This window comes from Salvelinus alpinus, chromosome 23 (assembly GCF_045679555.1).
Source record: "Salvelinus alpinus chromosome 23, SLU_Salpinus.1, whole genome shotgun sequence".
NCBI classification, from domain to species: Eukaryota; Metazoa; Chordata; class Actinopteri; order Salmoniformes; family Salmonidae; genus Salvelinus; species Salvelinus alpinus.
In genome coordinates, this window is record NC_092108.1 from 17,650,044 (window position 1) to 17,791,903 (window position 141,860).

Below are 141,860 nucleotides of genomic sequence, written 5' to 3' on the forward strand. Positions count from 1 at the left end.
CGATAGTCTAAGGGGTTAACCATGTGAGATGGTTAAAAGATTCAGCAATCTACTTAAACCTTATTTCTCTCTGTGATAGAGGTATTGGGCTGGTCTCAAACCATGGCCCTCTTGTTATCCAGGTAAGCTGGTCTAAAGTGGGAAAACCCAGGTGGGGGTTTTATTTGGAACATAGAAAAGGGCTGTCCCATGACGCCGGGTCCTGCCTGTGCTCAGGGGGCGGTCCTCTGATTTAGTTAAACTCCAAAGAGAATTGGAGTTTCCTTCCTTAACTTCTCTAGGATAGGGGGCAGCATTTTCACGTTTGGATGAAAAGCATACCCACATTCAACTGCCAGCTACTCATCACCAGAAGATAAGATATGCATATTGTTAGTATATTTGGATAGAAAACACTCTGAAGTTTCTGAAACTGTTTGAATCATGTCTGTGAGTATAACAGAACTTATTTAGCAAGCGAAACCCCGAGGACAAACCATTCAGAATTTTTTTGTTGTTGAGGTCACTCTCTTTTCAATGGATTTTCATTGGGAATCCAGATTTCTAATTGACCTTCTTGCAGTTCCTACCGCTTCCACTGGATGTCAACAGTCTTTAGAAATTGGTTGAGCTTTTCTCCTTTGTGTAATGAAGAAGTACGGCCATTTTGAACGAGGGTCACTTGTTGTGTACTGTTTGTTAGAGGCGCGTGACCAGAAAGCTAGCTACAGTTTGTTTTAATCCTGTATTGAACACAGATCATCCCGTCTTCAATTTCATCAATTATTTACGTAAAAAATACCTAAAGTTGTATTACAAAAGTAGTTTGAAAGGTTTTGGCAAAGTTTACAGGTAACTTTTGAGATATTTTGTAGTCACGTTTCACAAGTTGGAACCGGTGTTTTTCTGGATCAAACGCGCCAAATAAATGGACATTTTGGATATATATCGACGGAATTAATCGAACAAAAAGACCCTTTGTGATGTTTATGGGACATATTGGAATGCCAACAACAGAAGCACGTCAAAGGTAAGGCATGAATTATATTTTTTATTTCTGCGTTTTGTGTCGCGACTGCAGGGTTGAAATATGCTTCTCTCTCTTTGTTTACTATGGTGCTATCCTCAGATAATAGCATCGTTTGCTTTCGCCGAAACGCCTATTTGAATTCTGACATGTTGGCTGGATTCACAACCAGTGTAGCTTTAATTTGGTTTCTTTCATGTGTGATTTAATGAAAGTTTGATTTTTATAGTAATTTATTTGAATTTGGCGCTCTGCATTTTCTCTGGCTTTTGGTCAAGTGAGACAGTAGCATCCCGCCTAAACTCAGATTTTTGGATATAAATATGAACTTTACCGAACAAAACATACATGTATTGTGTAACATGAAGTCCTATGAGTGTCATCTGATGAAGATCATCAAAGGTTAGTGATTCATTTTATCTCTATTTCTGCTTTTTGTTACTCCTCTCTTTGGCTGGAAAAATGGCTGTGTTTTTCTGTGGCTATGTACTGACCTAACATAATCGCAAGGTGTGCTTTCGACGTAAATCCTTTTTGAAATCAGACATGTTGGCTGGATTCACAACAAGTGTAGCTTTAATTTGATGTCTTTCATGTGTGATTTCATGAAAGTTCGATTTTTATAGTAATTTATTTGAATTTGGCGCTCTGCATTTTTACTGGCTTTTGGCCAAGTGGGACGTTAGCGTCCCACATATCCCAGAGAGGTTAAACAGTCTAAAATCACATTACATAATTTCACAAATAGTTTCATCTTTACTCATTAATTTTATACAACCATTAGATGTAAGCCTCATAACGGAGACTCTTGTATGAACATGGTTATGGTAATGTGGCTGTATTGTCTCTCGTGAGTTTCACAAAATTGTACCAAATGGACCAGTTCGTAGCTGGATTCTTCACCGATCTTTTATACATTCTTCAGAACATAAATATTGTTCGGACCTCCAGTTCTGTGAGGTGGAAGAAATTCCTTTGTTCTCTCTATGAAAACTCACTCTCTCTATATACTCTGGCCATGAGGAGAGGATCTCCTCTAGGAATTTACGACCTCTCTGACCACAGCAGCCTGGGTGTAGGAGACAGAGAGAGGGGGATGGTGCAGAGGTAGGGGGATTGTGCTCGCTGTGTCCAAAGAGGGCAACGTCATGACAATATGGAAGAAGGTACTCTGGTCAGATGAGACTAAAATGTAGCTTTTTGGCCATCAAGGAAAACGCTATGTCTGGCGCAAACCCAACACCTCTCATCACCCCGAGAACACCTTCCCCACAGTGAAGCATGGTGGTGGCAGCATCATGCTGTGGGGATGTTTTTCATCGGCAGGGACTGGGAAACTGGTCAGAATTGAAGGAATGATGGGTGGTGCTAAATACAGGGAAATTCTTGCGGGAAACCTGTTTCAGTCTTCCAGAGATCTGAGACTGGGACGGAGGTTCACCTTCCAGCAGGACAATGACCCTAAGCATACTACTAAAGCAACACGCGAGTGGTTTAAGGGGAAACGTTTAAATGTCTTGGAATGGCCTAGTCAAAGCCCAGACCTCAATCCAATTGAGAATCTGTGGTATGACTTAAAGATTGCTGTACACCAGCGGAACCCATCCAACTTGAAGAGCTGGAGCAGTTTTGCCTTGAAGAATGGGCAAGAATCCCAGTGGCTAGATATGCCAAGCTTATAGAGACATACGCCAAGAGACTTGCAGCTGTTTTTGCTGCAAAAGGTGGCTCTACAAAGTATTGACTTTGGGGGGGGTGAATAGTTATGCACACTCAAGTTTTCAGTTTTTTTGTCTTATTTCTTGTTTGTTTCACAATACAAAATATGTTGCATCTTCAAAGTGGTAGGCATGTTGTGTAAATCAAATGATACAAACCCCCCAAAAATCAATTTAATTCCAGGTTGTAAGGCAACAAAATAGGAAAAATGCCAAGGGAGGTGAATACTTTCACATGCCACTGTATAATCAGTAAAAAACAAACTGTTGCACAAATGCTAAATCAAAACCCCAAGTCATATTAATAATACTACTTTCTTCATGCTATAAAGCATAGCAGCTCGCTGCTGATTTTAATTGGCTCCTGAAACATGGTCCAGACAACATTCTAGTTACTGGTGGGGGTGTACAGGAACCCATATAGCGGTAGAAATTTGTGACATCCACCCCTCACAGTAGGTCATTGATGGCAATGGAATTGTTCATTTGGATGGTACTGTCTGATAGAGAAAGACAATTGACCAAAAAGACAATTGACCAAAAAGACAATAAGAAATTAGTGATAAGCAATTGATGTTGTCTAAAGCAAGAATATGACTTAAAATATGTTTACCATACCTCATTTATAATATTTTCACCCCCATTAAAAGTTCCTTCATGATCAATGTTTGGGCAACTTCAAACTAGTGTCAGATTATATTTAAAAGAAAAGGATATATGATTTGTTAGTGTGTTGTTGACTCCACTTTTACAGTAGATTTCTAATAGAAATCACAAACATTGGATGACGACATTAATGAATAAAGATGGGTAGGCTAGAACAAAAGAATATAAGATGCCTGCAGGAGTTAGACAATATTTTCATCCAACCATTTATATGCGAGTAACATACATGTTGGATAAAAAAACTCACGACAGGTCTGATGGAAAAAGCAATTGTTGGTAAACGTTCCTAAATGTTGACAAAACAAAAATAGCCTATGTTCGAAACAAATGAAGTGAGAAATGGCAGTGGATTTTTTTTTTGGTGTAACTGTTGATAGAATAACCATCATGTTGCGGTAAAATGACTGTCACATGATGATATGTTGTGTCAGCACATTACATTTGAAGTTATGCAGAAGAGAAGACAGAAGAGAAGACCGAGGGATCATGTACACTGTAGGTAGTTGTGTAAGATACCACCACCCTCATGTGGTTTTCAGAGTACCTGACGCACACATACGGAACAGCCCACATGCACTGACACCTGCTTTGCATTTTCCACTGAAGAGTGTGCAGGTAGTGTAGAATAATACCCAATTGTTAAGAACAAAGGTCAATTGCTGACACACAACTCAACATTACACAATGACATTCTAGACAATTCTGTGATTGCAACTTTGTGGCAACAGTTTGGGGAAGGCCCTTTCCTGTTTCAGCATGACATTGTACCTTTGCACATAGCGAGGTCCATTACAGAAACGGTTTGTCGAGATCGGTGTGGCAGAACTAGACTGGCCTGCACAGTCCTGACGTCAACCCCATCGAACACCTTTGAGACGAATTGGAACGCCGACTGCGAGCCAGGCCTAATCGCCTAAAATCAGTGCCCGACCTCACTAATGCTCTTGTGGCTGAATGGATCAAGTCCCCGCTGCAATGTTCCAACATGTAGTAGAAAGCCTTCCCAGAAGAGTCGAGGCTGTTATAGCAGCAAAGTGGGGACCAACTCCATATTAATGCTGATGATTTTGGAATGAGATGTTCGACAAGCAGGTGTCCACATACTTCGGTCATGTAGTGTATCTCATAAGGCCTTATTTTGAGGCCTTATTTTGATGGCCTAGTTTTACCCTAACACAGTGGCCTGAAATGTATTGTTTACAGGCCACATCAAGTCACATTATGCTGGCTTGCAAAGTGTTGTGTAATTCCTATTGGAATCCAGCCAGAGTTAGGATATTTCAGTTGGAATTTTCATTCACCAGCAACCTGCATTCAGAATGACTGTCAGGGTTATTAACATTGATAATGGACACCATTTAAACCTTTGCTGCTAAATCAGGGCCACACCGAGTGATCTTGGTCGTCTTTTAAACAAATCTACATTGAAACAAAAGTATACACCTCACACACATGGTTATGGGCTTAAAATAAATAAGACACCTGTAACATGTCATATATAGAGTTGTTTCTCATGTTGAGTTTGCATCCCAAAATTACACTTTATATCAGTGTTTCCCAAGCCTGGTCCTCGAGCACCCTCAACAGTACACATTCTCATTGTAGCCCTGAAGAAACACACCTGATTCAACTAGTCAACTAATCATCAAGCCCTCAATAAATTGAATCAGGCGTGTTTGTCCAGGGCTACATTGAGAATGTGTACTGTTGGGGGTACTGGTGGACCAGGGTTGGGAAACACTGCTTTATACAGCATACTTCACATAAGACTGAAATATAACAAAACTGTTTAATTAACATAGAAACACCAGATTATTGTAATTCGTTTTTTAAACAATCTTTATTTATTATTAAATTATGAAAAATATTTATAACGTTCCACCTATGAGGCCAAAGAGGGGTTTTGGTTATTGACTGCAGGAAAGGGCTATGCTGGAACAACCATTTCAGTAATGGGTGCAATAAATCTAACTAACTGATTGGATTAGCTTAGAAAATGTTACTTATCTTTGTGTAGCATGAGATTAATCAATCAATCAATGTACAATTAAAAACACATAATAAAAACAATCCTAATAATTCCACATGCAGTGGAGCATGCTGGGAAATATAATTATGGGCTTGGTTTTGATGGGACTACTCTCTACATTACTCTCCACAGAGTAAAACTGACAATCACACTCTCCTCTGGTTATTGACACCAACACTGGGGTTATTTTACACCAATGAGTGTTATTTTAACACTTACAAATTTAATTTAACATCTGAATCAACACTAGAAATGTTACACTGAAAAATCAACACTAGGTAACATTGGCAAATGTGCTGTGGATATCACATTTGATGTATGTTTTAGCATACACTGTACATATAAGATGTTCAAATAAACCTAAACTTAAATTAAACCTAGCATGACGTTCCCAGGTAAGAGATAGCTCGAGCTCTAACAAGTTGGCAATAACCAAACTCACTTCGGTCGTTACTCTCTCTTTTCTTTCTAATTCATGAAACTTAAGACTTTTGGCAATAGCTTATAATTACATCTTCATTCAGCTAAACGGATCTAAATGACCAAACTGCTCCTAAAATCACTAGCCCTTACTTCTGCTTTTCATTAATCGAGGAATCACAATGACTAATGCAGAACTAAGTATAGAGCTGCCCAAAACCCAGAGAATTAGTGCGTTTTCAAACATGAATTCAAGACATTGGTAATTCTTTTTCACCATTTCACCTGAATGATTATGTTATTCAACAACCACAACAAAAATGCTGTCTGAAGACAGGCGGTGCCCTGAAAGCCATGACTACCTAGGGAGTGTAACTCAGTACCTACACCCTAAACCTGTTTCCTGTCATGCCAAGTGCATGTATAACACAAACAGACACAATGGCGTCTCTAAGGAAATCTCTGTGACGGGTGCATCGTAATAGTGTGAGGCAAGAAGTTTCAGAATTTACTATGACTTGCAAACTTTCGCCTTTTTATCTACAAAGCCATCTTTTCGCTCAATTCCTATCTTTACCAAAGCTTCCTGGAAGTAGCCTACAAATGCAATCAAATCGAAGTTTAGTGGGCACATACACAGTTTAGCAGATGTTATAGCAGATGCAGCAAAATGCTTACGTTACTGGCTCCTAACAATGCAGTAAAATGTCAATTGAGTACACAAAGAAATTCTATAATAATCATTATAATCTGAAGTACAGAAGAATGCAGTCTGCACACTGCAAAAATACATCCTCCATATTCACTGTTCAGGTTAGCCTTTTTGCCCTATAAGATGTTAGTGTCAGCTTCCCCTAGGCCAACCATACCCATATTTGGGTAGGAACTTTCCTGAAGGTTTGGGAGGGGGGAGAGGAAGGAGGGCTGAGCAAATGTGTGTAGTCACCAGCACATGATCTCATGACCTCACAGCATGCACAAACATATCTGCTGACATCATAACCAGTAGACCACATCACCCCACCATGACACACATACACACACTCGCACACATGCACAAACAGACCCCAAGTACTAACCGCTCCATATTGGACATCCCAATCTGGTCATGGTAGGAAAAACAGAAGTATGGCACTTTCTAACCACAAATGTGAGTTTCACCACTGAACTTGACCTGAAACCCTAGCCCTGGGTTCAGTTTCATTCAATGGACTGGGCCCGTGCACATTTAGGTGCCTCTATGACTTATGGAAGAACCATCCCCCTAACCTAAATCGAACATGACTACTAAATATTCCAACACTAGAGAAATTCACAGGCCTGAATTCAACTAGCTGGTGGCATGACCATTCTTTCTTAGAGAGCTTCATTCAATAAGCACATCATTGAACCGACACATCCTGAAGTTTGCGGACGACTCAGTAAGTCAGTCTCCTTCATGCTGATGAAATTAGCCATGGTCCTGCTATTGATGATTTTGTACATTGGTGCAACAGTGCTTTCTTACAAATTAATTTTGAAAAAAACAAAGATAGGTGTATTGACTTCAGGAGTCAACCCCTTACTACTCAGAACGCTATCATTAAGGGCTAGGTGGTAAACACTGTAGCCAATTACAAGTATCTTGGTACCATTATTGATTAATTGAGCTTGAACGTAACACCGACATGTTGCTTAAGGGCCAGCAAAACTAGCAACATTCCAGGTTGACACGACCTTGATTCTTTTATAAATCAGTCTGTCCTAACATTTTCTTTGATCTGTTGGGATGGTAACCTTGGTACCAAAGCTAGAAATACACTTGCTAGAGTAGTGAAAGTGGGCAGTAAGATCATGGGAGTCCAGCAGAGTAGTCTGTCTGACCTGTACAACAGACAAGTGGCGAGGAAGGCAGAATACATACTGTTTGACTGTGCACACCCCCTACAACATGAGTTCCACTGTCACGCTCGTCGTCCTCCTCATCTGAGGAGGAGCAGTTGGAAGGATCGGAGGACCAATATGCAGCGTGGTAAGTGTTCATCTTGATATTTATTTAAACAGAGAACACTGAACGAACTAACAAAAATAACAAACAACGAACGTGAAGCTATAGAATAATAGTGCTGACACAAAACACTACACATAGACAATCACCCACAACCCACAATGACAAAACAGGCTACCTAAATATGGTTCCCAATCAGAGACAACGACAAACACTTGCCTCTGATTGAGAACCATATCAGGCCAAACACAGAAACAGACAAACTAGACATACAACATAGAATGCCCACTCAGATCACACCCTGACCAAACAAAACATAGAAACATACAAAGCAAACTATGGTCAGGGCGTGACATCCAGGTCTTACCCTCTGGCTGGGTGCAATATGAAGGTGCAATATGGTGCAATATGAAGAAATCACTCCACCATTTCCTGGTTGAAAAAATTTGAATAGTTCACCTAATTTCAGTTTGTGACAAAAAAGCAATGTGTAGAGAACCATTGTACCATCTAAACCACTGTGAAATATATTTTTATTAACTAGAAATATTTACCTCTTCTTAGACTTGCTTTCAATGGAACTAACAGATCTATAACACACCATTCTATGTGAATTTGGACGGGTCGCCCAAAAAGTTACATAATGCAGCCTTAAGACTAACAGGTACAAGCACCCCTTATCAGGTATCAAGGTAAGACTCAAGTGCAGATTGTGTGAAGTAACAATGTTTATTGTAACAGGAGCAGGCAAACGACAGGTGAAGGCAGGCAGGGGTCGATAATCCAGCATAGGAGCAAAGGTACAGGACGGCAGGCAGGCAGGCTCAGGGACAGGCAGAATTCAGTAATCCAGAGTAGGGGCAAAGGTACAGGACGGCAGGCTCAGAGTCAGGACAGGCAGGGGTCAAAACCAGGAGGGCGAGAAAAGAGAGACTGGAAAAAGCAGGAGCTGAGACACAAACCGCTGGTAGGCTTGAACAAAGAAGACGACCTGGCAACAGACAAACAGAAAACACGGGTATACAGTGGGGAGAACAAGTATTTGATACACTGCCGATTTTGCAGGTTTTCCTACTTACAAAGCATGTAGAGGTCTGTAATTTTTATCATAGGTACACTTCAACTGTGAGAGACGAAATCTAAAACAAAAATCCAGAAAATCACATTGTATGATTTTTAAGTAATTAATTTGCATTTTATTACATGACATAAGTATTTGATCACCTACCAACCAGTAAGAATTCCGGCTCTCACAGACCTGTTAGTTTTTCTTTAAGAAGCCCTCCTGTTCTCCACTCATTACCTGTATTAACTGCACCTGTTTGAACTCGTTACCTGTATAAAAGACACCTGTCCACACACTCAATCAAACAGACTCCAACCTCTCCACAATGGCCAAGACCAGAGAGCTGTGTAAGGACATCAGGGATAAAATTGTAGACCTGCACAAGGCTGGGATGGGACACAGGACAATAGGCAAGCAGCTTGGTGAGAAGGCAACAACTGTTGGCGCAATTATAAGAAAATGGAAGAAGTTCAAGATGACGGTCAATCACCCTCGGTCTGGAGCTCCATGCAAGATCTCACCTCGTGGGGCATCAATGATCATGAGGAAGGTGAGGGATCAGCCCAGAACTACACAGCAGGACCTGGTCAATGACCTGAAGAGAGCTGGGACCACAGTCTCAAAGAAAACCATTAGTAACACACTACGCCATCATGGATTAAAATCCTGCAGTGCATGCAAGGTCCCCCTGCTCAAGCCAGCGCATGTCCAGGCCCGTCTGAAGTTTGCCAATGACCATCTGGATAATCCAGAGGAGGAATAGGAGAAGGTCGTGTGGTCTGATGAGACAAAAATAGAGCTTTTTGGTCTAAACTCCACTCGCCGTGTTTGGAGGAAGAAGGATGATGAGTACAACCCCAAGAACCCATCCCAACCGTGAAGCATGGAGGTGGAAACATCATTCTTTGGGGATGCTTTTCTGCAAAGGGGTCAGGACGAATGCACCGTATTGAGGGGAGGATGGATGGGGCCATGTATCGCAAGATCTTGGCCAACAACCTCCTTCCCTCAGTAAGAGCATTGAAGATGGGTCGTGGCTGGGTCTTCCAGCATGACAACGAAACGAAACACACAGCCAGGGCAACTAAGGAGTGGCTCCGTAAGAAGCATCTCAAGGTCCTGGAGTGGTCTAGCCAGTCTCCAGACCTGAACCCAATAGAAAATCTTTGGAGGGAGCTGAAAGTCCGTATTGCCCAGCGACAGCCCCGAAACCTGAAGGATCTGGGGAAGGTCTGTATGGAGGAGTGGGCCAAAATCCCTGCTGCAGTGTGTGCAAACATGGTCAAGAACTACAGGAAACGTATGAGCTCTGTAATTGCAAACAAAGGTTTCTGTACCAAATATTAAGTTCTGCTTTTCTGATGTATCAAATACTTATGTCATGCAATAAAATGCAAATTAATTATTTAAAAATCACACAATGTGATTTTCTGGATTTTTGTTTTAGATTCCGTCTCTCACAGTTGAAGTGTACCTATGATAAAAATTACAGACCTCTACATGCTTTGTAAGTAGGAAAACCTGCAAAATCGGCAGTGTATCAAATACTTGTTCTCCCCACTGTAAGTACACATGGGATAATGGGGAAGGTGGGCGACAACTGGAGGGAGGGGGTGGAGACAAGCAGGGGTGCCGGTGCTGGAACTCAGAGATGAAGCCTGGGTCCAGGGTGTCCGTAGCGGAGACCCAGCACCACTCCTCCAGGCCATAACCCTCCCAGTCAACCAGGTAGTGGAATCCCAGGCCCCACGGTCGAACCATCAGGAGGTGTCTCATCATGTACGCTTGCCGGCCATTGATGACACAGGGGGAAGGGATGGGCCTAGAAACAGAAGACAAAGGGCAGTCAGACATGGTTTTGACTCCAGACACAGAAAAGGTAGGAAAAATACAGAGGGTACAGGGCAACAGAGGATGAACAGCAGAGGGGCTAATGATCTTGGAGCGGGGGGGAAAGGTCTCGGTTCTGGGGGTGTAGTCGCGGCATTAAAATGGCGTGCCAGCGCCTCAGGTTTGACCTTCTTGGATACTGGTCGGTATAGGGCTAGGTCTCTTGAAGGGACAGGTAGACTCAAAATGACTGCTTTAGTACACTTCGTCAACCCTGATGTCCTAGCCGTGTCTGAATCTTGGCTTAGGAAAGCCACCAAAAATTCTGAAATTACAACATTTTCCAACAAGATAGAACTGCCAAGGGGAGCGGAGTTGCAATCTACTGCAGAGATAGTCTGCAGAGTTCTGTCATACTATCCAGGTCTGTGCTCAAACAATTCGAGCCTCTACTTTTAAAAATCCACAGGTCTCTCACCGTTGCCCCCCTCAGCCCCCAGCTGTGCCCTGGACACCATATGTGAAGTGATTGCCCCCCATCTATCTTCTATCTTCAAGAACCTCCCACCCCTACTAACACAGAACATGCAACGTCACAAATGAAATGTATAGGCCTACTTTGACAATCTCCAGCCAAATGAATGAGTAAGGACGAGATTATGACAGTTGTCTAAATGTTGTCATCTTGGGTTCAACACAACTTTGAGACTGAATATGAGGGGATCTGCAGCCACTGGAAAGAGGCCTGATGAGTGATCAATTTGTCAGTTGTATTCATTCATATACATAGTGTAATACTTGCTGTAGGCTAACTCAGTTATACTCTCCAGTTACATGGCTGGCTAGAGTAAGTGACCTGCACGAGGACCAGTACAAGGGCCAGAGGAGAAGACAGAATGTAAAAGACAGACATGGTTGAAGTTGAAAGGCTAACGATGTTGCTATTTCTTCTAGAATGGCCAGAAGGTCACTGAATACACATAACACCACCACTACCTCCCCGTAGAGGACACTTCTTCTTCTTCTTGTTTATCAATCATCACCAACATTGTCACTGGCTGAACCTGAGGGACAGCATTGTTTAAACCTGTCATTTAAATTATCAACCTTTAATCTTGACGCTAGGCGTCAGATTATTATTATTTTTTTAAATAACGTCCCCAAGGTAAACTGACTATTTCTCAGGTCCAGATCGTAGAATATGCATATAATTTACAGATTAGGATAGAAAACACTCCAAAGTTTCCAAAACTGTCAAAATATTGTCTGTGAGTATAACAAAACTGATTCTGCAGGCAAAAACCTGAGAAAATCTAACCCGGAAGTGATTCTTTTTGTTGTTGTTGTAATCTGTGTTTCCTGGCCCGTCTTTCTTCCAATGAAAGGGGTATCAACCAGAGTCCTTTTCCAATGGCTTCGTCAGGCTGTGACCAGGCTTTAGACATAGTTTCAGGCTTTTATTTTGAAAAATGAGCGAGATTTTTCAAAAGTAGTCAGGTGTCCTCTGATTAGTTCCTGCGTGCGAGAGGGTAGCTCTCCATTTTCTTTTTCTCTCTTATTGAATAGGTTACGGTCCAGTTGAAATATTATCGATTATGTTTGTTAAAAACAACCTGGGGATTGATTCTAAAAAACATTTGACATGTTTCTACGACCATTACGGATACTTTTTGGAATTTTCGTCGAACGGAACGAGGCTTTGGTTTTCTGAACATAACGCGCAACCCAAATGGTGTTTTTTTGTTATAAAAGTAATATTTATCGAACAAAAATAACATTTGTTGTGTAACTGGGAGTCTCGTGAGTGCAAACATCCGAAGATTATCAAAGGTAAGTGATTCATTTTATTGCTTTTCTGACTTTCGTGACCAAACTAACCAAGCTAATATAAGGCTAACTGTTCTAGCATTGATTGATACACTCACAAAAGCTTAGATTGCTTTCGTTGCAAGACATATTTTCAAAATCTGACACGATAGGTGGATTAACAACAAGCTAAACTGTGTTTTGGTATATTTCACTTGTGATTGCATGATTATAAATATTTTTTGTAATATTTTTGAATCTGATACGTTTGGGAATTTTCTTCTGCTTTTCAGGACCGGAACGAGGCTGTAGTTTTCTGAACATAACGCGCAACCCAAATGGCGTTTTTTTGTTATAAAAGTAATATTTATCGAACAAAAATAACATTTATTGTGTAACTGGGAGTCTCGTGAGTGCAAACATCCGAAGATTATCAAAGGTAAGCGATTAATTATATTGCTTTTCTGACTTTCGTGACCATGCTAATTTGGGGCTAGCTGTTCTAGCATTGATTGATACACTCACAAAAGCTTTTTTTTTCTCAAAATCTGACACGATAGGTGGATTAACAACAAGCTAAGCTGTGTTTTGGTATATTTCACTTGTGATTGCATGATTATAAATATTTTTTGTAATATTTTGCGCCCTGCAATTCAGCAGTTGTTTAGGAAAATGATCCCGTAAAAGGGATCCGTAGCGCAGAGAAGTTAAATTATGTTATTTATGACAATGAAGGTATAATTTAATCCATTTAAATATTGTGATAAAACTAGTGTATTTATTATTTATTTACTTCTAGTTGAAGGATTTATTGGGTGTTTAATGTGTGTGTAGGGGGCTATGTATGATTTGCGGTTTGACATGTGCTTTTAACATTCAATTAATTCCTGTGGTGTATATGTGTATCAAACTGGTTTAAAAACAAAACAAAAGCCTATTTAAGCTCAAATGGAGAATTGAAGACATAAGATTTTATGCCACCATTTTTTTTTAAACAAAATAAACAATATTTTACACTAATAGTGCACTTGAATCCCTTGTTATCCTTTCTTATAATCTCTCAGTCATTGTGGTTTCCTGTTCTCTCAGTCATTGCAGTTTCCTGTATGTTGTCAATTCACAATCTTTCATGGATGAATAGGCTTTATTCCATTCATTCATTTCTGCTGTTGATCCACACTTTGGCTGCACCTCTTCTTATGGATTGTTGCCGCCATCTGGTGGATTCAATGTAGCATTGCAGCTTCGGCCTTCATGTTGATTGATATGTTTGACATTAGCTAGGTTTCCATCCAATTGGCGCCAGATTTTCATGCGAATATTCAAAAATATAATAATCATCACGTGGTTATTTACACACTGATTTGAAGATGTTGTGAAATAGATTATCTAACAGAATTATTGGAGAATTCAATAAGGTGGACGCCAAAAAATATGCTTTGACCCAGACATAGCTACTGGAAGTAGTTTGGGAGTGGGGGTGCTGCGATTTTTCACGGGGGGGTGTATAATTTTTGGGGTTGATGAAATAGCCAGTGCAGCTGCCTTTGCTTCACAAAGTAAGCAGAAGTGTAGTGCTGCGGGCCCGAGGGACCTCACTTTTTTCAATTTGAGAATACAGGGAAAATGTGTTCTGATCAATTCTAAATAAATGATATTTAATCACCACAAGAATTTCAGGAAAAACGATAGAATTACAAACCAAATAAATATGTAGGCTACAGCAGCCGGAGTTAGGTAAATGGTGGTTTCTTCCCTGTCTTCTCTCTGGCGAATGATAAGAACTGTAGGCTACACGTGCACTGCAGAGGCCCGTTGGATGCTTGACAACTTCAGGAATTTGAAACATATTTACAGAATTGCACCATGTCTGCCTTGATGCTCATAAAACTCCGCCGGGCTGCTGTTTCGCAGTGGAACCCAGACCGATACGTAACCACTTGGTTACAGCGACACTGTTCTGCGGAGGACACCCAAACCAGTGTGGCCACCGCAAAGCCCAAGAGCCTGACGCTTTCTGGAAGTCGCTGTAGCCCTGCTTGGGATATTTAGCTAAATTGTCTATTGGTTGAGAAGCAGGGAGCGTTCTATTGGTAGGTTATGTCAGGGTGGAATTTGGAAATGTGAATTGGGCCAAGTTGAAGGTAATGATGCATTTAGTTTATAGTTTATTGAGATACATGAATACACCACACAAAAAGCTTGATTTTATGGCTGTTTTAAAACAAATGTCCTGCAATTATATGTAGTAAACTAATGATTTATATTCACTACTTGGTCAATTGATTTGATTATTAAATTAATTCTATGAATTGATAGTTCACCCCTATTTTCTTTTATTCTGTAATAAGGTATAATGTCACCATGTGTTCAAGCTAATCAAATCAAAGCTGTCCTTTTAGAGCCACGAGTGGCTCTCCAGTCGTTCAAAATAACACTCATCAACATCTGTTGCCTAATAGTCCTACTCATCACCTATTATTATTATTATTACAAATAGAAGATTATCACTTCTCACAATGCTGCTCGTTTAGTAACGTTAGATCAAAGGTGAATAAATGTCTTGCAAGATCACATAACGATAAATGAGTGTTTTACATAACAGAACCAGATATAATAGCATAGGATAGCAGGTCTATGAAGTTACTTATACACCAAAAACATCACCTAATTTCGAATAAGATTTTATGATGGTTAGCTGAAGCTGAATAGTCAAAAAAAAAATTCATGCGCCAAAACTCTAGGCAGGATATATGCTTTGATTGAAACAAAATACAAAAAAGGCTAATAGTTTGTTAAAATCATCTGCTCTATTTCGCCCACGAAACCAGAATTCAAGAAGATCGAAATGCATCGGCTATTCCCATCAAACTGATTGAGATCAATCAAATGCAAGTAAGATCTGTGGTATGTATGTAGCCGATGGTGTCTGTATGCTGCATCTGTTCCCCTCTGGCTTCATCCATCTGAGCAGAAGCCAAAATGCAACCTTCCTGTGCTCATTACGAACAGGGTAAATGAAGGACCATGGACAGCTCCTCCGTTCACCCGGAGACTGCTGCTATTTTCATCTGCCGCTGACCACGTCTTAGCCTACTTCTCCATTTACATTGCGTCATAGCCTACACCAGGGGTAGTCAACTCTTACCCTATGAGGTCTGGAGCCTGCTGGTTTTCTGTTCTACCTGATAATGAATTGCACCCACCTAAATCAGTCCCCGATTAGAGAGGAACAATCAAAACAAGCACTGGCGCTGACTTGTAGGTCCAGAGTTGAGTTTGAAGTGCCTACACTGTAATTCATTCAACTGGATTTGATTATTTTACTGCACCAGCATTGCAATACAATGCATGCATGATTTTTTTGCAGCGTTGACATTTTTTATGAGCTACGCTACAGATGGCTACATCGGTCCGCTAATACAGGACCAGTAAAGGCCCAGCGAACTACTTGCGGTCTAAGGTACTGCATATCAGTGCTAGAGGTGTCACTACAGACCCTGGTTCGATTCCAGGCTGTATGACAACCGGACGTGATTGGGAGTCCCATAAGGCAGCGCACAATTGGTCCAATGTCGTTAGGGTGTGAAAGGCTGTCATTGTAAATAAGAATTTGTTCTTAACTGACTTGCCTAGTTAAATAAAGGTTAAATAAATAAAATATATACTTCAGCACCCCTACTTCCTGCGGCTATGGACCCTTTCACAAAAGTGTATTTCCCTCAAGTTTTGTGCACAAATTTGTTTACATCCCTGTTAGTGAGCATTTGTCCTTTGCCAAGATAATCCATCCACCTGACAGGTGTGGCCTATCAAGAAGCTGATTAAACAGCGTGATCATTACACAGTTGCACAGACAATAAAAGGCCACTAAAATGTGCAGTTTTGTCACACAACACAATGCCACAGATGTCAAATGTTGAGGGAGTGTGTAATTGGCATGCTGACTGCAGGAATGTCCACTAGTTATGTTATGAATTACAATTTGGTTGCAATGTTATTAATTTGAAAAACGTACAATATGTTACGAATTGACAAAATGTACTATATGTTAAAAATTTGCAAAACGTATGATATGTTACGAATTCTAGCTAGGTGACTAATGTTAGCTAGCTGGTTAACATTAGCTAAGCTAGGAGTTAGAGGTTAAGGTTAGGGTTCAATTTAGGAGTTAGGTTAAAGGGTTAAGGTTAGGGAAAGGGTTAGCCAACATGCTAAGTAGTTGCAAAGTAGCTAAAAAGTAGTAAGTTGTTCAAAAGTTGCTTATTAGCTAAAATCTTAAAGTTGTCCGTGATAAGATTCAAACTCGCAACGTTTGAGTTGCTAGACATTCGCGTTATAAAAAGTAGTAAGTCGTTGAAAAGTTGCTAATTAGGTAAGATGCTAAAGTTGTCCATGATGAGATTTGAACTTTCAACCTTTGGGTTGCTAGACGTTCACGTTATACACCCACGCATCCACCCTGACCAACTTAACTTTTAGTTGGTACTCATCCCGGATCCGGGAGCACCCCCCACAGTAAAAAAGCTGACTAGCATAGCCTAGCATAGCGTCACAAGTAAATACTAGCATCTAAATATCATTAAATCACAAGTCCAAGACACCAGATGAAAGATACAGATCTTGTGAATAAAGCCACCATTTCAGATTTTTAAAATGTTTTACAGGGAAGACACAATATGTAAATCTATTAGCTAACCACATTAGCAAAAGACACCACTTTTCTAACTCCATCAGTTTCTTACTCCATCAGGTGCTATCACCAATTCGGCCAAATAAAGATATTGATAGCCACTAACCAAGAAAAAACCTCATCAGATGACAGTCTGATAACATATTTATTGTATAGGATAGGTTTTGTTAGAAAAATTTGCATATTTCAGGTAGAAATCATAGTTTACAATTGCACCCACCATCACAACTCGACTAGAATAAATACAGAGAGCAACGTGTATTACCTAATTACTAATCATAAAACATTTCTTAAAAATACACAGCTCACAGCAATGGAAAGACACAGATCTTGTGAATTCAAACAATATTTCAGATGTTCTAAGTGTTTTACAGCGAAAACACAATAAATCGTTATATTAGCATACCACATGTGCAAACGTTACCCGAGCATTGATACAAGCCAAAGAGAGCGATAACGTAATCATCGCCAAAATGTATTAATTTTTTCACTAACCTTCTCAGAATTCTTCCGATGACACTCCTGTAACATCATATTACAACATACATATAGAGTTTGTTCGAAAATGTGCATATTTAGCCACAAAAAAACGTGGTTATAACATGACAATACTAGCAAAACTAGCCTGAAAATGTCGGGCTCCATTTTGGACAGTGATCTGGCGTAATGAATAACTAATCGTAAACTTGACTAAAAAATATAGGGTGGACAGCAATCGAAAGACAAATTAGTTCTTAATGCAATCGCTGAATTACATTTCTAAAATTATCCTTACTGTGCAATACAGGGTTCGCCAAGCGAAGCTATACCAAAAAAAATGGCGGAATATGCGTATAACATTTTTCGACAGAACAACGATTTATCATCTTAAATATTTCTTACTGTGAGGTGATCTTCCATCAGAATCTTGGGCAATGTATCCTTTCTTGGGTCTAATCTTCTTTTGGTCGAAAGATGTCCTCTTGTCCGTCGAAATGCCCACTAACGTTCGACCGGGACCCCGAAACGTGCCCGGCGCTTCAAAGTGCATCACAAAGCAATGCCTCAAAATCGCACTAAACGGATATAAATTGCTATAAAACGGTTTAAATTAACTACCTTATGATGTTTTTAACACCTATAACGAGTAAAAACATGACCGGCAATATATAAGTGGCTAAACCAACGCTTGGAAAGAGAGCCAGTCCGACGTCCATCTTGCAGTCAGGCGCAGCAGGAAAAGAACGGTACATCCGGTCTTTCGCGTTTTATACAGGCCCTGATTGCGCAATCGACTCCATTCAAATTGTCACCTCTTACTGACATCTAGAGGAAGGCATGGGCAGTGTTTGTATCCTCATAGGATTTACAGGGACTTTAAAACTGACCTGGGACCAGAGGCCAAAATTTCTGAAATCTCACTCCATATCAGGAAAAGTGCTGTAGAATGAGTTCTGTTTCACTCAGAGACATAATTCAAACGGTTATAGAAACTAGAGAGTGTTTTCTATCCAATAATAACAATAATATGCATATTGTACGAGCAAGAATTGAGTATGAGGCAGTTTAATCTGGAGACGATAAATGCTAACGTTGAAACAGCACCCCCTATATTGAGAAAAGGTTTTAAGTAACCATCTGTCTTTATACTACAATCTATCGACATGTCACAGTGACACCGTGAAAATTATATTGTTGTCCGACATCAAACTTGTCATTGTTTTTATGAAAAATAAACCCATCCATTTAAACATGAATTTAGTACGTCATTCTAGCAAACCAGGCAACTAAAAGCAACTTTCTTAACTTTCTTGGGTGGGGGGGGGGGACTGTGGGAGGGGTCTCGAATGGTTGAGGGACAGCTATTGGGGAACTGTTGGGATCTATTGGGATTTTGGAGGGTTGGGGTTTACGTTTTTTGGCCTGGTGGTAGATTCGTCAACATGCCCATGAGCAGGGCATTGACCCTCAATGCTTCTGTGTGTCGCTCTGAATGGGAATCTGTTGGATGACTGGTATGATGTAGTTGTTGAGCGGCTTCACTGCAAATATATTATATGTTTCGAATATTCAATAAATGAAAAAAATCAAAAATCAAAAAAACTTTCTGAACAATGTTTTGGTTCGTTTGTAACGTTAAGTTAACAGGCTAACCAGTTCAAATAATAACAATATCATAACAGACAATGTCTTAACTTTAGCTAAATAATGATGGCAGTCCACAAAGAAACGTTTAAAGTGCATGCCGCCACCTAAGATGATGATCCATGACAAGATAGACTACATGGAAGGCCTATTGTGTGTTGTTTTACTTGCCTGTGTTTTATGAATATAACCTGTGTGTGTCTGTGCCTGGGTGCAGAGTACAGCTACGACTGGAACACCAGTGTGATAGATCCGAAGATGAAGTTTCAACACTGGACAGCTGATGACCTGCTCAACCTGAGATATCTGTTTGAGATTTTTGACACCAACAAAGAACGCCTGCTGGACTTTGATAATTTGTGAGTGAATTCAGATGTGACTTTTCCTGATGTCATGATGTGGCTACTCAGTGATTTTTAGCTGAAGAGGCTGTAGGTGTCAGCACATACACACAAATTCCATCCACAATAATGAGGTAGTCTTATCATGAGTCTCTCTGGGCTGGTTTCAAAACATCTCACATGAATAAAAGTGGGTGCTACTAACACAGACTTACTTCCATTCCTCTCCTCTACCACCTAACAGTTCCTCATCTCTGAACATGGTCAACGGTACGTCAACTATGAAGGCCAGAAAGGCAATAATTAACAATGCACACAAAGACAACTACAATTCCCTACATTTTGAGGATCATCTTCTTCTTCTTTGGTATTATGGCGGTTCGCAAACAAATGTTATAGGTGTGTGCCGTCAGCTACTGTGTTGGCTGTGTATCAGTCTACTATTCTGTAGTATGAATTCCTTACACTTTGTAAAAAAGTTGCCCTACCAACTAACCCTAACCCCATAAAAACCTCATCACTATTCCACTACTTTGGCCCTATCTGATCCCCCACGTGGCCAGCAGCCTGGGAGGACGGGACACATTCAAAATACCTTGGAACTCTTCTGCAGTAAAATCTCCTACACCCAAGTACTTCTCTGCAGCTGCCACCACAACATCTATCCTTTGTGATTTATGTTCCCTTCCTGTTGTACAGTTGACAACCATGGCCATAAAGGACAAAACGCCAACCTTACTGAAGCACATTATTCCTATCACTCTCTATTGACCTCGGCCTTGAGGAGTACCTCCAGCTAGTGCACACAGTTTAACCTGTTTTAGAGAAGCAGTGGTGTGAAGCTTCTGCATCTACTTACCTTACACCTTGTTTGCTTTTATTGCAGAACAGAGGATGTGTGTCCCTGTATATTTTGTGTCGAGGTCAATATTGTGATTATATTGGTCTGTGTTGTGACTGTGTTGTCTCCCCTCCTCCAGCTGATGACCTATGACCTTAAGCATGGCGCAACTGTTCCCAAGCCTCTCTAGAGCGAGGACAACAAGGACAAGGCCACCGGTGGCATCATCTGTGAGGCGGCACTCATGGGCACCGTCCAGCAGATGTGCTACGGCGTCTTCTAAACACAAACACACACACCTCATGATATTATAGATTTGTTGTACTTTAACTGGAATTGAGAAAATTATATTGAATAAATTGGCTTCATATCATTCAAAATGATGAAATATACAGTCATCTTCCCAACAGGTCATTTGAAGTCATGATGGTTTCTGTGGTTTTGCACTGTTGAACTATGTTTCAATTCACAATCACATTTACAACTAATGTCCATGCAGTTGTCAGCTCTAGTTTTACGGTAATGTGACTCAAATAAATAATCAAGGCAATATAATATATTTATTTCTGCAGGCCTTAAAAGAAACAAATATAAAAAATGTAATGCAGAAAAATATAACTAATTGAAGCAGTCGACTTAATTAGATTATATTGTGGGTTCAGAAGATACCTGAAAGCTTGAGCATGAAAAAGTACAAAACTCAGATATGCAATGCATTAAATCTGCCTCATTTGGCCACATTACTCAATGGGGTTGTTACTGGTGATGTTGAAGGTTATGTTGCTGTTGGAGTTGCGATTGGAAAAAGTTGTGTCGCTGTGGGTGAATCTTCCTTTCAGAGTTGGTTGGGGGTTTTGGCCATCACAGTGTTGCTGCGGATATCTTCTTCAGTTTGGAGCTGCACATAACACAGAATATGAAACTCATTTTGAGTTTGAAGCAGACTTGCATGATTGTTTTTTTCAGAACAAGTGTGCTGGAAGGCAGTAGTTTGTACACGAAGACATTAAGTAAAACCCGTATGGCAAGTTTGATTGACATCCAGCCTTGAAACTCTCCTGTAAGTACGATTTGGTGTATTTGTAGCTCTGAGACATTTTGGTGTGTGTAGTTGAGTGAGAATGTTTTGTGTCTTAAGAGGAGAGCATGTGTGTACCTGAGACGAACCAGAGCCGTCCTCACCCACTCGTCCTTAATGCTGGCGCATACCTTCTTGTTCTTCGTGGTATAGAAGCTACAACAGAAAACACACTTAACCCTCAACCTCATAGAGCTTACAAATATGAGAATACATTTTGAGAGTATTGTAACTTTGTGTGTGTATATACATCGTGCAGGGCTTACATGATAGCGTCATTGTTGCACACCTCCTTGTAACTTTGTTCTGTATAGCCTATTATCTGCTTGTAGGGTACAGGCTTCTCCTGGAACTCCACACAACAGTAAAGTTTCCCAGGACCATCTGAACACATATAAGCACACAAATCAGTCAGCCACAGGCAACATCAATTCAGATCACAAGAACATGAATGTAAAATGTGTAAAAAGGCTTCTATCTTATCTGATCTAATAATATGACCCCAAAACAGAGTTGGCAGGTCTCACTGCTAGATCTTACCAGACCTTGGTATATAAACATTTAAAAAGTGGTCAATTTACATGGATAAACTGTTAAGCAGGTAAAGTGGTACATTTATTATAAGGTAAACTCACGTGCTGCTGAGGTTGAACTAAACATGGTCACAATGCAGCAGAGAAGCAGGATTGTCTCTAGGTATCTGGAAGCCATGGGGATGGTACGTAGGACGAGAGAAGATACACTGAACAAACCTACTGACTGGTTCTATATACCCCTACAAACGTGTGTGTGTGTGCACGTGAATGTGTGTTTGTGGATTATACTGACATGTGTCAATCACGTCCTACACTCCTAACCTATGGTTTCTAAATTGGGGACAGGAAGCCCACCTCTGCATCATAGCAGACAGAGATGCTAACACTGCAGTTTAGTGACACACAGAGCTGTTCTTTCCTAATGGTGCTTGAATGGTGCGTGTTTTGATTGATATACATTCATAGTGTCCTTACAACTAGGGACCTCATCAAGGCACTTCTTGGCCTAACATCATATGTTTTGGGCTGACAGACAGAGGGTTGATGCTCAAGACCCACAGAAGCTACCGTTCTAATTCGCTCCTGTAATTGTCCCTTCTGACATTTTCTGAATCTACAAGAAGTTGGAGAAACAACCACATAAAAATAAAAGCGGTACATTTGGAGAATTATGTGAATGGAAGATCTCTAGCATGGACATAGTCTGCTGATCATTGATCAAAAAGCTTTTAGCTGGCCAACAGTCAAATTCTAATGTTCAATATAACAAGTCAAACATGTAGATAGATACATTTTAGAAGCTAAACAATATGAGAGTGTTTGTGGTAAAGTTATGAAGCAATAGCAAGTTGTCAACAACAACAAAAACTAATCTGTACCATGACCCATTTAGTGGTGTTTCTGCAAAATGCTGAGAAGAGCAAACACATCTGATCTGACCTAGATAAAAGAGATGTTGTTATTGTGTTCTCATGCAACATTCAACTAGTCTCAATAACAAATGAGAAACAAAGCTATGGGGTAAATACCACTATGTGGGTTCGATTGAGCCCAGAATCTGGTGCAGTGCTGTAGAGAAAACAAATGTGGCTTAATTGCATAAGATCACTAGAAAGTGCATGTTAAGTGCATGCAATGTTTCAAGCATTATTTCAGAGTTGAATATGGCTTAAAATCAATTGATAAAAACTCAAGTCAATAGTTGTTCAATACAGTGGAGGCTCCTCAGAGGAGGAAAGGGAGGACCATCCTACTCAGTGAATTTCATTGAAAAAATATATTATTTTTAGATAAAACTAAACTAAATATATTCACGTCACCAAATAATTGATTAAAACACACTGTTTTGCAATGAAGGTCTACAGTAGCCTCAACTGCACTCTGTAGGGTAGCACAATGGTGTAGTCGGAGGACAGCTATTTTCCATCCTCCTCTGGGTACATTGACTTCAATAAAAAACCTAGGAGGCTCATGGTTCTCTCCCCCTTCCATAGATTTAAACAGTAATTATGACATCTTCCGGAGGACGTCCTCCAATCTATCAGAGCTCTTGCAGCATGAACTGATATGTTGTCCACCCAATCAAAGGATCAGAGAATGAATCTAGTACTGAAAGCATAAGCTACAGCTAGCTAGCACTGCAGTGCATAAAATGTGGTGAGTAGTTGACTCAAAGAGAAAGACAATAGTTCAACAGTTTTGAACAAATTCACTTCCTCAAAAATGAAGAAGAACCAAGAGAGAGAGAGAGAGAGCTAGCTGTATTTTTTTTTTTTTTAAATCACTTTCACTTACTTAACTAGCGAATGCAGCTAGCTAGTTTAGCCTACTCAAACACCCGGCTCAAACAGCGAGGGATACTATGTTAGCTAGCTGGCTATGGCTATCCAACACTGGAACTCTTCCAAGTCAAGGTAAGCTTTTGGTTGTATGAAAAAAAAGTTACACAATAAAATAACAATAACGGGGCTATATACAGGGGGGGAGGGTGGGGGGAGTCAATGTAAAAAGTCCGGGTGGCCATTTGATTATTTGTGGCTTGGGGTAAGAAGCTGTTAAGGAGCCTTTTGGACCTAGATTTAGCGCTCTGGTACCGCTTGCCGTGCTGTAGCAGAGAGAACAGTCTATGACTTGGGTGACTGGAGTCTTTGACAATTTTTGGCCTTCCTCTGGCACCGCCTAGTATATAGGTCCTAGGTGGCAGGAAGCTTGGCCCCAGTGATGTACTGGGCCGTAAGCACTGCCCTCTGTAGCGCCTTATGGTCAGATGCCGAGCAGTTGCCATTCAAGGCGGTGATGCAACCAGTCAGGATGCTTTCAATGGTGCAGCTGTAGAACCTTTAGAGAATCTGGGGACCCATGCCAAATCTCTTCAGTCTCCTGAGGGGGAAAAGTTGTTGTCGTGCCCTCTTGTCTTGGTGTGTTTGGACCATGATAGTTTGGGGGCTAAGCACGCACTCCTGAGGGACCCCCGTGTTGAGGATGAACATGGCACATGTGTTGTTGCCTACCCTTACCACCTGGGGGCGGCCCGTCAGGAAGTCCAAGATCCAGTTGCAGAGGGAGGTGTTTTGTCCCAGGTTCCTTAGCTTAGTGATTAGCTTTGTGGCCCTATGGTGTTAAACGTAGTAGTCAATTAACATAATTCTCACATAGGTGTTCCTTTTGTCCAGGTGGACAAAATTGCGTAATCTGTGGATCTGTTGGGGCAGTATGCGAATTGGAGTGGGTCTAGGGTTTCTGAGATGATGGTGTTGATGTAATAGATAATATGCTGTAATAGAAATAAGGCCATGCTCATAAAAACCTTTTTGTCCTCCCTCATCTGAAACGGCATGATCGCCGCTGGTTCAATAGCACTCGGCGCTGTGACTTGTTTGGCGATTTTTCAAATGCTTTTTAGTCATTAAGCCACTTTAAACTCTCCAATATGTGAAAGTGCCATTGAAAAGCCAACCCCATAAAGAGTTTGGAGTTGAATTGATTGTAGGTTAGCTACATGAGGTGTTTTTCACATAAAGCATTTAGTACGACTCCAATTGGACAACATAATGAGGGAGTGGTGTTTTGTCTTTGATCATGTCTTGTCCCTGTGCTTCCCTCTGCTGGTCTTATTAGGTTCTTTCTCTTTCTCTCTCTCTATCGTTCCGTTCCTGCTCCCAGCTGTTTCTCATTCTCCCTACGACCTCATTTACTCTTTCACACCTGTCCCCTGTTTTGCCCTTTGATTAGTGTCCCTATTTCTTCCTCTGTTTTCCGCTCCTGTCCTTGTCGGATTCTTGTTTGATGTTTGCTGTTCCTGTGTCCTTGTTTCGCCCTGTCGTGTTCTTTGCCTTCTTCAGATGCTGCGTGTGAGCAGGTGTCTATGTCAGCTACGGCCAGTGCCTTCCCGAAGCGACCTGCAGTCTGTGGTCGCGTCTCCAGGCGTTCCTCTCTATTGACGAGAGGATTTCAGTTTCCTGTTTTGGATTACCATTGATTATATCCAGGAGAATCATTATTTGTTTAATACTGGAATAAAGACTCTGTTACTATTACGTCGCTTTTGGGTCCTCATTCATCAGCATAACAGAAGAATCCGACCACGATGGACCCAGCGACTATGGATTCTCTCAACACTGCCGTCGAGTTCCAGGGAGCAATGCTCGGCAGACACGAGCAGGAATTGTTTGCTGCTCGTCATGCCGTTGAGACCCTGGCCGCTCAGGTCTCCGATCTCTCTGGACAGTTTCAGAGTCTTCGTCTCGTGCCACCAGCTACTTCCTGGTCTTCCGAGTCTCCGGAACCTAGGGTTAATAACCCACCATGTTACTCTGGGCAGCCCACTGAGTGTCGCTCCTTTCTCACCCAGTGTGATATTGTGTTCTCTCTCCAGCCCAACACGTACTCAAGAGAGAGAGCTCGGATCGCTTACGTCATATCACTCCTTACTGGTCGGGCTCGGGAGTGGGGCACAGCTATCTGGGAGGCAAGGGCTGAGTGTTCTAACGATTATCAGAACTTTAAAGAGGAGATGATACGGGTTTTTGATCGTTCAGTTTTTGGGAAGGAGGCTTCCAGGGCCCTGGCTTCCCTATGTCAAGGTGATCGATCCATAACGGATTACTCTATAGAGTTTCGCACTCTTGCTGCCTCCAGTGACTGGAACGAGCCGGCGTTGCTCGCTCGTTTTCTGGAGGGACTTCACGCTGAGGTTAAGGATGAGATTCTCTCCCGGGAGGTTCCTTCCAGCGTGGACTCTTTGATTGCACTCGCCATCCGCATAGAACGACGGATAGATCTTCGTCATCGAGCTCGTGGAAGAGAGCTCGCGTTAACGGTGCTTCCCCTCTCCGCATCTCAACCATCTCCTCCCACCGGCTCAGAGACTGAGCCCATGCAGCTGGGAGGTATTCGCATCTCGACTAAGGAGAGGGAACGGAGAATCACCAACCGCCTTTGCCTCTATTGCGGTTCTGCTGGACATTTTGTCATGTCATGTCCAGTAAAAGCCAGAGCTCATCAGTAAGCGGAGGGCTACTGGTGAGCGCTACTACTCAGGTCTCTCCATCAAGATCCTGTACTACCTTGTCGGTCCATCTACGCTGGACCGGTTCGGCTGCTTCCTGCAGTGCCTTGATAGACTCAGGGGCTGAGGGTTGTTTTATGGACGAAGCATGGGCTCGGAAACATGACATTCCTCTCAGACAGTTAGGGAAGCCCACGCCCATGTTCGCCTTAGATGGTAGTCTTCTCCCCAGTATCAGATGTGAGACACTACCTTTAACCCTCACAGTATCTGGTAACCACAGTGAGACCATTTCCTTTTTGATTTTTCGTTCACCTTTTACACCTGTTGTTTTGGGTCATCCCTGGCTAGTATGTCATAATCCTTCTATTAATTGGTCTAGTAATTCTATCCTATCTTGGAACGTTTCTTGTCATGTGAAGTGTTTAATGTCTGCTATCCCTCCTGTGTCTTCTGTCCCCTCTACTCAGGAGGAACCTGGTGATTTGACAGGAGTGCCGGAGGAATATCATGATCTGCGCACGGTCTTCAGTCGGTCCAGAGCCAGCTCCCTTCCTCCTCACCGGTCGTATGATTGTTGTATTGATCTCCTTCCGGGGACCACTCCCCCTCGGGGTAGACTATACTCTCTGTCGGCTCCCGAACGTAAGGCTCTCGAGGATTATCTGTCTGTTTCTCTCGACGCCGGTACCGTGGTGCCTTCTTCCTCTCCCGCCGGAGCGGGATTTTTCTTTGTTAAGAAGAAGGACGGTACTCTGCGCCCCTGCGTGGATTATCGAGGGCTGAATGACATAACGGTTAAGAATCGTTATCCGCTTCCCCTTATGTCGTCAGCCTTCGAGATTTTGCAGGGAGCCAGGTGCTTTACTAAGTTGGACCTTCGTAACGCTTACCATCTCGTACGCATCAGAGAGGGGGACGAGTGGAAAACGGCGTTTAACACTCCGTTAGGGCATTTTGAATACCGGGTTCTGCCGTTCGGTCTCGCTAATGCTCCAGCTGTCTTTCAGGCATTAGTTAATGATGTACTGAGAGACATGCTGAACATTTTTGTTTTCGTTTACCTTGACGATATCCTGATTTTTTCACCGTCACTCGAGATTCATGTTCAGCACGTTCGACGTGTACTCCAGCGCCTTTTAGAGAATTGTCTCTACGTGAAGGCTGAGAAGTGCGCCTTTCATGTCTCCTCTGTCACTTTTCTCGGTTCTGTTATTTCCGCTGAAGGCATTCAGATGGATCCCGCTAAGGTCCAGGCTGTCAGCGATTGGCCCGTCCCTAAGTCACGTGTCGAGTTGCAGCGCTTTCTCGGTTTCGCTAATTTCTATCGGCGTTTCATTCGTAATTTCGGTCAAGTGGCTGCCCCTCTCACAGCTCTGACTTCTGTCAAGACTTGCTTTAAGTGGTCCGGTTCCGCCCAGGGAGCTTTTGATCTCCTCAAGAAGCGTTTTACATCCGCCCCTATCCTTGTTACTCCTGACGTCACTAAACAATTCATTGTCGAGGTTGACGCTTCAGAGGTGGGCGTGGGAGCCATTCTGTCTCAGCGCTTCCAGTCTGACGATAAGGTCCATCCTTGCGCTTACTTTTCTCATCGCCTGTCGCCATCGGAACGCAACTATGATGTGGGTAACCGCGAACTGCTCGCCATCCGCTTAGCCATAGGCGAATGGCGACAGTGGTTGGAGGGGGCGACCGTCCCTTTTGTCGTTTGGACTGACCATAAGAACCTTGAGTACATCCGTTCGGCCAAACGACTTAATGCACGTCAAGCTCGTTGGGCGTTGTTTTTCGCTCGTTTCGAGTTCGTGATTTCCTATCGTCCGGGAAATAAGAACACCAAGCCTGATGCCTTATCCCGTCTCTTTAGTTCTTCTGTGGCTTCTACCGACCCCGAGGGGATTCTCCCTGAAGGGCGAGTTGTCGGGTTGACTGTCTGGGGAATTGAGAGACAGGTAAAGCAAGCACTCACTCACACTGCGTCGCCGCGCGCTTGTCCTAGTAACCTTCTGTTCGTTCCTGTCTCTACTCGTCTGGCTGTTCTTCAGTGGGCTCACTCTGCCAAGTTAGCTGGCCACCCCGGCGTTCGGGGTACGCTTGCTTCTATTCGCCAGCGGTTTTGGTGGCCTACTCAGGAGCGGGACACGCGTCGTTTCGTGGCTGCTTGTTCGGACTGCGCGCAGACTAAGTCAGGTAACTCTCCTCCTGCCGGTCGTCTCAGACCGCTTCCCATTCCTTCTCGACCATGGTCTCACATCGCCTTAGACTTTATTACCGGTCTGCCTTCGTCTGCGGGGAAGACTGTGATTCTTACGGTTATCGATAGGTTCTCTAAGGCGGCACATTTCATTCCCCTCGCTAAGCTTCCTTCCGCTAAGGAGACGGCACAAATCATCATTGAGAATGTGTTCAGAATTCATGGCCTCCCGTTAGACGCCGTTTCAGACAGAGGTCCGCAATTCACGTCACAGTTTTGGAGGGAGTTCTGTCGTTTGATTGGTGCTTCCGTCAGTCTCTCTTCCGGGTTTCATCCCCAGTCTAACGGTCAAGCAGAAAGGGCCAATCAGTCGATTGGTCGCATTTTACGCAGCCTTTCGTTTCGAAACCCTGCGTCTTGGGCAGAACAGCTCCCCTGGGCTGAGTACGCTCACAACTCGCTTCCTTCGTCTGCTACCGGGCTGTCCCCATTTCAGAGTAGTCTTGGCTACCAGCCTCCTCTGTTTTCGTCCCAGCTCGCCGAGTCCAGCGTTCCCTCCGCTCAGGCTTTTGTCCAACGTTGTGAGCGCACCTGGAGGAGGGTCAGGTCTGCACTTTGCCGTTACAGGGCGCAGACTGTGAGAGCCGCCAATAAACGTAGGATTAAGAGTCCTAGGTATTGTCGCGGTCAGAGAGTGTGGCTTTCCACTCGTAACCTTCCCCTTACGACAGCTTCTCGCAAGTTGACTCCGCGGTTCATTGGTCCGTTCCGTGTCTCTCAGGTCGTCAATCCTGTCGCTGTGCGACTGCTTCTTCCGCAACATCTTCGTCGCGTCCACCCTGTCTTCCATGTCTCCTGTGTCAAGCCTTTTCTTCGCGCCCCCGTTCGTCTTCCCTCCCCCCCCCCCCGTCCTTGTCGAGGGCGCTCCTATTTACAAGGTACGGAAGATCATGGACATGCGTTCTCGGGGACGTGGTCACCAGTACTTAGTGGATTGGGAGGGTTACGGTCCTGAGGAGAGGAGTTGGGTTCCATCTCGGGACGTGCTGGACCGTTCGTTGATTGATGATTTCCTTCGTTGCCGCCAGGGTTCCTCCTCGAGTGCGCCAGGAGGCGCTCGGTGAGTGGGGGGGTACTGTCATGTTTTGTCTTTGATCATGTCTTGTCCCTGTGCTTCCCTCTGCTGGTCTTATTAGGTTCTTTCTCTTTCTCTCTCTCTATCGTTCCGTTCCTGCTCCCAGCTGTTTCTCATTCTCCCTACGACCTCATTTACTCTTTCACACCTGTCCCCTGTTTTGCCCTTTGATTAGTGTCCCTATTTCTTCCTCTGTTTTCCGCTCCTGTCCTTGTCGGATTCTTGTTTGATGTTTGCTGTTCCTGTGTCCTTGTTTCGCCCTGTCGTGTTCTTTGCCTTCTTCAGATGCTGCGTGTGAGCAGGTGTCTATGTCAGCTACGGCCAGTGCCTTCCCGAAGCGACCTGCAGTCTGTGGTCGCGTCTCCAGGCGTTCCTCTCTATTGACGAGAGGATTTCAGTTTCCTGTTTTGGATTACCATTGATTATATCCAGGAGAATCATTATTTGTTTAATACTGGAATAAAGACTCTGTTACTATTACGTCGCTTTTGGGTCCTCATTCATCAGCATAACAATAACATGATAAAGTGTGTTGTCAGTTAACCCATACTCTTGTTCATGGAGTGTATGTGATAGAGGAAGCCCCATACAAAAGCTCAACTAGCAACTCTTCTGTCCTCTTTTGCTTCTTCTACTTTGTTCTTAAACACCCACACATCTACATCCCTGGAGAGTTTTCTTAAGCAGGAGGAAGCAAGATGGTGAGAGAGAGAGAGCGAGAGAAAGGGGGGGGAGATTGTGAGAGAGAGAGAGCGAGAGAGAGGGGGGGGGGGTGAGAAAGATGGGTGTGAGAGAAAAAGAGAGAAAGAGGGGAGGGAGAGACATGGTGATAGAGAGAGATGGAAGGGGGTGAGAGAGGGGGGGTGGTGAAAGTAGAGAGGGGGGAGATGGTGAGAAAGAAAGAGGAGGGGGAGGTGGTGAGAGAGAGAGGAGGGGGAGATGGTGAGAGAGAGAGAATATGCTTGCTGCATACGCACACAACAACACATGTCCAATATCTCTCCATACACTAGCATCCCTGTAACGTCCTCAGCGATGTGTCTACACAGCAGCTAGACCTAGATTATATATGTGTCACAACACTAAAGGGCCCTTCTGTGAACTTCTCTACACTACTGCTTCTACCACTACTTCTATTATGTGTTCTCCATTTTGTGAGTGTCTGTGGGAGGCATGAGGAGTTTGTTTGTGGTTTGAGGAGGGGGTTTGGATAGAGAGATGACTTCACTTTGGCTTCAGGGCCTCTTATGGGGGTTAGTGGGTTGGGGTTTGGTGGGTTTAGGCTTTCTAGTAATTAAAGGAAGAGTATTCCTTGGGGTGCATGGTGCTCACACACACACACACACACACACACTCACTCACACACTCACTCACACACTCTCACACACTCTCTCACACACACACACACACACACACACACACACACACACACACACACACACTCACTGATTGCCTGTGTATAGTTTCACAATGGAGAGGTGTGGGCAGTATAGGACCATATGGGGCCCTATAGGAACAAAACGTGTGTGGGGGCCGAAGGCTCGGGCCACAGTGGGAGTTCACTGTTCAGACCTGGGAATCCCTCAGGAGAATGGAAACACCATCACGACGGTCATCAATCAAAACTACACTGACATAAACGAGCGTAAACAACGGCCTGCGACGTTACCATGTCACCATGTCACCTTTGCCCTGTGGCGAGGGTCCGCCCACTGGCGCCGGTGTTCGATAGGCCCCTGCCCTCCACAGCTCAATGTGATTGGACACCGGTTCCAGAGCGAAGCCGCTGCCCACTCTCGGCTAATTGGGTCTTTGTGATTGCGCAGTCTGTCGTGGGATTGGAGGAAAATAAAGTTGTGAAAACAGCATTATGGTCAGCGGTGGTGAGTGACGGGGCGATGCGAGGCGATCTCAAAGCGCCAGATGATCTTCCTTGGTCCATTATAGTGCATTATGGGGGATGGGATGGTTTCGCCTCAGCAACCGAAACGACACAAAGACCCTCAGAGCGGGACCCTGGAGACAAACACACACACAGCACCCTGTACTAAGGGCCCCGCCCGGACCTGAGAACGGCCCCATACACTGAGATGGAGAGCTTATGGAAAAACACAAATACATTTCACATACAGGTCTCACACACGTTAAGTGCTCCTTCTCAGTCTCTAAAATCGAGGTCAACATGGACACATCAAACACAAACAAAAGTCACACACTCTCTCCAGCTGGACAACAAGTTTCAATATGATAAAAGACCTCTTATCCACATCTCAGACTCTCTAGGTAGAGCTCGAAACAAAACACACACAAAACGTGTGTGACTATTGAAAGCAATATTAGACATAGATAGTATGGAATTAAAGATAGTAGACTTCAAAGTAGAGCTGGGTGATATGGACAGAAACCTTTATCGTGATAAATTGCCTAAATTGTGTAAATAGAACGATAAATGTAGAACATTAATGTGCACCACTGTTTTTTTATTATACTTTAATCTACAACCACTAGTTTGATGGTTGTAGCCATCAATTGTCCCATTAACAATCACACTTATTAGCAAACTTATTGTAGTGAACTATATCAGCAAGATGCCTGCGATAAGTGATCGGTATGGTCGGTTTATCATCCCAGCTTTACTTCAAAGGTAGGTGAGATAAATGCCCTACAGTTAAAACAGGCCAGTATCTATTATCTTCATTTAAAACAGGCTATAGTAAAGGACCAGTATATATTCTCTTCAGTTAAAACAGACCTCTACTGAGTGTCTTTGTGCAGCAGCTCCATTGAGAGAGAGAAGGTGTGGGAGGACAGGTCACACACCCCTCTCTTTGTACCTCCTCTGTGCTTTTAGAGCCTGTACAGGATTGAGTCTGCCTATTTTTAAACAGTGTGTATAATGGCTGTGGTGTGTGCTTGACTCAGTGGCCTCCCTGTATGGTCAATGTGAGGCCTTGATCTTTATGGCACAGTAGTGCACTTGTCCCATAACAGCAAAGTTGCTGGTTCAAGAGCCCACTCTGACATGTTATGGTAATAGTATCACCGTTCTTGGTATTTAGATGTCATAGCCTTAGGCTATTGAGATGCACAACCATCACCCCAGATCTCACTGCAGATTGATGTGCCGTCAGGTAGGGACATGAGCAAACGACAGGGGGCGCTATCTTCCTCTAGTTTCTCCTCCATCCTTTTCAGTGAGGCATCGTGTTCAGCAAGAAACAAGATGTATAAATAAGTCTTACTATTTGATGTGTTCAATAACGAATATCAATAGCCAACAGTACACAAATCCATCTATATTAAACTATTTTGTAGTTGGTTATGAATGGTTGGCTACTTTTGTTTTAAGCTCTAAGCACTTTTCTATGCAACATTTGTCCAATTCAGTCCCAAACAAATAACGTTATTATTTGTCACATAATTAATAATTTTCCTGATAAACTCGACTGTTATAGAAATGATCAGGGCATATTGGCTCATCATGAATAATTGACGCAGCTGAAGTTATGACCGCTTTCTCGGGGAGGCAGTCTAGTCATGATGTTGTCACACTATTGTGACTTGTTAGAAACATCAGTAAAACAGTAAAAATATTAAAACATTACAACATAGTCTACACAAACATAACATACAATTCACAAGTTACAAAAACAAACATAAAATGGCCTGCTGTGCCAGCAAGAGAGCACAGAAGAGAAGAGACCTACAACATGCGTCAGAGGAGCGTGAGACCGTACTGTGCCACCAGCGTTCGCCTCGCGCGGAGTAGGCTGTAACTCATTCATTCTCCCACTGGGACGAAGCAACTACAGTCCGTGAGCGGAGCTAAACTGAGACACTTCCATACAGCGCAAATGGCTGCGAGTTTCTGCAGAACGACTTGTGCGTTTATATGGATGTTTGCAGTTGTTTCAACCGCTCGAGTATATCCACCGAACGAAGGTAAGGAGTGGAGTGTTTTTTGAGTATTTTTTGGGGATTTAGGGAGGGTAACGTTACGGTTATCCGCAGTATTTGGTTAGGCTACTTGCCGTGTCTTCATTGAGGGTCCGTTTCGGTCCCTTCTTTTCCACTACTGGAAATTGATAGATCTTGTTATTTGGTAATAATAACATTTTAACGTGTTTACATATTTGGAGTAGTTTGCACATCGGTTGGTTCAGCAAGTACCAACCTGCGTTCTGTTGGATCCGCTCCGATAGATATCCAATGAGGAATGTCCCTTATCTGTCCAACCTGCGTTCTGTTGGATCCGCTCCGATAGATATCCAATGAGGAATGTCCCTTATCTGTCCAACCTGCGTTTTGTTGGATCCGCTCCGATAGATATCCAATGAGGAATGTCCCTTATCTGTCCAACCTGCGTTCTGTTGGATCCGCTCCGATAGATATCCAATGGGGAATGTCCCTTATCTGTCCAACCTGCTGCTGACTGGAAAGCGCCGTTTTTCCTCTTTAATTTTACTTTAATCCAACAATTGTATAACAATCCTAAAATTATCATCTCAAAAATGATTTAGCCTTACCACTATTTTTCTTTATCAGGTTCAGTCTTACAGTTTTGTTTTTGCTCAATTTCAATTTCATACAGGCCGTAGCTTTTTCAGCCTACAGTAGTTTGAACAGGGGCACAAATGAAACGTCAGACAGTACGGTTTTCATCAGCGTTTTGTGACCTAGGCCTACCCTACTGCCTATGTTTTACGTTTTTTTCTATCCTAACCCAGGGTCATGAGTTACTAGCTACAAGATATGTTTAACGTGTAGCCCAAAATCTACATTCGTTCCAGTAAATTTAAGATAGTATTTTTATGCATTTTGTCTTATGCTCTTATGATTTATCTTATTGCAATTAATGCTGTATGAAAATGTATGGGCTCTTATTGAGCCCAAGAGTAGCAGAAAATTGACTAATTTCCATGTATTGAGACTGGGAATAGGAAATCACTTTCCTTATCTCTGTAACTGTGTGTTTCAGTGACATTACTGGACACAAGGACAGTTCCCGGGGAGCTGAAATGGGCAGCCAATCCCACAGAAGGAGGGGTGAGTGAAGACTAACCTACTTCAAATCAAATCACTTTATTTGCCACATGCGCCGAATACAACAAGTGTAGACTTTACCGTGAAATGCTTACTTACAAGCCCTTAACCAACAGTGCAGTTCAAGAAGAAGAAAATATTTACCAAGTAGGCTAAAATAAAAAGTAATAATATAGAGTAACACAATAAGAATAACAATAACGAGGCTATATACAGAGGGCACCGGTACTGAGTCATTGTGCAGGGGTACAGGCTAGTTGAGGTAATCTGTACATGTAGGTGGGGGCAAAGTGACTATGCATAGGTAACAAACAAACAGCGAGTAGCAGCAGTGTACAAGAGGGGGGGGTCAATGTAAATTGTCCGGTGGCGATTTTTATGAATTGTAAGCTGTCCTGTAGTCCACGATCAGCTCCTTTGTCTTGCTCACATTGAGGGAGAGGTTGTTGTCCTGGCACTACACTGCCAGTTCTCTGACCTCCTCGAAATAGGCCGTTTAATCATTGTCGGTGATCACTGTTGTGTCATCAGCAAACTTAATGATGGTGTTGGAGTCGTGTTTGGCCATGCAGTCGTAGGTGAACAGGGAATACAGGAGGGGACTAAGTACACACCCATGTGGGGCCCCAGTGTTAAGGATCAGCATGGCAGACATGTTGTTGCCTACTCTTACCACCTGGGGGCGGCCCATCAGGAAGTCCAGGATCCAGTTGCAGCGGGAGGTTTTTAGTCCCAGAGTCCTTAGCTTAGTGATGAGCTTTGTGGGCACTATGGTGTTGAACGCTGAGCTGAAGTCAATGAACAGCATTCTCACATAGGTGTTCCTTTTGTCCAGATGAGAAAGGGCAATGTGGAGTGCGATTGAGATTGCGTCATCTGTGGATCTGTTGTGGCTGAATGCAAAATGGAGTAAGTCTAGGGTGTCAGGGAGGATGCTGTTGATGTGAGCCATGACCAGCCTTTCAAAGCACTTCTTGGCTACCGACGTGAGTGCCACGGGGCGGTAATAATTTAGGCAGATTACCTTCACTTTCTTGGGCACAGGGACTATGGTGGTCTGCTTGAAACATGTATGTATTACAGACTAGGTCAGGGAGAGGTTGAAAATGTCAGTGAAGACACTTGACAGATGGTCCGCGCATGCTTTGAGTACACGTCCTGGTAATCCGTATGGCCCAGCGGCTTTGTGAATGTTGACCTGTTTGTTCACATCGGCTACCGAGAGCATTATCACACAGTCATCCAGAACAGCTGGTGCTCTCGTGCATGCTTCAGTGTTGCTTGCCTCGCAGCGAGCATCAAAGGCATTTAGCTCATCTGGAAGGCTCGCGTCTGGGTTTCCCTTTGTAGTCCGTAATAGTTTTCAAGCCCTGCCACATCCCACAAGTGTCGGAGCCGGTGTAGTAGGATTCAATCTTAATCCTGTATTGACGCTTTGCTTGTTTGATGGTTCGTCTGAGGATATAGCGGGATTTCTTGTAAGCGTCTGGATTAGTCTCCCGCTCCTTGAAAGCGGCAGCTCTAGCCTTTAGCTCGATGCGGATGTTGCCTGTAATCTAACAATGACTACTTCAGTGACAATGTGAAGATGGACTGCATTCTACTGCACCCTCCAACTCTCTCTCTCTAACACTCTCTTTCTCTCTCTTTTTTTCTCTCTCACTCTCCCTGTAAATCCTCTTTGTTGGTTTAAGTTATTGGTGAACTTGACTTCTCTCCAGACTCCTTTCCAGTCTCCCTTGGTTCATTTTATTTTACTGAACTGCTTGATTGACAAGGTCCTGGTCCCCATGCACTGAGCCCTTTGATTGCCAGAACCCCCCCTCCTACCCCTACCCCTCCACACACACACAGACACACACTCCCGCCTTCACATCACAGTCGGGGCCAGTTTACAGCTTTTTGATCAGATCCTATTGAACACCTCTATACACTCTCTGGCTTGCTACATCTAAAGCTCTCACCAGCAGGGTGAAGACACATTATTATTATTATTACATGGTAATAAGATGCCAATTACACATAGTTAGAAGAGTTCACCATACAGCTCCATACAACATCCTTGATAAACTATCCAAGATAAAAGCATGGAAGGTTTTGTAGTCACTGAAGCTGATTAATGATTCTAAATGATGTTGGGGCCTCCCGAGTGGCGCAGTGGTCTAAGGCACTGCATCACAGTTGTTAGCTGTGCCACTGGAGATCCTGGTTCGAGTCCAGGCTCTGTCGCAGCCGGCGGCAACCAGGAGACCCATGGGACGTTGCACAATTGGCCCAGCGTTGTCTGGGTTAAGGGAGGGTTTGGTCGGCAGGGATGTCCTTGTCCCATCGCGCTCTAGTGACTACTTTGGTGGGCCGGACGCAATGCACGCTGACACGGTCACCAGTTGTAAGGTGTTTCCTCTGACACATTGGTGTGGCTGGCTTTTGGGTTAAGTGAGCAGTGTGTCAAGAAGCAGTGCGGCTTGGCTGGGTTGTGTTTCAGAGGACGCATGGCTCTCGACCTTCAACTCTCCCGAGTCCGTACGGGAGGTGCAGCGATGAGACAAAACTGTAACTACCAATTGGGTACTACGAAATTGGGGGGAAAAAGGGGTCTAATAATCGGAATGTTTGTGTGTGTGTTGCCAGTGGGAGGAGGTGAGCATCATGGATGAGAAGAACATCCCCATCAGAACGTACCAGGTGTGTAACGTGATGGAACCCAGCCAGAGCAACTGGCTTAGAACTGACTGGATCCCTCGGTCTGGTGCGCAGCGCATCTATGTCGAGATCAAGTTCACCCTCCGGGACTGTAACAGCCTGCCTGGAGTCACTGGCACCTGCAAGGAGACCTTCAACCTCTACTACTTTGAGTCTAACAATGACAGAGAGCACTACATCAGAGAGAGCAACTTCCTCAAGATCGACACAGTGGCAGCCGACGAGAGCTTCACTCAGGTTAGGACTCTTGCTTCGTTATTAGTCTCTCTGTCAAAGTTTCAGATCTGACGGTATGTTGGTTTGATGTTGTTTTTTCAGTGTAAAAATTACCATGAGGTAACATTGTGTTGCAATGGCTATTGATAATTATTAATTATAGTATTATTGTTATGATCAGGTGGACATCGGGGATCGCATCATGAAGCTAAACACGGAGGTGCGTAATGTAAAGGTCACAACCCGGAAGGGTTTCTACCTGGCGTTCCAGGATGTTGGCGCCTGCATCGCTCTGATCTCCGTTCGTGTTTTCTACAAGACCTGCCCCCTCAGCATCCGTAACCTGGCAACCTTCCCAGATACTAACACTGGAGCTGACACTTCCTCATTAGTGGAGGTCAGGGGGTCGTGTGTGAACCAGTCAGAGGAAAGGGAGGAGCCTAAGATGTATTGTGGCGCAGATGGGGAATGGCTGGTTCCCATTGGTGGGTGTGTCTGTAACCCGGGATACGAGGAGAAAGGTGGAGCCTGTCAGGGTAAGGCATTTGATTTACATATATTTCAATTTAATTACCACATTTTATTTGAAATTGTATCGAACTCTGAGCGTATGCACTTAGTTGACTGAGCTAAAGTTAAGTCATCGGCTCTGAGCTCTGGAAGAGAAATGGAAATAGGAGAGACTGTCGGGAACAGACGTTCTGAAGACAGTTTTATAGCACGCCATTTCTCTCTCTATTAAACACACGGCTCAATGCTTCAGTAGGGAGTGATATACAGCTGTGTGACTATTCTGACAACATTATTTATGATGGCCATAATGATGGCAGCTATAACTTTTAGAGGCCTGCGGACCCAGCGGAGGGTGTGTGTGTGTGTGTGTGTGACTGATAGTAGAGAAAGGGGTACCTGTCAAATTGTTCTGTATGTGACAGACACCAGGTTCTCTCTCTCCCACTCTCTTCCTCTCTGTGCCTCTCTCTCTCCATTCATACCTCTCTCTCTTTCTCCATAGTAGAGTTAATGACATCTGAAAGCAGTTTTCTTTAACAAGATTGAACTAAACCCTTGACTTTGGTCATCTTTGATCTGAAGTTAAGGACCGGCTATTTTTAACAGTATATCCTTTCTCCCCGCTCTATTAAATCAAGACAGCCCACTCGGGACTAGAGTACTCTAGTGGTGCCAAAGTACTGTCAGACTTAATGACCTACTGGACTGAATATTACATCTTAGCATTTCCATCATGTCACTTAGCGCAGTGGTACCCAACCAGAGCTACTAGGACACCTGGGGGTACTTGGCCTATCCACAGAGGGTCCTTTTAAAAAAAAAAAAAAATTACCTTTATTTAACTAGGCAGGTCAGTTATGAACAAATTCTTATTTTCAATGACGGCCTAGGAACTGTGGGTTAACTGCCTTGTTCAGGGGCAGAACGGCAGATTTTTTACCTTGTCAGCTCAGGGATTCTATCTTGCAACCTTTCGGTTACTAGCCCAACACTCGAACCACTAGGCTACCTGCCGCCCCACTAGAGAAAACTCATGAGGCCATAGGCCTACTGGTAAAATGCACATGAGGGGGTACTTCAGGGGTACTCCAGGCAGAGCAACATTCATTTGGTGGTACAGTAACCAAAAAAGTTTAGGAACCACTGAATTAGTGGACTAGTGACCAACAGGGACATAGAGAAACAGGGAAAGAACGAGGCAGTGAATGAGAAGAATACTTTATAGCTCTATAGAGAGCTATGAAGAAAGAATACCCCCCCCCCCCCCCCCCGTGGAAGAAATCAAAAGGTGGCCCTCTCTCACAGCCTCGCCTGCCATTGGATGGATACAAGTTGGATAGTGGGAAGGGGGGAGGCATTAATCTTCAATGTGGGCTCGCTAAGGCGGGAGGAGAGAAGGAAGGGATTCGTTTGTGAATGAGGGAGGAGTTCTATGAGAAGGCCATTGGTGGATTAAGTCATTAATGACAGCCCAGCCTCCCAATTGTTGCTGTGTCGCAGTGTTAGAGGGGGTGCAGGGGAGGTACACAGGTGGGGGATAAAGATTAGGGGAGGGCGGTAACCCTGAACCTCTTCCATGTTCACCCCCCCCCCCCATTAAGAGCAGGGTCATGTCTGCTCTACCCAAAATTGCAACATTGCCGCAAAAAAATTGAAGTAGGGAACTAGTCTGTCGGCATTAAAGACTATAATTGGTTAAAGAAAATTGTGATAAATCAAAAAGTATACCAGTTTCATTTAAGGACCAAAAAATGGACAGCTGTGCCATATAGATTGCAAAATAGTTGGGAAGAGATTTTCGACGTACCGATTCCATGGTTTATGTATGAACTGATACTCAAAACTATGCCGGATTCAAAACTTAGAAGTTTTCAATGTAAATTATTATACAAAATTCTTGCAACCAATAGAATGTTATACAGTATAAATGGGGGATAAAGCCTATCCATCTCTGCAGATTTTGCTGCAAAGAGACAGAATCATTAGATAATTTGTTTTGGTACTGTCCATACAACAAGAAAACTAATGTAAAACATACTGTGTCCGTAAAACGTATATACTGTATATACTACCGTTCAAAAGTTTGGGGTCACTTAGAAATCTCCTTGTTTTTAAATGAAAGCACATTTTTTGTCCACTAAAATAACATCAAATTGATCAGAAATACACTGTAGATATTGTTAATGTTGTAAATTACTATTGTAGCTGGAAATGGCTGATTTCTAACAGAATATCTACATAAGCGTACAGAGGCCCATTATCAGCAACTATCACTCCTGTGTTTCAATGGCACATTGTGTTAGCTAATCCAAGTTTATCATTTTAAAAGGCTATTTGAATTAGAAAACCCTTTTGCAATTATGTTAGCACAGCTGAAAACTGTTGTTCTGATTAAAGAAGCAGTAAAACTGGCCTTCTTTAGACTAGTTGAGTGTCTGGAGCATCAGCATTTGTGGGTTCGATTACAGGCTCATAATGGCCAGAAACAAATAACTTTCTTCTGAAACTAGTCAGTCTATTCTTGTTCTGAGAAATGAAGGCTATTCCATGCGAGAAACTGCCAAGAAACTGAAGATCTCGTACAACGCTGTGTACTAATCCCTTCACAGGACAGCGCAAACTGGCCCTAACCAGAATAGAAAGAGGAGTGGGAGGCCCCGGTGCACAACGGAGCAAGAGGAAAAGTACATTAGAGTGTCTAGTTTGAGAAACAGACGCCTCACAAGTCCTAAACTGGCAGCTTCATTGAATAGTACCCCCAAAACACCAGTCTCAACGTCAACAGTGAAGAGGCATCTCCAGGATGCTGGCCTTCTAGGCAGAGTTCCACTGTCCAGTGTCTGTGTTCTTTTGCCGATCTTAATCTTTTCTTTTTATTGGCCAGTCTGAGATATGGCTTGTTCTTTGCAACTCTGCCCAGAAGGCCAGCGTCCCGGAGTCGCCTCTTCACCGTTGACATATATTTGTATTTGTATTTTATTTTTTATTTAACCTTTTATTTAACTAGGCAAGAACAAATTATTATTTACAATGACGGCCTGCCAAAAGGCCTCCTGCGGGGACAGCGGCCTGGGATTTAAAAAAAGAATACAATATAAATATAGGACAAAACACACATCACAACAAGAGAGACACAACACTTCATAAAGAGATACCTAAGACAACAACATAACAAGGCAGCAACACATGACAACACAGCATGGTAGCAACACAACATGCCAACAACATGGTAGAAAACAACATGGTAGCAGCACAAAAACATGGTATAAACATTATTGGGCAAAGTCCACAGCACAAAGATCAAGAAGGTAGAGACAACAATACATCATACAAAGCAGCCACAACTGTCAGTAAGAGTGTCCATGATGGAGTCTTTGAATGAAGAGATTGAGATAAAAATGTCCAGTTTGAGTGTTTGTTGCAGCTCGTTCCAGTCGCTAGCTGCAGCGAACTGAAAAGAGGAGCGACCCAGGGATGTGTGTGCTTTGGAGACCTTAAACAGAATGTGACTGGCAGAACGGGTGTTGTATGTGGAGAATTAGGACTGCAGTAGATATCTCAGAGAGGGGGGAGTGAGGCCTAAGAGGGTTTTATAAATAAGCATCAACCAGTGGGCCTTGCGATGGGTATACAGAGATGACCAGTTTACAGAAGAGTATAGAGTGCAGTGATGTGTCCTATAAGGAGCATTGGTGGCAAATCTGATGGCCAAATGGTAAAGAACATCGAGCCGCTCGAGAGCACCCTTACCTGCCGATCTATAAATTACATCTACGTAATCTAGCATGGGTAGGATGGTCATCTGAATCAGGGTTAGTTTGGCAGCTGGGGTGAAAGAGGAGTGATTACGATAGAGGAAATCAAGTCTAGATTTAACTTTAGCCTGCAGTTTTGATATGTGCTGAGAGAAGGACAGTGTACCTCTAGCCATACTCCTAAGTACTTGTATGAGGTGACTACCTCAAGCTCTAAACCCTCAGAGGTCGTAATCACACTGGTGGGGAGAGGGGCATTCTTCTTACTTAACCACAGCTTCCATCAATGTAGTGGTCTGTATTACTCCAATTCCCCATATATTTTTGGGGCAAATTATATATATATATATATATATATATATATATATATATATATATATATATATATATATATATACAGTGGGGAGAACAAGTATTTGATACACTGCCGATTTTGCAGGTTTTCCTACTTACAAAGCATGTAGAGGTCTGTCATTTTTATCATAGGTACACTTCAACTGTGAGAGACGGAATCTAAAACAAAAATCCAGAAAATCACATTGTATGATTTTTAAGTAATTAATTAGCATTTTATTGCATGACATAAGTATTTGATACATCAGAAAAGCAGAACTTAATATTTGGTACTGAATCCTTTGTTTGCAATTACAGAGATCATACGTTTCCTGTAGTTCTTGACCAGGTTTGCACACACTGCAGCAGGGATTTTGGCCCACTCCTCCATACAGACCTTCTCCAGATCCTTCAGGTTTCGGGGCTGTCGCTGGGCAATACGGACGTTCAGCTCCCTCCAAAGATTTTCTATTGGGTTCAGGTCTGGAGACTGGCTAGGCCACTCCAGGACCTTGAGATACTTCTTACGGAGCCACTCCTTAGTTGCCCTGGCTGTGTGTTTCGGGTCGTTGTCATGCTGGAAGACCCAGCCACGACCCATCATCAATGCTCTTACTGAGGGAAGGAGGTTGTTGGCTAAGATCTCGCAATACATGGCCCCATCCATCCTCCCCTCAATACGGTGCAGTCGTCCTGTCCCCTTTGCAGAAAAGCATCCCCAAAGAATGATGTTTCCACCTCCATGCTTCACGGTTGGGATGGTGTTCTTGGGGTTGTACTCATCCTTCTTCTTCCTCCAAACACGGCGAGTGGAGTTTAGACCAAAAAGCTCTATTTTTGAATCATCAGACCACATGACCTTCTCCCATTCCTCCTCTGGATCATCCAGATGGTCATTGGCAAACTTCAGACGGGCCTGGACATGCGCCTGCTTGAGCAGGGGGACCTTGTGTGCGCTGCAGGATTTTAATCCATGACGGCGTAGTGTGTTACTAATGGTTTTCTTTGAGACTGTGGTCCCAGCTCTCTTCAGGTCATTGACCAGGTCCTGCCGTGTAGTTCTGGGCTGATCCCTCACCTTCCTCATGATCATTGATGCCCCACGAGGTGAGATCTTGCATGGAGCCCCAGACCGAGGGTGATTGACCATCATCTTGAACTTCTTCTATTTTCTTCTATTTTCTAATAATTGCGCCAACAGTTGTTGCCTTCTCACCAAGCTGCTTGCCTATTGTCCTGTAGCCCATCCCAGCCTTGTGCAGGTCTACAATTTTATCCTTGATGTCCTTACACAGCTCTCTGGTCTTGGCCATTGTGGAGAGGTTGGAGTCTGTTTGATTGAGTGTGTGGACAGGTGTCTTTTATACAGGTAACGAGTTCAAACAGGTGCAGTTAATACAGGTAATGAGTGGAGAACAGGAGGGCTTCTTAAAGAAAAACTAACAGGTCTGTGAGAGCTGGAATTCTTACTGGTTGGTAGGTGATCAAATACTTATGTCATGCAATAAAATGCAAATGAATTACTTAAAAATCATACAATGTGATTTTCTGGATTTTTGTTTTAGATTCCGTCTCTCACAGTTGAAGTGTACCTATGATAAAAATTACAGACCTCTACATGCTTTGTAAGTAGGAAAACCTGCAAAATCGGCAGTGTATCAAATACTTGTTCTCCCCACTGTATATATACTATATATACACATACATACACACACACACACACACACATATATGCTATATTAAAGCTGATCTACCCCCTAATGAAAAAATATATCCAATTGTTTTTCAAATACATTAAAAAAAGAGCAGGGTCATGCTGGAGGTTGATGAAGACATCAAAAGAGAGGAAGCGAGGGCGAGACAGAGGAGGAGCATAGAGACAACAGAGGGGGTTTAAATGGGACAGCCACACTCAGGAATAAAAGAGGATCTCTGCATTTTGTTAGTTTTATTTGAGTTTTGTCGCCTACTTTTTAGAGGGACTTTGTTCCGCTGTGGCTGCTCATCTGCTGCTGATAATCTGTGTTATGTGGGTGGTATCTGTGTTGTTATGTGGGTTACATCTGTGTGTACAGTATGTGGGTGGTATCTGTGTTTATGTGGGTGGTATCTGTGTGTGTGTGTATGTGGGTGGCAAGAATCCAAGATGGTGCAGCAGTAAGACGTGTTTTATTTTCGTCCCATGTAAATATTGTCTTTTTCAGAGTTTTTTGTATACATTTCAATCTCTTTTTCCCATTTTCGAAATAAATATTCATTCCTGCAACCCGCCTCACCCAATGCGGTACGGATCAGCAATTTTTTTTAAACCTTATAACTGGAACCTCCATCAGAGGCTAGCCAGCTAATTAGTTACTAGCTATTTAGTCATTGTTAGCCTCTGCTAGCGGTCTTACCTTTAGCTCGGACTCCTGCCGCTTTAGCCTGGATAGCCCGGATAATACCTGCCAGTCTGCACAGCGCGATACCAGCTCTGAGCATATGGGACTGCTTTTTCCACTACATCACCGGATTCCTGCCGCAAGCTCTGGACCATTACACCGGATCTTCGCAGCTAGCTAGTTGCTACCGAGGAGCTATTGTGGCTAACGCCCTTGTCCAGAATCATGCACCAATTAGCCCCAAGCTAGGCTCATCTCCCGGCTAGCAAACGAAGTACACCGACTACAACACTTCTCTTGCCAATTGGCCTGGACCCTTTGTCGGCATGGAGCCCCGCCAGTCCATCACGACTGGTCTGCTGGTCTGCTGACGTAACTAGGCCGATGTGCTCTCAACTGGCCTCTGCGTCGTGGATGTTTGGTGATGATCCATCTGCTAGGCCTGGCCTGCTAGCTCCCTGAATGCCGTGTCTCGCGCTCGCTCAACGTAGTAATCGACTACAGAACTGTTCCCTGTTTCATCAAGTGCTGCTCATTGGACCCTATGATCACTCGGCTACACAGCCGATGCCTGCGGGACTGTCTATTAACACAAAGCGGAACCCCCAACAGAAGCTAGCCAGCTAACTAGCTACTAGCTAGTAGCCACTGCTAGCGGTCATCAGCTAACCTTAGCCCGGTCAACTCCTGCCAGTCTGCACAGCGCGATTCAACCCAGAGCATACCGGACTGCTTTTTCTCCACCAAATCTCCATATCTCCGGATTCCTACCGCAGGCTCTGAACCTTTTCGCCTGGATCAGCACAGCTAGCTAGCTGCTATCCGAGTGGCTACTCCTGGCTAACGTCTCTGTCCCGAAGAAAGCACAAGTTAGCCGGGAACTAGCCTCGTGCTAGGCCTATCTCCCGGCTAGCTGAAGAGGTCCATCAGCCACTCCTTGGGTTACAATACCTATTTTGCTAATTGGCCTGGACCCCTTTTACTGCCGACACGGAGCCCCGCCGATACATCACGACTGGTTAACCGACGTAATCCGCCCTAGGGGGTTTCAACAGGCCCCTCCGTCATGACGTCCCCTGAAGGCCCATCCGCTAGCCACGGCCGCTAGCTGTCTTGAGCATATCGGACTGTTTGCTGAAGAGGTCCATCAGCCAACTTCTTGGGCTACAATACCTATTTTGCTAATTGGCCTGGACTCCTTTTACTGCCTACATGGAGCCCTGCCAATCCATCACGACTGGTCTGCCAACGTAATCGTCCGAGGGGGCTACAACAGACTCTTCCGTCGCGACGTCCCCCTAGGGCCCTTCTGCTAGCCCCGGCCCGCTAGCTGTCTGAATCTCCGTGTCTTTTCGCCTAGCTACTCACTGGTCCCTATGATCACTCGGCTACGCATGCCTGTCCCTGTCAGTATGCCTGGTCCATTGATGTTTTGGTTAGTGATTATTGTCTTATTTCACTGTAGAGCCTCCAGCCCTGCTCAATATGCCTTAGCTAGCCCTTTTGTTCCACCTCCCACACATGCGGTAACCTCACCTGGTTTAAATGGTGTCTCTAGAGACAAAACCTCTTTCGTCACTCAATGCCTAGGTTTACCTCCACTGTATTCACATCCAACCATACCCTTGTCTGTACATTATGCCTTGAATCTATTCTTCTGCTCCCAGAAACCTGCTCCTTTCACTCTCTGTTCCGAACGCACTAGACGATCAGTTCTTATGGCCTTTAGCCGTACCCTTATCCTACTCCTCCTCTGTTCCTCTGGTGATGTAGAGGTTAATCCAGGCCCTGCAGCGCCTAGCTCCACTCCCATTCCCCAGGTGCTCTCATTTGTTGAATGTAACCGTAAAAGCCTTAGTTTCATGCATGTTAACATTAGAAGCCTCCTCCCTAAGTTTGTTTTATTCACTGCTGTAACACTCTGCCAGCCCAAATGTCCTAGCCGTGTCTGAATCCTGGCTTAGCAAAGCCACCAAAAAAATCCTGAGATTTCCATCCCTAACTATAACATTTCCCGACAAGATAGAACTGCCAAAGGGGTGGAGTTAGCCTGCAGAGTTCTGTCAATCTATCCAGGTCTGTGCCCAAACACTTCGAGCTTCTACTTCTAAAAATCCACCTTTCCAGAAACAAGTCTCTCACCGCTGCCGTTTGTTATAGACCACCTTCAGCCACCTGCTGTGCCCTGGAAGCCATATGTGAATTGATTGTCCCCCCATCTATCTTCAGAGCTCGTACTGTTAGGTGACCTAAACTGGGACATGCTTAACACCCCGGCCGTCCTACATTCTAAGCTAGATGCCCTCAATCTCACACAAATGATCAATGAACCTACCAGGTACAACCCTAAATCCGTAAACACGGGCACCCTCATAGATATCATCCTGACCAACTTGCCCTATAAAATACACCTCTGCTGTCTTCAACCAGGATCTCAGCGATCACTGCCTCATTGCCTGTGTCCGTAATGGGTCTGCGGTCAAACGACCACCCCTCATCACTGTCAAACGCTCCCAAAACACTTCAGCGAGCAGGTCTTTCTAATCGACCTGGCCTGGGTATCTTGGAAGGATATTGACCTCATTCAGTCAGTAGAGTATGCCTGGTTATTCTTTTAAAAGTGCTTTCCTCACCATCTTAAATAAGCATAACCCATTAAAAAAAATTGAACCAGGAACAGATATAGCCCTTGTTTCACTCCAGAAATGACTGCCCTTGACCAGCACAAAAACATCCTGTGGCGTACCGCATTAGTATCGAAAAGCCTGCGCGATATGCAACTTTTCAGGGAAGTTGAGAACCAATATACACAAGCAGTTGGGAAAGCAAAGGCTAGCTTTTTTTTAAATAAATGTAAATCCTGTAGCACAAACTCCAAAAAGTTCCTGGACACAGTAAAGTCCATGGAGAATAAGAGCACCTCCTCCCAGCTGCCCACTGCACTGAGGCTAGGAAACACTGTCACCACCGATAAATCCACTATAATTGAGAATTTAAAAAAGCATTTTTCTACGGCTAGCCATGCTTTCCACCTGGCTACCCCTAACCCGGTCAACAGCCCTGCACCCCCCGCAGCAACTTGCCCAAGCCTCCCCATTTCTGGTGTTCTGATGTTCTGAAAGTTGCACAATCTGGACCCCTACAAATCAGCTGGGCTAGACAATCTGGACCCTTTTTCAAAAATTATCCGCCGCAAATGTTGCAACCCCTATTACTAGCCTGTTCAACCTCTCTTTCATATCGTCTGAGATCCCCAAAGATTGGAAAGCTGCCGCGGTCATCCCCCTCTTCAAAGGGGGAGACACTCGACCCAAACTGTTACAGACCTATATCTATCCTACCCTGTCTTTCTAAGGTTGTCGAAAGCCAAGTTAACAAACAGATCACCAACAGTTTCGAATTCCACCGTACCTTCTCCACTATGCAATCTGGTTTCCGAGCTGGTCATGAGTGCACCTCACCCACGCTCAAGGTCCTAAATGATATCATAACCGCCATTGATTAAAGACAATACTGTGCAGCCGTATTCATCGACCTGGCCAAGGCTTTCGACTCTGTCAATCACCACATTCTTATCCGCAGACTCAACAACCTTGGTTTCTCAAATGATTGCCTCGCCTGGTTCACCAACTACTTCTCAGACAGAGTTCAGTGTGTCAAATCGGAGGGCCTGTTGTCCGGACCTCTGGCAGTCTCTATAGGGGTGCCACAGGGTTACAATTCTCGGGCCGATTCTTTTCTCTGTATATTTCAATGATGTCGCTCTTGCTGCTGGTGAGTCTCTGATCCACCTCTACGCAGACGACACAGTTCTGTATACATCTGGCCCTTCATTGGACACTGTGCTAAGTAACCTCCAGATGAGCTTCAGTGCTATACAACTCTCCTTCCGTGGCCTCCAACTGCTCTTAAATGCAAGTAAAACTAAATGCATGCTCTTCAACCGATCGCTGCCCGCACGTCCAGCATCACTACTCTGGACGGTTCTGACTTAGAATATGTGGACAACTACAAATACCTAAGTGTCTGGTTAGGCTGTAATCTCTCCTTCCAGACTCACATCAAGCATCTCCAATCCAAAATTAAATCTAGAATCGGCTTCCTATTTCGCAGCAAAGACTCCTTCACTCATGCTGCCAAACATACCCTCGTAAAACTGACTATCCTACTGATCCTTGACTTCGGCGACGTCATTTACAAAATAGCCTCCAACGCTCTACTCAGCAAATTGGATGCAGTCTATCACAGTGCTATCCGTTTTGTCACCAAAGCCCCATATACTACCCACCACTACGACCTGTATCTATAAGTCTTTGCTAGGTAAAGCCCCGCCTTATCTCAGCTCACTGGTCACCATAGCAGCACCCACCCGTAGCACGTGCTCCAGCAGGTATATTTCACTGGTCACCCCCAAAGCCAATTCCACCTTTGGCCGCCTTTCCTTCCAGTTCTATGCTGCAAATGACTGGAACTAATTGCAAAAATCACTGAAGCTGGAGACCCATATCTCCCTCACTAACATTAAGCATCAGCTGTCAGAGCAGCTCACAGATCATTGCACCTGTACTTAGCCAATCTGTAAATAGCCCATCCAACTACCTCATCCCCATATTTTTTTTCTTTCTCCTTTGCACCCCAGTATCTCTACTTGCATATTCATCTTCTGCACATCTATCACTCTAGTGTTAATTGATCAATTGTAATTGCTTCGCCACTACAGCCTATTTATTGCCTTACCTCCCTAATCTTACCTCATTTGCACACACTGTATATAGATGTTTTTTCTATTGTGTTATTGACTGTACATTTGTTTATTCTATGTGTAACTCTGTGTTTGTGTCGCACTGCTTTGCTTTATCTTGGCCAGGTCGCAGTTGTAAATGAGAACTTCAACTGGCCTACCTGGTTAAATAAAGGTGAAATAGAAAAACAACATCTGGGTGTATGTGGGTGGTATCTGTGTGTGTGTGTGGTATACAGTTGTCAGAAGTTTACATACACCTTAGCCAAATACATTTAAACTCAGTTTTTCACAATTCCTGACATTTAATCCCAGTAAAGATTCCCTGTTTTAGGTCAGTTAGGATCACCACTTTATTTTAAGAATGTGAAATGTCAGAATAATAGTAGAGAGAATAATTTATTTCAGCTTTTATTTCTTTCATCACATTCCCAGTGGGTCAGACGTTTACATACACTCAGTTAGTATTTGGTAGCATTGCCTTTAAATTGTTTAACTTGGGTCAAATGTTTCGGGTGGCCTTCAACAAACTTCCCACAATTAATTGGGTGAATTTTGGCCCATTTCTCCTGACAGAGCTGGTGTAACTGAGTCAGGTTTGTAGGCCTCCTTGCTCGCACACGCTTTTTCAGATCTGCACACAAATGTTCTATGGGATTTAGGTCAGGGCTTTGTGATGGCCACTCCAATACCTTGACTTTGTTGTCCTTAAGCCAATTTGCCACAACTTTGGAAGTATGCATGGGGGTCATTGTCCATTTGGAAGACCCATTTGCGACCAAGCTTTAACTTCTTGACTGATGTCTTGAGATGTTGCTTCAATATATCCACATAATTTTCAGTCCTCATGATGCCATCTATTTTTTGACGTGCACCAGTCCCTCCTGCAGCAAAACACCCCCACAACATGCTGCTGCCACCCCTGTGCTTCACGGTTGGGATGGTGTTTTTCGGCTTGCAAGCCTCCCCCTTTTTCCTCCAAACTTAACGATGGTCATTATGGCCAAACAGTTCTATTTTTGTTTCATCAGACCAGAGGACATTTCTCCAAAAAGTATGATCTTTGTCCCCATGTGCAGTTGCAAACCGTAGTCTGGCTTTTTATGGCAGTTTTGGAACAGTGGCTTCTTCCTTGCTGAGGGGCCTTTCAGGATATGTCGACATAGGACTCGTTTTACTGTGGATATAGATACTTTTGTACCTGTTTCCTCCAGCATCTTCACAAGGTCCTTTGCTGCTGTTCTGGGATTGATTTGCACTTTTCGCACCAAAGTACGTTCCTCTCTAGGAGACAGAAGGCGTCGCCTTCCTGAGCAGTATGACGGCTGCGTGGTCCCATGGTGTTTATACTTGCGCACTATTGTTTGTACAGATACCTTCAGGCATTTGGAAATTTCTCCCAAGGATGAACCAAACTTGTGGAGGCCTACAAAAAAAATTCTGAGGGCTTAGGTGATTTCTTTTTTTCTTTTTCCCATGATGTACCTTGAAATACATCCACAGGTACACCTCCAATTGACTCAAATGATGTCAATTAGCCTATCAGAAGCTTCTAAAGCCATGACATCATTTTCTGGAATTTTCCAAGCTGTTTAAAGGCACAGTCAACTTAGTGTATGTAAACTTCTGACCCACTGGAATTGTGCTACAGTGAAATAATCTGTCTGTAAACAATTGTTGGAAAAATGACTTGTGTCATGCACAAAGTAGATGTCCTAACCGACTTGCCAAAACTATAGTTTGTTAACCTCTAATTCCTCCCAAACCCGGATCCGGGAGCACCCCCCACAGTAAAAAAGCTGATTAGCATAGCCTAGCATAGCGTCACAAGTAAATACTAGCATCTAAATATCATTAAATCACAAGTCCAAGACACCAGATGAAAGATACACATCTTGTGAATCCAGCTATCATTTCTGATTTTTTTAATGTTTTACAGGGAAGACACAATATGTAAATCTATTAGCTAACCACGTTAGCAAAAGACACCACTTTTTTTACTCCACCAGTTTTTTACTCCATCAGTAGCCATCACTAATTCGACCAAATAAAGATATAAATAGCCACTAACCAAGAAACAACTTCATAAGATGACAGTCTGATAACATATTTATTGTATAGCATATGTTTTTTTAGAAAAATTTGCATATTTCAGGTATAAATCACAGTTCTACATTGCAGCTGCAATCTGAAATAGTGCCGAAGCTGCCAGAATAATTACAGAGACCAACGTCAAATACCTAATTACTCATCTTAAAACATTTCTGAAAAATACACAGCGTACAGCAAATGAAAGCCCAACATCTTGTGAATCCAGCCAATATGTCAGATTTTTTAAGTGTTTTACAGCGAAAACACAATATAGCATTATATTAGCTTCGCACAATAGCCAGAAACACAAGCAATTTACCAGCAGCACAGGTTAGCGATCGTAACAATACAGCAAAAGATATATAATTTTTGACTAACCTTGATATACTTCGTCAGATGACAGTCCTGTAACATCATATTACACAATGCATATAGGTTTTGTTCGAAAATGTGCATATTTAGCAGCACAAATCGTGGTTATACAATGTGATCAGTGGCAACAGGTCATGCATTCTGGCCGGCGCCATCTTGGAAAGGCACCTAAGTTTACGATTATTTATCGATTAGATTGACTAAAAAATACAGGTTGGACAGCAAATGAAAGATGCATTAGTTATTAATGCAACCGCTGAGATAGATTTTTTAAATTAACGTTACTAGACATACAGTGTCTAGTCTGGCTGCGTTACAGCCAGACTAGTGCCGCAATAATGGCGGACAAATCCGTTTACATTTTTCCACATAAATACGGAATAACATCATAAATAGCTCTTACTTTTGGACGAGCTTCCATCAGAATCTTGGGCAAGGTGTCCTTTGTCCAAAAGAATCGTTGCTTGGTTGTAAAACGTCGTCTTCAACTTCGGAATTAGCAGCTAACAATAGCTATGTGGCCACAACATGCCCAAATCCCCAAAACGCAATACTAAGGAAATTCCGAAAATAGCAATATACTCGCATAAACTGATATAACTCGGTTTAAAATAACTTCGTTATGATGTTTCTAACACCTATATCGAATTAAATTACAGACGGATATAGCTAAGGCCGATAACTGAGTGTTTCAAAATGCCATCCTGAGATCTTGCTTTGCGCAATGACGAACAACGAAAAGAGAGCTCCCTTCGTTCCTTGGCCTTTCATAAGCTCTGAGAACTACGTAGACACTCCATTCCACTTCTCATTGGTTACTGACATCCAGGGGAAGGCGGGTGCAGTTCATGTCGACCCATAGGATACATACAGAGCTTTAAACTGATCTGAGAACAGAGCCTCGTTTTCAGACCTTCGCAGTTCCTGTCATGAATTTCGCTGCAGAAAGAGTTCTGGTTCACCCACAGACATAATTCAAACGGTTTTAGAAACTAGAGATTGTTTTCTATCCAATAGTAATAATACTATGCATATTGTACGAGCAAGAATTGAGTACGAGGCAGTTTAATTTGGGAACGATAAATGTCCAAGTTGAAACAGCCACCCCCTGTAGTGTCAAGAGGTTATTTAACTTAATTAACAAGAAATTTGTGGAGTGGTTGAAAAATGAGTTTTAATGTCTCCAACCTAAGTGTATGTAAACTTCCGAATACAACTGTATGTGAGTGGTATCTGTGTGTGGGTGGTAATTTTGTGTGTGTATTTGTGGGTGGTATCTGTGTGTGTGTGTGTGTGTGTGTGTGTGTGTGTGTGTGTGTGTGTGTGTGTGTGTGTGTGTGTGTGTGTGTGTGTGTGTGTGTGTGTGTGTGTGTGTGTACAGTGCCTTCAGAAAGTATTTACAACCCTTGACCTTTTCCACATGTTGTGTTAAAAAGTGGGATTAAGATAGATCTACACAAAATTCACAATTCTTCCAGCTCTGTCAAGTTGGTTGTTGATCATTGCTAGACAACCATTTTCAGGTCTTGCCATAGATTTTCAAGTAGATTTAAGTCAAAACTGTAACTCGGACACTCAGGAACACTCACTGTATTTTTGGTAAGCAACTCCAGTGTAGATTTGCTTTGTGTTTTAGGTTATTGTCATGCTGAAAGGCGAATTCATATCCCGGTGTCTGTTGGAAAGCAGACTGAACCAGGTTTTCCTCTAGGCTTTTGCCTCTATTCAGTTACTTTTTATATAAAAAAACCTCCTTAGTAATTGCTGATAACAAACATACCCATAACATGATGCAGCCACCACCATCTGTGAAAATATGAAGCGTGGTACTCGGTGACGTGTTGTTGGATTTTCCACAAACATAACGCTTTGAATTCAGGACATGAAGTAAATTTCTTTGCAGTTTTACTTTAGTGCCTTATTGCAAACAGGATGCATGTTTTGGAATATTTTTATTCTGTACAGGCTTCCTTCTTTTCACTCTGTCGTTTAGGTTATTATTGTGGAGCAACTGCAATGTTTCGTCTTCAGTTTTATCCTATCATAGCCATTAAACTCCGTAACAGTTTTAAAGTCACCGTTGGCCTCATGGTGAAATACCTGAGTGGTTTCCTTCCTCTCCAGCAACTTAGTTTGGAAGGAAGCCAATACCTTTTGTTGTAACTGGGTGTATTGATACACCATCCAAAGTGTAATTAATAACTTCACCAAGCTCAAAGGGATATTCAGTGTGTTTTTTTCCCATCTACCAATAGGTGCCCTTCTTTGCGAGGCATTGGAAAACCTCCCTTGTCTTTGTGGTTGAATCTGTGTTTGAAATTCACTGCTTGACTGAGGACCATACAGATAATTGTATGTGTGGGATACAGAGATGGGGTAGTCATTCAAAAATCATGTTAAGCGCTATTATTGCACACAGAGTGAGTCCATGCAAATTATTATCTAACTTGTTAAGCACATTTTTACTCCTGTGGAGTCACTGGCCTATTCACCAAAATATGGAAAAAGTACTTTCTGAATGCACTGTAGGAGAGAGAGATGTGAATTTGTAAGATGTGTCCAAGTGTGAGAGAGATGTCAGAGAGATATTATCGCTGTAATTCACTCCTATCTACCTTCAGAGCACCCAACAGAGCATTCGGCATTTGGTTGTGTGTATTTGTGCATGTGTGGAAGAGAAATGGAGAGTGAGATGGAGTTAAAGTGGGACAGAGAGAAAGAAAGCAGGCTGGAGAGAGATTGTGGGTGCAGATAGCCGTACTGAGTGTGTAATTGCAGTAGACATCTCATCACGTCTGTCATAATTATAAGCAGATGTGGGACTTGTCCAGGTACTCAGCTCTGTTTGTGTGTGTGTGCATGCTTCTCTCTATGTGGGAGAATCCTGAATACATGATCATCACCTGTCTAGTGAGAGAGGAGAAAGAGAGAGAGATATGGGGATGAGATAGATGTATAGAGTTAGGGGGTGGGAGAACGAGAGGAGGGAGTGAAAAAGCAACATTCACAGTAAAGGTGCCCTTAAATTTCTGTCATCTTTGTAATTTACATATTCTTTTTTTTACACAAATGCAAATCCAGATAAAATGCTAATCCAACTCTTTACATAGTTGTGTGTGTACTTCTGTGTTGGTTTCTATAACCCGTCTCTCACTCTTTCTCTCTCTCGAAATAGTTAAAATACAATAGGGAAAATAAATAAATATGGGTTTTATTTACAATGGTGTTTGTTCTTCACTAGTTCCGTTTTTTTGTAGCAACAGGTCACAAATCTCACTTCTGTGATGGTGGTATTTTACCCAATACATATGGGAGTTTATCAAAAATGTGTTTTGGAATTCTTTGTGGGTCTGTGTAATCTTTGGGAAATAGGTGTCTCTAATGTGGTCATACATTTGGCAGGAAGTGCAGCTCAGGTTCCACCTCATTTTGTGGGCAGTGTGCACAATAGCGTGTCTTCTCTTAAAACCTGTTGGGGACAAGGGGTGATATTTTCACTTTTGCTGAAAATCGTATGATTTTTAAACGGCCTCGTACTCAGTTCTTGCTAGTACAATATGCATATTTTTTAGTACAATTGGATAGAAAACAACTTCTAGTTTCTAAAAACGTTTGAATTTTTTCTCTGAGTTGAACACAAGTCATTTGGCAGCACTTTCCCTGAGCAGGAAGTAGAATGCAAGATGTCTATGCTCGCTTCAACGCTCTGCCTATACATGGTCATGCCACCTATGACCCGAAACACACCTCACACGCCTTCCTCTGGGTGTCAAGAGGACGTCAGAGGAGAAATTTTGTGTTTATCTTGTTCAGACGTGAAATAATACCTATTTCTTTGACGTGACCGTCCATTTCCGGAAGTCTGAAGTGCGCGACTTTGAAGAGAGATTGTGTTTTGTTTTGCTGCCGTTTCGGATGTCAACTATCTCCGGCTCGGATTTGATTTGATAAATGAGACCATATCATCGTAATGTATGTTTTTTCAATATAGTTTAATCAGATTATTTGAATTTTTTCGGAAGTTTTGTCGTGTTCCGTCGTGTGACTTTGTTTACTTGGAGAGATCCGTGCCGCTCGACTAGTACCCATGCTAAATGAAGTGGGAAACGTACCATTCTGAATGGAATGAACGACTCATCTGGACTAAGGACATCTTGATCAACATTCTGATGAAATTTCAGCAAAAGTAAGAACCAATTTACAATGCTATTTCATATATCAGTTGTGCATGTGAACTGGCCGTGGGCGCCTAGCTGGTTCTGGCTGGCGTGGCTATGCTAATTTAGCGCTACATTTTGTTTTCGCTATAAAACATTTAATAAATCTGAAATATTGTCTGGAATCACAAGAATCCTGTCTTTCAATTGCTGCACAGTATGTATTTCTCAGATATGTTTTATGAGGAGTAATTAGGTATTTGACGTTGGTGTCTGTAAATGTTATGGCTGCTTTCGGTGCAATGTCTGATTGTAGCTGAAATGTAATTTATGATTTATACCATAAATATGCACATTATTCAAAAAAAACATATGCTATACAATAAATATGTTATCAGACTGTCATCTTATGAAGTTGTTTCTTGGTTAGTGGCTATATATATATCTTTATTTGGTCGAATTAGTGATAGCTGGTGATGGAGTAAAACACTGATGGAGGTAGAAAAGTGGTGTAATAGATTTACATATTTTGTCTTCCCTGTAAAACATTTTAAAAATCGGACATGTTGGCTTGATTCACAAGATGTGTACCTTTCATATGCTGTATTGGACTTGTTAATGTGTGAAAGTTAAATATTTTAAAAAAATGTTTTTTTTGAATTTGCCGCTCTGCCTTTTCAATGGAATGTGGGAGGAGTTCCGCTAGCGGAACCCCTGTCCTAGACAGGTTAAGAGCCAGGTCTGCCTATGGTGGCCTCTCTCAATAGCAAGACTATGCTCACTGAGTCTGTACATAGTCACAGCTTTCCTTAATTTTTGGTCAGTCACAGTGGTCAGGTATTCTGCCACTGTGTACTCTCTGTTTATGGCCAAATAGCGTTCTAGTTTGCTCTGTTTTTTTGTTATTTCTTTCCAATGTGTCAAGTAATTATCTTTTTGTTTTCTCATGATTTGGTTGGGTCTAATTGTGTTGCTCTGTGGGGTGTGTTTGTGAACAGAGGGGACTCACATATGTGATCGACCGGCTCGATTCGGTCTTATGAAGCAACATTTGTTTTTTACATTGGATAAAAGTAGAGACTCCGAGCTAGAAAATGTTGTATCATACACTACAGTTGAGGAACAATGGGAAAGTAATTATGCTTTGAAAGTTGATACGCTTGTAAACTCACTTTTGAGAAAATGGCCCTTGAATTAGTTTGTAAATTCAATCTGGAGTGCCAGAGTGCGCTCTGTGCGTTCATAAACTCAGAGAGTTGTCAGATTGTTGGTAAGTTCAAAGCGTTTCGCTCTCCGAGTGTTCAGAGCGCACACTGGATGCTCTGGCCGAGAGTAGAGTTGATCCGAGCGTTCTGTCCTAACAACGGCAGTCAAGCACCCAAGCTAACTGGCTAACGTTGGCTAGCTTGCTAGCTACTTCCAGACACAAATGAGAACACCTCACTGTGGCCATTTTAATTGTCCTATCAGAGGTAGTTAGGCTGTTTTTATGTCATCCAGAGCGGTGGTGACTGTAACTGTGCTGCTGGCAACAATTGAATTACTATTTTTTGCCAACGTTTACTGACACCGTCCATATTCAACGGGTGTTCGGAGTTCGTAAATTGGTCAGTTATTCTGCGCTCTGGCACACTCAGACGAGAGTGGTCTGCAATCGGAGTAGATAGCCAGAGCAAATTTTCCAGCTACGTCTATCGACAGTTGTCGCAGTGACATCATGAACATTCTATTGAAATGGTTACTTGCATAGTAGAGTCTTTTGTTTAGACAAGTAGCTAGCTAAACGATGAAACATAATCCCAACTCATAATGTTACTATCCTGCACGAATCTGCAGGTAGCTAACCAATAAGGTTCAGTGTTATCTAGCTAACATTAAGCTATAACTAAATTAAATTTCAAATCAAATGTATTTATATAGCCCTTCTTACATCAGCTGATATATCAAAGTGCTGTACAGAAACCCATCCTAAAACCCCAAACAGCAAGTAATCCAGGTGTAGAAGCACGGTGGCTAGAAAAAACTCCCTAGAAAGGAAGAAACCTAGAGAGGAACCAGGCTATGAGGGGTGGCCAGTCCTCTTCTGGCTGTGCCGGGTGGAGATTATAACAGAACATGGCCAAGATGTTCAAATGTTCATAAATTACCAGCATGGTCAAATAATAATAATCACAGTAGTTGTCGAGGGTGCAACAAGTTAGCACCTCAGGAGTAAATGTCAGTTGGCTTTTCATAGCCGATCATTGAGAGTATCTCTACCGCTCCTGCTGTCTCTAGAGAGTTGAACACAGCAGGTCTGGGACAGGTAGCATGTCCGGTGAACAGGTCAGGGTTCCATAGCCACAGGCAGAACAGTTGAAACTGGAGCAGCAGCACGGCCAGGTGGACTGGGGACAGCAAGGAGTCATCATGCCAGGTAGTCCTGAGGCATGGTCCTAGCAATGCAAATGGCTCTGAGATACGAATAATATTACTACACAGAACATACACATAACATTAACTAACGAGACAGCCAGCTAAGGTTAGCCAGATAGCTAACAGCGCGTTTGAACTTGACATGAAAATTACTTTCTGACAAAATAGAAATGTGTAATATCTGAAAATGTTGCTAGCTAGACTATTTTACCTGTATACATCCTCCCTCTCTGTCACAGATACCATGGTTGCCCTTAGTTTGAAGATGTAATCTGAATAGCCTTCTGTGTGTTCTCTTTTCAACTCCCTCTTAAAACCTGTTGGGGACAAGGGGTGATATTTTCACTTTTGCTGAAAATCGTATGATTTTTAAACGGCCTCGTACTCAATTCTTGCTAGTACAATATGCATATTTTTAGTACCATTGGATAGAAAACAACCTCTAGTTTCTAAAAACGTTTGAATTTTTTCTCTGAGTTGAACACAAGTCATTTGGCAGCACTTTCCCTGAGCAGGAAGTAGAATGCAAGATGTCTATGCTCGCTTCAACGCTCTGCCTATACATGGTCATGCCACCTATGACCCGAAACACACCTCACACGCCTTCCTCTGGGTGTCAAGAGGACGTCAGAGGAGAAATTTTGTGTTTATCTTGTTCTGACGTGAAATAAGACCTATTTCTTTGACGTGACCGTCCATTTCCGGAAGTCTGAAGTGCGCGACTTTGAAGAGAGATTGTGTTTTGTTTTGCTGCCGTTTCGGATGTCAACTATCTCCGGCTCGGATTTGATTTGATAAATGAGACCATATCATCGTAATGTATGTTTTTTCAATATAGTTTAATCAGATTATTTGAATTTTTTCGGGAGTTTTGTCGTGTTCCGTCGTGTGACTTTGTTTACTTGGAGAGATCCGTGCCACGCGACTAGTACCCATGCTAAATGAAGTGGGAAAGGTACCATTCTGAATGTAATGAACGACTCATCTGGACTAAGGACATCTTGATCAACATTCTGATGAAATTTCAGCAAAAGTAAGATCCAATTTATAATGCTATTTCATATATCGGTGTGCATGTGAACTGGTCGTGGGCGCCCAGCTGGTTCTGGCTGGCGTGGCTATGCTAATTTAGCGCTACATTTTGTTTTCGCTATAAAACATTTAATAAATCTGAAATATTGTCTGGAATCACAAGAATCCTGTCTTTCAATTGCTGCACAGTATGTATTTCTCAGATATGTTTTATGATGAGTAATTAGTTATTTGACGTTGGTGTCTGTAAATGTTATGGCTGCTTTCGGTGCAATTTCTGATTGTAGCTGAAATGTAATTTATGATTTATACCATAAATATGCACATTTTTCAAAAAAACCATATGCTATACAATAAATATGTTATCAGACTGTCATCTTATGAAGTTGTTTCTTGGTTAGTGGCTATATATATATCTTTATTTGGTCGAATTAGTGATAGCTGGTGATGGAGTAAAACACTGATGGAGGTAGAAAAGTGGTGTAATAGATTTACATATTTTGTCTTCCCTGTAAAACATTTTAAAAATCGGACATGTTGGCTTGATTCACAAGATGTGTACCTTTCATATGCTGTATTGGACTTGTTAATGTGTGAAAGTTAAATATTTTAAAAAAATGTTTTTTTTTGAATTTGCCGCTCTGCCTTTTCAGTGGAATGTGGGAGGAGTGCCGCTAGCGGCACCCGTGGCCCCTAAGGGTTAATATTTGCAATCAATCGCCTGAATTTTCTCCATCTCCTTAGCTATCATATTGTAATTCCACTGGGCATTCCACTGTTTTCAAAACGCGGTCCTCCAGAAAGTGGAGAACAACACTTTTGCAGTTCTACTACAGTACTCGATATCTTTTTTTAAAAAGCAGCGTTACAAAGGATTACCTACACATACTGACCAGCTCATGTTATAAACAGAAGCAAGCTACATGGCAGACCAATCCAAACTCATCTCTCGGCATTTCCAGCCCATCCATTTTCTCAGCCAATCATGGCTAGCAGGAAGGTTCCTGTCTTTTTCTGTGGCTAAACCAACTAGGCTCGTAATTTAACAATTGTATTCGTATTTACAGATGGCATGCAAGTTTGTTAATAAGACACATGTAAGTTCACATGTTCCAGAAGGCATTTCTTCCAAAAAACATATTTTGATTTCTAAAAAAAGTTTACATTCAAATGGAGTGCAACATACGCTTAGTTTCATATGTGCTTACGGGACTCTTGTCCAGGTTCATATCTCTGTAGGCGATGGCTTTGTTATGGAAGGTTTGGGAAACGCTTCCTTTTAGGTGGTTGTAGAATTTAACGTCTCTTTTCTGGATTTTGATCATTAGCGGGTATCGGCCTAATTCTGCTCTGCATGCATTATTTGATGTTTTACATTGTACACGAAGGATGTTTTTGCAGAATTCTGGTGAGCGGACCCCAGATTTCACAACCATAAAGGGCAATGGGTTATAACTGATTCAAGTGTTTTTAGCCAGATCCTAATTGAAGGCCCTTCTTGCCTTGTCTCTCAGATTGTTCATAGCTTTGTGGAAGTTACCTGTGGCTGTGATGTTTAGGCTGTGGTATGTATTGTTTTTTGTGTGCTCTAGGGCAATGGTGTCCTAGATGGAATTTATATTTGTGGTCCTGGCAACTGGACCTTTTTTGGAACACCATTATTTTTGTCTTGCTGAGATTTACTGTCAGGGCCCAGGTCTGACAGAAGCTGTGCAGAAGCTGCTGTAGGTCCTCCTTGGTTGGGCACAGAAGCACCTGATCATTGACTTCAGATTATAGTAGGGTGAGGCCTGCTGCTTCAGACTGTGCTAGTGCCCTCGCCAATTTGTGGATATATATGTTGAAGAGGGTGGTGCTCAAGCTGCATCCCTGTCTCACCCCACGGCCCTGTGGTAAGAAATGTGTGTATTTTTGCACATTTCAACCACACACTGGTTGTTTGTGTACATGTATATTATAATGTTGCAAGTTTTTTTCCCCCAATACCGCTTTCCATACATTTTTATAGCAGACTCTCAGGCCAAATTTAGTCAAAAGCTTTTTTGAAATCAACAAAGCATGAGAAGACTTAGCTTTTGTATTGTTGTAGTCTGCTGTTAATGATAATGCATAGGATTTTCCCAAGGTTGCTGTTGACACATACGTATCCCACGGTAGTTATTAAGATCACATTTGTCCTTGGTTCCAAATATTGGGGAAGATGCCAGAGCTGAGGATGATGTTAAAGAGTTTAAGTATAGAAAATTGGAGTTTGTCGTCTATATATTTTATCATTTCATTGAGGATACCATCAACACGACAGGCCTTTTTGGGTTGGAGGGTTTATATTGTGTCCTGTACATTCAATGTAATTGGACAATCCAGTGGGTTGTGGAAGTCTTTAGTAGTTGATTCTAAGACACCTCACTATTACAGTGAAACGTTTTGTCCAGGAAGTTGTCTTGAAGGGATTGAATTTGTTGTTGCCTAATTGTTTTTGGTAGATTTCTACACTATTTTTGTTCCATCTATAACATGTAGGTGTACCTACCATAAAAGTCCCCTCGAACCCTATCCTGAGGATGTGGCTGTGTGTGATGTGGTGTGGGTGTAGGTCCTCTTGGTGTGGATCCTCTTGGTGCAGGTCCTCCGGGGGGGGGGCTGCATTTCTGGGAGGGTGTCTCACTGGTCTGGGCATGGTGTCCATTTCTCTATTGCTCCTGTATGAGGTGCTGGGGCTGCGGTTGAGGGCGATGTCCTTCAGGGTCCTAGCAAAGGTGGGCACTGCTGCCTTGTAGAGGTGGACCTGGTCATAAAGGCTGTTTTAGTCCAAGGTGGAGTGGTGGGCCAGGTAAATATTTGGTTTTGAGGCACAGTCCTGGTAAATGCTTGCATTCACCCGCTGTGGCAGGGTGAAAGTATTTTTGTGGTAGCAGGGTTGAGATTCTGTCTTTCTCTTTCTTGAGTCGGAAGTGCCCATGACTGTTCCAGTGTGTCAGCTGTCTTGGTGCTGGATAGAGGGAGGGACACAGAGTGATGGATAGATGGAGCGATACATGAGGGCAGGATGGACATCAGAGGGAGTTATGTGTGCCCGTTAGACCTGGGGAAAATTAGATGTTTTTCAGAGTTAACTATTGTGGAGTAGTAAACCCCAAGGCTGTCCCAATCACTGCTCTGTGGTCAAGGTATTCTTGTAAATTGTAACACAATACAGCTCCTAAATCTTCATCTGATTCCGTAATCCCTGTTCTATTCTGCTACTACCTGCCTGCAGCTCTTGTGAACTAAACCAGAGTTCCTAACCAGATGAACTATGATTTTCCTCAAAGGAGACGTGTGTCAACACCTCTGCAGTGACACACAGTGAGTGCTGTAGTTAAACACTTTCAGGACATTTGTGTAAGGGTTGGATATTATACTGTATATGACTACTCTGAGAGAGTGAGACGTCTGTCTGTCAGGCCTACCTAAACCAGGATTAGATCCTTCCTCACCAACACATACGTGCACACACACACACATATGTACGCACACATGCACGTACACACATGCACACACCTTGTGGGGACATACAATTCAGTCCAATTCAAATCCTATTTTCCCTAAACCTAACCGTACTCTTACCTTAACCTAAACCTAACGCTAGCTCCTAACCCTAGCTAATAACCCTGACCCTTAACGTAATTCTAACACTAATTCTAACCTTAACCCTAAACCCCCTATAAATAGCATTTGACTACAAAACAAAATAACAAAATGTCCTCAGTTGGTCAAATGTTTGTTTGTTTGTTTGTTTGTTTACTATTCTTGTAGGGACTCCTGGCCCCCACAAGAATAGTTAAACACGTCCACACACTGTTACACTGATGCATCTGTCACTGAATAGGTGTTGACACTCCAGAATTCATCTCTCCTTCCTCCATCAATCCACCAAACATGCTGGTAACATACTAGTCTAGGTGGATTTAGTTTCACTTTCTCACAGCTTTTAGTGTGTGTGGGGGGGGCTCAGGCTGGAGTAGGGGCGGTTGGAACCGAAAGTGAGAATATTAGCATGTCCAAATTCTCTCTCTCTCTCTCTCTCGTTCGTAGCAGAAATAAAGTATTCCACACTCATTTACTCACTCTATCTCACTCAGCATTTTCACACACACGTGAGTTGTCTCCATAGACATTAAAACTAGTACATAGTCAGTTTGAAGCATGTCATATTGCTGAATGGCACCAAAAAATCGCTAAGGATCATGGTGAAAGTGGCTGTAACTAGCACAGGATCATGGTCGATGTAGTTGTTTTCATCCTGCCTGAGAGTGTGCGCGAGCCTCCTCATAGCCTGCCGGCCCGTGATTGGTCTGTGTCAGCACGTGGTCCTGTGTGAAGACAAATGTAGTAGTTAGAACAGATCACTATTTAATTAAATATCTAGTAGTTAGAATGGATCACTATTTAATTAAATATCTAGTAGTTAGAATGGATCACTATTTAATTAAATATCTAGTAGTTAGAACAGATCACTATTTAATTAAATATCTAGTAGTTAGAACGGATCACTATTTAATTAAATATCTAGTAGTTAGAATGGATCACTATTTAATTAAATATCTAGTAGTTAGAATGGATCACTATTTAATTAAATATCTAGTAGTTAGAACGTGTCACTATTTAATTAAATATCTAGTAGTTAGAACGGATCACTATTTAATTAAATATCTAGTAGTTAGAACGGATCACTATTTAATTAAATATCTAGTAGTTAGAATGGATCACTATTTAATTAAATATCTAGTAGTTAGAACGTGTCACTATTTAATTAAATATCTAGTAGTTAGAATGGATCACTATTTAATTAAATATCTAGTAGTTAGAATGGATCACTATTTAATTAAATATCTAGTAGTTAGAATGGATCAGTATTTAATTAAATATCTAGTAGTTAGAATGGATCACTATTTAATTAAATATCTAGTAGTTAGAACGGATCACTATTTAATTAAATATCTAGTAGTTAGAACGGATCACTATTTAATTAAATATCTAGTAGTTAGAACGGATCACTATTTAATTAAATATCTAGTAGTTAGAATGAATCACTATTTAATTAAATATCTAGTAGTTAGAACGTGTCACTATTTAATTAAATATCTAGTAGTTAGAATGGATCACTATTTAATTAAATATCTAGTAGTTAGAATGGATCACTATTTAATTAAATATCTAGTAGTTAGAATGGATCACTATTTAATTAAATATCTAGTAGTTAGAATGGATCACTATTTAATTAAATATCTAGTAGTTAGAACGGATCACTATTTAATTAAATATCTAGTAGTTAGAACGGATCACTATTTAATTAAATATCTAGTAGTTAGAATGGATCACTATTTAATTAAATATCTAGTAGTTAGAATGGATCACTATTTAATTAAATATCTAGTAGTTAGAATGGATCACTATTTAATTAAATATCTAGTAGTTAGAATGGATCACTCTTTAATTAAATATCTAGTAGTTAGAATGGATCACTCTTTAATTAAATATCTAGTAGTTAGAATGGATCACTATTTAATTAAATATCTAGTAGTTAGAATGGATCACTCTTTAATTAAATATCTAGTAGTTAGAATGGATCACTCTTTAATTAAATATCTAGTAGTTAGAATGGATCACTCTTTAATTAAATATCTAGTAGTTAGAATGGATCACTCTTTAATTAAATATCTAGTAGTTAGAATGGATCACTATTTAATTAAATATCTAGTAGTTAGAACGGATCACTATTTAATTAAATATCTAGTAGTTAGAATGGATCACTATTTAATTAAATATCTAGTAGTTAGAACGGATCACTATTTAATTAAATATCACATTTTGTAGAGAACTTTAACATAATTCACTGTGGGGATCGAACTTGATCATAAACTAATTTTAAAGCCCAAAACAACATCTAAAAAAATCTGCCGATCGCAATTTATTTAGGCTTTCTAGTGCAGACCAGGGCTTTTGGCCCGGCTAAGTTGCAACACAGTAGCCGACCAGCAGAGCTCATGACTTCAAGCTCCAGACCGGATACTGGAGGCCTGGTTGTCTCCCCCCTACCTGCTTGGCTGGCAGCTTCAGCTGCTCTCATCAGGAGATTGGATACAAAAGCCAAGAAACTGACTGTTTACAGTGTGTGTGGGTATCTACTGTCCTTCCTCCTCTGTCACTGTGTGCATTCCTGCCCTGCAGGATCTTATCAGGGGGCGGGTCTCCTGTCTCTCTGAGTCTGATGGATGACCCCGGAGCTGTCAATCAAAGAGACACGCAATACCTGACCTGCCATTGACATAAAAAAAAAACACACACTTACTCTCTCTCTCACACACACACACAGTCTCTGTCTCTCACATACTCACACACATGCACAAACACACTGGCACACATACAACCATACTGGCATACATTTTGGCATACTGTGAGCTATTGAGGTGTAGCAGGAAGACAGGACACAATGCTGTGAGATGGCTTTGTCTCCATCCCACCCTGCCAGGTGGCAGAGAGGGAGAGAGAGAATGAAGAGGGAGAGAATAAGAAAGGGATGTGCAGCCATAAACTCTCTCCCCCTCTCTCTCTCTCTCTACCATACCTGCTGTCTCAACCTCTGAATTCTCGGCTTTGAAAAGCTAACTGACATTTACTCCTGAGGTGCTGACGTGTTACACCCTCTACAACCACTGGGATTATTATTTAACCCTGCTGGTCATCTATGAACGTTTGAATATCTTGAAGAACGAGTCGGCCTTAATGGACATTTTTGTTAGATATTACTGCACTTTTGGAGCTAGGAACACAAGCATTTCACTAAACCTGCAATAGTATCAGATAAATATGTGTATCCGACCAATAACATTTGATTTGATGCACTCTTATAATCTCCACCCGGCACAGCCAGAAGAGGACTCGCCACCCCTCACACCTGTGTCTGCGTGTTTTTATGCTATCAGTGCTTAATTGAGCTATAAAAAAACTATAACAATCTTTAAAGCATTCCTTTGTGTTTGAGAGAGAGAGAGAGAGGACTGATAACCCCAATCCACAAAGTGGAGACAAATTTGACCCCAATAACTACCTTGGGATATGCGTCAAAAGCAACCTTGGGAAAATCCTCTGCATTATCATTAACAGCAGACTTGTACATTTCCTCAGTGAAAACAATGTACAGTGGTTCCTCCTTTAAAAGTTGCGTCATACTGCACATCCATAGGCATACAGTTATTTTTATCCTCCACTACACAATAAGCAAGTAAATAGTTAGCTAGCTATGTTACTTATACTGCATTGCACGGAAAGGCAAGCTTACACAATTGTACATTCAATTCAATTTTGTACATTTAAATGCTTTAGCTAGATAGATTCTTTGCATCCACTGTTGCTGGTTTTCTCAGGAGTCACTAAAACATTAAACAACATGAATTGCAATGTCATACTCATGTAATAACACCAGCTAGCTAGCTGGCTAACGTTAGCTAGTCAGCTAACTTGATAAATAGCGATTTTCATAAATTAACTTTATGACAAAAAAATATGCACAACATGAATTGCAATGTCATACTCATGTAATAACACCAGCTAGCTAGCTGGCTAACGTTAGCTAGACAGCTAACTTGATAAATAGCGATTTTCATAAATTAACTTTATGACAAAAAAATATGCACAATAATTTGTCTCTACGTTAACTAACGTATTCCTCTCAAGTGTAAATTTTTTGCTTGACTCATTATGATGTTATAATTACTTACATTTTGCTTCCACCGTAATGTTTTGTCAGCCATCTTTGCTGAAGAAAGTCACCAGGGACGGGTGGCTCGTGTCAAATTCGTCATTGGAACCTCTAGATATGATTAGTCATATAAAAACCTTAGGACCCAAATGCATAATGGTGTTCTAACTCCCCCTTGTGGTGGTCTGGAGCAATGAATCCGTGACGCTGGGTACCTCTAAGTCCCGCGGTGCAAGCTGGCAACTTTTAAAGGAGGAACCACTGTACTGAGAAAATGTCAAATTGGCTTTTTACCAAATTACCGTACGATAGACCACGTATTCAGCCTGCACACCCTAACTGACAAACAAACCAAAACAAATGCAACATCTTCTCATGCTTTTGGTGACTCAATTTGGCATGGTCTGCTATACAAATGAATGGAAAGTGGTGTTGGGGGAAAAACATACGACATCATAAAATCCATGTACACAAACAAGTGTGGGATTAGAATTGGCAACAAAAAATATATATTTCCCCAGGGTCGTGGGTTGAGACACGGATGCAGCCACCTTATTCAACATATAAATCAACGAATTGGCGAGGGTACTAGAACAGTCTGCAGCACCCGACCTCACCCTACTAGAATCTGAAGTCAAATGAATACTGTTTGCTAATGATCAGGTGCTTCTGTCCCCAACCAAGGAGGGCCTACAGCAGCACCTAGATCTTCTGCACAGATTCTGTCAGACCTGGGCCCTGACAGTAAATCTCAGTAAGACAAAAATAATGGTGTTCCAAAAAAGGTCCAGTTGCCAGGACCAAAAATACGAATTCCATCTGGAGTTGCCCTAGAGCACACAAAAAACAATACATACCTCGGCCTAAACATCACAGTCACAGGTAACTTCCACAAAGCTGTGAACGATCTGAGAGACAAGGCAATAAGGGCCTTCTATGCCATCGAAAGGAACATAAAATGTGACATACCATTTAGGATCTGGCTAAAAACACTTGAATCTGTTATAGAATCCATTGCCCTTTATGGTTGTGAGGTCTAGGGTCTGCTCACCAACCAGGAATTCACAAAATAAGATAAACACCAATTGAGACTCCGTATGCAAAATTCTGCAAAAATATCCTCTGCGTACAACGTAAAACACGAAATAATGCATACAGAGCAGAATTAGGCCGATATCGCTAATTATCAAAATCCAGAAAAGACATGTTCAATTCTACAACCACCTAAAAGGAAGTGATTCCCAAACCTTCCATAACAAAGCCATCACCTACAGAGAAATTAACCTGGAGAAGAGCCCCCTAAGCAAGCTGGAACTGGGGCTCTGTTCACAAACACAAACAGACCCCACAGAGCCCCAGGACAGCAACACAATTAGACTCAACCAAATCATGAGAAAACAAAAAGATAATTACTTGACACATTGTAAAGAATTAACAAAAAAACTGAGCAAACTATAATGCTATTTGGCCCTAAACAGAGAGTACACAGTGGCAGAATACCTGACCACTGTGACTGACCCCAAAATGAAGGAAAGCTTTGACTATGTACAGACTCAGTGAGCATAGCCTTGCTATTGAGAAAGGCCGCCATGGGAAGACCTGGCTCTCAAGAGAAGACAGGCTATGTGCACACTGCCCACAAAATGAGGTGGAAACTGAGCTGCACTTCCTAACCTCCTGCCAAATGTATGACCATATTCGAGACTCATGTTTCCCTCAGATTACATTGACCCACAAAGAATTAGAAAACAAATCCAATTTTGATAAACTCCCATATCTATTGGCTGAAATACCACTGTGTGCAATCACAGCAGCAATATTTGTGACCTGTTGCCACAAGAAAAAGGCAACCAGTGAAGAATAAGCACCATTGTAAATACAACCCATATTTATGTTTATTTATTTTCCCTTTTTTTACTTTAACTATTTGCACATCGTCACAACACTGTAAATAGACATAATATGACTTCTGACATTTCTTTATTATTTTGGAACTTGTGTGAGTGTAATATTTACTGTTCACTTTTGATTGTTTATTTCACTTTTGTTTTTCCATTTCACTTGTTTTTCCATTTCACTTGCTTTGGCAATGTAAACATATGTTTCCCATACCAATAAAGCCCCTTGAATTGAGAGGCGATGTCAGCAGCAGAGTGTGAGACGCAGCAGCAAGAGATATGGAATAGTGAGAGAGAGCAAAAGAGAGAGCATTAGAGCGAAAGAGAGCATTAGAGAAAGCATTAGAGACCATGAAAGAGCGAGAGGATTAGAGAGAAGAGAGCATTAGAAAGAGAGAGCATTAGAGAGAGAGAGCATGAAAGAGCAAGAGGATTAGAGAGAAGAGCATTAGAAGAGAGGGCATTAGAGAGCGAGGATTAGAGAGACAGGAAGAGAGCGAGGATTAGAGAGAAAGGAAGAGAGCGAGGATTAGAGAGAAAGGAAGAGAGTGAGGATTAGAGAGAAAGGAAGAGAGGATTAGAGAGATTATTAGAGAGAAAGAAAGAGAGAGCATTACAGAGAGAGAGGATTAGCTAGAGAGAGAGCATTAGCAAGAGCATTAGAGAGAGCGAGAGCATTAGAGAGCGAGAGCATTAGAGAGCATTAGAGCGAGAGAGAGAGCATTAGAGAGAGAGAGAGAGAGAGAGCATTAGAGAGAAAGAGAGCGAGAGCATTAGAGAGAGCGAGAGCATTAGAGAGAGCGAGAGCATTAGAGAGAGAGAGCGAGAGCATTAGAGAGAGAGCGAGAGCATTAGATAGAGAGATGATTAGAGAGTGAGCTTTAGATAGATAGAGAGAGGATTAGAGAGAAAGTGAGCATTAGATAGATAGAGAGGATTAGAGAGTGAGCTTTAGATAGATAGAGAGAGGATTAGAGAGAAAGTGAGCATTAGATAGATAGAGAGGATTAGAGAGAGAGATGAAATGCTGAAAAACAGCACACCTGAGTTGCAAAATGCTCTGCTTAAATATTTCAACATTTTAACTTCTGGCTGTTTCCCTGATGTCTGGAACCAGGGGCTCATCTCCCCTATGCACAAAAGTGGAGACAAATCAGACCCCAATAATTACAGGGGAATTTGCGTAAACAGCAACTTGGGAAAGGTAGCATTTTGAATTCAAGAATTCAAACCTTTCATCAAGAAAAAAATTCTAATTGGCTTTCTCCCCTTTTCCCCTCCCCTGACCAACCTTACACACAATAATTAATAAACAAGTCCACCAAAAAAATGCGGCCAAAATCTTTGCTTGCCAAATATGATCGAATGCTTTTTAAAGTCAATAAAGCATGAAGGGCTATTCTACAAAATTCTACAAAGTGGGCTTGGTGGTGAGGTGTATGACTTAATAAAATGTATGTACACAGAAAACAAGTGTGCAATAAAAATCTAAAACCAAAGAACAGAATTATTATCACAACGTCGAGGTGTGAGCGAGGCTGCAGTTTGAGTCCAAATCTTTTCAAGATTTATATCAATGAATTAGCAGATATGTTGGACCATTCTCCAGCCCCAGGACTCACACAGAGGTGAAATACCTGCTATATGCTGATGATTTGGTACTTCTATCGCCAACCAAAGAAGGTCTTCAACAGAACTTTAACATTCTAGAACAATATTGCCATAATTGGGCCCTGGCAGTAAATTTAAAAAAAAATGTAATCATGATTTTTCACAAAATAAACAGATGTCAGAAATACAAATATAAATTCACCCTGAACAACACCTTGGTCTGACAATATCTGCATCGGGAAACTTTAATATGGCAGTGAATGCTCTCAAAGAAAAAGCCTGCAGAGCACTGTATGCAATAAAAATTAAATTATTCAATATCAACATCCCAATTAGGACCAAAATATTTGACAGTGTAATCCTACCAATAGCTCTTTACGGAAGTGAGGTTTGGGGGCCACTCAAACTGGACTTTAATATGTGGGACAAACATCTAATTGAAGCCCTACATGCAGAATTCTGTTGGAAAATTCAAGTCCAGAGAAATACACCAATGCATGTAGGGCAGAATTGGGCCGTTTTCCAGTGGTAATGAAAATTCTTAAAAGTTAATTAAAATCTTGGCTACATCTAAATTCAAGTCCAAATTCAAGTCTGCAATTTAAAGCACTTCAAACCCAAGAGCTGAGCCCAGAAACGAGCCCTCTCAGTCAGCTAGTGTTGGACCTAACCAACCAAGCTGACACCAGCACTGCTTCAAAAGAAATCATTCAAATAAACAAAATCATGAACCAATCAAATGACTCATATTTACAACATTGGAAAAACGAAACAAAATCCCGAAGCCGACTAAATTGCTATCTGACTCTGTCAGAGATATGAAGCAGAGACAGATCCTTACCAAGTACAGGCTGTGACCACCAATTGGCAATAGAAACCGGCAGACATAAAAAGACATGGCGACCCAAAGAGTAGCGTGTATGTGGTCACTGCCTGACAGGGGAGGTAGAAACAGAGATGCACTTTCTCCTTTACTGTGAGAAATATTCCTCACCAAGAGATTCATTATTCACAGAAATGACTACATTTGTCACGTCCTGACCTTAGTTCCTTTTTTTATGTCTCTATTTTAGTTTGGTCAGGGCGTGAGTTATGGTGTGCAGTCTATGTTCTTTTTCTATGTTGTTGTATTTCTGTGTTTGGCCTGGTATGGTTCTCAATCAGAGGCAGCCGTCGTTCGTTGTCTCTGATTGAGAATCATACTTAGGTAGCCTGTTTTCCCACTATGGGTTGTGGGTAGTTGTTTTCCGTTTCAGTGTTTGCACCATTCGGGACTGTTTCGGTTTTCATTTTGATTCTGTTGTTCTTTTTGTATTTTGTATTCATTCTCATTAAAATATATTATGGATACGTACCACGCTGCACATTGGTCCGATATTTCCTACTCCTCCTCAGACGAAGAGAAGAATCGTTACAGAACTACCCACCAAAAAAGGACCAAGCAGCGTGGTAACCAGGAGCAGAGGGTTCTGGACTCCTGGACTTGGGAGGAGATACTAGACGGTAAGGGACCCTGGGCACAGGCTGGGGAATATCGCCGCCCCATAGAAGAGCTGGAGGCAGCGAAAGCTGAGCGGCGGCGATATGAGGTAGCACGGCAGCGCGACAGGCACGAGAGGCAGCCCCCAAAAAATTGGGGGAGGGGGCACACGGGGAGTGTGGCGGAGTCAGGTTGGAGACCTGAGCCCACTCCTCGTGCTCACCGAAAGCAGCGTTGTACTGGTCAGGCACCGTGTTATGCGGTGGAGCGCACGGTGTCGCCAGTACGCGCTCGTAGCCCAGAGCGCTATAGGCCAGCCCCCCGCAAGTGCCATGCGAGAGTGGGCATCCAGCCAGGGCGTGTTGTGCCGGCTCAGCGTGTCTGGTCTCCGGTACGCCGTTTCGGCCCAGGGAATCCTGCTCTGCGTGCTGTGTCTCCGGGGCGCTGGAAGGGTGCAGTGCGTCCTATGCCTGCGCTCCGCCCGTGCCGGGCGAATGTGGGCATTGAGCTTAAGGGAGGGGTGCGAGTAGTATGCACCAGATCTCCACTGCTCACCCACAACCTGGTTCAACCTGTGCCTGCACTCTGGAGGGTCCGGGCTAAAGTGGTCATCCAGCCTGGAGGAGTGGTGCCAAGGCTGCGCACCAGGGCTCCAGTACTCCCCCACAGCCCGGTCCATCCGGTGCCTCCTCCACACACCAGGCCTCCTGTAGGTCTTCCCAGCCTGGTGGGTCCTGTGGCAGCCCCAAGCACCAGGCTGTCTCTCTGTCTCCTCCCTCCAGGTTCTCTCTCCAGGCCAGAGCCGCCCGTCTGCCCTGAGCTGCCGGAGCCGCCCGTCTGCCCTGAGCTGCCGGAGCAGCCCGTCTGTCCTGAGCTGCCGGAGCCGCCCGTCTGTCCTGAGCTGCCGGAGCCGCCCGTCTGCCCTGAGCTGCCGGAGCCGCCCGTCTGCCCTGAGCTGCCGGAGCCGCACGTCTGCCCTGAGCTGCCGGAGCCGCCCGTCTGCCCTGAGCTGCCGGAGCAGCCCGTCTGCCCTGAGCTGCCGGAGCCGCCCGTCTGTCCTGAGCTGCCGGAGCCGCCCGTCTGTCCTGAGCTGCCGGAGCAGCCCGTCTGTCCTGAGCTGCCGGAGCAGCCCGTCTGTCCTGAGCTGCCGGAGCAGCCCGTCTGTCCTGAGCTGCCGGAGCCGCCCGTCTGTCAGGAGCTGCCGGGGTCTCCCGTCTTTTCGGGGCCCGCTGCAAGGGTCCCCAGTCCGAGGTCGGCGGCGAGGGTCGCCGCTCCAAAGGCGCCACTTAAGTGGGCCAAGACTATGGTGGAATGGGGTCCATGTCCCGCGCCAGAGCCGCCACCGTGGACAGATGCCCACCCAGACCCTCCCCTATGGGTTTAGGTTTTGCGGCCGGGGTCCGCACCTTTGGGGGGGTGGTACAGTCACGTCCTGACCTTAGTTCCTTTTTTTATGTCTCTATTTTAGTTTGGTCAGGGCGTGAGTTGTGGTGTGCAGTCTATGTTCTTTTTCTATGTTGTTGTATTTCTGTGTTTGGCCTGGTATGGTTCTCAATCAGAGGCAGCTGTCGTTCGTTGTCTCTGATTGAGAATCATACTTAGGTAGCCTGTTTTCCCACTATGGGTTGTGGGTAGTTGTTTTCCGTTTCAGTGTTTGCACCATTCGGGACTGTTTCGGTTTTCCTGTTTCGGTTTTCATTTTGATTCTCTTGTTCTTTTTGTATTTTGTATTCATTCTCATTAAAAGATATTATGGATACGTACCACGCTGCACATTGGTCCGATATTTCCTACTCCTCCTCAGACGAAGAGGAGAATCATTACAACATTTATTCCAAATTTTAACTTACTAAACCCAGAGGAAAAACTAAAAATACTCATGGGCGAAGGATCAATGGCTTCTCTTGCAGCCAAATATGTATTTGCCTGCCATAGCCTGAGGGACACTGAATAATAACATCTACATAGTAAATAGTAACTTACTTATTATTAGCATTATTGTTATTATTGTTATTACTATTATTGTTATTACTATTATTGTTGTTGTTTATCATTCCAAATAGTAGTGGTACGGGTAGTAGGGTGATGGTAATGATAGCAGTTTAATGATGGTGGTGGTGGTGGTAGTAGTAGTAATGATGATGGTAGCTGTAGTACTGATGTAATGGTGAAGATGACAGTTATTTAGTTCTAAGTTAAAGTTTCATTTTCCATGTTTATATTTTTATATTTATTACATTTCTACTATATTGTTGTTATTTTTGTATTTAATTGTGTATTATTATTTACGACCATTTTATATTATTATTTTATTTTATTACAATGTATATTGTATACATTTTTGCTTCGGCAATATTGACACAATGTTTTTCATGCCAATAAAGCAGCTTGAATTTGAATTTGAGAGAGAGCATTAGTTAGAGAGAAAGAGAGAGAGTACTGGAGAGCATTAGAAAAAAAGAGAGAAAGCGTTAGAGAGGATTAGAGCGAAATAAAGCGAGAGGACATTAGAGCATAAGAGAGCGATTATTAGAGAGAAAGAAAGAGAAAGCATTGGAGAGAAATAGAGAGAGCATTAGAAAGAGAGATAGATTATTAGAGAGAAAGAAAGAGGGAGAGCATTGGAGAGAAATAGAGAGGGCATTAGAAAGAGAGAGAGATTATTAGAGAGAAAGAAAGAGGGAGAGCATTGGAGAGAAATAGAGAGAGCATTAGAAAGAGAGTGAGATTATTAGAAAGAAAGAGAGAGCATGAGAGAGAGAGAGGGGGCATTAGAGCGAGAGCATTAGAGTGAAAGAGCGAGAGGGCATTAGAGAGAGAGAGAGAGAGAGAGAGAGAGAGAGAGGGCATTAGAGAGAGAGAGAGAGGGCATTAGAGAGAGGGAATTAGAGAGAGCATTAGAAAGAGAGTGAGAGAGCATTAGAAAGAGAGGGAGAGAGCATTAGAAAGAGAGAGAGCATTAGAAAGAGAGAGCATTAGAGAGAAAGCGAGAGAGCATTAGAGAGATTAGAGAGAGAGAGCATTAGAGAGAGAGCATTAGAAAGAGAGAGAGAGCATTAGAGAGAGAGAAAGAGGATTAGAGAGAGAGCATTAGAAAGAAAGAGAGAGAGAGCATTAGAGAGAGAGAGAGAGAGAGAGAGAGAGGATTAGAGAGAGCATTAGAAAGAAACAGAGAGAGAGAGAGGATTAGAGAGAGAGCATTAGAAAGAAAGAGAGTATTAGAAAGAAAGAGAGCATTAGAAAGAGAGAGCATTAGAGAGCATTAAAGAGAGAGCATTAGAAAGAGAGAGCATTAGAGAGCATTAAAGAGAGAGCATTAGAGAGCATTAGAAAGAGAGAGCATTAAAGAGAGAGCATTAGAGAGCATTAGAAAGAGAGAGCATTAGAGAGCATTAAAGAGAGAGCATTAGAGAGAAAGAGAGAGTGATAGCGAGAGAGCATTAGAGGTAATTACAGAGTAATTACAGGGACATTCCTATAGGAATACTTCCTATGCTGATTAGAAAGAGAGGGAGAGCGCATTAGAAAGAGAGGGAGAGTGCATTAGAAAGAGAGGGAGAGAGCATTAGAAAGAGAGGGAGAGAGCATTAGAGAGAAAGAGAGCAAAAGAGAGAGCATTAGAAAGAAAGAGAGAGAGAGTATTAGAGAGAGAAAGAGAGGGCATCAGAGAGAAAGAAAGAGAGCACAGAGGGAAAGAAAGAGCGGATTAGAGAGAAAGAGGGGGAGAGGATTGGAGAGAAAGAGAAGGAGAGTATTAGAGAGAGCGTTAGAAAAAGAAAGATATAGAGAGAGCATTAGAGAGAAAGAGAGAGCGTATTAGAGAGAAAGAAAGCAAGGGGCATTAGAGAGAGAGAAAGAGGATTAGAGAGAGAGCGTTAGAAAGAAAGAGAGAGAGCATTAGAGAGAGAGGATTAGAGAGAGAGCATTAGAAAGAAAGAGAGAGAGAGCATTAGAAAGAGAGAGCATTACAAAGAAAGAGCATTAGAGAGAAAGAGAGAGAGAGCATTAGAAAGAAAGATAGGATTAGAGAGAGAGAGCATTAGAAAGCGAGCGAGCATTAGAAAGAGAGAGAGAGCATTAGAGAGAGAGGATTAGAGAGAGAGCATTAGAAAGAGAGCATTAGAAAGAAAGAGAGCATTAGAAAGAAAGAGAGAGAGAGCATTAGAGAGAAAGAGAGAGAGAGCATTAGAGAGGGTTAGAAAGAGAGAGAGCATTAGAGAGAAAGCGAGAGAGCATTAGAGAGATTAGAGAGAGAGAGCATTAGAGAGAGAGCATTAGAAAGAGAGAGAGCATTAGAAAGAAAGACAGAGAGCATTAGAGAGAGAAAGAGGATTAGAGAGAGAGCATTAGAAAGAAAAAGAGAGAGCATTAGAGAGAGCGAGAGAGAGGATTAGAGAGAGCATTAGAAAGAAAGAGAGAGAGAGAGAGAGGATTAGAGAGAGAGAGAGAGGATTAGAGAGAGAGCATTAGAAAGAAAGAGAGCATTAGAAAGAGAGAGCATTAGAGAGCATTAAAGAGAGAGCATTAGAGAGCATTAGAAAGAGAGAGCACTAGAGAGCATTAAAGAGAGAGCATTAGAGAGCATTAGAAAGAGAGAGCATTAGAGAGCATTAAAGAGAGAGCATTAGAGAGCAATATAAAGAGAGAGCATTAGAGAGCATTAGAAAGAGAGAGCATTAGAGAGCATTAGAAAGAGAGAGCATTAGAGAGCATTAAAGAGAGAGCATTAGAGAGCATTAGAAAGAGAGAGCATTAGAGAGCGTTAGAAAGAGAGAGCATTAGAGAGCATTAAAGAGAGAGCATTAGAGAGAAAGAGAGAGAGAGAGAGAGATAGAGAGAGAGCATTAGAGGTAATTACAGAGTAATTACAGGGACATTCCTATAGGAATACTTCCTATGCTGATGAGTGTGTCATTCTGTCATCATCTCCCCCCCAAACACACACACACACAAACACTGTTAGCCCCACCTTTCTCACACACACACCATGGGGGTTATGTCAAACTAAGTAGTATGTCAATGCATTTGTTGATAGAAGGACAAGTCATTGAATCTGTCTCTCTGCAGCGTGTAAGGTTGGTTTCTACAGAGCTGTGTCTACAGACGGAGCATGTTCTGAGTGTCCTCCACACAGTCACTCAGAGAAGGCGGGGGCTACTGTCTGTGACTGCAACCCAGGATACTACCGCTCTGAGACTGACCCTGCATCTATGCCCTGCACACGTAAGAACACATGGACACACACACACTGTATTTCCCCATAGGGGTATCTCAAACTTTTTCTCCTCTCTTTTCTACTTACTCCATCCTTTATTTCTCCTCATTCTCTCTCTCTCACGCCACCCTCTGTCTCTCTCTCTCACGCCTCCCTCTGTCTCTCTCCTCTCAGTCCTCCCTCTGTCTCTCTCCTCTCAGTCCTCCCTCTGTCTCTCTCCTCTCAGTCCTCCCTCTGTCTCTCTCCTCTCAGTCCTCCCTCTGTCTCTCTCCTCTCAGTCCTCCCTCTGTCACTCTCCTCTCAGTCCTGCCACTATACTGATCCAATGACTTAAGAGTAATACACCATGTCCTGAGTGGGATGAATAGTCCTCAGTAACATCTCCCTCTTTCTCCCCCTCCTCCCTCTCTCTCTCTCTCTCTCTCTCTGTAAATATGTTCTGACTGAGACCTTGGTCTGTTTGTCATAAACTTAATTATGCCTATATACAGCACATGGTTCACCCAGTCAGCCTGAGAAAACACATAGAACAGACACACACACAACAGAACAACAATAAGTACCAAAAAGGAACGTACAATGGCTTGCGAAAGTATTCACCCCCCCTTGGCATTTTTCCTATTTTGTTGCCTTACAACCTGCAATTAAAATATATTTTTGGGGAGTTTGTATCATTTGGTTTACACAACATGCCTAACACTTTGAAGATGCAGAATATTTTTTATTGTGAAACATTCCAAGACATTTAAATGTTTCCCCTTAAACCACTCAAGTGTTGCTTTAGCAGTATGCTTAGGGTCATTGTCCTGCTGGAAGGTGAACCTTCCGCTTTGCAGCTCCTTCAGGGCTTTGCAGCTCCTTCAGGGTTATCATTGGTCTCTTTGTTGCCTCTCTCTCCCAAACAGGTCCGGGACAAAGTTGTGGAGAAGTACAGCTCAGGGTTGGGTTATAAAAAAATATCAGAAACTTTGAACATCCCACGGAGCACCATTAAATCCATTATAAAAAATGGAAAGAATATGGCACCACAACAAACCTGCCAAGAGAGGGCCGCCCACCAAAACTCATGGACCAGGCAAGGAGGGCATTAATCAGAGAGGCAACAAAGAGACCAATGATAACCCTGAATGAGCTGCAAAGCCCCACAGCGGAAATTGAGTATCTGTCTGTCACGACTTCCGCAGAAGTCGGCTCCTCTCCTTGTTCGGGCGGCGTTCGGTGATCGACGTCACCGGCTTTCTAGCCATCGCCGCTCCATTTTTCATATATCCATTTGTTTTGTCTTGTTTTCATACACACCTGGTTTTCATTTCCCCAATCAATCTACTTGTATTTAATCCTCTGTTTCCCATCATGTTTTGTGTGTAATTGTCTTCATGTCAAGTAATGTTTGTTAAGCGCTTTACTTTATTGTTCCGTTTTTTGAGCGCGTTTGTTTTGTTGTGCTCCTGGTTTGGAACTATAATAAAGTGCGCTTTATTTAATCATACTCTGCTCCCCTGCACCTGACTTCGCCTTCATACACACCTTGACACTGTCCATAGGACCACTTTAAGCCGTACACTCCACAGAGCTGGGCTTTACGGAAGACTGGCCAGAAAAAAGCCATTGCTTCAAGAAAAAAATAAGCAAACACGTTTGGTGTTCGCCAAAAGGCATGTGGGAGACTCCCCAAACATATGGAAGAAGGTACTCTAGTCAGATGAGACTAAAATGTAGATTTTTGGCCATCAAGGAAAATGCTATGTCTGGCGCAAACCCAACACCTCTCATCACCCTGAGAACACCATCCTCACAGTGAAGCATGGTGGTGGCAGCATCATGCTGTGGGGATGTTTTTATCAGCAGGGACTGGAAAATTGGTCAGAATTAAAGGAATGATGGATGGCTCTAAATACAGGGATATTCTTGAGGGAAACCTATTTCAGTCTTCCAGAGATTTGAGACTGGAATGGAGGTTCACCTTCCAGCAGGACAATGACCCTAAGCATACTGCTAAAGCAACACTTGAGTGGTTTAAGGGGAAACATTTAAATGTCTTGGAATGGCCTAGTCAAACCCCAGACCTCAATCCAATTGAGAATCTGTGGTATGACTTAAAGATTGCTGTACACTAGCGGAACCCATCCAACTTGAAGGAGCTGGAGCAGTTTTGCCTTGGAGAATGGCCAAAAATCCCAGTGGCTAGATTTGCCAAGCTTAGAGAGACATACCCCAAGAGACATGCAGCTGTAATTGCTGCAAAAGGTGGCTCTACAAACTATTGAATTTGGGGGGGGGGGGGAATAGTTATGCATGCTCAAGTTCTGTTTTTTGTCTTATTTCTTGTTTGTTTCACAATAAAAAATATTCTGCATCTTCAAAGTGGTAGGCATGTTGTGTAAACCAAATGATACAAACTCCCCCAAAATATATTTTAATTGCAGGTTGTAAGGCAACAGAATAGGAAAAATGCCAAGGGGGGTGAATACTTTCGCAAGCCACTGTACGTTCCTTTTTGGTACTTATTGTTGTTCTGTTGTGTGTGTGCGTGTGTTCTATGTGTTTTCTCAGGCTGACTGGGTGAACCATGTGCTGTATATAGGCATAATTAAGTTTATGACAAACAGACCAAGGTCTCAGTCAGAACATATTTACTGAGAGAGAGAGAGAGAGAGAGAGAGAGAGAGAGAGAGAGAGAGAGAGAGAGAGAGAGAGAGAGAGAGAGAGAGAGAGAGAGAGAGAGAGAGAGAGAGAGAGAGAGAGAGAGAGAGAGAGAGAGAGAGAGAGAGAGAGAGAGAGAGAGAGAGAGAGAGAGAGAGGAGGGGGAGAAAGAGAGAGATGTTACTGAGGACTATTCATCCCACTTAGGACATGGTGTATTACTCTTAAGTCATTGGATCAGTATAGTGGGAAGACTGAGAGGAGAGAGACAGACGGAGGACTGAGATCATGTGACACTTAGATTGCACACAGGTGGACTTTATATACAGTGGGGAGAACAAGTATTTGATACACTGCCGATTTTGCAGGTTTTCCTACTTACAAAGCATGTAGAGGTCTGTAATTTTTATCATAGGTACACTTCAACTGTGAGAGACGGAATCTAAAACAAAAATCCAGAAAATCACATTGTATGATTTTTAAGTAATTAATTAGCATTTTATTGCATGACATAAGTATTTGATACATCAGAAAAGCAGAACTTAATATTTGGTACAGAAACCTTTGTTTGCAATTACAGAGATCAGACGTTTCCTGTAGTTCTTGACCAGGTTTGCACACACTGCAGCAGGGATTTTGGCCCACTCCTCCATACAGACCTTCTCCAGATCCTTCAGGTTTCGGGGCTGTCGCTGGGCAATACGGACTTTCAGCTCCCTCCAAAGATTTTCTATTGGGTTCAGGTCTGGAGACTGGCTAGGCCACTCCAGGACCTTGAGATGCTTCTTACGGAGCCACTCCTTAGTTGCCCTGGCTGTGTGTTTTGGGTCGTTGTCATTCTGGAAGACCCAGCCACGACCCATCTTCAATGCTCTTACTGAGGGAAGGAGGTTGTTGGCCAAGATCTCGCGATACATGGCCCCATCCATCCTCCCCTCAATACGGTGCAGTCGTCCTGTCCCCTTTGCAGAAAAGCATCCCCAAAGAATGATGTTTCCACCTCCATGCTTCACAGTTGGGATGGTGTTGTTGGGGTTGTACTCATCCTTCTTCTTCCTCCAAACACAGCGAGTGGAGTTTAGACCAAAAAGCTCTATTTTTGTCTCATCAGACCACATGACCTTCTCCCATTCCTCCTCTGGATCATCCAGATGGTCATTGGCAAACTTCAGACGGGCCTGGACATGCGCTGGCTTGAGCAGGGGGACCTTGCGTGCGCTGCAGGATTTTAATCCATGACGGCGTAGTGTGTTACTAATGGTTTTCTTTGAGACTGTGGTCCCAGCTCTCTTCAGGTCATTGACCAGGTCCTGCCGTGTAGTTCTGGGCTGATCCCTCACCTTCCTCATGATCATTGATGCCCCACGAGGTGAGATCTTGCATGGAGCCCCAGACCGAGGGTGATTGACCGTCATCTTGAACTTCTTCCATTTTCTAATAATTGCGCCAACAGTTGTTGCCTTCTCACTAAGCTGCTTGCCTATTGTCCTGTAGCCCATCCCAGCCTTGTGCAGGTCTACAATTTCATCCCTGATGTCCTTACACAGCTCTCTGGTCTTGGCCATTGTGGAGAGGTTGGAGTCTGTTTGATTGAGTGTGTGGAAAGGTGTCTTTTATACAGGTAACGAGTTCAAACAGGTGCAGTTAATACAGGTAATGAGAGGAGAACAGGAGGGTGTCTTAAAGAAAAACTAACAGGTCTGTGAGAGCCGGAAATCTTACTGGTTGGTAGGTGATCAAATACTTATGTCATGCAATAAAATGCAAATTAATTACTTAAAAATCATACAATGTGATTTTCTGGATTTTTGTTTTAGATTCCGTCTCTCACAGTTGAAGTGTACCTATGATAAAAATTACAGACCTCTAAATGCTTTGTAAGTAGGAAAACCTGCAAAATCGGCAGTGTATCAAATACTTGTTCTCCCCACTGTAACTAATTATGTGACTTCTGAAGGTAATTGGTTGCACCAGATCTTATTTAGGGGCTTCGTAGCAAAGGGGGTGAATACATATGCACGCACCACTTTTCCGGTTAAATTTTTTTTGAATTTTATGAAACAAGTATTTTTTTTTCACTTCACCAATTTGGACTATTTAAATAAAAATCAATTTCAGTTACAGGTTGTAATGCAACAAAATAGTAAAAACGCCAAGGGGGGTGAATACTTTTGCAAGGCACTGTATGTAAGCATAACCACAATATTATTTCTAACTCAACCTCCCTGTCCTATTTATCCCAGAACCCCCCTCTGCTCCACAGCAGCTGATCTCAGAGGTCAACGAGACATCAGTGGTTCTAGAGTGGAGCGCACCCCTCAGGCTTGGAGGGAGAACTGACATCAGATACCGTGTGGACTGCCTGCTCTGCCACGGTCCTGAGAGTTACCCTGGGAGTCAAACCGGGAATCAAACTCAGATTGGGAGTTCGTCTGGAAGTGAACTTGGAGAGGCTGGTAGCCTTGGGGGTCCTGACGGGCCTCTTGGGGCCCAGCTCTGCCTGCCCTGCGGCCCAGACGTCCTCTTCTCCCCCCAGCAGAGCGGCCTAGGGGCCACCAGAGTGTGTGTGAGCGAGCTGCAGGCACACACACGCTACACCTTCACCATCGGCGCCCGCAACGGGGTTTCCCAAGGCCACACTGCAGGGGCAAGAGAAAGTGTGTCTGTCACTCTCACCACCAACCAGGCCGGTGAGTTTGTGTGTGTGTGAGAGAGTTTAGAAGTAAGTGGAGGGAGAGTGTGTGTGTGAGAGAGTTTAGAAGTAAGTGGAGGGAGATGTGTGTTTTAAGGGGCCCAGCAGGACTGTGTTTATTCCATGTCTGTTTCAGAGTTTCTGAAGCGGGTTGGTTTAATTTAATTTAGTGTTTGTCTCCGCTCTCAAGGAGTGACTTGTCTCAGTGACATAAACATAATACCACAGTGGAGTCGTCATGTAATTGGTTTAGGTTGATGTTTAGATGCCTCAGTAACACAATACTTGTCTATTGCTCCTCTTACTGTGCGTGTGTGTGTGTGTGTGTGTGTGTGTGTGTGTGTGTGTGTGTGTGTGTGTGTGTGTGTGTGTGTGTGTGTGTGTGTGTGTGTGTGTGTGTGTGTGTGTGTGTGTGTGTGTGTGTGTGTGTGTGTGTAACAGAAATCACTCAGCATTTCCACACACAAACTCAGTAAACAGTGTGAGAGAGAGAAAGAAAGAATGAGGTTGCATCCTTTGTTAGTTTTACTTATTATCAGTCGACTAAAACACTGGACAATTTTAGTCTAGTTTTAGTCACAGCCATTTTAGTCACATAGTCTTTTTTTCCTGTTAAATAATTAATATTAGGCTACCTCTAACTTCCATCATGTGCACGTTCAGATAGCCTTGTCCAACTAGCCCTACTATCCCCTCATATACCTTAGCTGGCAACATTGATATTGTGGCAGATTCTGACCAATGCAGCCATAATTAACAGTATAGGCTATTAAAAACAAAAAACAAAGTTTTAAATGAGAAGTAGGCATTTGTCTGAAGAAAGGAAATTCACATGAGCACCACGATACCTACTTCACCCATGCTCTACTAAGGTTTTCTAGCACACAGCTTTGACCTACTACAGTAGCTATGTTGGTATTGTACTTCAAACTATGTGAACGATGTGGAGGCTGGTTGCTTAGAATTCAAACCTTCTCAAACAGCCTAATTCATACTCTTAGATGAGGTTCTCCCACAATAATGTGATTTGTACCACATACAAGGTAAAGTATTGGATTCTTCCCACATCACACTAATCCCATTCCACTACCTTTTCAAGCTTTTTTAATCATATGATAACAAGCTTTGCTATTATACTTACAAGACCATCATGCTTGATTCAGCGAGCTGTTTTGTCATGTACTAATGTAGTGCCTGCCTGTATTTCATTAAACCTTTTAATTTAGCAATACTTGTCATTGAGTAATATTTTTGGGTCAGTAGATGCCCAACATAACACCAGGTGGTGTGTTGGACACAGTCATTCATATATAGAGGTCTATAGAGCCTGTCTGCATTCCTGGTTTCTGTAACCATTAGCTTACCTGTGTAATATTGACATAAGCTCAGAAAAACTTGCTTTGCAAACATGGTACTGTTTTATCAATTGCTGTGCGGATGAATAGGCAGTTTATTACCTCTTTCAATTGAATATATAGCTTAAAGTTGTGTGCATTTGCATGTCTTTTTGCAATAAAGCTGGTGACGTGAAAATAATACACATTTATAATAGGCCTATATCTAAAAATACATACAGCCTAATGATATATACAGTTGAAGTCGGAAGTTTACATACACTTAGGTTGGAGTCATTAAAACTCGTTTTTCAACCACTCCACACATTTCTTGTTAACAAACTATAGTTTTGGCAAGTCGGGTAGGACATCTACTTTGTGCATGACACAAGTCATTTTTCCAACAATTGTTTACAGACAGATTATTTCACTTATAATTCACTGTATCACAATTCCAGTGGGTCAGAAGTTTAAATACACTAAGTTGACTGTGCCTTTAAACAGCTTGGAAAATTCCAGAAAATGATGTCATGGCTTTAGAAGCTTCTGATAGGCTAATTGACATCATTTAAATCAATTGGAGGTGTACCTGTGGATGTATTTCAAGGCCTACCTTCAAACTCAGTGCCTCTTTGCTTGACATCATGGGAAAATGAAAAGAAATCAGCCAAGAACTCAGAAAGAAAATTGGGAGACCTCCACAAGTCTGGTTCATCCTTGGGAGCAATTTCCAAACGCCTGAAGGTACCACGTTCATTTGTACAAACAATAGTACGCAAGTATAAACACCATGGGACCACGTAGCTGTCATACCGCTCAGGAAGGTGACGTGTTCTGTCTCCTAGAGATGAACGTACTTTGGTGCGAAAAGTGCAAATCAATCCCAGAACAACAGCAATGGACCTTGTCAAGATGCTGGAGGAAACCGGTACAAAAGTATCTATATCCACAGTAAAACGAGTCCTATATCGACATAACCTGAAAGGCCGCTCAGCAAGGACGAAGCCACTGCTCCAAAACATACATAAAAAAAACAGACTATGGTTTGTAACTGCACATGGGGACAAAGATCATACTTTTTGGAGAAATATCCTTTGGTCTGATGAAACAAAAATAGAACTGTTTGGTCATAATGATCATCGTTATGTTTGGAGGAAAAGGGGGGATGCTTGCAAGACGAAGAACACCATCCCAACCGTGAAGCACAGGGGTGGCAGCATCATGTTGTGGGGCTGCTTTGCTGCAGGAGGGACTGGTGCACTGCACAAAATAGATGGCTTCATGAGGAAGGGAAATTATGTGGATATATTGAAGCAACATCTCAAGACATTAGTCAGGAAGTTTAAGCTTGGTCGCAAATGGGTCTTCCAAATGGACAATGACCCCAAGCATACTTCCAAAGTTGTGGCAAAATGGCTTAAGAACAACAAAGTCAAGGTATTGGTGTGGCCATCACAAAGCCCTGACCTCAATCCCTTAGAACATTTTTGGGCAGAACTGAAAAAGCGTGTGCGATCAAGGAGGCCTTCAAACCTGACTCAGTTACACCAGCTCTGTCAGGAGGAATGGGCCCAAATTCACCAACGTATTGTGGGAAGCTTGTGGAAGGCTACCTGAAATGTTTGACCCAAGTTAAACAATTTAAAGGCAATGCTACCAAATACTAATTGAGTGTATGTAAACTTCTGACCCACTGGGAATGTGATGAAAGAAATAAAACCTGAAATAAATAAATAATTCTCTCTACTATTATTCTGACATTTCACATAATTAAAATAAAGTGGTGATCCTAACTGACCTAAAACAGGGAATTTTTAATAGGATTAAATGTCAGGAATTGTTAAACTGAGTTTAAATGTTTTTGGTTAAGGTGTATGTAAACTTCTGACTTCAACTGTGTGTGTTTGTGTGTGTGCGCGTGTGTGTTCTGGGAGAAGGTCTGCTCGTTTGACAACTTCTCTTTACAGTTAGGAGGACTGTAAAGTTTTATGAGGTGTTTCATTTTATCTTGTTCGGGAGTGTGAGTCAGATGAGGTGTGTATATGTGTTTTACTGTATGTAAAATGTGTGTGTCTGTGTGTAATACAATCCACTCACTCTAGTATTTTCTGTGTAATATTAAATGTAAAATTTCTTTGAGTCACAGATAGCGGTAGACACACCTACTTTAACTGCCTGATGGAAGTGTGTTGTCTTCTTGTGTAGTATATCGTCACCTACTGGGTGCTAAAAGATTAGTATGGGAACTAACCAGAGTCAGTCAATACTCATACACTCTGAAATAACAATTTTCTGTCTTTAGTGAGGCAGTATCATAATTCCAGAGAGTCACATAGACCAGTGACATAACTCTCTTCTCCTGAAGGTCAGTATGCCAGAGTGATTACCACAATAACACTGGGACATGGGGGGAGAGGAAGACAATATTAGAGGGATAGAAAGACAGGATGAAATGAGGTGAGACAGGCCGCAACCTGTTTCCTAGACAAAGGTGCCATGTCATCCAGGACTCCGCTGTGGTGAATTGGGTCGTTGTGATTGCCATCCAACATTAAGTGATGCCATTGTGTCTTAACTATTCTGGTAAACCATTCAGGACCGTTCAATAGAATGTAGAAGCCATAGGCCTCCCGAGTGGTGCAGCGGTCTAAGGCACTACATCGCAGTGCTAGAGGCTTCGCTACAGACCTAGGTTTGATCCCAGGCTGTATCACAACCGGCCGTTATCAGGAGTCCCATAGGGCGGCACATAATTGGCCCAGCATTGTCCGGGTTTGGCCGGGGGGGGGGGCTTTACTTGGCTCGTCGCGCTCTAGCGACTCCTTGTGGCGGGCCGGGTGCCTGCAGGCTGACAGCAGTCGTCAGTTGAACAGTGTTTCCTCCGACACATTGGTGCGGCTGGATTCCAGGTTAAGCAGGTGGTTGTTAAGAAGTGTTCATTCTTCAACTTGTGTTCCCCTCTTTCTCTCCTCTCTCTCTCTCTCCCACTCTCTCACATAGCTCCCTCCCCAGTCACGTCCATCCAGGCCAGTGATGTCACCAGGCACGGTGTGTCGTTGGCATGGCAACAGCCCGACCGGCCCAACGGAGTCATCCTTGAGTACGAGGTCAAGTACTACGAGAAGGTAAGGTGTCTCGTGGGAACCGCGGTTCAGAAATCAGATATCCTATGGAAACGTATTGTAACTGTGTGTTATGTGTATCTGGGAGTGTATAAGTTTTCACCTGCTTCAACTGTTATCAATAGACTTATAAAATAACCAATAAACTATCTTCAAAGCCTTCCTTGTGTTTGACACAGAAATGGATAGAAGGAGAAATGTAGCAGGTTGACATTTATTGTCATGAGTCTTGTCCTGGAGGCAGAACTGAGTGTAAAAATTCATGAAAACAAAAATATACTATTTGTTCTTAATTGAAGTTTATGGTTAGCAGTGTGGTTAGGGTTACAATGGTGTGACTTGTGGCTGTGCCAGCAGAGCTGCCTCCAGAACAAGATCAGTTACACAAAACGCTGTGCCAGCAGAGCTGCCTCCAGAACAAGATCAGTTACACAAAACGCTAACCTGCAGAAATGGAGGGAGAGATAATACGAGATAAAATATGTTGGGAGAGAAAAAGAGAGAGTTTGAGGCAATGTAGATAAGAGATGGGCAAGCTGTGGGAGGGATTTGTGACTGTGGCAATGTTTTTGTGTGTGTCCTTGCTTGAATGGTTATGTGATTATAGGCCATAGGGAGAGGGATTTCCCTCCAGACCCACACAGAAAACATTGTTCTGGAACTTCAAGTTACATTTTAGAATCATGTTCTCATCTCTTACCCATTTTCTTTTTGCTTGCCAATTATAATGGGTTGTATTTTAGTATGATGTACTGTATATTGGAACGCTTCATATAGTGGACATTGACACATCCCTCACCTCTTTTCCTTCTATCCAATCAGAATCAGAAGGAGAGGTCCTACCGCATTATGAAGACGGCATCCCGTAGTGCTGATATCACTGGGCTGAACCCACTCACTGTGTATGTCTTTCACGTGCGCGCTCGCACGGCCGCCGGATACGGAGAGTTCAGCGCCCCCTTTGAGTTTTCCACCAACTCAGGTACAACACTATGTTCTATTTGTCTATTTTTATAGAGCAAGGGATATTGATAAAAAAATATGTACCTGTTTTTTAATGAAAACATCCTGGTTTGTGACTTGTTGTCTCCTCCCCCTGTCAGATCCCTTGCCTCTGATTGGTAATGCCGCTAACTCCACCCTTCTCCTACTGTCAATCAGTGGGGGTGTGGTTCTACTGCTCATCTCTACCACAGTCTTCATCATCAGCCACAGGTACACACACACACACAGCCGCAGGTAAACATACATACAGTGTGTCCTAAAGGAGACAGTGTATCCTAAAGGAGACAGTATGTCCAAAAGGAGACAGTATGTATGATGGCACCAGGAGGAGATGGCTGCTATGTTACGGGCTCCTAACCAATTGTGCTATTGTGTGTTGTTTTTTTTACTTATTTTGTACATAATGCCACCGTCTCTTATGACCGAAAAGAGCTTCTGGAGATCAGGACAGCGATTACTCACCTCATACTGGACGAAGATTTTTTCGTTTAACAAGTCGGACGCGAAGGATTTACTTCAGGCACCCGACAAGGCCCAAATCCTCGTCATTCGTATGATGAAGAGACGGAGATATCGGTGACGAAGGTCGGGGTGCCTTGTAAGTACGGCTAGTGAGTAATCCCCCTCTACCATCAGTCCTATTAGCCAACGTGCAATCATTGGGTAACAAAATGGATGAGCTCCGATCAAGATTATCCTACCAACGGGACATTAAAAACTGTAATATCTTATGTTTCACCGAGTCGTGGCTGAACGACGACATGGATAACATACAGCTAGCTTGGTTTTCGGTCCATCGGGAAGATGGAACAGCTGCATCCGGTAAACCACGGGGTGGCAGTCTATGTCTATTTGTAAATAACAGCTGGTGCACGAAATCTAATATTAAGGAAGTCTCAAGGTTTTGCTCACCTGAGGTAGAGTATCTCATGATAAGCTGTAAACCACACTATTTACCAAGAGTTCTCATCTATATTTTTTGTAGCTGTCTATTCATCACCACAAGACGATGCTGGCACTAAGACGGCACTCAACGAGCTGTATAAGGCGATAAGCAAACAAGAAAATGCTCATCCAGAGGCGGTGCTCCTAGTGGCCGGGGACTTTAATGCATGGAAACTTAAATTTGTTTTACCTCATTTCTACCAGCATGTTAAATATGCAACCAGAGGGAAAAAAACTCTAGACCACCTTTACTCCAGACACAAAGCTCTCCCTCGCCCTCAATTTGGCAAATCTTACCATAACTCTATCCTCCTGATTCCTGCTTAAAGCAAAAACTTAAACAGGAAGTACCAGTGACTCGCTCAAAAAGGAAGTGGTCAGATAACGAGGATGCTAAGCTACAGGACTCTTTGGCTAGGACATACTGGAATATGTTCCGGGATTCTTCTAATGACATTGAGGAGTACATCACATCAGTCACTGGCTTCATCAATAAGTGCATCGATGACGTTGTCCCCACAGTGACCATACGTACATACCGCAAACAGAAGCCATGGATTACAGGCAACATCCGCACTGAGCTAAAGGGTAAAGCTGCCGCTTTCAAGGAGCGGGACTCTAACCCAGACGCTTATAAGAAATCCCGCTATGCCCTCTGACGAACCATCAAACAGGCAAAACGTCAATACAGGACTAAGATTGAATCGTTCTACACTGGCTCTGACGCGTGTTGGATGTGGCATGGCTTGCAAACTGGATGTGGCATGGCTTGCAAACTAGATGTGGCAGGGCTTGCAAACTGGATGCCACTGGATGTGGCAGGGCTTGCAAACAGACTACAAAGGGAAGCACAGCCGTGAGTTGCCTAGTGACACGAGCCTACCAGACGAGCTAAATAACTTCTATGCTCGCTCCGTAGCCAATGTGAGTAAAACAGGTTAACATTCACAAGGCCGCAGGGCCAGACAGATTACCAGGACGTGTACTCCGAGCATGCGCTGACCAATTGGTAAGTGTCTTCACTGACATTTTCAACCTGTCCCTGACCGAGTCTATAATACCAACATGTTTCAAGCAGACCACCATAGTCCCTGTGCCCAAGAACACCAACGTGCCTAAACGACTACCAACCCGTAGCACTCATGTATGTAGCCATGAAGTGCTTTGAAAGGCTGGTCATGTCTCACATCAACACCATTATCCCTGAAACCCTAGACCCACTACAGTTTGCATACCACCCCAAAAGATCCACAGATGATGCAATCTCTATGGCACTCCACACTGCCATTTCCCACCTGGACAAAAGGAACACCTACGTGAGAATTGACTATAGCTCAGCGTTCAACACTATAGTGCCCTCAAAACTCATCACTAAGCTAAGGACCCTGGTACTTAACACCTCCCTCTGCAACTGGATCCTAGACTTCCTGACGGGCTGCCCCCAGGTAGTAGGGGTAGGTAACAACACCTCTGCCACGCTGATCCTCAGCATGGGGGACCCTCGGGTGCTTGCTCAGTACCCTCCTGTACTCCCTGTTCAACCATGACTGCATGGCCAAGCACAACTCCAACACCATCATTAAGTTTGCCGACAACACAACAGTGGTAGGCCTGATCACCAACAACGATGAGACAGCCTATAAGGAGGAGGTCAGAGACCTGGAAGTGTTGTGCCAGGATAACAACCTCTCCCTCAATGTGATCAAGACAAAGGAGATAATTGTGGACTACAGGAAAAGGAGGACCGAACACGCCCCCATTCTCATCGACGGAGCTGTAGTGGAGCAGGTTGAGAGCTTCAAGTTCCTTGGTGTCCCCATCACCAACAAACTTTCATGGTCCAAACACACCAAGACAGTTGTGAAGAGGGCACGACAATGCCTATTCCCCCTCAGGAGAATGGAAAGATTTGTTATGGGTCCTCAGATCAAAAAGTTCTACAGCTACACCATCGAGAGCATCCTGACTGGTTGCATCACCACCTGGTATGGCAACTGCTTGGCCTCCGACCGCAAGGCACTACAGAGGGTAATGTGTTTGGCCCAGTACATCACTGGGGCCAAGGTTCCTGCCATCCAGGACCTCTATACCAGGCAGTGTCAGAGGAAGGCCTCTGGAGGGCCGAGCACAAGAAATTTCCAGCCACCCTTGTCATAGATTGTTCTCTCTGCTACCGCACGGCAAGCGGTACCGGAGCACTAAGTCTAGGTTCAAAAGGCTTCTTAACAGCTTCTACCCCCAAGCCATAAGACTCCTGAAAAGCTAATCAAATGGTTACTCGGACTATTTGCATTAAACTCCACCCCCATTTTTACTCTGCTGCTACTCTCTGTTTATTACCCATGTATAGTCACTTTACCTCTACATACATGTACACTACCGTTCAAAAGTTTGGGGTCACTTCGAAATGTCGTTGTTTTCCATGAAAACATACATGAAATGAGTTGCAAATTGAATAGGAAATATAAGACGTTGAACAAGGTTATAAATAATGATTTTTAATTAAATTATAATTGTGTCCTTCAAACTTTGCTTTCATCAAAGAATCCTTCATTTTGAGCAATTACAGCCTTGGGTATTCTAGTTGTCAATTTGTTGAGGTAATCTGAAGAGATTTCACCCCATGCTTTCTGAAGCACCTCCCACAAGCTGGTTTGGCTTGATGGGCACTTCTTACGTGCCATACGGTCAAGCTGCTCCCACAACAGCTCAATAGGGTTGTGATCCGGTGACTGTGCTGGCCATTCCATTATAGACAGAATACCAGCTGCCTGCTTCTTCCCTAAATAGTTCTTGCAGAGTTTGGAGCTGTGCTTTGGGTCATTGTCCTGTTGTAAGAGGAAATTGGCTCCAATTAAGGGCCGTCCACAGGGTATGGCATGGCGTTGCAAAATGGAGTGATAGCCTTCCTTCTTCAAGATCCCTTTTACCCTGTACAAATCTCCCACTTTACCACCACCAAAGCACCCCCAGACCATGACATTGCTTCTACCATGCTTGACAGATGGCGTCAAGCACTCCTCCAGCATCTTTTAATTTTTTCTGCGTCTCACGAATGTTCCTTTTTGTGATCCGAACACCTCAAACTTAGATTTGTCTGTCCACAACACTTTTTTCCAATCTTCCTCTGTCCAGTGTCTGTGTTCTTTTGCCCATCTTAATCTTTTATTTTTATTGGCCAGTCTGAGATATGGCTTTTTCTTTGCAACTCTGATTGGAAGGCCAGCATCCCAGAGTCGCCTCTTCACTGTTGACATAGAGACTGGTGCTTTGCAGGTACTATTTAATGAAGCTGCCAGTTGAGTACTTGTGAGGTGTCTGTTTCTCAAACTAGATACTCTGATGTACTTGTCCTCTTGCTCAGTTGTGCACCTAGGCCTCCCACTCCTCTTTCTATTCTGGTTAGGGCCAGTTTGCGCTGTTCTGTGAAGGGAGTAGTATACAGCACTGTATGAGATCTTCAGTTTCTTGGCAATTTCTCGCATGGAATAGCCTTCATTTCTCAGAACAAGAATAGACTGATGAGTTTCAGAAGAAAGTTCTTTGTTTCTGGCCATTTTGAGCCTGTAATCGAGCCCACAAATGCTGATGCTCCAGATACTCAACTAGTCTAAAGAAGGCCAGTTTTATTGCTTCTTTAATCAGAACAATAGTTTTCAGCTGTGCTAACATAATTGCAAAAGTGTTTTCTAATGAGCCTTTTAAAATCATAAACTTGGATTAGCTAACACAACGTGCCATTGGAACACAGGAGTGATGGTTGCTGATAATGGGCCTCTGTATGCCTATGTAGATATTCCTTAAAAAATCCGCAGTTTCCAGTTACAATAGTCATTTACAACATTAACAATGTCTACACTGTATTTCTGATCAATTTGATGTTATTTTAATGGACAAAACATTTGCTTTTCTTTCCAAAACAAGGACATTTCTAAGTGGCCCCAAACCTTTGAATGGTAGTGTACCTATTACCTCAATTACCTCGACTAACCGGTGCCCCCGCACATTGACTATGTACCAGTATCCCCCTGTATATAGCCTCGCTACAGTTTTTTTATTCCGTCATTTCCGGTCACAACTTGCAGACTTGTTTATGTGTTGTTGTGCGTTTTGTTGCCAACCTTACTTTGCTACCTGACAACTTTACGGTTTTTACTTTTTAATTACCGTTTATATTTTTTGTTTTTCACTCACTCAACTTTTTTTCATTTAACTTTTTCACTCCGGACGCTTTATCTGGACATGGTTCGTCAGGACTTCCAACAGCTGAAGCTAAGTAGTAACATTAACATGATGCCTTCTAATTGCAGTCGCTGTACTCATAATATACAGGAGAACTATCGCCTTACGGCGAGGATAGCTGTGCTACAAGCCCAGCTTCAGACGCAATCGTTAGGCAAGGGTAATTTCAGTGTAGGAAAGGATGAAACAGCGTCTGTGCCACCAGTAAGTACAGATAGTAACGTTAGTACAAATCCCCTCGCACGGTCCCCGCAGCTGGACAACTTTCTCATGGCTTCTGGAGGGAAATGCTGAAATGCTCAACCGGTGTCGCTCATTCAGCCGACAGAAACGTTCAACCGGTTCTCCCCATTAAGCAGCGAGTCGGAGTCTGAGGCCGAGCCTTCTCTGGTCTCTACTCCTCCCGTTACGGGGTCTGAGACGCCGAAGCCTCCCACCATTAGCTCTGACAAATTGAAAACCCTAGTCATTGGCGACTCCATTACCCGCAGTATTAGACTTAAAGCGATCATACACTGTTTACCAGGGGGCAGGGCTACCGACGTTAAGGCTAATCTGAAGATGGTGCTGGCTACAGCTAAAACTGGCGAGTGTAGAGAGTATAGAGATATTGTTATCCACGTCGGCACCAACGATGTTAGGATGAAACCGTCAGAGGTCACCAAGCGCAACATAGCTTCAGCGTGGAAATCAGCTAGAAAGATGTGTCGGCATCGAGTAATTGTTTCTGGCCCCCTCCCAGTTAGGGGGAGTGATGAGCTCTACAGCAGAGTCTCACAACTCAATCGCTGGTTGAAAACTGTTTTCTGCCCCTCCCAAAAGATTGAATTTTTAGATAATTGGCCCTCTTTCTGGGACTCACCCACAAACAGGACCAAGCCTGGTCTGCTGAGGAGTGACGGACTCCATCCTAGCTGGAGGGGTGCTCTCATCTTATCTACCAGCATAGACAGGGCTCTAGCTCCACAATGAAATAGGGTGCAGGCCAGGCAGCAGGCTGTTAGCCAGCCTGCCAGCTTAGTGGAGTCTGCCACTAGCACAGTCAGTGTAGTCAGCTCTGCTATCCCCATTGAGACCGTGTCTGTGCCTCGACCTAGGTTGGGCAAAACTAAACATGGCGGTGTTCGCCTTAGCAATCTCACTAGAATAAAGACCTCCTCCATTCCTGCCATTATTGAAAGAGATCGTGATACCTCACATCTCAAAATAGGGCTACTTAATGTTAGATCCCTCACTTCAAAGGCAGTTAGTCAATGAACTAATCACCTTCTGGTTACACTAGTGACCATATCCCCCGTGCATCCCGCAAAGGCGGAGATGTTGCTAACATTTACGATAGCAAATTTCAATTTACAAAAAAAAGACGTTTTCGTCTTTTGAGCTTCTAGTCATGAAATCTATGCAGCCTACTCAATCACTTTTTATAGCTACTGTTTACAGGCCTCCTGGGCCATATACAGCGTATCATATTCCCTGAATTCCTATCGGACCTTGTAGTCATAGCAGATAATATTCAAATTTTTTGTGATTTTAATTTTCACATGGAAAAGTCCACAGACCCACTCCAAAAGGCTTTCGGAGCCATCATCGACTCAGCGGGTTTTGTCCAACATGTCTCTGGACCTACTCACTGTCACAGTCATACTCTGGACCTAGTTTTGTCCCCTGGAATAAATGTTGTGGATCTTAATGTTTTTAATGTATCGGACCACCATTTTATTACGTTTGCAATCGTAAAAAATAATCTGCTCAGACCCCAACCAAGGAACATCAAAAGTCGTGCTAAAAATTCTCAGACAACCAAAAGATTCCTTGATGCCCTTCCAGACTCCTTCTGCCTACCCAAGGGCGTCAGAGGACAAAAATCAGTTAACCACCTAACTGAGGAACTCAATTTAACCTTGCGCAATACCCTAGATGCAGTTGCACCCCTAAAAACTAAAAAGATTTGTCATAAGAAACTAGCTCCCTGGTATACAGAAAATACCCGAGCTCTGAAGCAAGCTTCCAGAAAATTGGAACGGAAATGGCGCCACACCAAACTGGAAGTCTTCCGACTAACTTGGAAAGACAGTACCGTGTAGTATCGAAGAGCCCTCACTGCTGCTCGATCATCCTATTTTTCCAACTTAATTGAGGAAAATAAGAACAATCCTAAATGTATTTTTGATACTGTCGCAAAGCTAACTAAAAAGCAGCATTCCCGGGGGCCTCCCGGGTGGCGCAGTGGTCTAGGGCACTGCATCGCAGTGCTAGCTGCGCCACCAGAGTCTCTGGGTTCGCGCCCAGGCTCTGTCGCAACCGGCCGCGACCGGGAGGTCCGTGGGGCGACGCACAATTGGGCTAGCGTCGTCCGGGTTAGGGAGGGTTTGGCCGGTAGGGATATCCTTGTCTCATCGCGCTCCAGCGACTCCTGTGGCGGGCCGGGCGCAGTGCGCGCTAACCAAGGGGGCCAGGTGCACGGTGTTTCCTCCGACACATTGGTGCGGCTGACTTCCGGGTTGGAGGCGCGCTGTGTTAAGAAGCAGTGCGGCTTGGTTGGGTTGTGCTTCGGAGGACGCATGGCTTTCGACCTTCGTCTCTCCCGTACGGGAGTTGTAGCGATGAGACAAGATAGTAATTACTAGCGATTGGATACCACGAAAATTGGGGAGAAAAGGGGATAAATTATTTTTTTTTAAGTAAAGAAAAAAAAAAAAAGCAGCATTCCCCAAGAGAGGATGGCTTTCACTTCAGCAGTAATAAATTCATGAACTTCTTTGAGGAAAAGATCATGATCATTAGAAAGCAAATTACGGACTCCTCTTTAAATCTGCGTATTCCTCCAAAGCTCAGTTGTCCTGAGTCTGCACAACTCTGCCAGGACCTAGGATCAAGAGAGACACTCAAGTGTTTTAGTATTATATCTCTTGACACAATGATGAAAATAATCATGGCCTCTAAACCTTCAAGCTGCATACTGGACCCTATTCCTACTAAACTACTGAAAGAGCTGCTTCATGTGCTTGGCCCTCCTATGTTGAACATAATAAACGGCTCTCTATCCACCGGTTGTGTACCAAACTCACTAAAAGTGGCAGTAATAAAGCCTCTCTTGAAAAGCCAAACCTTGACCCAGAAAATGTAAAAAACTATCGGCCTATATCGAATCTTCCATTCCTTTAAAAAAAAAAAATTAAAAAGCTGTTGCGCAGCAACTCACTGCCTTCCTGAAGACAAACAATGTATACGAAATGCTTCAGTCTGGTTTCAGACCCCATCATAGCACTGAGACTGCACTTGTGAAGCTGGTAAATGACCTTTTAATAGCGTCAGACCGAGGCTCTGCATCTGTCCTCGTGCTCCTAGACCTTAGTGCTGCTTTTGATACCATCGATCACCACATTCTTTTGGAGAGATTGGAAACCCAAATTGGTCTACACGGACAAGTTCTGGCCTGGTTTAGATTTTATCTGTCGGAAAGATATCAGCTTGTCTCTGTGGATGGTTTGTCCTCTGACAAATCAACTGTAAATGTCGGTGTTCCTCAAGGTTCCGTTTTAGGACCACTATTGTTTTCACTATATATTTTACCTCTTGGTGATGTCATTCGGAAACATAATGTTAACTTTCACTGCTATGCGGATGCCACACAGCTGTACATTTCAATGAAACTGTAACGTTTGTCATATTCCTCCTCCTCGGACGAGGAGGAGCATGGATCGGACCAACACGCAGCGAGGTATGTAGACATAATGAATATTTATTAAAGCAAAGACGAACATACAAAGAACACTTGAATATAAACAAAACAACAAAACGACGTAGACAGACCTGAACTTGAGAACTTACATAGACACAAAGAACGCACGAACAGGAAAGACTAGCCAAACGAACGAACAAACGAAACAGTCCCGTGTGGTGCAAACAGACACAGACACAGGAACAATCACCCACAAACAAACAGTGAGAACAGCCTACCTTAATATGGTTCTCAATCAGAGGAAACGTCAAACACCTGCCCCTAATTGAGAACCATATCAGGCAACACATTTAACCCAACATAGAAACACATAACATAGACTACCCACCCAGCTCACGTCCTGACCAACTAAACAAAGTTCAAAAACAACGGAAAACAGGTCAGGAACGTGACAGAAACATGGTGAAGCCCCAAAATTGCCCTCGCTAGAAGCCTGTATTTCAGACATAAGGAAGTGGATGGCTGCAAACTTTCTACTTTTAAACTCGGACAAAACAGAGATGCTTGTTCTAGGTCCCAAGAAACAAAGAGATCTTCTGTTGAATCTGACAATTAATCTTGATGGTTGTACAGTCATCTCAAATAAAACTGTGAAGGACCTCGGCGTTACTCTGGACCCTGATCTCTCTTTTGACGAACATATCAAGACTGTTTCAAGGAATAGCTTTTTTCCATCTACGTAACATTGCAAAAATCTGAAACTTTCTGTCCAAAAATGATGCAGAAAAATGTATCCATGCTTTTGTTACTTCTATGTTAGACTACTGCAATGCTCTACTTTCCGGCTACCCGGATAAAGCACTAAATAAACTTCAGTTAGTGCTAAATACGGCTGCTAGAATCCTGACTAGAACCCAACATTTTTATCATATTACTCCAGTGCTAGCCTCCCTACACTGGCTTCCTGTTAAGGCAAGGGCTGATTTCAAGGTTTTACTGCTAACCTACAAAGCATTACATGGGCTTGCTCCTACCTATCTTTCCGATTTGGTCCTGCCGTACATACCTACACGTCACAAGACGCAGGCTTCCTAATTGTCCCTAGAATTTCTAAGCAAACAGCTGGAGGCAGGGCTTTCTCTTATAGATCTCCATTTTAATGGAATGGTCTGCCTACTCATGTGAGAGACGCAGACTCGGTCTCAACCTTTAAGTCTTTACTGAAGACTCATCTCATCTCTCTCAGTGGGTATGATTGAGTGTAGTCTGGCCCAGGAGTGTGAAGGTGAACGGAAAGGCTCTGGAGCAACGAACTGCCCTTGCTGTGTCTGCCTGGCCGGTTCCCCTCTCTCCACTGGGATTCTCTACCTCTAACCCTATTACAGGGGCTGAGTCACTGGCTTACTGGTGCTCTTCCATGCTGTCCCTAGGAGGGGTGCGTCACTTCAGTGGGTTGAGTCACTGACGTGATCTTCCTGTCTGGGTTGGCGACCCCCCTTGGGTTGTGCCGTGGAGGAGATCTTTGTGTGCTATACTCGGCCTTGTCTCAGGATGGTAAGTTGGTGGTTGAAGATATCCCTCTAGTGGTGTGGGGGCTGTGCTTTGGCAAAGTGGGTGGGGTTATATCCTGCCTGTTTGGCCCTGTCCGGGGGTATTATCGGATGGGGCCACAATGTCTCCTGACCCCTCCTGTCTCAGCCTCCAGTATTTATGCTGCAGTAGTTTATGTGTCGGGGGGCTAGGGTCAGTCTGTTATATCTGGAGTACTTTATCCGGTGTCCTATGTGAATTTAAGTATGCTCTCTCTAATTCTCTCTTTCTCTCTCTCGGAGGACCTGGCATGATGACTCCTTGCTGTCCCCAGTCCACCTGGCTGTGCTGCTGCTCCAGTTTCAACTGTTCTGCCTGCGGCTATGGAACCCTGACCTGTTCACCGGACGTGCTACCTGTCCCAGACCTGCTTTTTTCAACTCTCTAGAGACAGCAGGAGCGGTAGAGATACTCTTAATGATTGGCTATGAAAAGCCAACTGACATTTACTCCTGAGGTGCTGACTTGTTGCACCCTCGACAACTACTGTTATTATTATTATTTTTATGAACATTTTAACATCTTGGCCATGTTCTGTTATAATCTCCACCCGGCACAGCCAGAAGAGGACTGGCCACCCCTTATAGCCTGGTTCCTCTCTAGGTTTCTTCCTAGGTTTTGGCCTTTCATGGGAGTTTTTCCTAGCCACCGTGCTTCTACACCTGCAATGCTTGCTTTTTGGGGTTTTAGGCTGGGTTTCTGTACAGCACTTTGAGATATCAGCTGATGTAAGAAGGGCTATATAAATAAATTTGATTTGATTTATTGTTGCTCCTTAATTATTTGTTGTTTTAAAAATATATATATATATTTTTTTTTTCTTCACTTCAGTTCATTTTAGTAAATACTTTCTTAACACTTCTTAAAGCTGCATTGTTGGTTAAGGGCTTGTAAGTAAGCATTTCACTGTAAGGTCTACAGCTGTTGTATTCGGCGCATCTGACAAATAACATTTGATTTGATTGATTTGATTTGTCCTAAAAGAGACGGTGTTTCCTAAAGGCCTGATTGCTCACCTGGTAATCCCCTTGTCCCTGATTTTATCATTAGTGTTCACAAAAACACAGCCCCTGTATCAACTTCCCCTTGCCTCCACACACACACACACACACACACACACACACACACACACACACACACACACACACACACACACACACACACACACACACACACACACACACACACACACACACACACAACCTCTCCCTTCAGGCTGCTTTATACTGAGAGTGGCTCTCAGGACTAAGGTGTCACGCGTGTGGGCACACACACACACCCGCACACACACACAAGTCACTATTCTCCCTCCATCCCCTTCTCCTTCTTCCTAAGTCACTGTTCTCCCTCCATCCCCCTCTCCTTCTTCCTAAAGTACTATTCTCCCTCCATTCCCTTCTTCTTCCTAAGTCACTGTTCTCCCTCCATCCCCTTCTCCTTCTTCCTAATTCACTATTCTCCCTCCATCCCCCTCTCCTTCTTCCTAAATTACTATTCTCCCTCCATCCCCTTCTCCTTCTTCCTAAGTCACTGTTCTCCCTCCATCCCCCTCTCCTTCTTCCTAAATTACTCTTCTCCCTCCATCCCCTTCTCCTTCTTCCTAAGTCACTATTCTCCCTCCATCCCCCTCTCCTTCTTCTACCTATTAGTGAGCTGTGTTCTGTTCCCTTCACTACTTCATTCTCTACCTCTGTTATTTCAGGAGGGGACAATACAGCAAAGCTAAGCAGGACTTAGAGGAGGAGAAACATTTAAACCCAGGTAAGACCACACACACAAACAAACATGGCCGAGCACATACTCATGTGGGCATCCCTCTATCCCTTCCAATTTATTTTCTCAAACCATCTCCATTCCCCCCCTCCTTCCCTCCCCCTCTCCATCTGAAGGTGTGAGGATATACGTGGACCCCTTCACCTATGAGGACCCGGACCAGGCTGTCCATGAGTTTGCCAAAGAGATTGACGCCTCCAACATACACATAGAGAAAGTAATTGGCATCGGTAAGGGAGCCTGACACACACACTGATAATAAATCATCAAGGTGTGTGTGTGTGTGTGTGTGTGTGTGTGTGTGTGTGTGTGTGTGTGTGTGTGTGTGTGTGTGTGTGTGTGTGTGTGTGTGTGTGTGTGTGTGTGTGTGTGTGTGTGTGTGTGTGTGTGTGTGTGTGTGTGTGTGTGTGTGTGTGTGCATGGTAGGTGAGTTTGGGGAGGTGTGTAGTTATTTATACTGTGTGTATCTGTGTGTGTTGTAGGTGAGTTTGGGGAGGTGTGTAGTTATTTATACTGTGTGTATCTGTGTGCGTTGTAGGTGAGTTTGGGGAGGTGTGTAGTTATTTATACTGTGTGTATCTATGTGTGTTGTAGGTGAGTTTGGGGAGGTGTGTAGTTATTGATATTGTGTTTATCTGTGTGTGTTGTAGGTGAGTTTGGGGAGGTGTGTAGTTATTTATACTGTGTGTATCTATGTGTGTTGTAGGTGAGTTTGGGGAGGTGTGTAGTTATTGATATTGTGTTTATCTGTGTGTGTTGTAGGTGAGTTTGGGGAGGTGTGTAGTTATTTATACTGTGTGTATCTGTGTGCGTTGTAGGTGAGTTTGGGGAGGTGTGTAGTTATTTATACTGTGTGTATCTGTGTGTGTTGTAGGTGAGTTTGGGGAGGTGTGTAGTTATTTATACTGTGTGTATCTGTGTGTGTTGTAGGTGAGTTTGGGGAGGTGTGTAGTTATTTATATTGTGTGTATCTATGTGTGTTGTAGGTGAGTTTGGGTAGGTGTGTAGTTATTTATACTGTGTGTATCTGTGTGCGTTGTAGGTGAGTTTGGGGAGGTGTGTAGTGGCCGTCTGCGGCTCCAGGGGAAGAGAGAGATCTACGTGGCCATAAAGAGTCTGAAGGCAGGATATGCTGACAGACAGAGGCGGGACTTCCTCTCTGAGGCCAGCATCATGGGACAGTTCGACCACCCAAACATCATCAGACTGGAGGGTGTGGTCACACGATGTGAGTGATTGACAGCTACTTTGATCAATCTAAGCAGAAATTTACAGGTTCTTTCTTCATTTAGAAAGTAAAAGCAGGGAACCCAAAACTGATCTTTGTGGAACTCCACCCTGGCTTAATCGCTGCTTGTTTGTCTCCTGTTCAGGTAAACCAGTGATGATCATCACAGAGTACATGGAGAATGGATCCCTCAACACCTTCCTCAGGGTAAGAAGGAGAACGAGAGAGAGTCTGTGTCTTTGTGTTCATACTGTAAACTCTATTCTAATGTCTATATTGTCTTTCTCCATTAGAAACACGACGGTCAGTTCACAGTGATCCAGCTGGTGGGCATGCTGCGTGGCATCGCGTCGGGCATGAAGTACCTGTCTGACATGAGCTACGTTCACCGAGACCTGGCCGCCCGCAACATCCTGGTCAACAGCAACCTGGTGTGTAAGGTGTCTGACTTCGGCCTGTCACGAGTACTGGAGGACGACCCTGAGGCAGCATACACCACACGGGTAAGAACACAGAAACACAGGATAGAACATAGAACAAAGAACCTAAACATGCATATTACTTGTCTGAAGTAATGAATTATTATGCAAGATAAGGTTTCAATGATTGTTAGATCACTCATCTTTTAAATGTGGGTCCTTAGCACCTGTGGATCCTAATTTCTAATTTCTCATTCTCTTCCATGTGTTACAGGAGGTGACTGGGACGTACCACTCTCCAGAGGGGAAGATCCCCATCAGATGGACTGCTCCAGAGGCCATCGCCTACAGGAAGTTCACTCCAGCCTCTGACACATGGAGCTACGGCGTGGTCATGTGGGAGGTGATGTCATATGGAGAGCGGCCATATTGGGACATGAGTAACCAAGATGTAAGCATGTGTTAAAACTCAAAAACAGGACATTCGCCTGAATGTGAGACAGAAACTAAGTTGAGCAGTTAGACAAAGTTAGTTAAACATGCTTTCTTACCCACTTGATCCCTATCTCCCCCTCTCTCTAGGTGATAAAAGCGATAGATGAGGGTTACCGTCTGCCCCCACCTATGGACTGTCCAGTTTGTCTGCACCAACTGATGTTAGACTGCTGGCAGAGAGACAGAATACACAGACCAAGTTTCACGCAGATCCTCAACATTCTGGATAAACTCATCCGCAACCCAACTACCACACTGAAGAGGACAGGAGGAGAGAGGTACACACACACACACACACACACCCAGAGGAAACCATGTATTTCATTGCAGGCCCTTTCAATGTTTTTTCAGCATAACATGGACTCACTATAACTCATTATTTCTTTATATCTCTGTGCAGGCCTGTTCCCACTCTGTTGGAGCCTGTAGGAGGTCCAGAGTTTGTGTCAGTGTGGTCAGTAGAATACTGGCTCCAGGCTATAGGGATGGACATGTACAGAGACATCGTCACTGCTGCTGGATACACCAGTCCTGACAGCCTGCTAACCCTCACACAGCAGTGAGTCGGTTTCTCTCTCTCTCTGTCTCTCTCTGTCTCTCTCACCCCCTCTCAATTCAAGGGGCTTTATTGGCATGAGAAACATATGTTAACCATGCCAAAGCAAGTGAAGTAGATAATATACAAAAATGAAATGAACAGTAAACATTACACTCACAGAAGTTCCAAAAGAATAAAGACATTACAAATGTCATATTATGTATATATACAGTGTTGTAACAATGTGCAAATGGGTAAAGTACAGAAGGGAAAATAAATAAATATAAACATTGGTTGTATTTACAATGGTGTTTGTTCTTCACTGGTTGCCCTTTTCTTGTGGCAACAGGTCACAAATCATGCTGCTGTGATGGCACACTGTGGTATTTCACCCAGTAGATATGGGAGTTTATCAAAATTGGGTTTGTTTTTTCGAATTCTTTGTGGATCTGTGTAATCTGAGGGAAATATGTGTCTCTAATATGGTCATACATTTGGCAGGAGGTTAGGAAGTGCAGCTCAGTTTCCACCTCATTTTGTGGGCAGTGTGCACATAGCCTGTCTTCTCTTGAGAGCCAGGTCTGCCTACGGCGTCCTTTCTCAATAGTCTCTCTCTGTCTCTCCTATTCTCTCGCTCTTTCTCTCTCTTTCTTTTTGTGTGTCCGTGTGCATGCTCTGTTCAACTCCCAACATGCCTAATTGTGTGTTGTACTATGTTTACAGGGACATGGCCAGTATAGGAATCGTCACACCATCACACCAGGACCAGATCCTTGCCAGTGTGCAGCAGGTATTGCTGTCCCACATGCAACAAATACAGGAACAGATGCAGGACAGTATGGTTCCCGTCTGAGCCAGTGAATGGATATAAAACAGAAACAGACGTTTACGTCATCCATGCACTTTAGATTGAGATGTTCATAAGGAATAACGTCAACAAACAAACCCTACAACAGAAAATATGAACGGAGGAGAGAAAAGAGGCACTTTTATAAACCATATAACCTTAGGGCATAGTTCAGAGGATTGACCTGAGGCTGAAGAAGCTGTTGAAGAGGTTCCCTGTGTGTTTCAGTGGAACCAACGGAACTTTACGTCTCTTGTTCTGTTTACTTTTTGTACATATGTGTCTGTAAAAAAAAGAAATTCAACTGCTCTTAATTCTTTTCTTTTTTTGGTGACTTTGTGACACGACAATGTTTGTCACGGTCATCCTGACTTTTAAGTCATGTGCGAAACGTTTCTGTAGTTTGATTAGAGTTCGGCTGGGCGATATGACCTAAAAATGATTATTAGATTATTATTTTTTCATATTTATGGGAGGTTCTCTAAATAAGCGTTGTTGTATATACATAAAGGTAAAATACACTACATTTCACTAATTATTGTATTATTTTATCAAAATAGTTTAACCTTCTTTTTTTGCAATAATCACTGATATGGCTTTCAAGTCTGTCTATGAAAATGCAATTTTTGTTACAAATGTAATAACCAGAAGCATGCATAATGCACATTCACTAATAATGACTAACTTCTTGTAGAAGGCATTTCAGAAGATTGTTTATAATCTCTCAAGCACCAGTCCACGTCCTAGTGAGTAGCCAGGTAATCTTTATATTTCAAATTTTGCCAACTTGGATTTATTTGCTAGCTTACAAGGCAGAACAGTTGAATTGTTATCGCCTCCCATTGTTAGGGCAGAGACATGAGCATCTCGTCATTATATACAGATCTCTGGTGTAAATGGGAAGGTGCACACAGCACAGAAGGAGCGAAGGAGACGAGACCAAAAAGACAACATGAGAACAAGCGGATATAAGAATGTTATCAAAAAAAGAACTTGATTTTGCAATACAGGCATTTGGAATATCGCGCAAAAAGATTAATTCAAATTAATTTGATATATTGCCCAGCCCTAGTTCAGTGGTGCCAATGTTTTCTGTTCAGATAAACTTTTGTTTTTGATCTCCACTACACAAACAGAATATATGTCTCCAATTTGCCACATATGCATTTCAGGACCACACTACTCATTAATCTCTAATACAATATAAGGACTCCAACTCCCATAACCACTAAGGAGTAGTCCATCCATTGAACTTTGTTGACAAGTACTAATAAGTGCTACATCCATTCATCAACAAGGACTTGTAAGTTTATAGTGAAGCAGAGTTCAATGAATAAAACCAGGAGTTGAATGTCCACCAAGTATGGCCTAAGGCATTTCATATGACTACGATAGTCTATATTTTGTCATTGTGCAAATGTGCTGTTTATCATATTTGAATCGTGACAGAATGTTGGCAAATTTTCAGCTGGTAGAGGAGAGATGTTTTAGCTGTTGTGGAGCGTTGGGCTCTATCTGAAACATTTGAAGGAGAGATGTTTTAGCTGTTGTGGAGCGTTGGGCTCTATCTGAAACATTTGAAGGAGAGATGTTTTAGCTGTTGTGGAGCATTGGGCTCTATCTGAAACATTTGAAGGAGAGATGTTTTAGCTGTTGTGGAGCATTGGGCTCTATCTGAAACATTTGAAGGAGAGATGTTTTAGCTGTTGTGGAGCGTTGGGCTCAATCTGAAACATTTGAAGGAGAGATGTTTTAGCTGTTGTGGAGCGTTGGGCTCTATCTGAAACATTTGAAGGAGAGATGTTTTAGCTGTTGTGCAGCGTTGGGCTCAATCTGAAACATTTGAAGGAGAGATGTTTTAGCTGTTGTGGAGCGTTGGGCTCTATCTGAAACATTTGAAGGAGAGATGTTTTAGCTGTTGTGGAGCGTTGGGCTCTATCTGAAACATTTGAAGGAGAGATGTTTTAGCTGTTGTGCAGCGTTGGGCTCAATCTGAAACATTTGAAGGAGAGATGTTTTAGCTGTTGTGGAGCGTTGGGCTCTATCTGAAACATTTGAAGGAGAGATGGTTTAGCTGTTGTGGAGCGTTGGGCTCAATCTGAAACATTTGAAGGAAAGATGTTTTAGCTGTTGTGGCGCGTTGGGCTCTATCTGAAACATTTGAAGGATGTCTGAAAGTCAACAGAAACTTAAAGGACAAGCTGAGAAAGTGTAGTTCTGAAGCATCACGCTGTGTGTGCGTGCGTGCGTCCTTGTCTTTGAGGACCAGTTTTGGATATGCAAAGCCAGGAAGACAGGGAGGAGAGTGTTATGTGATAGAATTTATTGTGCCAAGCTCTCAATGCCTTTTTTATTGAGGATGAACACACTAACAATGGTTTTATCTAGTCAACGATTAGCATATACTGTAGGTATTCTATGTCTTTGTAAATATAATTGTTTGAAAATGAATTCAGGTACATGAAGCATTTCATTCTATTTATAGTCTTCTAATTATCTGGGTTGTAAATTGTAAAATAGGAATATGGAAAATGACTGACTGACATATTGTATTGTAATAAATGTCCAAACTGAGATGGGCTGCTTCTGTCAGAACTTATTTTTGCCACAGATGCGGCAGAGTGTGTGTGACTGGGAAGTGTGTGTATGTTTGTGTGTATGTAACGACGTGAAGAGTGTTCACTAGTGTGTTCTGGCCAGCGGCGGCAAAGCCAGGTGGATTCAAGTGAAGGGTGCTGGGAGGCGTTCTGTTAAAACGTTCAGTGGTGTGGAGAGTGCCATCTGCTAAACACACAATGTGACACACATACACACACACACACACACACACACACACACACACACACCCACACATACACACAAACCCACAACAGGAGAGAACTACACATGGACAGAATAGGACAGGGGACTAACATACATAGCAGTACAGAACATGGTGTACTCAGGGATATGTGTCACTGGAGCAACTGCTTGCACAAAACCAAACCTCAATTTCACATTCAAATCTGGGATATTTGTTCATTTGATTTTGGATGGAATAAAATTCTTGCCAGCTGGAGACAACAGCAAATCACCTTGGATACGCAGACATTCTACACCAGGGTTTTGCATAGGATCTGACTGACACGGACACACACACAGACACACATCTGCCCTGTGGGTTAGGGGTGCGGGGCAGAGATATGCTGTGACAGTCTTTTTGAAGAGTTGATCCCGTTAACGGCCTTAGACACTGCTTTCTCACACAAAACACACCCTGTCATATGAATACAGGCGCACCCACTCTACCATTCTAATAGAGTTTGAGGGATACCCAAGCACCAAGCTAGACACCAGTTACTAATCTGCCTGTCTGTCTCTGCAAGAAACCATATTAAGAGAAAGGATTTTCTCTCTCTCTCTCTCTCTCTCTCTCTCTCTCTCTCTCTCTCTCTCTCTCTCTCTCTCTCTCTATACCCCCCCCTCCAAATATTTTCTATCTCCCTCTCTCTTTCTCCCTCTCTCTGTAGGGTGTCATTGTGGTCTTTTGGTCACTAGATTAGTGTGGTAATAGAACAGGCTAATCCCGCCTGGTTTTACACGGGGGAGTGGCAGTGGGGTGTCTTTTAATAGCCAGCCAACCATACCCTAATGTATGTGTGACTGGGAGGAGAGAGACAGGGTTTAGATACACACACACACACACACACACACACACACACACACACACACACACACACACACACACACACACACACACACACACACACACACACACACACACACACACACACACACACACAGAGGCATGCACACAAACACACACACACACAGCCAGGGTTTAAATATATTTCCATTTAAATGCATCACCTCATTGACCAATGCAATGCCAGAGGCATTCCCACGGTAAACCTGGTGTGTATGTGCTTTGTGTGTGTATGTGCATGCAAGTGTGTGTGTCCGTACTGGTAGAGAGAGGTGCCAGGCAGTCCTCCAAGTGTAAATTAGCTTATATCCACACCATGAAATTATTTCTTATCCTGGTTCAATCTCCAATACTTCTTAATATACTGTATGTATTGAAGATGCGAGGAGATAAGAGAAAAAGATAGGAGAGGAGGAAAGAGAAAATGGGAGGAGGGAAGAGGAGAGGAGAGAAAGGAAGGGAAGAGGACAGGAGGGAAGAGGGGACAGGAGGGGAGAGCAGAGAAGAGGAGATGAGGGAAGAGGAGAGGAGGGGAGAAGAGAGGGGAGGAAAGAAAATGAGACTTTCTGTCATACACTGTAGATAGAATTGAGTCCCCTCCCCCTTCTCTCTCTTTCTCTTTCTCCTTCTCTCTCACCATCCTGGTGTAGCCACCTGTCCAATTTGGCAACCTGTGCTCCCCTCATTACTAAAGCCACTGACTCGAGTCATGTGATCCATGTCCCCTGCTGCCAGTGGACAGGTAACATCTGACAGACATTAAAAGCTGACTAATGAGTCTGAGATAGACATTAGGAGACAATTAATGAGTCTGAAGTAGCATCTTACTACAGCACTTTTTACCCTAAAAAGCTGCTTAGTCCAGTCAGTTTGGTAATAGCTCTATGACTTCTTACTTTTCTGCTGAATAGTTATCTGGAATACTTAAAATAGCAAAAAACTTATAATGGAGTCTCGTCAATGGGATTACGTGGTTAAAATGAAAGCCTCAGAGTAGAAATGCTGATATAGGACCAGTTTTGTCTTTTAGATGATAATTCATAAATTGACAAGGAGGACCTGATTCTAGAGCAGCAATCCAGAGATGCAGTGTGAATACGGACCCAGAGTTGAGGAATCCTGGTCTTGAGGTCATAGAGGGTCACTGAGGGGAGGGGGTAGTTCTCGGGGTCAGGGGATGGAGGGTGTGGTCAGCAGACCTCCCACGTCTCTGTTATGGCCTACCCAGAATCCCCTTGGCGATACCAGTGTGATTAACACTAATCCTGCTGCTATTTACACAACAGCCTCCACCGTTACAATGTTACCACCAATTCCCAATCACCTTCACACACTACAAGCCCCAGTTCTCCTTCAACCCAGAAAAGCTCTCTTTAAGACGTACACAGCCATGCACGCACATATTCACATACACACAGCCATGCACGCACATATTCACATACACACAGCCATGCACGCACATATTCACATACACACACAGCCATGCACGCACATATTCACATACACACAGCCATGCACGCACATATTCACATACACACACAGCCATGCACGCACATATTCACATACACACAGCCATGCACGCACATATTCACATACACACACAGCCATGCACGCACATATTCACATACACACACAGCCATGCACGCACATATTCACATACACACAGCCATGCACGCACATATTCACATACACACACAGCCATACACGCACATATTCACATACACACAGCCATGCACGCACATATTCACATACACACAGCCATGCACGCACATATTCACATACACACAGCCATGCACGCACATATTCACATACACACAGCCATGCACGCACATATTCACATACACACAGCCATGCACGCACATATTCACATACACACAGCCATGCACGCACATATTCACATACACACACAGCCATGCACGCACATATTCACATACACACAGCCATGCACGCACATATTCACATACACACACAGCCATGCACGCACATATTCACATACACACAGCCATGCACGCACATATTCACATACACACAGCCATGCACGCACATATTCACATACACACACAGCCATGCACGCACATATTCACATACACACAGCCATGCACGCACATATTCACATACACACAGCCATGCACGCACATATTCACATACACACACAGCCATGCACGCACATATTCACATACACACAGCCATGCACGCACATATTCACATACACACAGCCATGCACGCACATATTCACATGCACACACAGCCATGCACGCACATATTCACATACACACAGCCATGCACGCACATATTCACATACACACAGCCATGCACGCACATATTAACATACACACACAGCCATGCACGCACATATTCACATACACACAGCCATGCACGCACATATTCACATACACACAGCCATGCACGCACATATTCACATACACACAGCCATGCACGCACATATTCACATACACACAGCCATGCACGCACATATTAACATACACACACAGCCATGCACGCACATATTCACATACACACACAGCCATGCACGCACATATTCACATACACACAGCCATGCATGCACATATTAACATACACACACAGCCATGCACGCACATATTCACATACACACACAGCCATGCACGCACATATTCACATACACACAGCCATGCACGCACATATTCACATACACACAGAGAGAGAGAGAGAGTTGAGAGATGCTGTTGACTCTATTGTACTTTGCTGGTCTAGTGCACAATGGAACAGTGCAGGTTCTTCCCCTCCATCTCCCTCTTTCCCTCTGTCAGTGTGTGTTTGTGTCCACTGATTTCAGTAGTGGACCAAGTTAAGCGTGTGTAAATGGAACGTAATTCCCTTTTTATGCACTTTTCTCTCTAGGTGTATTCTGACCTTGAATTTAAGCATGAGAATAGCATGCCATTCACCTGCTATTCGTTTGGGGAAGAGATAAATAAAATGAAGGTGTGTCGCAGGTGTGTCTACAGATACTCCGTATTCTGACCTTGACTTAATTCCATCATAATTCCCCCATCTTTACGCTTGAAGAAATGATGAGTAGTGGAAATAACACCATTCTCCATGCACTGTCATTTACAAATGGATAAGAGCCATTGACAAGAGCTGGGTAAATGAGTAAGACGTTTGGATAAGGGGATTGTAAATATAAATGACAATAGATGTAAATCTATTTCACCGTCCTTACGATCGATGGAGACAAATATGAAACCAGTCATATCAAACTGAAGCATATCAGCATATCACTATTTCCACAGTGAAGTTTATGAACTTCTGGCCTCATAACTTATGAGAGCCAAGAGGTCAGTAGGAGCTGGGTATAGGTCAGTAGGAGCTGGGTAGAGGTCCGTAGGAGCTAGGTGGAGGGGAGGGGGCTCGGTAGAGGTCAGTAGGAGCTGGGTAGAGGTCCGTAGGAGCTGGGTAGAGGTCCGTAGGAGCTGGGTATAGGTCAGTAGGAGCTGGGTATAGGTCAGTAGGAGCTGGGTATAGGTCAGTAGGAGCTGGGTAGAGGTCCGTAGGAGCTGGGTAGAGGTCAGTAGGAGCTGGGTAGAGGTCCGTAGGAGCTGGGTAGAGGTCAGTAGGAGCTGGGTAGAGGTCAGTAGGAGCTGGGTATAGGTCAGTAGGAGCTGGGTATAGGTCAGTAGGAGCTGGGTAGAGGTCAGTAGGAGCTGGGTATAGGTCAGTAGGAGCTGGGTAGAGGTCAGTAGGAGCTGGGTAGAGGTCAGTAGGAGCTAGGTGGAGGGGGCTGGGTAGAGGTCAGTAGGAGCTGGGTAGAGGTCAGTAGGAGCTGGGTAGAGGTCAGTAGGAGCTGGGTAGAGGTCAGTAGGAGCTGGGTAGAGGTCAGTAGGAGCTGGGTGGAGGGGGCTGGGTAAAGGTCAGTAGGAGCTGGGTAGAGGTCAGTAGGAGCTGGGTATAGGTCAGTAGGAGCTGGGTATAGGTCAGTAGGAGCTGGGTAGAGGTCAGTAGGAGCTGGGTATAGGTCAGTAGGAGCTGGGTAGAGGTCAGTAGAAGCTGGGTATAGGTCAGTAGGAGCTGGGTAGAGGTCAGTAGGAGCTGGGTATAGGTCAGTAGGAGCTGGGTAGAGGTCAGTAGGAGCTGGGTAGAGGTCAGTAGGAGCTGGGTATAGGTCAGTAGGAGCTGGGTAGAGGTCAGTAGGAGCTGGGTATAGGTCAGTAGGAGCTGGGTAGAGGTCAGTAGGAGCTGGGTATAGGTCAGTAGGAGCTGGGTAGAGGTCAGTAGGAGCTGGGTAGAGGTCAGTAGGAGCTGGGTAGAGGTCCGTAGGAGCTGGGTAGAGGTCCGTAGGAGCTGGGTAGAGGTCAGTGGGAGCTGGGTAGAGGTCAGTAGGAGCTAGGTAGAGGTCAGTAGGAGCTGGGTAGAGGTCAGTAGGAGCTAGGTAGAGGTCAGTAGGAGCTGGGTAGAGGTCAGTGGGAGCTGGGTAGAGGTCAGTAGGAGCTGGGTGGAGGGGGCTGGGTAGAGGTCAGTAGGAGCTGGGTAGAGGGGGCTGGGTAGAGGTCAGTAGGAGCTGGGTAGAGGTCAGTGGGAGCTGGGTAGAGGTCAGTAGGAGCTGGGTGGAGGGGGCTGGGTAGAGGTCAGTAGGAGCTGGGTAGAGGTCAGTAGGAGCTGGGTAGAGGTCAGTGGGAGCTGGGTAGAGGTCAGTGGGAGCTGGGTAGAGGTCAGTAGGAGCTGGGTAGAGGTCCGTAGGAGCTGGGTGGAGGGGGCTGGGTAGAGGTCAGTAGGAGCTGGGTAGAGGTCCGTAGGAGCTAGGTGGAGGGGGCTGGGTAGAGGTCAGTAGGAGCTGGGTATAGGTCAGTAGGAGCTGGGTAGAGGTCCGTAGGAGCTAGGTGGAGGGGAGGGGGCTGGGTAGAGGTCAGTAGGAGCTGGGTAGAGGTCCGTAGGAGCTAGGTGGAGGGGAGGGGGCTGGGTAGAGGTCAGTAGGAGCTGGGTAGAGCGGGGGGGGGGCAGCCTGATCCCTAGAAGTACACTTTGATTTCGGACATTTAAAAAGGTCCCCAAAATGTCGATAATATGCCTTCCTCTTAAACAATTGTCCAGCACTGGGAGCAAACTGATGATCTCAGAGCCAGAGCGCGCTGCTCAGACCAATGCTCCACTGCAATGCTCTAGCAAGCCGTGATCATAGTTGATGATAGTTGATGGAAACACATTGTTTTTAATTATTTTGTTTTCAAGCTTCCCCAAAACATAGACCTAACCATAATCACTCAAAATGAATGCCTAAACTGTTAACCTTTCAGCTGTTTCTGTTTTAACCCTGTTAGGGATGTTAATATGGCGCCGTAAAGGATGGCTGATGTTTTACTTGTTCGTAATCAATTGTGCTATTTTGTTCGTTTTTTGCGTTGTTTGTATCTTATTTTCTACATAATGTTGCTGCTACCGTCTCTTATGACCAAAAATAGCTTCTGGACATCAGAACTGGGATGACTCACCTTAAATTGGAAGAAGATTTTTCCTTTAACAAATCCGACAAGAAAGATATACTGCTGTCCCGGGAAAAGGCCCATATCCCCATCATTTGCGTGAAGAAAAGACAGAAGAAAAGAGGAAGCAGATCGGGCTGCCTTTTGAGAATCCATAGGCGAGCGAGTAAACTCCCACAGCCATCAATTCTACTTGCTAACATGCAATCATTGGAAAATAAAATTGATGACCTACTATTATCCTACCAACGGGACATTAAAACCTCTCTGGGATATGTGGGACGCTAGCGTCCCACTTGGCCAAAAGCCAGTAAAAATGCAGAGCGCCAAATTCAAATAAATTCAAATAAAAATCTAAATTTCATGAAATCACACATGCAATACACCAAATTAAAGCTACACTTGTTGTGAATCCAGCCAACTTTTCAAATTTCAAATAGGCTTTTCGGCGAAAGCAAATGATGCTATTATCTGATGATAGCACCATAGTAAACAAAGAGAGAGAAGCATATTTCAACCCTGCATGCGCGACACAAAACGTAGAAATAAAAATATAATTCATGCATTACCTTTGACAAGCTTCTTTATGTCCCATAAACATCACACACGGTTCTTTTGTTCGATTAATTCCGTCGATATATATCCAAAATGTCCATTTATTTGGCGCGTTTGATCCAGAAAAGCACCGGTTCCAACTTGCTCAACGTGACTACAAAGTATCTCAAAAGTTACCTGTAAACTTTGCCAAAATATTTCAAACTACTTTTGTAATACAACTTTAGGTATTGTTTAACGTAAATAATCGATAAAATTGAAGACGGGATGATCTGTGTTCAATACAGGAGGAAAACAAACTGTAGCTAGCTTTCTGGTCACGCACCTCTATCTAACAGTACACAAGTTACCCTCATTCTGGATGGCCGTACTTCTTCATTACACAAAGGGAAAAAACTCAACCAATTTCTAAAGACTGTTGACATCCGGTGGAAGCGGTAGGAACTGCAAGAAGGTCCCTTAGAAATTTGGATTCCCAATGAAAACTCATTGAAAAGAGAGTGACCTCAAAAAAAAAACATCTGAATGGTTTGTCCTCGGGGTTTCGCCTGCTAAATCATTTCTGTTAAACTCACAGACATGATTCAAACAGTTTTAGAAACTTCAGAGTGTTTTCTATCAAAATCTACTAATAATATGCATATCTTATCTTCTGGGGGTGAGTAGCTGGCAGTTGAATTTGGGTATGCTTTTCATCCAAACGTGAAAATGCTGCCCCCTATCCTAGAGACGTTTTAAGAACTGTAATATCTTATGTTTCACAGAGTCGTGGCTGAATAACGACATGGATAATATAGAGCTGGAGGGATTTTCCATGCACCGGCAGAACAGAGAAGCTACGTCTGGTAAGACGAGGGGTAAGGGTGTGTGTCTTTTTGTCAATAACAGCTGGTGAGCGATGTCTAATATTAAAGGTAGAGTACCTTATGATAAGCTGTAGACCACACTATCTACCAAGAGAGTTATCATCTATATTATTCGTAGCCGTCTATTTACCACCACAGACTGATGCTGGCACTTAGACCGCAATCAACCAACTCTATAAGGCCATAAGCAAACAAGAAAATGCTCACCCAGAAGCGGCGCTCCTAGTGGCCAGGGACTTTAATGCAGGCAAAATTATATCAGTTTTACCAAATTTTTACCAGCGTGTCACATGTGAAACCAGAGGAAAAACTCTAGACCACCTTTACTCCACACACAGAGATGCATACAAATCTGACCATAATTCTATCCTCCTGATTCCTGCTTACAAGCAAAAACTAAAGCAGGAAGTACCCGTGACTCGCTCAATACGGAAGTGGTCAGATAATGCGGATGCTAAGCTACAGGACTGTTTTGCTAGCACAGACTGGAATATGTTCCAGGATTCATCCAATGGCATTGAGGAGAATACCACCTCAGTCACTGGCTTCATCAATAAGTACATCGACGTCATCCCCACAGTGACCGTACGTACATATCCCAACCAGAAGCCATGGATTACAGGCAACATCTGCATCGAGCTAAAGGCTAGAGCTGCCGCTTTCAAGGAGCGGGACACTAATCCGGACCCCTATAAGAAATTCCGCTATGCCCTCTGACGAACCATCAAACAAGCAAAGCATCAATACAGGATTTAGATTGAATCCTACTACACCGGCTCTGATGCTCGTCGGATGTGGCAGGGCTTGAAAACTATTATGGACTACAAAGGGAAACCCAGAAGCGAACTGCCCAGTGACGCGAGCCTACCAGGTTAGCCTTTTATGCTCGCTTCGAGGCAAGCAACACTGAAGCATGAACAAGAGCACCAGCTGTTCTGGATGACTGTGTGATAACGCTCTCGGTAGCCGATGTGAGCAACCCCTTCAAACAGGTCAACATTCACAAGGCCGCAGGGCCAGATAGATTACCAGGACCTGTACTCCGAGCATTCGTTGACCAACTGGCAAGTGTCTTCACTGACATTTTCTACCTCTCCCTGACTGAGTCTGTAATGCCTACATGTTTCAAGCAGACCACCATAGTCCCTGTGCCCAAGGAAGTGAAGGTAGCCTGCCTAAACCTTTTCCCCCTCAGGAGACTGAAAAGATTTGGTATGGGACCCCAGATCCTCAAAAAGTTCTACAGCTGCACCATCGAGAGCATCCTGACCGGTTGCATCACCGCCTGGTATGGCAACTGCTCGGCATCTGACCGTAAGGCGCTAAAGAGGGTAGTGCGTACGGGTCAGTACATCACTAGGGCCAAGTTTCCTGCCATCCTTGTCAGAGACTCCAGTCACCCAAGTCATAGACTGTTTTCTCTGCTACCACATGGCAAGTGGTACCAGAGCGCCAAGTCTAGGACCAAAAGGCTCCTTAACAGCTTCTACCCACAAGCCATAAGACTGCTGATAATTAATCAAATGGCCACTGGTCTATTACATTGACCCCCCCATTGCTGGTACTCACTGTTATTATCTATGCATAGCCAATTCACCCCTACCCACAGTTGAAATCGGAAGTTTACATACACCTTAGCCAAATACATTTAAACTCAGTTTTTCACAATTCCTGACATTTAATCCGAGTAAAAATTCCCTGTCTTAGGTCAGTTAGGATCACCACTTTCTTTTAAGAATGTGAAATGTCAGAATAATAGTAGAGAGAATGATTTATTTCAGCTTTAATTTCTTTCATCACATTCCCAATGGGTCAGAAGTTTACATGCACTCAATTAGTATTTGGTAGCATTGCCTTTAAATTGTTTAATTTGGATCAAACGTTTCGGGTAGCCTTCCACAAGCTTCCCACAATAAGTTGACAGAGCTGGTGTAACTGAGTCGGGTTTGTAGGCCTCCTTGCTCACACACGCTTTTTCAGTTCTGCCCACACATATTCTATAGGATTGAGGTCAGGGCTTTGTGATGGCCACTCCAATACCTTGACTTTGTTGTCCTTAAGCCATTTTGCCACAACCTTGGAAGTATGCTTGGGGTCAATGTCCATTTGGAAGACCCATTTGCAACCAGGCTTTAACTTCCTGACTGATGTCTTGAGATGTTGCTTCAATATATCCACATCATTTTCCGTCCTCATGATGCCATCTATTTTGTGAAGTGCACCAGTCCCTCCTGCAGCAAAGCACCCCCACAACATGATGCTGCCACCCCCGTGTTTCACGGTTGGGATGGTGTTCCTTGGCTTGCACGCATCCCCCTTTTTCCTCCAAACATAACGATGGTCATTATGGCCAAACAGTTCTATTTTTGATTCATCAGACCAGAGGACACTTCTCCAAAAAGTACGATCTTTGTCCCCATGTGCAGTTGCAAACCGTAGACTGGCTTTTTTTATGGCGGCTTTGGAGCAGTGACTTCTTCCTTGCTGAGCGGCCTTTCAGGTCTAATTCCTGAGCGGGATGACGGATGCGTGGTCCCATGGTGTTTATACTTGCGTACTATTGTTTGTACAGATAAACGTGGTACCTTCAGGCGTTTGGAAATTGCTCCCAAGGATGAACTACTACTACTATGGAGGTCTACATTTTTTTGTCTGAGGTCTTGGCTGATTTCTTTTGATTTCCCCATGATGTCAAGCAAAGAGGCACTGAGTTTGAAGGTAGCCCTTAAAATACATCCACAGGGACACCTCCAGTTGACTCAAATTATGTCAATTAGCCTATCAGAAGCTTCTAAAGCCATGACATCACAAGAAATTTGTGGAGTGGTTGAAAAACTAGTTTTAGTGACTCCAACCTAGTCAATGTAAACTTATAACTTTAACTGTACATGTACAAATTATGTCTAACCTGTACCCCTGTACACTGACTCGGTACTGGTACCCCCTACATACAGCCTCGTTAATGTTATGTTATTGTGTTACTTTTTATAATTTTTTACTTTAGTTTATTTGGTAAATATTTTCTTAACTCTTCTTGAACTGCACTGTTGGTTAAGGGCTTGTAAGTAAGCATTTCACAGAGAGGTCTACACTTGTATTTGGCGCATGTGATAAATAAAGTTTGATTTGATTTGAACCACGCAGCATTACAGTTTTTTACAATCACTTTGGCACTAATTTCAGAACCTTGTGGTCATTTTTCAAAACTCTAGACACAAAACTCGAAACGGTCATCACTTGTAACACAGGCTGTCCAATGTTCAAAATATTGCATTGTGCATTTATATCTTTAAAGAAACCTTGCACTTGCAGAATCATTGGTTCAAATAACTCATTTATCATGAAATACCATGGGAACATTCATTTAGGTCACCCACACACAAGATACCGATAGTTTCACTGTGTAGTTGTTTGTACAATCATTAAATATTGTAGTACAAAATGTGACACATATTTCATTATGCTACTACACGTAAATACATCACTGTAAACGGACTAGTAGAGAAAATACTACAGGAACAGTGGAATCATTGAACAAAATATGAAATTCATTGACGAAATACAATAAAATCACAACATTGGTTTCTTTGAATCAAAGCAAAAATAATTTGCTACAAAAAACGGGAAAAAAACTACAGTAAAACGTCAACTGCAGTGTTCCTCACCTGGTTTACTGTAAAAAGCAGAACAAAAGATTGATTACTGTCCTTCTATATTTCCCTCAACCGTGTCTTGTGGATTTGGCCACAGGTTCTCATCCACATCACAATGGATGCTTTCATTAGCCAAACATCTTGGGAAGAATCTTCTGGCATGGCGAATCCAGGCCTGACACTGGTCTGCTGTGATGTCATTGCATCCATGGCCTGGAGAAGGGTGGCTTGTTCGTGAGGGCGCCTATCATATACCTTCCACCTCCATGTGGAGAAAAATTCCTCAATCGGGTTAAGGAAAGGAGAGTATGGGGGTAAGTACAGGGTGGTAAATTGTGGATGGGCCTGAAACCATGCTTGCACCATTTGAGCATGGTGGAACCTGACATTATCCCACACAATGACATAGGTCATGCCATCAGCTCTACAGACCTGACTTAGCTCATCAAGGAAGGTTACAATCGAACAGCGAATCATGTGGCTGCCTGCAACTCAATATATAGTTAGAGTAGAGTATGTAGAGTAGAGAGCTTTAGATGTTGTTCGACCAAACATTAGAACGGGCAAAATGCGTAATCTAAGAAACTTTGACCGTGGTATGATTGTTGATGCCACACATGGTGATTCCAGCATCTCAGAAACAGCTGCCTTCCTGGGATTTTTAGGCACTACAGTCTCTAGAGTTTACAGAGAATGGTGCGATAAACAAAACACATTCAGTGAGTGGCAGTTCTGTGGGCAAAAACACCTTGCTAATGAGAGAGGTCAGAGGAGAATGTCCAGACTCTAAAAACAAAACTCCCTAAATTCTATCAGCATATCGATTGTGCTACCAGGGCTGGAAAAACCCTAGATCATTGTTATACTAATTTCCGCGACGCATATAAGGCCCTCCCCCGCCCCCCTTTCGGAAAAGCTGACCACGACTCCATTTTGTTGATTCCAGCCTACAAACAGAAACTAAAACAACAAGCTCCCGCGCTCAGGTCTGTTCAACGCTGGTCCGACCAATCTGATTCCACGCTTCAAGACTGCTTCGATCACGCGGATTGGAATATGTTCCGCATTGCGTCCAACAACAATATTGACGAATATGCTGATTCGGTGAGCGAGTTCATTAGGAAGTGCATTGACGATGTCGTACCCACAGCAACGATTAAAACATTCCCAAACCAGAAACCGTGGATTGACGGCAGCATTCGTGTGAAACTGAAAGCGCGAACCACTGCTTTTAACCAGGGCAAGGTGACCGGAAGCATGACCGAATACAAACAGTGTAGCTATTCTCTCCGCAAGGCAATCAAACAGGCTAAGTCCCAGTACAGAGACAAAATCGAGTCGCAATTCAACAGCTCAGACACAAGAGGTATGTGGCAGGGTCTACAGTCAATCACGGATTACAAAAAGAAAACCAGCCCCGTCGCGGACCAGGATGTCTTGCTCCCAGACAGGCTAAACAACTTTTTTGCCCGCTTTGAGGACAATACAGTGCCACTGACACGGCCCCCTACCAAAACCTGCGGGCTCTCCTTCACTGCAGCCGAGGTGAGTAAAACATTTAAACGTGTTAACCCTCGCAAGGCTGCAGGCCCAGACGGCATTCCCAGCCGCGTCCTCAGAGCATGCGCAGACCAGCTGGCTGGTGTGTTTACGGACATATTCAATCAATCCTTATCCCAGTCTGCTGTTCCCACATGCTTCAAGAGGGCCACCATTGTTCCTGTTCCCAAGAAAGCTAAGGTAACTGAGCTAAACGACTACCGCCCCGTAGCACTCACTTCCGTCATCATGAAGTGCTTTGAGAGACTAGTCAAGGACCATATCACCTCCACCCTACCGGACACCCTAGACCCACTCCAATTTGCTTACCGACCCAATAGGTCCACAGACGACGCAATCGCAACCACACTGCACACTGCCCTAACCCATCTGGACAAGAGGAATACCCATGTGAGAATGCTGTTCATCGATTACAGCTCAGCATTTAACACCATAGTACCCTCCAAACTCGTCATCAAGCTCGAGACCCTGGGTCTCGACCCCGCCCTGTGCAACTGGGTCCTGGACTTCCTGACGGGCCGCCCCCAGGTGGTGAGGGTAGGTAACAACATCTCCACCCCGCTGATCCTCAACACTGGGGCCCCACAAGGGTGCGTTCTGAGCCCTCTCCTGTACTCCCTGTTCACCCACGACTGCGTGGCCATGCACGCCTCCAACTCAATCATCAAGTTTGCGGATGACACTACAGTGGTAGGCTTGATTACCAACAACGACGAGACGGCCTACAGGGAGGAGGTGAGGGCCCTCGGAGTGTGGTGTCAGGAAAATAACCTCACACTCAACGTCAACAAAACAAAGGAGATGATTGTGGACTTCAGGAAACAGCAGAGGGAGCACCCCCCTATCCACATCGACGGGTCAGTAGTGGAGAAGGTGGAAAGTTTTAAGTTCCTCGGTGTACACATCACGGACAAACTGAATTGGTCCACCCACACAGACAGCGTCGTGAAGAAGGCGCAGCAGCGCCTCTTCAACCTCAGGAGGCTGAAGAAATTCAGCTTGTCACCAAAAGCACTCACAAACTTCTACAGATGCACAATCGAGAGCATCCTGTCGGGCTGTATCACCGCCTGGTACGGCAACTGCTCCGCCCACAACCGTAAGGCTCTCCAGAGGGTAGTGAGGTCTGCAGAACGCATCACCGGGGGCAAACTACCTGCCCTCCAGGACACCTACACCACCCGATGTCACAGGAAGGCCATAAAGATCATCAAGGACAACAACCACCCAAGCCACTGCCTGTTCACCCCGCTATCATCCAGAAGGCGAGGTCAGTACAGGTGCATCAAAGCAGGGACCGAGAGACTGAAAAACAGCTTCTATCTCAAGGCCATCAGACTGTTAAACAGCCACCACTAACATTTAGCGGCCGCTGCCAACATACTGACTCAACTCCAGCCACTTTAAAAATGGGAATTGATGGAAATTATGTAAAAATGTACCACTAGCCACTTTAAACAATGCCACTTAATATAATGTTTACATACCCTACATTACCCATCTCATATGTATATACTGTACTCTATATCATCTACTGCATCTTGCCATCTTTATGTAATACATGTACCACTAGCCACTTTAAACTATGCCACTTTATGTTTACATACCCTACAGTACTCATCTCATATGTATATACCGTACTCTATACCATCTACTGCATCTTGCCTATGCCGTTCTGTACCACCACTCATTCATATATCTTTATGTACATATTCTTTATCCCTTTACACTTGTGTGTGTATAAGGTAGTAGTTGTGGAATTGTTAGGTTAGATTACTTGTTGGTTATTACTGCATTGTCGGAACTAGAAGCACAAGCATTTCGCTACACTCGCATTAACATCTGCTAACCATGTGTATGTGACTAATAAAATTTGATTTGATTTGAGACTCATTCAAGCTAACAGAATGGCTACAAATGCTCAAATAAAAGCTGTTTAAAACAGTGGTGTGCAGAAGGGCATCTCTTAACGTACAACACCGTGAATAATTCAGGCTATAGTGGAGGCAAAAGGGGGTCCTACCCAGTACTAGATAGGTGTACCTAATAAAGTGGCCGGTGAGTGTACAGTAATGTCAAATCTGATAACATGGTCTGGAAAAGTGGTACATGGGACCATAGAAACAGTGTCTGATAAAGAATGATGATGAAGTATTACATCCATAGATAACGTAGTCCAATTGGTTCATGTTCCACGGTAATTGGTGTCAATGGATCTCGTTATCTTGAAACTTTCACGATCTGGAATATTCCTCGTCAGTTTCCATAAAACTATGCATTAAGAGTAATGCAACAGGTACTTATCATTTTGAGCAGTTGTATCAATTGATAGTTAGATCATTGTAATGAAATGAATAAACAGTCATTTCAGATGTAGTGTGTGAATTTCATTTTGAAATGGTAATACTTTGATGTTAAGTTGTGTCATTTTGAACAGGTGATTTTAGTTCAATGAACAACTTAGCTTTATGTGTATTGTATCCAAGCAATTGGAAAAAGTGTTAAGAGTCTTGAAAAATTTGCATTTTGATCATTGGTTGTGAGTTTTGTGTCTCGAGTTTTGAAAAATGACATCAAGGTTCCGAAATTAGTGCCAAAGTGATTGTTAAAAACTGTAATAGATGTTCATCCATAATGCGTTGAATATCAAAGGGGAACTATGAGATCTTGTGAGCGAAGCCGAGGAGATGGAGAAGAGAGACATGTCAATCACTCTGGCGTATCTCGCTGAGTGAACAAATGAAGGGTTGTGGTTTTCGGGGTGCAGGGGTGCAGGGTTAATGCAATTACTGTCCTCCACAGCAGGTTTACAGCAGTGAGTCTGTCTGTGTGCGTGCGTGCATGTGTGCGTGTGTGTGCGTGTGTGTGTGTGCGTGCGTGTGTGCATGTGTGTGCGTGCATGTGTGTGCTCTGTCTGTCCTCTGATGTCCTGGATAACTGTGTTTAATCCTGAGGCTCAGAGATAATAGAAAGGCTAAGAGGCATACAGAGAGAGAGATGGCGAGAGAGAGGGATGGAGAGAGAGATGGAGAGAGGGATGGAGAGAGAGATGAAGAGAGAGATGGAGAGAGGGATGGAGAGAGAGATTGAGAGAGGGATGGAGAGGGAGATGGAGAGAGGGATGGAGAGGGAGATGGAGAGATGGATGGAGAGGAATGGAGAGAGGGATGGAGAGAGGAATGGAGAGAGAAATGGAGAGGGATGGAGAGATGGATGGAGAGAGAGATGGAGAGAGGGATGGAGAGAGGAATTGAGAGAGGAATGGGGAGGGAGATGGAGAGGGAGATGGAGAGAGGGGTGGAGAGAGGGGTGGAGAGAGGGGTGGAGAGAGGAATGGAGAGAGGAGTGGAGAGAGGAGTGGAGAGAGGGATGGAGATAGGAATATAGAGAGGGATGGTGAGAGAGGAATGGAGAGTGGGTTAGATAGATGAATTGAGGGAGATGGAGAGAGGGATGAGAGAGAGATGGAGAGAAAGATGGAGAGAGGAATGGAGAGAGAGATGGAGAGAGATTGAGAGAGGGACGGAGAGAGTAAAGGTGTTGACGAACGCTGTCGATCGAACATGCAGAATCGTCAGGAAAATGAATGCCAATGAACAGAAAATGACGGCCACCCACTGCGCACAGCCAATGTTTGTGTTGATCTGTCTTGTCCTTAAGAGTGAGAGACAGATAGAAAATTTGCCAGAGATTGAGGGCTAGCGGTAAAGAAATATGGAGAGAGGGAAGAGAGAGAAAGGAACAGTTCTGACATGAATTAGCAGAGCACTGTGGGCCATGAAATCAAATAAGGCCATGAAATGGGGCACATGTATGGGGAGGAGACCTTCAAACAGACGTGTGTGTGTGTGTGTGTGTGTGTGTGTGTGTGTGTGTGTGTGTGTGTGTGTGTGTGTGTGTGTGTGTGTGTGTGTGTGTGTGTGTGTGTGTGTGTGTGTGTGTGTGTGTGTGTGTGTGTGTGTGTGTGTGTGTGTGTGTGTGTGTGTGTGTGTGTGTGTGTGGCGTGCAGTCCTGTCTGAAAGGTGACCCCTAACTTCCTGTGCTGGGTCACATGAGACAAACATAGACTAGGGTTACTGTCCTAATGAAAAGCAGGCTCTCTCTCTGAGAGAGAGAGAGAGATCCAAATGAACTATGACCCAAACTTGAGAGCCAGATCACTTAGCTCACTAACTAACCTAATTAACCAACACAACTTACACATTGTGCCTTTTAGGCTGAAAGAAACTGACATTTTGGGCAGCGCTACCATTAACGTTCCTGTGTTCACTTTTTTCTGAATCACATTCCAAATCTTTCAAATCCTGTTAGATACAAATGTAATTTCTCTAAGACTGTTTTGAATTGCTTTTCAACACAGTTTAATATGAAAAAATGTGTATTTGTGATACAGAATGCAATCAAAAGACTTGGCGGACACTGACTTCTATAAGTTGCTTTCTCATTAAAAATCAGGCAGAGAAAGTCACAAACATTGATGTGTGCGTGTGTGTCAAATCAAATTATTGCGGGTGTAGCAAAATGCTTGTGTTCCTAGCTCCACCAGCGCAGGAACTCCTAACCATTCACAACAATACACACATCTAAAAGTGATAGAATGGAATTAAGAAATATATAAATATTAGGACGAGCAATGTCAGAGTCCAGAGTATGTATATACTGTATATACTGTATATATATATACAGTTGAAGTCAGAAGTTTACATACACCAAATACATTTAAACTCAGTTTTTCACAATTCCTGACATTTAATTCTAGTAAAAATTCCCTGTCTTAGGTCAGTTAGGATCACCACTTTATTTTAAGAATGTGAAATGTCAGAATAATAGTAGAGAGAATGATTTATTTCAGCTTTTATTTATTTCATCACATTCCCAGTGGGTCAGAAGTTTACATACACTCAATTAGTATTTGGTAGCATTGCCTTTAAATTGCTTAACTTGGGTCAAACATTTCCGGTAGCCTTCCACAAGCTTCCTACAATAAGTTGGTGAATTTGGGCCCATTCCTCCTGACAGAGCTGGTGTAACTGAGTCAGGTTTCTAGGCCTCCTTGCTCGCACACGCTTTTTCAGTTCTGCCCACAAATTTTCTATAGGATTGAGGTCAGGGCTTTGTATTGGAGTGTGATGGCCACTCCAATACCTTGACTTTGTTGTCCTTAAGACATTTTGTCACAACTTTGGAAGTAAGCTTGGGGTCATTGTCAATTTGGAAGACCCATTTGCAAACAAGCTTTAACTTCCTGACTGATGTCTTGAGATGTTGCTTCAATATATGCACATACATTTCCGTCCTCATCATGCCATCTATTTTGTGAAGTGCACCAGTCCCTCCTGCAGCAAAACACCCCCACAACATGATGCCGCCACCCCCGTGCTTCACAACTCGTGAGAGGCGAAGGTCGAGAGCCATGCGTCCTCCGAAACACAACCCAACCAAGCCACACTGCTTCTTGACACAATGCCCATCCAACCCAGAAGCCAGCCGCACCAATGTGTCGGAGGAAACACCTGGCGACCAAGTCTCTTCTTATTATTGGTGTCCTTTCGTAGTGGTTTCTTTGTAGCAATTCAACCATGGAGGCCTGATTCACGCAGTCTCTTCTGAATAGTTGATGTTGAGATGTGCATGTTACTTCAACTCTGTGAAGCATTTATTTTGGCTGCAATCTGAGGTGCAGTTAATTGCCCATTTCTGAGGCTGGTAACTCTAATGAACGTATTCTCAGCAGCAGAGGTAACTCTGTGTCTTCCTTTCCTGTGGCGGTCCTCATGAGAGCCAGCCATCATTGCATTTGATGGTTTTTGCGACTGCACTTGAAGAAACTTTCAAAGTTCTTGAAATGTTCCGTATTGACTGACCTTCATGTCTTAAAGTAATGATGGACTGTTGTTTCTCTTTGCTTATTTGAGCTGTTCTTGCCATAATATGGACTTGGTCTAGGGCTATCTTCTGTATACCAACCCTACCTTGTCACAACAAAATTGATTGGCTCAAACCCATTAAGAAGGAAAGAAATTCTACAAATTAACTTTTAACAAGGCACACCTGTTAATTGAAATGCTTTCCAGGTGACTACTTCATGAAGCTGGTTGAGAGAAGGCCAAGATTGTGCAAAGCTGTCATCAAGGCAAAGGGTGGCTATTTAAAGAATCTCAAATATGACATGTTTTTTTATTTGTTTAACACTTTTTTGGTTACTAGATGATTCCATATGTGTTATTTCATAGTTTTGATGTCTCCACTATTATTCTACAATGTAGAAAATATAAAAAATAGTGACAGTGACTAAGTTTAGGGCAGGTTACTGGGTGGAGGCCGGCTAGTGATGGCTATTTAACAGTCTGATGTTCTTGAGATAGAAGCTGTTTTTCAGTCTCTCGGTCCCAGCTTTGATGCACCTGTACTGACCTCACCTTCTGGATGATAGCGGGGTGAACAGGCCGTGGTTCGGGTGGTTGATGTCCTTGATGATCTTTTTGGCCTTTTGCTGTTTGTGTCCTGCAGGGCAGGCAGTGTGCCCCCTGTGATGCATTGGGCAGACTGCACCACCCTTTGGAGAACCCTTTGGTTGCGGGTGGTACAGTTGCCATACCAAGTGGTGATACAGCCCGACAGGATGCTCTCAATGGTACATCTGTAAAAGTTTGTGAGGGTCTTAGGGGCCAAGACAAATTTCTTCAGCCTCCTGAACTCAAAGAGGTGCTGTTGCGCCTTCTTCGCCACACTGTCTGTCTGGGTGGACCATTTCAGATTTTCAGGGATGTGTACACCAAGGAACTTGATGCTTTTACCTTCACTGTGTGTGCATGCGTGTGCGTGTATATATATATGTCTGTAACACGAATTCTCTAGGCTCTGGAGGCTGTTCAACAGCATGTTTCAGTTCCAGATGTCCGGTCTTAACTTATTTATTATGGTTATACTGGGTCTGCTTTCACTTGGCAGGGGGCTACTCCACTGTTACAGGAGGGAGGGAGGGATGGAGGGAGGGAGGGAGGGAGGGAGGGAGGGAGGGAGGGAGGGAGGGAGGGAGGGAGGGAGGGAGGGAGGGAGGGAGGGAGGGAGGGAGAGACAGAGAGAGAAAATAAAAAAAGAGAGGGGGAGGGAGGGGGAGATGATGGAGAGGAGATTTTTGTGAGAAAGAGAGAGAGAACACACTAGCTAGCTAATGGAAGCATCTGTCCTGGATCCTCTCTCCTCTAAACGCCTCGCCACTCATCTATCCATCTGTTCATCCCCTCATTGTGAGGAGTGGTCAAAAATGTGCAGCAGGACACATTATAACACAATGTAATACCCTATAATACCCAATGTACTGTGTGTGTCCTTATGTGTGTTTGTCGGGACTGAAACCAATAGTGCACCATCTGTGTGTTTAGAAAAATGGATTTAAGTGTCACTCCACAATGATACAATAATACGAAATACAAAAAAACACATTGTGGACCCCTCAAATTGGGTTTTGAGACACAAAAAACAATCATAGTGAAACATGGTCAGGCGTCATATATAATGCATGACATAATCTACAGACATTTAAGGGATAATGCCCGATAAGCCGGTTTTTGAAGGATATATTGGCACAGGTGTTGTTAGGCCCGAAACAAAGTCCATTTTATACAACTGGTTACCAACATTTTCAAATAATGATTTACATATTTTAGTTAAAAACGTTATTTTAATATATTCATACTAATTCATCCTTCAACAAGATATAGTCCTGACACAGATCTAGGGATGCTAGCCAAGCCGGCTGGTCGTTCGTTCTATCGGTTCGGTTGCCAGAGATGCGACCCAGTCGTTCAGTCTTTTTGTTCTGTATCAATGAATGTGACCCAGTCGTTCATTCTAAATATTCCATTGCCATACTGGCTGGCAAAGTTCTTATCCCTTGCTTCCTAGCTAGACAACTACGGCTAACTTACAGTCACGTCGAACAGTGCAGACAGAAAAACAACAAATTAGCTGCAATTGTCACGTTCCTGACCTGTTTTCTCTTGTTTTGTATGTGTTTATTGGTCAGGGCGTGAGTTTTGGGTGGGCAGTCTATGTTTTCTGTTTCTATGTTGGTTTTGGGTTGCCTGGTATGGCTCTCAATCAGAGGCAGGTGTTTGACGTTTCCTCTGATTGAGAGTCATATTAAGGTAGGTTGTTCTCACTGTTTGTTTGTGGGTGGTTGTCTCCTGTGTCTGTAGGTATGTTCGTGCCACACGGGACTGTAGCGTTGGTTTGTAGTCTGTACCTGTTTCGTGCGTTCTTCGTTTATATGTAAGTTCACATGTTTTAGGTCAGTCTACGTTCGTTTGTTGTTTTGTAATTATCAAGTGTTCTTCGTGTGTTTAGTTTAGTTTTGTAAATAAATCATTATGTCATCCTACCTCGCTGCAAATTGGTCTTCCGATCCCTCTCTCCTCTCCTCGTCCGAGGAGGAGGAATTAGAGTTCCGTTACAGCAATTGCATTTGTTTAAGTGGTTTTTAATTACATTTATTTGGATACATCCATAACAATGAGCTAATGATGCTCGATTTTGCCTTGCATAGAAAATGTGCTCTCTCGGCAGAACACTGTTGTTCAGAGGAGCTAGCCAACAACACAACTAACACAATCACTTCAAACTGAAGCTGGAAAGACAGCAAACTAGCTGCACTTTTGTTTTCTATTGATAGTTCTTTGTATATATCCAGATAAATGATGCTGATTCATGATTTTCGACTGGCTGAGAAAAGCTGCCTGGCTGTCGGTTCATTGCGACTCCCGACATGTTCATTACTATGGGACAGCTGGAGATCGAATTTGAATATTGAAACAATGACAGCAAGTTTTATACCTATCTCTACTGTTGAAAACTAAATGTTAGTCTAAAAGAAATGTGAGATAATGTTTAGATGCTTTTTATAATGGAGATCAAGTTTATAAAGTGCCTGTCTGGGCTGGTGAGACAGTGGATTGCGCAGTCAAATGGAACAGAGTAAATAGGCATTTTAACGTCATAGATTCAGCCAGTGGTAACTTGTGGAATAGACACCGGCTGGGATGCGGTTTTAACCAATCAGCATTCAGGATTAGACCCACCCATTGTATAAGTATGCATAAACAACAAACCAAGTTCAGTAGACGAGAGGACAATTACGCACTTATAAAGAAACGTCTCCATTGGAGGATAAGGTGGTAGGCTTTGGCATTTACATTATTGTTACCTGATAAAATTTCACATTATATATTATTTTCATCTAGACTGTTAACATTTTTGTTTTGGCTGGACAGCTGATGAAAAAGATCATCCCTAATGTGGTTGTATAACCCACAGTAAAGATCATCCCTAATGTGGTTGTATAACCCACAGTAAAGATCATCCCTAATGTTGTTGTATAACCCACAGTAAAGAGCATCCCTAATGTGGTTGTATAACCCACAATAAAGATCATCCCTAATGTGGTTGTATAACCCACAGTAAAGATCATCCCTAATGTTGTTGTATAACCCACAGTAAAGAGCATCCCTAATGTGGTTGTATAACCCACAGTAAAGATCATCCCTAATGTTGTTGTATAACCCACAGTAAAGATCATCCCTAATGTGGTTGTATAACCCACAGTAAAGATCATCCCTAATGTTGTTGTATAACCCACAGTAAAGAGCATCCCTAATGTGGTTGTATAACCCACAGTAAAGATCAGCCCTAATGTTGTTGTATAACCCACAGTAAAGCAAGACATGAGCTTCTGTTTCAATGGAACCATTGTTACAAAAAGTACCGACGCGTTTATCTAAGGGAGTGTTTGTGTATCGACCAGTCTCAATAGCGAGAGGGGCCACACCACGTCTACATTTTGCAATAGAGCTTTGATTTTGTTTGGATAAACTGTACGTACTGTATATACAGTAGGGTTCCGTCCCAAAAGTGTGTTCAAAATGGCAGTGCTGTGCACGTGTGTGTGTGTGTGTGTGTGTGTGTGTGTGTGTGTGTGTGTGTGTGTGTGTGTGTGTGTGTGTGTGTGTGTGTGTGTGTGTGTGTGTGTGTGTGTGTGTGTGTGTGTCAAATAAAGTAAATTACAAATCAATATCACATCATCTTTTACAATAGCAATCTATATCACATCAAATCTCCTATTATAGATATCTCCCCCTCCATTACAAACCCAGGCTGCTGCCCTCGTTGGGGTCAGGGAATCTTACCCAAAGACCCTATTTGCACTCTAGAGAATGAATGAAATAGCCTACCTGAAATACAAATGCAAATACACACGCAAAGGGTGCAGCAGACCTATACTGGTTTGGCCAGGATTCTCCTGGTGTGGTAGCATATTGTCCTGGTTTGGCCGGGACTCTCCTGGTGTGGTAGCATATTGTCCTGGTTTGGCCAGGATTCTCCTGGTGTGGTAGCATATTGTCCTGGTTTGGCCAGGATTCTCCTGGTGTGGTACCCTATTGTCCTGGTTTGGCCGGGACTCTCCTGGTGTGGTAGCATATTGTCCTGGTTTGGCCAGGATTCTCCTGGTGTGGTACCCTATTGTCCTGGTTTGGCCGAGACTCTCCTGGTGTGGTACCATATTGTCCTGGTTTAGCCAGGACTCTCCTGGTGTGGTAGCATATTGTCCTGGTTTGGCCCGGACTCTCCTGGTGTGGTAGTATATTGTCCTGGTTTGGCCAGGACTCTCCTGGTGTGGTAGCATATTGTCCTGGTTTGACACGGACTCTCCTGGTGTGGTAGCATATTGTCCTGGTTTGGCCCGGACTCTCCTGGTGTGGTAGCATATTGTCCTGGTTTGGCCCGGACTCTCCTGGTGTGGTAGCATATTGTCCTGGTTTGGCCGGGACTCTCCTGGTGTGGTAGCATATTGTCCTGGTTTGGCCAGGATTCTCCTGGTGTGGTAGCATATTGTCCTGGTTTGGCCAGGATTCTCCTGGTGTGGTACCCTATTGTCCTGGTTTGGCCGGGACTCTCCTGGTGTGGTAGCATATTGTCCTGGTTTGGCCAGGATTCTCCTGGTGTGGTACCCTATTGTCCTGGTTTAGCCAGGACTCTCCTGGTGTGGTAGCATATTGTCCTGGTTTGGCCAGGACTCTCCTGGTGTGGTAGCATATTGTCCTGGTTTGGTCAGGACTCTCCTGGTGTGGTAGCATATTGTCCTGGTTTGGCCGAGACTCTCCTGGTGTGGTACCATATTGTCCTGGTTTAGCCAGGACTCTCCTGGTGTGGTAGCATATTGTCCTGGTTTGGCCCGGACTCTCCTGGTGTGGTAGTATATTGTCCTGGTTTGGCCAGGACTCTCCTGGTGTGGTAGCATATTGTCCTGGTTTGACACGGACTCTCCTGGTGTGGTAGCATATTGTCCTGGTTTGGCCCGGACTCTCCTGGTGTGGTAGCATATTGTCCTGGTTTGGCCCGGACTCTCCTGGTGTGGTAGCATATTGTCCTGGTTTGGCCAGGACTCTCCTGGTGTGGTACCATATTGTCCTGGTTTGGCCAGGATTCTCCTGGTGTGGTAGCATATTGTCATGGTTTGGCACGGACTCTCCTGGTGTGGTACCCTATTGTCCTGGTTTGGCCCGGACTCTCCTGGTGTGGTAGTATATTGTCCTGGTTTGGCCAGGACTCTCCTGGTGTGGTAGCATATTGTCCTGGTTTGACACGGACTCTCCTGGTGTGGTAGCATATTGTCCTGGTTTGGCCCGGACTCTCCTGGTGTAGTAGCATATTGTCCTGGTTTGGCCCGGACTCTCCTGGTGTGGTAGCATATTGTCCTGGTTTGACCAGGACTTTCCTGGTGTGGTACCATATTGTCCTGGTTTGGCCAGGATTCTCCTGGTGTGGTAGCATATTGTCATGGTTTGGCCCGGACTCTCCTGGTGTGGTACCCTATTGTCCTGGTTTGGCCGGGACTCTCCTGGTGTGGTACCCTATTGACCTGGTTTAGCCGGGACTCTCCTGGTGTGGTAGAATATTGTCCTGGTTTGGCCAGGACTCTCCTGGTGTGGTAGCATATTGTCCTGGTTTGGCCCGGACTCTCCTGGTGTGGTAGAATATTGTCCTGGTTTGGCCAGGACTCTCCTAGTGTGGTAGCATATTGTTCTGGTTTGGCCGGGACTCTCCTGGTGTGGTAGCATATTGTCCTGGTTTGGCCAGGACTCTCCTGGTGTGGTAGCATATTGTCCTGGTTTGGCCAGGACTCTCCTGGTGTGGTAGCATATTGTCCTGGTTTGGCCAGGACTCTCCTGGTGTGGTAGAATATTGTCCTGGTTTGGCCAGGACTCTCCTGGTGTGGTAGCATATTGTCCTGGTTTGACACGGACTCTCCTGGTGTGGTAGCATATTGTCCTGGTTTGGCCCGGACTCTCCTGGTGTGGTAGCATATTGTCCTGGTTTGGCCCGGTCTCTCCTGGTGTGGTAGCATATTGTCCTGGTTTGGCCAGGACTCTCCTGGTGTGGTACCATATTGTCCTGGTTTGGCCAGGATTCTCCTGGTGTGGTAGCATATTGTCATGGTTTGGCCGGGACTCTCCTGGTGTGGTACTATATTGTCCTGGTTTGGCCGGGACTCTCCTGGTGTGATACCCTATTCTCCTACTGTGTCAAACTTTCATATTGCACCAACATCTGACACAAGCTAGGTTTCTATCCAGTTGGCGACAGATTTTCATGCAAATTTTCTAAAATCAGCATGAAACAATATGTGCATTTTCCCACCGGAGATGTGTTTCCATCAAATTGACTTGTTGCGGATTAAAGGCTTTGCGTGACGACGTAGTGCACATAAAAATTACTTTTCGGTAAAATTCCCATGTAGCCTACCGAATAAAAAATACAAGTTACATGGGTTTCTGTTACATGTTCAACTCTACTGATGGTTTAGTCACAAAAAATGTTGTGTTATATAGTGAATGTGCTCATTCTGGTATTGGCACATGTGCTCTAGCCAACAGATCGCAGCTACAGTGCGGGTATAGCGTACATTATGAGATTAATATGGACAGAGTGAGATTATTTTATTTGTCAAATGGCAGCTAAGCATCGGTCATCATGTCACCAGAATAAGAACCACTGTATTTATTGGAAAAGAGCATCAAGGAGCATCAATTGGAAAGGAGCACCGTGCACTTTCACCACCCTGTGAAGTTCATCATAACTTATTTCACCTGTAGCCTAATAAACTGCATGCTTTCCCAAGTCGTAGTGGGAGAATAACACAACATTTGACTCCAAATTTACTTCCATATGATGGTTATTATATCAATATTTGCGCATGAAGGAGTTCCCACCGCATTTCTCACACAATGCATTTTACAGACACAAAAAGATCCCACCTTGTCTAACGTGCTTTGTTTTGTCGACGTTTGGAAAGTTTACAGACAAATGTGCGGTTTCCATCAGTCCTGTCATTACATTTTTTTTATCCAACATGTGCTTTACTCTCATAAAAAGGTTGGATTGAAACCTGGTTACAGACATGGATTTGGTAAGTGCCCCACATTGTGATTCTCTAGTTACAGGAGAGAATGAAAGAAAAAGAAAGAAAGAGTGTGAAGGAGAGAGCAGTAAAGACAGACATTATTGTTGTTTAAAAATAGAACCAACGTGTTCAGGTAATAGTAAGAGAATAGGTGAATCGATTCCCACAGATTGTCTATACCTAAAAATGCAACATTTATAACCACAGAGACCCTTGTTGATATCCATAACTACTATGTCTAGATGGGACAAAACTGACCAAATACAAGCTGTGGTATAACAAAGTCTGTTCTAATATCTGTACTGACAATGACACACAGGTAAAGATCCATAAACAAGTTTGAACAATATGTAACCAAGATCAAGTGTATCAAAGACAGGGTTTCGGACATTCCACTAAGGCTGGAGAAAAAGAGACATTATCATTGACTAGCAGGCACTCAGAGCTAAGGACATGCCTTCCGCTAGCCAAACACAGGCCAAACAATTACTGATGTGTGGAGTGAAACATGATACGTCCTGGAGAGAGGCAGAAAGAGAGAGAAGGAGAAGAAAAATAAGAAAGAGAGAGAGCAATGATGAATGGAGAGGTGAGAGAGATGTGAATGAGTACATTTTCACAGCCACGAGACCAATCAATGGAGAAAGAGAAGAATTGAGTCATTTTACAGTCATGTCGTTTCAGTGAACTAGCTCAGACAGTCGTGAGGTAATGTAAACAGACAATAACCCAAAAGCAGAGAAACAGAAACTTCATGGAAATTTCACAGACCGAATATAAATCCAAGGTGGGCGTCAAGATCTATAGGCAATTTCACAAGACCTATAAGCCTATAGGCAATAACTCTGGTAGCTAACGCAAGTACTCAGGATCAAAGCAAGGCTACTCATCACACGTTCACCAAACTCCACTACATCTAACCTGACCTAGTACTTTATTTATTGACGAGAAGGGAAGAATAGAGAGTTCTCAAGAAAGATAAATGAAAAGTGAGAGGAGTAGAGATGCAGAGAGTTTTGTCCTCCTTCATAGGCCCTCTACCCCTCTATGTTAGTTAGGGTGGATTGAAGATCAATAGGACATGCTGTAGAGGAAGGGATTAGTATTTGAAATCAATTGCTTTGTTGTCTCCACCCAAGGCAAAGATAAACACGTACCTGGGAGCGGAATAAAGTTCAATGATGTAAAATATTTTCTTTACTATTAAAGCTGCTGGTTCATCAGTCAGCCTGGCAATGAAGCCCTCATTCCTTCCTTACCAGCTGTAACCAGAGAAGAACACCACAACACCCCCTTACTTATAACATCCCACATGACAAAATACTAAAGCATACTATGGTCTAAATACAGTAGTATTACGATATTTATATACTACAGTATTCACTGTTGTGTTTTTGCAGAATTTACTGTAGTATTCACTATACTAATCAATAGTGTTTTTGCGGATATGATTGTAGTATACTATAGTATTCACTGTGGTGTTTTTGTGGACTTCACTGTAGTATTCACTATAGTGTTTTTGCGGACATGACTGTAGTATACTATTGTATTCACTGTCGTGTTTTTACTGACATGACTCTATGTTAAGGGTGTGTACTGGAGGCGAAGTCAGGTGTAGGAGAGCAGAATGTAGTTAACAGGCACACTTTTTATTCCGGTCCAAACGAAAGCACATAAGTACATATAACGTGCCCAAAACACGGAACATGAATAAAAGTCTGGTGCGTGACAATACCCTCATAACATCAAAACAATTTCACACAAAGACATGGAGGGGAACAGAGGACTAAATACATTCAGTGTGATTAGGGAATGAAAACCAGGTGTGTATGGAACAAGACAAAACAAATGGGAATATGAAACCCTTCTGTAGGCTGTCTCGTCATTGTTGGTAATCATGCCTACCACTGTTGTGTCATTTGCAGACTTGATGATTGAGTTGGAGACAGAGAGTACAGGAGAGGGTTGAGCACGCACCCTTGTGGGCCTCCTGTGTTGATGATCAGCGAAGCGGAGATGTTGTTTCCTACCTCCACCACCTGGGGGTGGCCCATCAGGAAGTACAGGACACATTTGCACAGGGCGGGGTTCAGACCCAGGGCCCCAAGCTTAATGATGAGCTTGGAGGGTACTATGGTGTTGAATGCTGAGCTATAGTCAATGAACAGCATTCTTACATAGGTATTCCTCTTGTCCAGGTGGGAAAAGGCAGTGTGCAGTGCGATTGCATCGTCTGTGGATCTATTGGGGCCGTAAGCAAATTGAAGTGGGTCTAGGATGTCAGGTAAGGTAGAGGTGATATGATCCTTAACTAGTCTCTCAAAGCTCTTCATGATGACAGAAGTGAGTGCTACAGGGCGATAGTCATTTAGTTCAGTTACCTTTGCTTTCTTGGGTACAGGAACAATGGTGGACATCTTGAAGCAAGTGGGAACAGCAGATTGGGATAGGGAGAGATTGAATATATCCGTAAACACTCCAGCCAGCTGGTCTGCGCATGCTCTGAGGATGCGGCTGGGGATGCGGCTGGGGATGCGGCTGGGGACGCGGCTGGGGATGCGGCTGGGGATGCCGTCTGGGGATGCGGCTGGGGATGCGGCTGGGGATGCGGTCTGGGGATGCGGTCTGGGGATGCGGTCTGGGGATGCGGCTGGGGATGCGGTCTGGGGATGCGGTCTGGGGATGCGGCTGGGGATGCGGCTGGGGATGCGGTCTGGGGATGCGGTCTGGGGATGCGGTCTGGGGATGCGGTCTGGGGATGCGGTCTGGGGATGCGGTCTGGGGATGCGGTCTGGGGATGCGGTCTGGGGATGCGGCTGGGGATGCGGTCTGGGGATGCGGCTGGGGATGCTGGTGAGGATCTCCTTCCAGAAAGACATCAGAGATTGTAACATACTCTGTTTAACGGAAACATGGCTCTCTCGGGATATACTGTCCCCGTCCATACAGCCAGCTGGGTTCTCAGTACATCGCGCAGACAGGAATAAAGAACTCTCTGGGAAGAAGAACGGCAGGGGTGTATGTTTTATGATTAACTACTCATGGTGTGATTGTGGACTACATTGCAACTTAATTTCAATGTGATTCCTAAAATGACTTGTATTCTGGTATATTGTCATGTGGACAAAGTGTGCATCAGAGAGTTGTTTCTGATGTCTCCTTCTCTAGAAATAAATAAAAAACAGTAAACCATGGCTTTAGGGTGTTTTGCTGTACTATGTCAATCTAATCTAACTCAATATCCCATGTAAGCTTTAAGCAAATCATTTAGGCCGTCATTTCAAGTTTTGATTTAAATGTACCATCACTGGTTTCCACTTTCATAAAAACTCTGTAACCTTTTGTTGGTTTCTTATGGGGATTTATAGTAACCATGGTAACGCAATAAGAACAGCGATTGCCCTAAAACCCTGAGTGGGCTGACAGGGGTGATGCAATGCATGATGGGTAGGTAAGTACGGTGTCACCTCCCACACAGGACCAATTCTTCATCTCCATCTCGCTCCCCCTCGGGAGTTCAAACACTTCCCATCTGCTTTGATATCTGCTCTCTCCATCCATCTCCCTCTCTGTCTCTGTCTCTCTCTCATTCTCTCTCTTTGTGTGTCTCTCTCTATCTCCCTTCTGTTTCTGTCCCTATCTCCCTCTGTCTCTCTCGCACGCTCTCTTTCTCTGTCTCTCTCTCATTCTCTCTCTCCCTGTGTCTCTCTCTCTGTGTGTACCTCTCTCTCAATTCAATTCAAGCGGCTTTATTGGCATGGGAGACATATGTTAACATTGCCAACACAAGTGAAGTAGATAATATACAAAATTGAAATAAACAATAAAAATAAACAGTAAACATTACACACACAGAAGTTCCAAAAGATTCAAGGCATTTCAAATGTCATATTGTGTGTATATATACAGTGTTGTAACGATGTGCAAATGGCTAAAGTACAAAATGGAAAATAAATAAACATAAAAATGGGTTGTATTTATAGTGGTGTTTGTTCTTCACTGGTTGCCCTTTTCTCGTGGCAACAGGTCACAAATCATGCTGCTGTGATGCACACTGTGGTATTTCACCCAGTAGATATGGGAGTTCATCAAAATTGGGTTTGTTTTCGAATTCTTTGTGGATCTGTGTAATCTGAGGGAAATATGTGTCTCTAATATGGAGATACATTGGGCAGGAGGTTAGGAAGTGCAGCTCAGTTTCCACCTCATTTTGTGGGCAGTGTGCACATAGCCTGTCTTCTCTTGAGAGCCAGGTCTGCCTACGGGGTCCTTTCTCAATACCAAGGCTATGTTCACTGAGTCTGTACATAGTCAAAGCTTTCCTTAATTTTGGGTCAGTCACATTGGTCAGGCATTCTACTCTATCTCCTGTCTCTCTTACACTCTCTCTCTCTCATTATCTCTCTTGGTGTGTCTGTCTCTCTCAATTCAATTCAATTCAAGGGGCTTTATTGGCATGGGAAACATATGTTAACATTGCCAAAGCAAGTGAAGTAGATAATATACAAAGTGAAATAAACGATAAAAATGAACAGTAAACAGTCTCTCTCTCTGTCGCTCTCTCTCTCTCTCTCTGTTTCGCTCTCATTCTCTATCTCGTTCTATGTGTCTCTCTGTCTCTCTATATCTCTCTGTCTCTCTCACACTCTCTCTGTGTCTCTCAATTCAATTCAATTCAAAGGGCTTTAATGTACAGTGTTGTAACAATGTGCAAATATTTAAAATAAATAAACACTCACTCTCTGTCTCTCTCTCTCTCCCTCTCTCGGTCATTCTCCATCTCTCTTGCTCTTTCGCTTTCTCTCTCTTCACTCTCTCTGTCTCTCTCTTTTGATCACTTTCTCACTGTCTTTCTATCTCTGTCATTCTCTCTCTCTCCTTCCTCACTTCTTACCTCCACCCCTCTCTCCTTGTCATTCTCTCTCTCTCCTTCCTCACTTCTTACCTCCACCCCTCTCTCCTTGTCATTCTTTCTCTCTCCTTCCTCACTTCTTACCTCCACCCCTCTCTCTTGTTGTCATTCTCTCTCTCTACTTCCTCACTTCTTACCTCCACCCCTCTCTCTCCTTGTCATTCTCTCTCTCTCCTTCCTCACTTCTTACCTCCACCCCTCTCTCTCCTTGTCATTCTCTCTCTCTCCTTCCTCACTTCTTACCTCCACCCTTCTCTCTCCTTGTCATTCTCCTATCCCTCCATCCTTTGCTCTTTCTCTCACTTTCTCTCTCTCCCTCCATCCCTCGCTCTCTTTCTAACTCAGTCTTTCTCTTCAACCCCCCTCCATCGCTCTCTGTTTGTTGTTTCTATGCTGCTTGGTTTTCCGGCTCAGAGAATGAAATAGTGTGTTGTCCCTGCAGATAAAACGTTAGCTTTGTTACACCCCATTTCCCCCCTGATACAGAACATGCAGACTACGCAAAAATCAAGAGGGGAAAGGGATAGAGAGAGAGGGGGAGATGGAGAAAGAGAGAGCAAGCAAGGGAGAGGGAGGGAGGGGAAGGAGCTCTGTTAACATATCCATGTAGTCATGTGCAAAACACCTGCAGAAAACATGGGAGGCATATAAAGCCATATGTACAGTACGGAATCATGTACATACGGAATCATCTAGTAACCAAAAAAGGGAACTGGGAACTGGGACGCCACAGGCCACTGTTTCAGAGAGGGAACTGGGACACCACAGGCCACTGTTTCAGAGAGGGAACTGGGACACCACAGGCCACTGTTTCAGAGAGGGAACTGGGACACCACAGGCCACTGTTTCAGAGAGGGAACTGGGACACCACAGGCCACTGTTTCAGAGAGGGAACTGGGACACCACAGGCCACTGTTTCAGAGAGGGAACTGGGACACCACAGGCCACTGTTTCAGAGAGGGAACTGGGACACCACAGGCCACTGTTTCAGAGAGGGAACTGGGACACCACAGGCCACTGTTTCAGAGAGGGAACTGGGACACCACAGGCCACTGTTTCAGAGAGGGAACTGGGACACCACAGGCCACTGTTTCAGAGAGGGAACTGGGACACCACAGGCCACTGTTTCAGAGAGGGAACTGGGACACCACAGGCCACTGTTTCAGAGAGGGAACTGGGACACCACAGGCCACTGTTTGCTTTCTCAGAGAATACAAAATACACACACATACCATACAGAAACTTGCCAGCACACATACTCACACATGCATGCATATCCACATACATACAACCATGCATGATGTATCGCGTGTGCGTGCGTGCGTGTATGTGTGCGTGCGTGTGTGCGTGTTTGTAGTGTAGTGGGTGAACGCTGAGAGGAAAATTAAAGGCCTCAATCAGAGCTAATGACAGAGTGAGAGGAGACCCTAACCACATACACTCACACACAAACACACACTCACACACACATTTCTGCATTGCCAGTGAGCCCTCATTTTATTGCCACTGAGGCGTGTCATCTGCCTAGCCACCTGCTCCTGCTTCACTGGGGCATCACGCATCATCCTCCTGCGCCAGAATCTCCTAATAACATCATTGGGCTTTCATTCGCCCTTACTAACAGGTCCCTGGAGCCCATTAGGTCACGGTTTCCTGTCGGCCAGTGCAACTGCTATGTCCCCCATGAAAACCGTAAAGAGACAGGGTTCATAAGGCTTTTTAAAACTCCTACAACTGATGAAAACAAGAGTAAAAGAGAATGAGAAAAGAGTCCGATACCTTCAGCATGGGGTAGTGTTGTGTTCAGAGACATTTTGACAAGGTGATGACAGAGTGCTTATGTTTGGCAGGAGAGAGTAGTTTAGGGTAGTTTAGGGTACGGGAAGAGAAGCACACACATATTGAACACACACACACACACACAAAGGGAGACCAAGGGGATAGAGACAGATGAAAACAAGAAGTACTTCCGTCCAGAGAGAACGATGCATACTACATGGCAAAGATAAAGAAAAGGTCAAAAAGGTCACTGATACCTGGACCAGAGAGACTGTATGGAAGCCGACTGGCACAGCACAGACATACATACACATGTACTGTACAAGCACACAAACACCATGCCTTGAGAATGTAAATGAACACCAATCGCTGTGACGACAGCCAGGTGTATAGATCGTCATAGATGTCAAGAGAGTACCGCCAGAAGGAAGTTACAATGGCGTAGAACTGGAGGAGACCTCGGCGGTGGCAAACGGTGTGTGTCTAGGTACAGTGCTTTCTTTTTTAAGGTTAGAGCCTCATTCTAAAATGGATTCAATCGTTTTTTCCCCTCGTCAATCTACACACAATACGCCATAATGACAAGGCAAAAACAGGTTTTTAGAACTGTTTGCTAATTTTTACTAATGAAAAACAGAAATACAGAAAAAATGCTGATTAATTGTAGAATAAGGCTGTAGCGTAACAAAATGTGGGGAAAGGGAAGGGGTCTGAATACTTTCTGAATGCTCTGTATGTCTTGGTCCAATGTGATGCCATCCAGACATCATCCCAAAATCCCAAACCAACAGCACGGAATTCCGATCAGCTTACGATTATTGCTGCAAAGACACAGCAATCATTCCTCACCTTCACTCTCACTCTTAAATATTTTGTCTTGCCCATTCACCCTCTGAATAGCACACATACACCCTGTCCCCTCCCCTTCATCTACACTGATTGAAGTGGGTTTAACAAGTGACATCAATAAGGGATCATAGCTTTTTCACCTGGATTCACCTGGTTAGTCTATTTCATGGAAAGAGCAGGTGTCCTTAATGTTTTGTACAGTCAGTGTATGAGAGAGAGGAGATGAAGAGAGAGAAAGAGGGAGTGAGGGAAGAGAAAGAGGAATCTTGTTTTCATTAAAGGAGAAGATTGGACCAGCAGCCTTTGATCCCTGTCCATCAGAGATTCCATTATGGCCAGACAGGGCTGAGTTAACACCCGCAATGACATTCACACTCACACACACTCACACATTCACACACACATGCACGCATACCCACAATGACATTCACACACACAAACACACATACCCACAATGACATGCACACATACACACACATACCCACAGTGAAATTCACAAACAGCTCAATTCTGTTATGCCCTTTCTTTTTACTATATTTCTCTCATCAATTTCATATTTTACTGTAGGTTTTCCCCTTATGTGGTAGAGGTGGAGAGTACTGTAGGTTTTCCCCTTCTGTGGTAGAGGTGGAGAATAGTGGAGGTTTTCCCCTTCTGTAGTAGAGGTGGAGAATAGTGGAGGTTTTCCCCTTCTGTGGTAGAGGTGGAGAATAGTGTAGGTTTTCCCCTTCTGTAGTAGAGGTGGAGAATAGTGGAGGTTTTTCCCTTGTGTGGTAGAGGTGGAGAATAGTGGAGGTTTTTCCCTTGTGTGGTAGAGGTGGAGAGTACTGTAGGTTTTTCCCTTGTGTGGT

General features: G+C 43.5%; 2 protein-coding genes and 1 long non-coding RNA gene across 5 annotated transcripts; 2 read left to right on the top strand and 1 right to left on the bottom strand.

Moving 5' to 3' along the window:
• The first annotated feature begins 14,521 nt into the window (after window positions 1–14,521).
• Window positions 14,522–20,913, top strand: LOC139550378 (uncharacterized). Its single transcript, XR_011670017.1, has 3 exons — window positions 14,522–14,672; window positions 19,563–19,704; window positions 20,667–20,913. It is a non-coding gene; the product is annotated as an uncharacterized lncRNA (long non-coding RNA).
• A 155-nt stretch (window positions 20,914–21,068) lies between these two features.
• LOC139550377 (C-C motif chemokine 20-like) lies at window positions 21,069–22,516 on the bottom strand. Its single transcript, XM_071361241.1, has 4 exons — window positions 22,241–22,516; window positions 21,872–21,989; window positions 21,684–21,761; window positions 21,069–21,425 (listed from the first exon to the last, which is right to left on the bottom strand). Exons 1-4 carry the CDS (start codon window positions 22,314–22,316, stop codon window positions 21,389–21,391), a joined length of 309 nt encoding a protein of 102 aa, XP_071217342.1. The 5' UTR covers window positions 22,317–22,516; the 3' UTR covers window positions 21,069–21,388.
• An 11,120-nt stretch (window positions 22,517–33,636) lies between these two features.
• Window positions 33,637–114,781, top strand: LOC139550379 (ephrin type-A receptor 4-like). Of its 3 annotated transcripts, XM_071361244.1 has the most exons (19): window positions 33,694–33,922; window positions 34,959–35,026; window positions 37,655–37,963; window positions 38,124–38,478; window positions 77,530–77,685; window positions 82,564–83,010; window positions 87,347–87,471; window positions 88,291–88,450; window positions 88,572–88,683; window positions 100,635–100,693; window positions 100,822–100,935; window positions 101,748–101,933; window positions 102,079–102,140; window positions 102,227–102,436; window positions 102,627–102,803; window positions 102,935–103,125; window positions 103,248–103,406; window positions 104,109–104,175; window positions 114,696–114,781. In XM_071361244.1, the coding sequence occupies exons 1-19, from the start codon at window positions 33,835–33,837 to the stop codon at window positions 114,705–114,707; spliced, it is 3,057 nt and encodes a 1,018-aa protein (XP_071217345.1). In that variant the 5' UTR covers window positions 33,694–33,834; the 3' UTR covers window positions 114,708–114,781. The 3 variants fall into 3 exon arrangements, with proteins under 3 accessions (XP_071217346.1, XP_071217345.1, XP_071217343.1); XM_071361242.1 differs by lacking the exon at window positions 114,696–114,781 and having other exon boundaries at window positions 33,695–33,922; window positions 104,109–106,808; XM_071361245.1 differs by lacking the exons at window positions 101,748–101,933; window positions 102,079–102,140; window positions 102,227–102,436; ... (3 more) ...; window positions 104,109–104,175; window positions 114,696–114,781 and adding an exon at window positions 101,132–101,202 and having other exon boundaries at window positions 33,637–33,922.
• Window positions 114,782–141,860: the final 27,079 nt, after the last annotated feature.

Bases quoted from the DNA above. Each gene is read 5' to 3' on its own strand.
- LOC139550377 (XM_071361241.1), bottom strand. From the start codon at position 22,316: ATGGCTTCCAGATACCTAGAGACAATCCTGCTTCTCTGCTGCATTGTG. The intron at 21,762-21,871 runs GTAAGCCCTGCA...TTTCTGTTGTAG, and splicing joins TGCAACAATGACGCTATCAT to CTTCTATACCACGAAGAACA. The intron at 21,426-21,683 runs GTACACACATGC...TGTTATGTGCAG, and splicing joins ACGGCTCTGGTTCGTCTCAG to CTCCAAACTGAAGAAGATAT.
- LOC139550379 (XM_071361242.1), top strand. From the start codon at position 33,835: ATGGCTGCGAGTTTCTGCAGAACGACTTGTGCGTTTATATGGATGTTT. The intron at 35,027-37,654 runs GTGAGTGAAGAC...GTGTGTTGCCAG, and splicing joins CCAATCCCACAGAAGGAGGG to TGGGAGGAGGTGAGCATCAT. The intron at 103,126-103,247 runs GTACACACACAC...ATCTCTGTGCAG, and splicing joins AAGAGGACAGGAGGAGAGAG to GCCTGTTCCCACTCTGTTGG.